Source organism: Symphalangus syndactylus, chromosome 10 (genome assembly GCF_028878055.3).
Source record: "Symphalangus syndactylus isolate Jambi chromosome 10, NHGRI_mSymSyn1-v2.1_pri, whole genome shotgun sequence".
Taxonomy (NCBI): Eukaryota; Metazoa; Chordata; class Mammalia; order Primates; family Hylobatidae; genus Symphalangus; species Symphalangus syndactylus.
In genome coordinates, this window is record NC_072432.2 from 91787111 (window position 1) to 91903336 (window position 116226).

The 116226-nt window shown below is 48.9% G+C and overlaps 2 protein-coding genes and 3 long non-coding RNA genes across 12 annotated transcripts; 1 reads left to right on the forward strand and 4 right to left on the reverse strand.

Annotated features, from left to right (window-relative positions):
* Nucleotides 1–13588: 13588 nt before the first annotated feature.
* Nucleotides 13589–44944, forward strand: COL2A1 (collagen type II alpha 1 chain). Of its 3 annotated transcripts, none has more exons than XM_055295096.2 (54): nt 13589–13828; nt 17947–18153; nt 19642–19658; nt 19872–19904; nt 20009–20041; nt 20149–20202; nt 20366–20467; nt 21448–21525; nt 22153–22197; nt 22309–22362; nt 22765–22818; nt 23597–23650; nt 24027–24080; nt 24212–24265; nt 24572–24616; nt 25147–25200; nt 28583–28627; nt 29107–29160; nt 30677–30775; nt 31049–31093; nt 31186–31284; nt 31466–31519; nt 31909–32016; nt 32386–32439; nt 32525–32623; nt 32775–32828; nt 33267–33365; nt 33762–33815; nt 34221–34274; nt 34628–34681; nt 34925–34978; nt 35219–35263; nt 35410–35508; nt 35747–35854; nt 36196–36249; nt 36527–36580; nt 36963–37016; nt 37358–37411; nt 37669–37776; nt 38259–38312; nt 38759–38812; nt 39562–39723; nt 39922–40029; nt 40203–40310; nt 40665–40718; nt 40891–40998; nt 41180–41233; nt 41416–41523; nt 41768–41821; nt 42272–42379; nt 42728–43016; nt 43471–43658; nt 44004–44246; nt 44780–44944. In XM_055295096.2, exons 1-54 carry the CDS (start codon nt 13744–13746, stop codon nt 44924–44926), a joined length of 4464 nt encoding a protein of 1487 aa, XP_055151071.2. In that variant the 5' UTR covers nt 13589–13743; the 3' UTR covers nt 44927–44944. The 3 variants fall into 3 exon arrangements, with proteins under 3 accessions (XP_055151071.2, XP_055151072.2, XP_063467331.1); XM_063611261.1 differs by having other exon boundaries at nt 13701–13828; nt 19639–19658; XM_055295097.2 differs by lacking the exon at nt 17947–18153.
* On the reverse strand, nt 23160–27684 carry LOC129491163 (uncharacterized). The gene is made up of 3 exons (XR_008660465.2): nt 25119–27684; nt 24552–24725; nt 23160–23330 (listed from the first exon to the last, which is right to left on the reverse strand). It is a non-coding gene; the product is annotated as an uncharacterized lncRNA (long non-coding RNA).
* On the reverse strand, nt 27757–29199 carry LOC134731653 (uncharacterized). Its single transcript, XR_010114110.1, has 3 exons — nt 29078–29199; nt 28450–28742; nt 27757–28360 (listed from the first exon to the last, which is right to left on the reverse strand). It is a non-coding gene; the product is annotated as an uncharacterized lncRNA (long non-coding RNA).
* Nucleotides 35856–37675, reverse strand: LOC129491164 (uncharacterized). The gene is made up of 3 exons (XR_008660466.2): nt 36932–37675; nt 36506–36696; nt 35856–35941 (listed from the first exon to the last, which is right to left on the reverse strand). It is a non-coding gene; the product is annotated as an uncharacterized lncRNA (long non-coding RNA).
* A 5332-nt stretch (nt 44945–50276) lies between the features above and the next one.
* Nucleotides 50277–55611, reverse strand: TMEM106C (transmembrane protein 106C). 6 transcript variants are annotated; one of them, XM_055295100.2, is made up of 8 exons: nt 55541–55611; nt 54752–54966; nt 53819–53882; nt 53169–53328; nt 52937–53077; nt 52434–52483; nt 51900–51953; nt 50277–51029 (listed from the first exon to the last, which is right to left on the reverse strand). In XM_055295100.2, the coding sequence occupies exons 2-8, from the start codon at nt 54936–54938 to the stop codon at nt 50933–50935; spliced, it is 753 nt and encodes a 250-aa protein (XP_055151075.1). In that variant the 5' UTR covers nt 54939–54966; nt 55541–55611; the 3' UTR covers nt 50277–50932. The 6 variants fall into 6 exon arrangements, with proteins under 6 accessions (XP_055151075.1, XP_055151077.1, XP_055151078.1 ...); XM_055295102.2 differs by having other exon boundaries at nt 52994–53077; nt 55541–55608; XM_055295103.2 differs by having other exon boundaries at nt 52994–53077; nt 55470–55578.
* Between the last annotated feature and the right edge of the window lie 60615 nt (nt 55612–116226).

Sequence of the window (116226 nt, forward strand, 5' to 3'; positions counted from 1 at the left end):
AAATCTATAATGAACAAAACACCAGACATTTAAATAAATATAGGATCAATATTACTGATTCTTCCTTTTGCCGTGGGCTCCATTATGGCTGGACACAGCATTGTCTGAGGCCTCATTTTCCGCGTCTCTAAGTCAAGAGGGTTGGACCATTTGACCGCCCAGGAACCTGCTGGGCCCCGTTGTTTTATGGCTCAGTAATGAGGTGCCACTGAAGAATGAGAGAACATTTAACAAAGTGCTAATTGTACAGCCCAGACAATAGTGCGGGTGGGGTGACAGGGAGTCTTCGTGGGGACAAGGGATGGCAATAGAGTCCAGGCAGCTGGGGGAGATAACAACATTTGGCCAGCTTTCTCTTTGTTTCCGCTGGACACAAGCTCACCTACCAGCGACAGGAGGGGGACAATGCTCCCGCACCTCCTCCCTCTTTCTCCCCTGGAACTATGCTCAGACCTAGTCAGGGGACAGGGCGAGCCTCATTCACATGTGGCTTGTGGCCCAGCGACCTGCTGGCTAACAAAGCTTTCTAAGGATATCTGAGAGAAGCGTGGTAGCCCATAGGAGGAAGGGACAGCAGCAGAGGTGCCCTGCCTGGTATCCTGGGACCCAACCAGTGCTGCCCTCTCACCTCATCCCAAGACGGGCAAAGCAGCACAGCTTGCTCTCTTGTAACCTTCCTGAGGGCACCATTGTCTTGACTGAGTCCTCTAAGGCCGGCATGGAATGAATGCATGAGAACAGCTGTGAATACAAAGCTTAGGACATTCTGTGGACATGTTGAGACAAATTCGTCAATAATCATCTAGTTAGGGAATCCCATTTCCAGAGTGAATGACTTGCACCTCCCCATCACCCAAGTCAAGGCTAACATTTCTCAGTGAGACTTCAGAGCCACGTTGCACATGGGGGCTGCAGCTCCACCCCTTGGGACGGCCTTGCTGCTCATGGGACCCATTTCCTGAGAGGCTGGTTTCAGACTGCTTTTCCCAAATCCTCACCAGCTCAGAGATGAAGCTTCATCTCTGCAAATGTCATTCATCACTAGAAAGTGGCTGGGGCCTCTGAGGTCCTGTTCAGATCAACAGGATGAGAGAATCCTGCTCTTCAGGAAACCCGCCTCTTCTCTTTGGCCCCAGTGCCCCTCGCATTCTTGCCGAGCTGCAGGAGGGCAGCTGAAGACAAGTGACGTTGGGAAAAACACTGGCCTCCACCCTGGACAGGAAGAATGGCTCCCTTCATCGGGACTGCTCTGGGATGCCAGGGTTATCCAGGTCCCAGAGTGAGGAAGTGAATCAACTCTTCCCAGCCTTCAGTCATGCAGGCTGCTTCTGTACCCTTCAGTGGTGTGGTATTTAGACATGTTTTGTCAAAAACTAATGAACATCTCGCTTAGATGTTGGAAACAAACATAAGCCCCAGCCAATTCTTACACTTGCTGAGGATGAATAAGTCCCTTTGGCTTCCCAGCTAGCTGGGTCCAACAAGCGAATTTAGAGGCTGAGAAGTGAGTTGTTGGCCCTCACATGGACTTACCATCTGAGTGTGCCCTTGGCAGGCTGCATAGCTTGACAGCAGCGGTTCTCAACCTTAGGCACACATTGGAATCACATGGGGGGCTTAAAAAATACTGACGAGGGTCCCCCCACCAAAAAAATTCTGATTTAATTTGTTCTGGGGTGCAGTCACAACATTAGGAGTTTTAAAATCTCCCCAAGTGATCCCAATATGCAGTCAAGACTGGGAACTACTGCCCCACCCAGACCAGTGCTGAAACTTTACCATGTAAACAAACGACCTCAGGATCTTGTTAAAATGAAGATTCTGATTCAGCAGGTCTGGGGTGGGACCTGAACTTCTGTACTTTTTTTTTTGTTTTAGACGGAGTCTCGCACTGTCACCCAGGCTGGAGTGCAGTGGCGCAATCTCGGCTCACTGCTGCAACCTCTGCCTCCCAGGTTCAAGCCATTCTCCTGCCTCAGCCTCCTGAGTAGCTGGGATTACAGGTGCATGCCACCACACCCAGTTACTTTTTGTGTTTTTAGTACAGACAGGGTTTCACCATGTTGGTCAGGCTGGTCTCGAACTCCTGACCTTGTCATCTGCCCACCTCAGCCTCCCAAAGTGCTGGGATTATAGGAATGAGCCACTGTGCCTGGCTGAACTTCTGTACTTCTAACAAGCTCCCAGGTGATGAGATGCTGCTGGTCTGCAGACCACACTTCAAGTAGCAAGAGCACACTGCATTGTCCAACATGGTAGCTAACAGCCACACATGCTGCTGCTTAATTAAAATTTAAAACAACTTAAACTTTAGAAATTCAGTTCCTTCACTGTGTTAGCCACATTTTATGTGCTCAGTCACCACATGTAGTTAGTAGCTACCATACTGGATGGCACAGAGAGACTCTCCTTCATCACAGAAAGTTCTTTGGGGCAGTGCTGTCTTAGAGCATCTCCTTGTCTCTCAACTCCTATTCAAGTTGCCATCTCTTGAAATGTGGATTGAAGCTACCTTGGTGGCAGGGACTGTGAAAATCTCCCTTATACTCCCCACATTGTGTCTGTGAACTAGAAATGTAATAGGTGCTCAGTTAATGCTTGCTTCAGTTAAGGTACTTGTGCCTTTGTCCAAAGACTACCACCATATAAACACTGACTGATTAACTAATGTCTACCTGGGCATCAATGAGCAGTCTTATGGAGTTGTATCCAGTGGTTCAGTGGGCATGTCAGCTTGGAAGAGGTCAATGATCAGGTTGCAATAGGAATACTTCCTCTATCCCTGGCTAGCCCATGGTTCAGGACCAAAGAAAAAAAAAAGGCAGGGCTCCAGGTGGCCTCCTCTGTCAGAGCATCTGCCCATCATTAGTCATTTAGCCTGGGAGATGGGCTGAGACGCCCAGGTTTACCTAATGGGACCCTTCATCTTTCAAGCCTAATTCAGAGGAGACAAATCTGGATGTTCTCTCTCTGGGCATTTTTCCTGAGCCTTGGGGAAAGGGAAGTTCCTGAGATGGCCTGCTTCCTATTCCTGCATAGCTGCTCTGTCTTTCCTTGGGCAGCTGTCACAGACACAGGAGGCAGAGCTGGGACTGGGATGCTGGGTCCTAGAAGCAGAGGGAGGCCCCATCTGCCTTAGCCACACTGAGTGGGTAAGTTAAACCTTCAGCTAGGTGCGCTCTCGTTTTAGCTTCACAGCGACTGATTTTCAGAGTTAATTGATAAGTCATTGTTCTGCTAGGATAAAGTGGTAGTGGAAAAGAAACTGGAACTGGACCCATCACAGAGCCACGTGTGGCCACCTCATTTCACCACTGAAACATCTGAAGCCCACAGAGTAAAGCAATTTGATTGAAATCACACAACATGTTAGACACGTGGTTAGGTATAAAATTTAGGTTTCCCGACTGCCAGTCCAGTGTTCTTTCCACTGCTTCATGTCCATGAGGTTTGCAAGAATGTATAAGCCACTCCAATAGAAATAGAATATTACATAAATATGTATCTCTAGTACAATATACAAGGTAGGTGTTCTTTAGTTCTTTTCTGGAAAGGATGATAATAAAATTGCTTTTTTCCTACCTTCTCACTTACACTCACCACATCCTACTGCAGGATACACATTGCAGACTCCTTTGGGGAAGGCTAAACCTTCCCTCCACCCCCTGCACATATCTCAGCAATAAAGCAACATCTTTAATGAGTAACTCACCGTGAGTAAAGAAAGATGAAGTGGCTGGGCATGGTGGCTCACGCCTGTGATCCCAGCACTTTGTGAGGCCAAGGTAGGTGGATCGCTGGAGCCCAGCAGTTTGAGGCCAGTCTAGGCAACATAGTGAGACCACATCTCTTAAAAAAAAAAAAAAAAAGAAAAGAAAGAAAGAAAGAAAGAAAGGGGAAGCTGTAAGCACTATAATCATAGGAAATATTTCCCAGCTGGTAAAGAAGAGAACGGTAGCTTCTTTTGCAGGTCTACAGATACATCACACTGGAAATTTACAAGCCATGCAGCCCAAGACGCCAACGTGGTCATCAGTTGGCTCTTTACAAATGCATGAACTTACTTCAGCCAACATTTCTCAAAATCTTCTTACTGCCTCTCTACCCCAGTACTGATCACATTACTTACTAGTTCTCAGTCTAGAGAACCATGCCAGTGTTACCACTGAGTGTTATCTCCATTCATAATCTGTGCTACACGACGGTACTGGCTACTCTTTAATGCCAAAGGCCAACACACACAGAAGTGGACAGATGAAAGGCATTAATATTAGGGGAATCTAACATTTCCTAAATGCTCGCATTTAGTAAATATCAGTAGTTATTACCTCATCAAGAGCAAAATATATTCAGTATGTTCACAAGTACACGTAAGATATTCACAATACTTGTGGAAAAGGAGAATGGCGTGATGTTTGCAGTTAGGCTGCATTTGCCAAGTCAGCACTCCTGGGCACTTTGCCTGCAACTGTGACTCTCTGTCACAGGTGAACTCTGTTTTATCTGAGGACTGAGTCTGAATAACCTGGCACATGTACTTTTCTTTTTTCTTTTTTTTTTTTTTCAGTTAAGATTTCTTTCTTTTTTTCTAAGACAGGGTCTTGCTCTGTCACCTAGGCTGGAGTACAGTGGTAAAATCACGGCTCACTGCAGCCTCAACCTCCCGTGCTAAAATGATCCTCCTGCCTCAGCCTCTCCAGTATCTAGGGCAACAGACATGAACGCCACATGCAGCTAAATTTTTAAATGTTTTTGTAGAGATAGGGTCTTGCTATATTACCCAGTCTTGTCTCGAACTCATGGGCTCAAACGATCCTCCCGCCTCAGCCTCCCAAAGTGCTGGGATTACAGGCATGAACCACCACACCCAGCCTCACTTTTCTATTTAAATACATCTTCCCTACAAACTAGAAACTTTTTTTAATACAACTAAGTACAAAGATCATGGAGAATCAGGACAGGTAATTTAGAAATAAAGTTACAAAACTCCAAGCAAGATTTAAAGAAACAGAAACACCTATATACAATCAGGTATCTTTTTCACTCACTTTAAACTGTTTCTGACTACAAAATATAGTATTGGCACTATCCAGACATGAGAAGGACCAGATTTTCCCTCTTATTTTTTTGAGTTAGATCCTTTAGAGCTTCTTATCAAACCAAATTTAAAAGGCCTTGCAGACAGTTTTTTCCCAAACAGTAATCTTCCCACGGTTATATCATACTTGGCTTTTTGTTTCAGCTGGTAACTAACGAGAAGGCCAATACCTAACCAAGCCTTCCGAGCCTTCATGATCAATTTAGAAGTTCCTGTTCTTCTTAGGGAGAACTTGTGCTGAAGAATTGGGGCCGCTTATCCCCAGTGCCAAGTTTTGTTTTTTTTTTTTCAGGTAATGTTGAAAGTTTCTTAATCTAGTTTTTATTCCTAACAGATTTTAAAACAATTAAGATGTTTTCAACGCTATACCTTAAATTCCAGGATATTTGTCAATCAACCTAGATCGTATCAGCTATAATCCAAACTCATGCAAACATAACTTAAGACAAAAATTTTTATGAGACCCAAATTAAAAACAGATAAATGATATTGTCTCTTTGTGGTATGGCAGGTGCGTGCAGGAAGGGCAAATAAATCAGATGTAGACCAAGGAGAGTAGTACTAGCAATAATAAACATTTACTCTAAGCCTCCCGCATAAAGCACTCTGCCGAGGCTTTATGTTTGTTACTTCATTTACTGCTCACAACAAGCCCATGAGTAAATTACTGTTATCCCTGTTTTACCGATTACTTCTCTGATGCTCAGTCAGAGAAGCGTATTCACTTGCTCAAGAGGACAGAGCCAGGAAGTGCAGTTGCAGCATCTAATCTGGGGAAATTAAAAGGCAGCCAACCCTCACTTCTTTGTATTTTTACCCAGGAAAGCATTAGGAATGTGGTAAGTTTCTAGGCACATTTTTTTTTTTTTTTTTTTTTTTTTTTTTTTGAGACGGAGTTTTGCTCTTGTTTCCCAGGCTGGAGTGCAATAACACGATCTCGGCTCACTACAACCTCCACCTCCCAGGTTCAAGTGATTCTCCTGCCTCAGCCTCCCGAGTAGCTGGGATTACAAGTGCCCATCACCATGCCTGGCTAATTTTTTGTATTTTTAGTAGTTTCTCCATGTTGGTCAGGCTGGTCTTGAACTCCTGACCTCAGGTGATCTGCCCGCCTCGGCCTCCCAAAATGCTGGGATTATAGGCGTGAGCCACCTCGCCCGGCCTCTAGGCACTTTTAAGATAAAGATGGACCTCTTGGTAGGCTTGCATGGGAGGAAACTGGAGCACATGTGGGATTCTTTCCTCCTATCCCCCATGAGAAGGAAGCTCATATACCACTGGCTAAGGATTCCAGAGTCGGGTCTCTGTGAGGCAAGGAGCAAAAGCCATAATGAGGACCTCGCTGGTAGCCCAGTTAAGCTGCCAGAAGAAACTCACGATTGGAGGTACGGTTACAATTGCAGAGGAAGGCAGGTCTCTGCAGGTCCTAAAGATTAGTTACACCATGGGACAGATGTGACCAAGCTGCCTTCACTACCCCAGGCTGTGTCAGGAAGAGCTATTTTCAGTGAAAGGGCAGAACAGAGCGCTTCTGTCCATGACACTGTATTGTGCTACAGCACATCATAGAATGCCACATAACATCACAATATATTATGACTTGTTTACCTTACAGTTTGGCTTTTTGTGTATCCCCCGAGAGGTAGTCATCTCCTTACATGCATGTCTAATAGAGCTTTCTTTTGTCCCTCCATACCACCTAGCAAGTGCCTGGTACATAGCTTGTGCTCAACACAGGGGATGAAGAAATGCTGGCCGAGGAATGAGAGGGGGAATGGAACAGGAGGGAGGATAGAGTAAGGGGAGACAGTTGAGCAGGACCCCAAGATTTTGCACCCAGGATTCTGGGAGGGAGAGTGTCAAGGGCAGTGGGTGGGTGATCAGCCAAGGAGCTGGCCTGGAGGCTGGAGTGGAGATTGGGGCGGTGCAGAGCACAGTGGGGCCCTGGCTGCCTCCGGATAGGTGCTGGGTGTGGGGACAGCTGAGGGGCCCTCATGGGGAAGGGCAGCATGCACTGTCCTGCTCCCTCTCAAGGTTGTTTTTGGCAAAGGAGCTCACTAGAAACTTACCACATGTATGTTCCCTGGGGCTTTTCAGGGACTTCCTAGAGGGCAGGCCCACTGCCCCCCGCTCCCCGCAGTGGGGCAGGATAAACTTGGTTTGCAGGGGCCTGGCTTTCTCTGCGGTGGCACCCACCCTACTAGTCCTAGGGACATCATAGTTAGCTCCTTGCTTTCCTTGGTACGTCCCACCTAGGAGGAGTTCATCAGTCAGGAGTCCCTGAGGGGCAGGGCTAAGGGGCCACCATGGGAAGGAGGCTCAGGTGGCTGACTCCGCTCCCCGTCTGGCTCTGCCCTGACACTGTCTCCATGGAATCCAGGGCTCCAGTTCTAATCATGGGTCAGTCTCTTCCTTGCACTGAGCCCAATTCCTACTGGAAAAAAGGGACATAGGAAAAGTGACCCCCCACCGGCTTTTAAAAAAGACCGCAGCAGGCTTTACAAAGCCGTGCATCCATCACCTCCTTTAGGGTCCTCCATCCATTCCTCTCCTTAAAACTCACTTCTCCCTTCTGCCACCTTTAACTCAGGCCCCTCCTTGCCTTGTCTGCCTCCAGTGCACGCCTGAGCCCAGTCATGTGTGACTGCAGACCATGCAGACCACACCCCTCTGTTAGCCAGGGTCATATGGAACTTTCCGTGGACCAATATTTAGACCAGCACATCTCCAGCCTTCATGGTCATATGACTTATCTGGAGAGTTTAGTAAAAGCCAACTCTGATTTGGTAGGTTCGGCTTTTCCAACAAGATCCCAGGGTAGGTTGATGCCGCTGGTCCATGGACCACATTTACTATGTGACCGCACCAAGCAGGCTTTGCAGGGGAAAAGTTAAGGGTATTAAGTTATGGGCCCTGCTCTCAAGGAGCCATGTGAATAGACTCACATGGGGTTTCTTCACGTTTGAGGGAGGAAGGGACGGAGGGACGGATAGATAGATGGATGGATGACGATCTAAAGGCGTAACTCGATAGAACTGGCCATACCCAAATGCAATAGGAGTTCAAGGAAGGGAGAGAGATGGGGAGAGAGAGTTCCACCTGTCTCGTGGGTTGTTGACCTCTCAAAGGGTATCCCTTGGAACCCCCATGTTGTGTTATTGCTTGAGAAGTGCCTGGAACAGATGCTCTCTGGCTCTTGGGAATGGTTGTGGTTTACTGTAGAACCAGTTGCTTCACATGGAACTTCTGCTGGGAGTGCTCAAACATCTCTGCATTTAAGCATTTGTGTTCTTCCTGTATCTCAGAACCATCAAGAGCTGATGAGAGAGACAAATGCTCCTTAAAGGCAGAAAGCTACCCACCTTAAAAAAATGCAAGATTTCACATGAGTTTTGTTGTCTTTGTTTTTAAAGTGAAATGGGAAGATCATTTCTGTATAAAAATAGACATTTCTTCAAACTGTAAGCCTTAAAAAAGCCCAGACACCTTTATCTTTTCCAGCAAAGGTCTAGCTAGTAGGAAGTAAGAAGAAGAGGGGAAAATGAGAAGAAAGGTAGGTCTGAGCCGGACTCGGTGGCATTCAAGGAGTCCTCCATGTCTGGCCTTGCCTTCACCCCTTACTGCCATGTCCTATTCCCAGGGCCCTGTGGATGGCTCCACACTGTCCTGGGGCCACTGCCATGTCTTCTGGTGCATCTGCCCTTCTTCGCTTCCATTTGGGAGCCATCCTGTCCTCTCACTGTACCTCTGCATTTCAAACCCCCACCCATGCTTGGAGACACACTTCTCCTAGGAAACCTCCCCCCAGCTTACTCCATGGCTTCCAGAATGCCATTCTTTCTTTCCTTTCTTTCTGTTTCTTTCTTCTTCTTTTTTTTTAGGGGGTTGGGGAGAGTGGGATACCTTTTTTGCAGCATTGTGTACAATCATTTTTTTCCTATTTCCCCTACAGATGCAGAGGTGGTATCTAAATCCTCTCTGTATCCCCATCTCATACAGAAGTAGGTGCTCAGTACGAGTCCTAAGCTGAATTTGCACAGCACTAGGACAGGATGGAGGAGACTGGGTGGGATTCTTAGTGCTATTTGCATTTGAGAATACATAGTAACACATTTATGCTCCTATGGAATGGAATGTACACCATAAATCTGGAAAACCCTATCCCGAACAGTCTTGATCCTGTTACTCTGCCCCAAAAATGCCAAAGGGAAACATAAACACATCTTGAAAGACTGTCTGAACGGAGCCCAACCGACAGAAGCTGAGTGTCACTGAGTAAGCTGGGTTCACCACCCCCAGGCATGGCTGCTGTGTGAAGTCTGTGCATTCACCACCTGCCATATTTGGGGTGGGCTTACCTCTTTGGAATGTGAATCCTTCTTCACTTTATCACTATTTTTAAATGGGATTTGTGTAGAGGAAGAGAAAGATATCTTTTCTTTACAGCCTCTCTACAAATATCTTTCCCAATTAGGCTGTGTCAACCTGAGTCTAAATTTAATGCCTCCATAAAAGAGAGAAACATAGTGAAATGGTTATTTTGTCTACATGACACAATATTGCTGATTTAATCCATCTGTTTCTCTGAGTTGGGCTGACTTGGGGTAGATACACTGATTGTGACTGTTTAATTTCTTTCTTTCTTTCTTTCTTTCTTTCTTTCTTTCTTTCTTTCTTTTTCTTTCTTCCTTCCTTCCTTCCTTCCTTCCTTCCTTCCTTCCTTCCTTCCTTCTTTCCTTCCTTCCTTCCTTCCTTCCTTCCTTCCTTCCTTCCTTCCTCCCTCCCTTCCTTCCTCTCTCTCTTTCTTTCTTTCTTTCTTTCTTTCTTTCTTTCTTTCTTTCTTTCTTTCTTTCTTTCTTTCTTTTGTTTGAGATGAAGTCTCGCTCTGTTGCCCAGGCTGGAGTGCAATGGCACAATCTCAACTCACTTCAACCTCTGCCTCCCAGGTCCAAGAGATTCTCCTGCCTCAGCCTCCTGAGGGACTACAGGTGCACACTGCCACACCCAGCTAATTTTCATATTTTTGTAGAGACGGGATTTCACCATATTGGCCATGCTGGTCTCGAACTCCTGACCTCAAGTGATCCTCTGGCCTTGGCCTCCCAAAGTGCTGGGATTACAGGTGTGAGCCACAGCACCCTATTGTACCTGTTTAATTTCTAACTGTTCTACCTACGGTTACCCATGCTGTACTTAAAGGTGTAAGTGAGGCTGGCCATGTGGGACACTCATCTCAGCCATCGATGCTCTTCTGCTGCCAGCTGGGGAAAACAGAAGCTCTTTGTTTTCAGTTCAGTAGCTCTAGAAATTGCAGCATTTCCTTATTGATCTGACACTGCTATGATAGAATATTTTTCACATTAAGTGAATGAACATTTATTTACAACCTTTCTCAAATATGGAATACATATTTCCTGTCTCCTCAAAGAGACCACATTAAACTTAAATTAGCATTTTATTGGACATTTCAGTTTATCATTATGAATCACAGAGACTACAGCAGATGCCGTAGATCGGGATATTCCCTGGAAGCATTGATGACTGTAAGGGCATAGACCCTACCCCATTGACCTTCGGCTACCATGTTTTGTATTTGTTGTGTCAACTTCATATTGCTTTTCTGTGTCTTCTCTTACTCTCCCTTTTTGCTGTTCTCATTGTGCTTCATCAACAACTGCTGCTGTCCTATCTTACCTCTAGTTTTCTGCGTCTAACTGGTGAGGTCAGATGCCATTACGTGTTAATACAATAATCTAAACTATGAATTAACAGACATGGAGTAAGAAAGACTCTACAGTGCACAAAATGCATAGCTTTATATAAGATAAATTCTGGCTATTTAGTGGTTTAGTACCCCTTCTTTTCAGTTTCTTGGGTATGGTCTGGATAGTGAGATTGTTGGACAAGCAATTTCCAAATCAGTGATTTGCATATGTGTGCCACATATAGGTCTAATTCCAGTTTGAGTCACAAATTAGAGGTTTTTAATTAGTTGTTTGGAGTCACAGATGGGTAAAATATTAATGTTGGTGTTCAGTTGGCTTTAGAATTTTAATAATTTCCATAGTTTATTTTTGCTTTGTCAATTTAAATTTTAAATTTTATTTTTCTTATGTCAATTCCCATCACTGGTGAAAAGACATTTTCCCACAGAGGGTGGAGAACTTAACTTGTATTCATAGATGGACCATGATTGCTGGAAGGAATCCAAAGCTCTTATATGTAGATACAGTCTATTGGCAAAGATGAATCACAGAGCTAGAGGATGAAATTAAGAACAAATTTGCAACAAAAGTCTGTACCACTTTGCTGCTCACTAAACTAGATCATATTGAACTAGGCTTCGATTTTTTCCATATAGTTTAGTGTGTTCTCCCAAACTCTTTTTTTTTTCTGTTGAATTTTTATGACAACTTGTATTTGAAGTCAGTGGTATAAATACCTTTATAGTTGTATCTAAACTATTAGTCCACAGGGGCTTTCCTAACTCCTATGTGTTAGAATTGTGCTAGGCACAGTTCTTGTCCCCAAGCATCTTCCAAGTTCATTGATGAGATAAAGACCAATGGATATAAGGGGAAAAAATTAAAACTACACAAAAACAGATGTAGCTTAGGCTATAAATGCCAGGGGGATTCAGAAAGGCAGGGAGAAGTTGTGTTCCAGAGATAACAGAGAAGGCTTCTCAGAGGGGCTTTAACCTAGGAGGTCTTGATAAATGTGTGGAATTTGGTCATTCTATCTTCCAGGTAGAGAATATAGGACCCTCTGAGCCCCAAAGAGGACATGGGGCACTGCTGGCAAGAGACCAGCTTTCTTCTAGCAGAGATTGGGCCTGAGGAAGAGCCCAGAGCTTAATACAAGCCCCTGAATGGGAACCTGGAGACTCAGACAAGTAAGGCCTGTGGCAGGTAGGGGAGATGCTGGAAACTGGTTGAATTCTTCCCCGTCTCCATCCAGACTGGACAAAGCCTGGAAGCATTTCCTTCAGCAATGAGTTCTTTCCCTTTCCAACCAGAGCACTTGCAACTCCAGCCTCTACCAGGACAAGTGTCAAAGCATGATATGCTAGGGATGGGGTCCCAGGACCCCTGATGGAAGCCTAAGGCCCAGAAGTAGCTTCTTTCAAGTGCTCTCAGCTTCTAGGGGGAAAGCTCCAGAGAAACGAAACTGCCCAGGAGGGCAGAAGTTCTGGTTAAGTCAGACCCCAAATTCTGAGTTTCATTTTGCCTAAAGTTCTTTGGGGGACCATATCGCTCAAGAGGAAGGTCTGTTTGGGGATGTTTCCTCCCTGGTATGAAAGGAGGCACCGGAGACCAAGAGAAGAGACCAGCTAAGCCCTGGGGAGAAGGCAGTTTGGCTAAGGTGAGAGAGGGCGCTCACCGGGGAAGGTGAGGTGAGGCGGCAAGCGGAGGGCTAGGGGGCCGACTGGGAAATTCTGGCGCTTCTCCCCGGCTCACAGAACTCGCCAGCTGGATCGGCCTCCCCGATCCCTGGCCAGGGCCGCAGCAGTGACCAACCGTCCCTGGCCAAAGCTGCTCTACGCCGGCCGGCAGTGCCCACTCCTCGGGGGCCTCCCGGACCCCAGCCAGGAACAGCAGACACCATGTCTGAGCCTGGAGCTAGACAGTCCCCCCACGGCAGGCAGCTTGCACCGTTTAGTCTCGGCTCCCTTCGTCCTCTGTGGCTTTTTCAGTCCCCTTCCCAGGGCCTGCCCTGCCCCCCACACCTTCACACAGGTCTCCTTCTTGCAGTAACACACCAGCTCTTTTCCTGGCTGTCGGCTCAGGCCAACCTCGGCCTGTGCTGCAGAGGAGGCTTTCAACGCAGAGCTGGACGGGGGAGGGGTGGAGGGCAGTCGCTGTGAACGTCCAGGTGGGAGTCTGGGGACCAGGTACTGCAGGAAAGGGCTAAAAGATAGGTCGGGACAACCCTTCAGATCTGGCTCAGCTAGCCTGTCTCCAAGATTTAGGACTCTGAATAACTCTGTGGGCTCCTCCCTGTCCCCACTCCCAAACGCCCGACGCGGTGCCCCCTCTCCCTCCGCTGCTCCTTTCTACCGCCTTCCCTCCTCCCTCCCATGTCTTTTCCGTCCTTGGTGTAGGGCTCTCGGCCTGCGCCTCTGCAAACACCCCCCTCCCCTCCAACTCCGGCAGAACTCCGAGGGGAGGGGCCGGAGGCCCCCCTTCCCGCCTGTGGTCAGAGGGGGGCAGCGCCGCAGCCCTGGGTTTGGGGGGCAGGGGCCATCTCTGCGCCCCGCCCGATCAGGCCACTCGGCGCACTAGGGGTAGGGGGCGGGAAGCGTGACTCCCAGAGAGGGGGGTCCGGCTTGGGCAGGTGCGGGCACTGGCAGGGCCCAGACGGGCTCCGGGGACGGGGGGTTCAGGTTACAGCCCAGCGGGGGGCAGGGGGCGGCCCGCGGTTTGGGCGAGTTCGCCAGCCTCGAAAGGGGCCGGGCGCATATAACGGGCGCCGCGGCGGGGAGAAGACGCAGAGCGCTGCTGGGCTGCCAGGTCTCCCGCTTCCTCCTCCTGCTCCAAGGGCCTCCTGCATGAGGGCGCGGTAGAGACCCGGACCCGCGCCGTGCTCCTGCCGCCTCGCTGCGCTCCGCCCGGGCCCGGCTCAGCCAGGCCCCGCGGTGAGCCATGATTCGCCTCGGGGCTCCCCAGACGCTGGTGCTGCTGACGCTGCTCGTCGCCGCTGTCCTTCGGTGTCAGGGCCAGGATGTCCGTAAGTCGTCCCCCGCCCCTGCCTGCCTGCCTGCTTTCCATGCGTCCCTCAGCATCCTTCTCCCCGGCCCGCTCCAGCTCTGGAGCTCGCGGCTCCGGGCTAAAACAGCTCCCGGGGTCGTAGCGCGCCGACTTAGGCACAGGACACGCAGAAGTTCACCAAGCAGAGTTCTGCGAATCAAGGACTCTGTCCCAGGGTCCTCGGTGCCCATCGCGGTTGCAAGTATTTGCAGGTCCCTACGTTGCGCTAGAATACTGAACTTGCAAAGTGTTGGCTCGGAGAAGTTTGCGCACAGATATAAATGGGCTCTTTTCCACCAGCTTTGATCATTAGGCGCACATGCACACAGCTCGCCTCTTCGAAGCTCTTCGAGTTCAGCAAAAACAGATCTCAACTCATCGAACTTAGAAGTAGAAAAAGAGAGAGCGAGAGCGAGGGAGCAAGCAAACGCCAAAGGGTTGACTTCACAGCCTGTCCGAGGCTTGGTGGCTGGTGGGCTCAAAGCAGAGTTAGACAAAGGGGACTAACACTCTGACACTGGTGGGCTGAAATCCCAGGCCACAAAGAACGGCTTCCGAGAGGCCCTCTGAGACCTCAGAGCCTCTTTAGGGCACCCTCCCCCTCCCAGCTGGCCCTGGAGCAAGGTGCAGCCCTCGCGCTCATCTCGACTTCCCTCCGTCCGCCTGCGCCTCTCTTCTGATAAAGGGTACAGAAACTTCCAGTAGGAGAGGCCATCTGAAAGACGATAACATTCCAACCAGACCGTGCTTTTCAAATGTCCCCGAAAATAGCTCCCCCCTCCCCGCCGTCTTACCCCATTCCCCGCCGCCCCGAGGTACTACAATGAGTTACTTTTCTAAATTCTGGAACTCACCGAGCCAGGCTGCGTGGTGTGTGTGTGTGTGTGTGCGCGCGCGCGTGTGTGTGTGTATGTGTGTGTCAGGGAAGGGGAGCAGGCTGGTCGATTGCTACGATTGCTACAACTATTTCAACCGGTATAGTTAGAGATGGCTGTTGTAGTCGGGTCCAAATGCTGTTCGGACTGCACCTTTCTACCCCTCCTTTGGTAAGGTCCACTGTCTGGGATTATATTCAGGACAAACGAAGCCTGGAAAGTGTATTAGGTAGAGAGGATTTTTTTTTTCCACGTGTTTGGGCACGTTTCCGACGGCTGGGATTCCAGCCCTGTCTTTGTATGTTACAGATTGTAAATCAATCGCAGAGGGAAAGTCTTCGGCGGGGGGAATAAAAGTTCCCTACCTTCGAGGCTCTGTGGGCCCTCCTCTCCTGCCACCAGGCTGTCTCCAGGGATAGCGTGGAAGGCGTGGGGCTCAGGCGGGCTTTCCGGTCATTAGCGCAGCGGGGGCAGGGCTGGAGCCTGCGGCGCAGCTGCGAGGAGCCGGGAGCAGGGGACTCTGGCCCGGTCACCCGGTAGTGCGCTAAGCTGGAGGCGCGCTCCTGGGCATTTGAGGAATACAGCGTGACTATACGTGGCCTGGACTCAGACTGACTATATTTTTGTACTAAATTTGCAAGCACACGCCCACAAAGCTGTCTTCTTGACTGACCCCTGCCTTAGTGCGCAATGGAATTAGCTGGGTGACTTTAAAATAATTCTCAAATTCTCCATCCGGTATTAGGGTCGCTTGCTTAAGCGGTAGAGGTCTCTCACCGCCGCATCTTTCCCGGGAGGGAGGGATTCCACAGCTCCTCGGGCCCAAACCTTCCAGTCGCTCCTCCTCCCAGAGGGAGTGTGATTCTGCATCCGAGAGGCTGATTTTGAGCCCTGGAGCATCCCACCTTTTATAACTTCCCCCGCCTGGGGTCAGCGGACCCAAAGGTGTGAAGTGGGGAAATGCGCAGCCTGCGTGGACGTCAGAAATGTCAGAAACCTAGAGCTCGGCCACACCCCTCCTCTCCGTCTTTCCACGAGTTCGAGAAACTTACTGGCGGCGGCGTCTTTGACCCTCATCTGCATTTCAGAGCCCTCGCCTCCGAAAGTGCCCCTGGCTCAGGGGAGAGATCTCAATCCTCCTTTGTGAGGCGTGTTTGCATTGCGAGATTGGCAGCGATGGCTTCCAGATGGGGCTGAAACGCTGCCCGTATTTATTTAAACTGGTTCCTCGCGGAGACCTGTGAATCGGGCTCTGTGTGCGCTCGAGAAAAGCCCCATTCATGAGAGACGAGGTCCGGTGGGTTCTCTCGTACTCCTCGACCCCCTCTCCCACAATGCCCCCCTGTGCCCGCCCGCCGCCACCTCTCGGCTCCAGCCCTGCGCAGAGCGGCGGTGAAGCAAAACAGTTCCCCGAAAGAGGTAGCTTTTTAATTGGCTTGCCACAAAGAATCACTTATACGGCCCTGCGGTAATGAGTGGAACCGGATCAGGCGCGCCGGGATGCTATCTGCAGCCGTTTTGGAGCAGCAATTATGGTGGTGCTGGGCTCCTCCGTCCACACCTAGGGGATCCGGTTACGGCGCTGGCTCCTTTCTGGGGCAGTCATTTAATCCCACTTTTCACTCTCCCAGTGTCTGTGAGCGAGCCGTGTCCAGAGCCGCAGCCACAGAGTCACTCAGCGGCTCTTACACCCAGCGCAGCCTGGCCCCGCCCCTACGCCCGCGCTTCCCGGGCCGCCCTTCCCCGGGAAATCTGATCCGCACGGGGAGTGGCCCCTCTCCTAGCATTTGCCCCGCTCCTCCCTGGGTCCTCATGGGTGAGGGTGGGCTCTTCTTTAGTCTGGGCTGGAGCGCATTAACCGATGCCCCCTCTCCCACACCTTCCTCACCGCCTGCATTCTACTGCTCCAGCTATTTTAACGGCGGGTGTGTCCCAGCAACTTCTGTATTTTCCCTGGAATCCCTCACCCTCCTGTGATTATCTTGCCCAAAGGCTAGGCGGATTTCTTCTAGTGGGAAAGTAAAAGGGAACGTTTATCTTTGGATTTTCACTCTCTTTAAAGAGCAGTGGGCAGGCTCGTTTCTTTCTCTGCCCTCTGGGTTTGTGGCTCTTTCCTATTATTCATCCCCTGCTGCTGCTATTGCCTTGGGGATTTTGATGAGAAAAACAGCGCTGGGCGCTCCCTAGCACGTGGTGCGGGCTCTACAGCCCTTGGCTGCTAAGGAGCGCTCTTGTCAGCACAGGTTTCATTTGCAGCATGAATTCCAGACGGCAGGGCGCTGGTGGAGGAGACTAGTCCCTGCTATTCTTCCTCTGCATTCTTGGAGGAGGCCAGGCCTGGACTGGCCAATCTTAGCCCTAGCCAGGTCTTCAAGGACCCCTGCTCCCCAAACTAGGGTGCTGTTTTCAGATGGAGGCAGGGCCTCTCCAGGAAGGGCTACAGGTGGAGGTCAGCACTGGGGGCGCTTTGGCCCCACTTGCCTCCTAAGCAGTTTATTAGCCTGCCCAAGCCCCAACTGTATTGTTTGAATGGTCTATCCCCCTCCCCAAATTGGTCCTAATTCTAATATGGTTCAAAGAATGAGACAAGATCCTAATTCTAATAGCTCATCTTTTCACCCCCCTCTCTTATATATCTATTTTTGGAGCCTCGCTGCTTATAGATTCCAATTTTTGTAGGTAGAATTTTCTACATTCCCTCTGAATGTGAGTTGTCAGTTGTATTTAGCCAATCCCATAATTCCCAGAGGAAGGCAGAAGAAAGAAAACTTCTCTGCTCCTGGGCTGGTGGAGGGGAGGTCTCGCCATTTTTCTGTCTCCTTTCTTTTTATAGTCCCAGAATTCCTACTCAGCATATCTTGTCTCCTCCCTTCCGCTCACCCTCCAACTCCCCCCACCCACTCCATCACCTGGTCTCCCCCATATTAGGTGGGTAAAGAGAATATAGTATAGTAACCCCCACCTTCATTGCTGGGTCAAGATTTTCACTGGTGAATAGACAACATGATGCAAGGTGCATAATAAATATTTGTTGAATACATGGAAAAATCAATGATGTTTTAGGAAAATAATTTTTAAGTTCTATATGTCCAGGTGGCCCCAGCCTACATTCTTCAGCATTTGAATTCTGTCAAGTTGACTGCAACCTCTCTCTTTTTCTCTCTGGCTCCCCACCCCCTCCTTCCCTTGGCTCTCTGCTTCTCCCTCCCCACCCTTGGTGCAGAGGAGGCTGGCAGCTGTGTGCAGGATGGGCAGAGGTATAATGATAAGGATGTGTGGAAGCCGGAGCCCTGCCGGATCTGTGTCTGTGACACTGGGACTGTCCTCTGCGACGACATAATCTGTGAAGACGTGAAAGACTGCCTCAGCCCCGAGATCCCCTTCGGAGAGTGCTGCCCCATCTGCCCAACTGACCTCGCCACTGCCAGTGGTTGTAATTTATTTATTTCCTGTTCAACATAAATAAATTACTTGCAAGCACCGCAAACACGTTCCCATAGATGCTGGTCATCTCTGCAAAGCAGAGGGGCTAGTTATCCATGGGACCCAGTAGCTGGGGTAGAAAGGAAAGGCCACTTCTCACTTGCAGGTTGAAACTGAGTGAATGAGCCTGAGACACTAGAGGGGTCCTTCTTTGCCCAACATCTCCAGAAACATTTGCTTCCAAGACACATGAAGGACAGATGTGATTCTCCAAAAAAAAAACAAAAAAAAAAAACCTCTCTGAAATCATCTCTGCAAATTACTAGGGCCACTATGGAGATCAAATGCTCTGTCTGGCCAATCCACGAATTAGTTACTCCTCTGCCACTGACACCTTGTCTTCTCCTTAGAAGACTTCTATGTATGTGGTCTTCAGTGCGGAGAAAGCTCTGCCAGCTAGTGGGGAGACTGCAGGAGCAGAGGTTCCCTCTTTGAGTTATGGAACATTGGTGGTAGTTTCCTCTCTGCTATTACCTCTCTTGGAGTTGACCATTAATTCAGAAGCAAAATAATAGGAGAGGGAAGGGCTAGGCTTTGGGAGTTCTAATGGGGACGGGTGGAGACAGAGCCCCATGTGTCTGCGCTGTGGTGGGTGGTTATAAACTCCCAGTTAGATCCAGTGCTGGTGGATGATATATGTGCACGTGACCCCTTCCCAGCATTCATACAGATGTCCTATCTCCCTGCAGAGTGAGTGGGGACACTTGTCTAGGTTTTTTGGGTAGTTCTTGCTGTCCCTTTCCTGCTGAAGTAGAGAAGGCCATGGCAAGGGAAGTGAGAAGTTGCCTTTCCTTAACACTTCACCAACACTGGCTCCTTCATGTGCAGATTCCCAGATCCTTTCTGAGGGGCCCATGTGAGCGAAGTGTTGATTGCCTTTACTATTTTGCTGCTACCGTGAGGGAGGGGTTATTGACTGGGGATGGCACAGGCTATGATGCTCCGATGCTCTTCATAACTCATATGCCTTGCTGTTTTTGTGTTTTTATTTGTGCTTGCTTCAAGGAGACCCAGCTCTAATGTAAGACCTTTCTAAGTACCTAACTCTTCCTCTGGGAGGGCTTGGGGTTCGGGAAGGGCTTCCTACCCTGTGGGGGGGAAGAGAGACTGAATCTGTGCTTTCCTTCTTGTGGCTGATTAGATCTTGAGCTCTTCATTGCCTTTTTGTGCTGCCCTTGCTCCTTTCTTTTGCATGCTGCCTGCTTTTTGAATAACAAAGTCTGGGTCACCTCCATTCCTCATGGGGCCTCAGCAACCCCAGGGCCCCAGTGGCCCTAACACCCCAACAGAGGGGTTCAGTGGAGTCACAGGAAGCTGCCGCCTTCCTTGGTTGTGTCGTTTTACTTGTTTGATCTAATGAGTGTTTGAGTGACAAGAGTTGGTATTTTTCCATCTCAAGATTCTTACCTTCTTCTCTATCTTTTTTCCCTAGCAGGGCAACCAGGACCAAAGGTAAGGGCTTTCTTCTTTTTCTTTTTTCATATTTGCTTGGCTTTATATTTCCTGCTTCAAAAGCAATGCTATGTTAATCCAACCTGTGATTTTTTAGACATCAGAAGATATCTGTTTCAGAGGGCACCTCAACACAGGGGCTGCTGGCAGGGTTTTAGAGTAGGGGCTTAGTGGGCTTACTCAGCTTAATCCTGTGAATGTTTCATGTTTCAGGGACAGAAAGGAGAACCTGGAGACATCAAGGATGTAAGTACCAATTATTCTCACCCGGTATCGCAGCTGCTCCTCTAAATGGGTCATTTCCTTGTGCTGTCCTCTGACTCCCCGTCCCGTGGGGCTCTCTCTCACAGATTGTAGGACCCAAAGGACCTCCTGGGCCTCAGGTAAGAGAGGGAGAAATCCCTTTCTCTGTCCCTTCCTCACCGCACGCAAGTTACTGATCTGCAGGCTCCTGGCCTTGCTGTCATCTCACCATGTTCTTCACCTTCAGGGACCTGCAGGGGAACAAGGACCCAGAGGGGATCGTGGCGACAAAGGTGAAAAAGTGAGTAAAAAGCAATGCTGCTTGACCCCGGTGGACTTCCCAGGTCCCCCAAGGCCCCACCTTGTGTTTAAGAGCCTGGTCACCTCTTAAACAGCACCCCAGGGACAGATGGCTCTTGGAGAAACACTGCTTCCCATTGATGCCTTTTTTTCTTTATGCCAAGGGTGCCCCTGGACCGCGTGGCAGAGATGGAGAACCTGGGACCCCTGGAAATCCTGGCCCCCCTGGTCCTCCCGGCCCCCCTGGTCCCCCTGGTCTTGGAGGAGTAAGTATGCTTACTTCCCATTCCTTCAGGCTGTCCCTCCAGAAATGTGGCTTTTAAATTGCTACTTGCACTTACCTGGCTGGCTCCCAGGGCTGCCAGCAGTGTGTACATAGCCTGTCCATGGGCTTTGCCCTCAGGCCTGTAATTTAGTAGAGTCACATATTAGGCATGAGACTGTGGTGCTAAGGGCTGGCTTTTTTCACTAACTGGGATTCTATAAAGAAAGTCTTCAGTTACCTGGCTTCCTGGCATCTGTACCATGTGGTTGATGCTGGGGGGTGGGTGTAAGGGTCAGGAGGAAGGATGACTGGGCACTTGTATTTCCCTGGAAGAAGAGTGACCACTGTCCTTGGAAGACATTTCTCCTTGGTTCTTGCCAAGTACATTCCAAGCAACTATTTACTCTCATGAAAGAGCTCCACTGAGTGAAGGTGTGTGGCTAAAGTCAATTTTGGAATCAAACCAATCAACAAATTATATGATTGCCTAGTTTTTGCAGGTTTGCTAGTTTGACGTTTGCTGTATTTTAAATTCTTAAACTCAAATGGGCTCACAGACGCCTACTACATCTCTTGCTGAAATATTCCAAGACTGTTGATTTTAGTCTTTTGCTGGGCCTTAAAGTCTTAAAGAATAAAGAACACCCTTAGAAGATTTGGTTATGTTTCTCCATATATGTTAAGTAATATCTGTCATATTTTAGAGCATAAAAATAATTTTATAAAATGAAATGCAAGGAACTGATACTTCTCCAAATAGCACTTTCCCTTCCAGTGAAATGATTTTGCCGCTGTCATCTAATAATCCATTCCCAAAATTACTTTCCAGGCATCAGTGGTAATTCTGATCAACGATAGGTTAGTCTCCAACAATCAGAGTTTATCTCAGTAGAGTTCTTTGTATCCAGATGGAGCTTACCTAGCCAAGTAGGGAAGACCTAGTGCCTTTCAGCCTCCTGATGTTGTTGGGTTTCTTTGCAGAACTTTGCTGCCCAGATGGCTGGAGGATTTGATGAAAAGGCTGGTGGCGCCCAGCTGGGAGTAATGCAAGGACCAATGGTAAGAAAAGACACTAGTTCTTTGCAGCCAAAATGGCAGGAGGTGGCCCTTAGCAGAGCCAGAGAGTCTGACAACCTCTGCTTTACAGATAATTGCTTAGAGTGGCTCTCCTCCGTAGTTATGTAACCTCCCATTCAGCTAGCCCAAAGCATTTGGTTTTTAATGGCAATGGATGCCACTTTTAATGATGCGCTGGAGTGACTAAGAAGAATGAAGATGGGGAGATGCATATAGGCTGATCTGTTAGAAGGCCAGTTGCTATTGCTCTTGGAATGAGAACTGAAGAATGCAGACAGCAGCTACTGTTCTCCAGCATCCACAGACTTCCAGCAGGAAATCTCAGCCCGCAGCTCTGACTTGGCGCATGCTAAATGAAACTCAGCCTTTAGTAAACATGGCTGCTGTCCAGGAGAAAGCAAGGCCAGCTTTTCTGTCCAAATGGTGCCTATAAATAAAAATAGAGTGTTGCGTGGGGAGTGGGAAATGAGAGGGAGCAGCCACTCTAGGCCCCTTGCCCACAGAGTAACTTCTTGTCTTTTGCCCGGGCTGTTGGCTGGGAGAAGATGGCACACTGGAGGCCACTGAGGAAGCATGTGGGTAAACCCCTCATTTTCTGTTCTGATGCAGGGCCCCATGGGACCTCGAGGACCTCCAGGCCCTGCAGGTGCTCCCGTAAGTATCTGCAAGTCTTTTCGCCTCCATGGTGTTGCAGATGATTCCCAAGCACTATGATGTTTTAGCAGCTTATAGGGATTGACCTGGTATCCTTATTTTACTTTTTAGGGGCCTCAAGGATTTCAAGGCAATCCTGGTGAACCTGGTGAACCTGGCGTCTCCGTGAGTACCGGCACGGCCCTGTCCCTTCTCCGGGGGAGCCTCTAATGATAGATCACTGGGACCGCAGCTGCTGTCCCTCCCAAGGCTCTGCCCAGCTCTTTCCCATGGTCGGTGGCCCCAAGGAAATTCAGATGTCACTTCCTAGCTGTGGAGGAACTCTGACAGACAGCCCAATGTGGCAAGGACCACCAGGGACTCTGTCCTGACAGCCCCCTTTCCGGGTCACCCCAGCCTGTGCTGTCTGCTGCCTCCCACTGTGATCTCTGCACCTTTGCTCTGACCTTCCCATCTTTCTTCTTCATAGAAGAACTGGCTTCCAAAACTACAATGTCAAAGTTTTGTCCATTGCTCAGGTGTCTTCCCGCTCCAACCAGCTCTTAAACTCTCCTCCTGTGTTTGTAGGGTCCCATGGGTCCCCGTGGTCCTCCTGGTCCCCCTGGAAAGCCTGGTGATGATGTGAGTACACACGAGTAGACAAATGAGGGGCTGCCTCCTTTGAAAGGGCCGAGAGAGGGTGTGTGCTGGGGGAGTGACAGGGAGGCACCCAGGGTGGAAGTGTCTTGAGGAGCAAGACTGGGCAGTCCCAAACCCTGATGCCATCTCCTATCTATATGGCCACTGTGACTGTGCTGGCAAGTTCCCTGGGGACTGCTTTGGATCCAAGGGGAAGAGAAATAATTAAAACATCATTAGCCCCAGGAAGGGAAATTGAGAAATGAGAGAAGGGAGAGAAAAAAATACAAGGCAGAAAGACGTAGAGAAGGAAAAACAAAGAAAGCAGCGTTCAACAACCCAGCATTATCTTAATTGTAAATGAGTTAGAAAAAGCACAGCCTGAGTCAGGATGTCTACAAAGGATGCAAACGAAATGAAGAGACAAGAGTTGGCACTCTTGGGCTATTTTTATGAATAGCATTAGACAGTAAAAGTCTCTTGAGGTTAGGGAGAGCACGTCCAGTCAGCAGAACCTAGGAGAGGAGAGAAAAAGCCTCTCAGGGGAAGTTGGAGGCTGGTGAGGACAGAAGAGCTTACCCATGGGCTATGCATGTGTCCAAAAGAATAAATCGTGGCCCCTGAAAGGCATCCAGGCACGTGGAGTCTGAAGGAGGTGAGGGAGATGAGTGAGCCGGTGGGCAAAGGCATGGAGGGCTGGAAGGAGGGAAGCCCTCTGGGGTGCCCCCACTATGCTACTGCGTCTCTGAGGAAGCTGGGATATCTCTCTCTCTCCCTTCAGGGTGAAGCTGGAAAACCTGGAAAAGCTGGTGAAAGGGGTCCGCCTGGTCCTCAGGTAAACGCCACCTTTCCCAGGCTCAGGCATCTTTCCCAGCGTCTCCCTCCCTGTGGCCTTAAACACAGTGCATCCAGTTCAATGAGGTCACTTCCGAGACGAAACACCAGTAGCCCCTACATTTATCACAACCATGTTTGTAATCTCCACTCAGGCTCTCATGAGGGAGGCTGGGCAGTTGTTATTTATACCACTTTGCATAAAATGGGGGATACGGGGAGGGGTGGTCTGGATTTTACAGAAAGAGCTGTCCAAGTGTAGGGCTTCGAGACAATGCCCTGGTGGCCCAAGGGAGCTGGAGGCTCTCCTGCAGTCCAGGGCAGCTTTCCCCTGTTATTTTACTCTGTGCTCTGAACACCTCCACTTTGGATTGCAGGGTGCTCGTGGTTTCCCAGGAACCCCAGGCCTTCCTGGTGTCAAAGGTCACAGAGTAAGTATCACGGGTGAGAAGGTTGGAAGGAAGAGATGTCTGGTGGGACAGAAAAGCACTTTGGGGTGCGTGCATTTCTTCCAACTTGGGTTTCCCAGAAGTCTGAGTGAACATTTTCTCTTGTTCCCTAGGGTTATCCAGGCCTGGATGGTGCTAAGGGAGAGGCAGGTGCTCCTGGTGTGAAGGTGAGAGGCCAGAAAGTGCAATGGGATGGGGAGGAGGGAGACAATGAGGAGCCCCTCTTCCTAGCCAGGGAGACGCTGTGGAGCTCAGTGGAACTAGCTCCTCAGAACAGCCTTGGCTGGGAACACCAGCCCTACATCCTGATGGGCCAACAGCAGGCCTGGAGAGCTCAGGGCATTGTCCCTCACAGGACTGAAGTTTGTGTCAGTGTGAGCTGAGATGACCAGGGCTTTTGGCGTCTTCCCTAGGAGTTTTCTGGGGGCCAAGAATGGGGTCCCAGACACTGACCTTGAGCATCATTTTTCCAGGGTGAGAGTGGTTCCCCGGGTGAGAACGGATCTCCGGGCCCAATGGTAAGTATGGACACCCTCCAGGATGGTTTATCAGAGACTCTTCAGACCATCAGATGGCTGCAAAGATCACCCTTTGTGCAAAGTTCATATTCAGTGTTGTAGATTTCATCTGATTGTGAGCAAAAAGCAAAATGTATTAGACAGATGATTTGTTCAAGATTTCACCAACATTTCCTTAAGATAGCCACGTTATCACACTCAAGCTGCTCCCATTTTAAAAAATTCTGTTGAGTCGCAACCTTTTGTCAAGCTCTTCTACTGCAAGGAGCAAGGTGTGCTTGTAACAGAGGTTCCCAACAGGTAGCAACAGGAACATTCGTGTGTTCTGCCTGTGGAGAAAACTGTTGGGTGTGATCTGAGGCGTCCTGGCTAGTCAAGGAGCCAGCACCATCAGGAGGTCCTTGTTTTCCTGGGTGGGGGCATCCTCCCTCCCTCTCCTCTGGCATCTGCAAAGGGCCCACAGGTAGCAATGGTCGCCCTGAGCACCGTGAAGCCAACTCACGCTTAGGCTGTCCTTGTGTGTGTTCCAGGGTCCTCGTGGCCTGCCTGGTGAAAGAGGACGGACTGGCCCTGCTGGCGCTGCGGTGAGTAATTGACAAAGCCAAATGCCACCATTTGCCGAGCACTTCCGAGTTTACAGGTTTGTTTCTCTTGACCCTCGAAACAACCCTGTGAGGCATAGGGAGTATTGTTATCCCTTAAGAATTCACCCCCAGTGTGCCCATCAAAAATTCCCAGGCTGAGTCTGCACAGTTGAAGGAGGAAGGATGGGAATGGGAGGGTGGATGGGTGAAAGCAGGATTCTCTTAACTGGTCCAGATTATCAGGTAATCCCTTCAACAGCCGCCACCCACTCCCTGGGCAATCCAGTTGGAGTTTACAGACAGACTTAGTTGGCTATAGTACCACCGCGCTACTCTCCGTTCTTCCTGGTTGCTTAAATGCCCTAGAAAAGTGCAACAGCTGAGCATCGACTCACAGGGCTCTATGCTGGCTGCTGCTGCGAGGGATGTTATGCTACAGTACCAGGGACCACCATTCCATAGGCACTTCCTGTGTTTAATACCCTATATGCTTTACTTCATCTCATCTTCTTCCACAGCCTGAGAGGTGGTTCTATTCTTCTCCCCATTTTACGGATGAAAAAACCGAGACACAGAAAGGTGCAATAGCTTAAGATAAATGGTGCCTTGCAGCCTCAGACTCTGGTGGCCTCTAGTTAATGTGGGAAATTAAGGGTGAGGGGATTGGCAGCTGATGGAGGGTGCAGGGTGCCAGACAGAGGCGTTTAGCTCTGATCCCTTAGCAATAGAGAGTCCTTGTAGGCGCTTGGTCAGGCGAGTGATGCGATGAAAGCTGTGTTTAAGAAAGATTATGCTTTCTGCTGATTTCATACCCCTACCACCCAAGCTCTGAGGCCCCTCCTCACAGGTCCTTGCAGGGCTGGCCAAAATAAAGCAGCTTCACTCCGTTGTGCTGCTTTCCAGCTAATGTGTCTGTTTGGCAGAAGTTTCCCTCAATGGCAGATCAGTGAAATAAGCAGAAGCCTCGACCCCCCTTTGTCAGCCAGAGCTGCTAAAGTGCCTTGCCCCAGGGTCACTTTGTGTGAGGGGATTAGAGAGCACTGGGGCTGCCAAGAAACACTGCCGTTTCTACAGATTAGCAGGAGGCTGGCTTGTGGCCTTTTAGCGAGGCTCAGAGCTGCAGTGGCCCTAGTCTGCATGGGCTAAAGACAAGCTCCATCTCCTGTCCTTGTTCCCTCCTTCCTGGGCACAGCCGCCCTGCTTCTTGGTTCTGTTTGTTGGTTCCTGTCCCCACGGTAGTTAGGCTGGTAGCATGTGTAGGATTTGGCTTAGAAGATTGACAACGTTGCCTTTGAACCCTTCTTTGCTCCCCCTCCCTCTCCCCTCCCATCAGACTCTTCTCTGGAGTCTGCTCTGCGAGGCCTCTGCTCTGTGGTCTCCCAGCAGCCTTCTCAGCCTTGACTTCCAGAAGTGGGCTGTGCAGTGTCCGGGGTGTGCAGGCCCCAGACACGGGGCAGGCTCCCGGAGATCCAAGTGCTGATCTAGTGTCAAGGCTGGCCTGGAGACTGGGCTGGGTTGGCGTCTGCCTGCTGTGGTCATGTGCCCTCCCTTGGGCCTGACTGTGTCCTCTCTCCAGACTTGCTGCAGGGAGAGGTGGCAGATGCCAGCCTAGTTCTGGCCTCTCAGAGCAGCATGGCAGCTCCCTTTCACTCAGGCCCAGCCTGGGCCTCCCTGCTGGCTAACCCCTGGGGAGAGGGTGCTCCAGGGCTTCCCAAGGAACAGCTTCCGGAAGCAGCAAGGCTAGCCCAGAGGGGCTGCGGCCAATCCTGAAGCTTTATGTTCCTGCTGACATTTTTTCTAAGTCTTTCTCGCTTTCCTCTTAAATGCCAATCTGGAGAGTCTCCGTTAAGAGAAATGGACCCCAGCCAGGAAGAAGAGTTGAGTTGTATTTAAAACACGAGCTCCCCCTAAAGCATCCTTCTCTAGCTTCTAAGGAGAGGCAGAGACTGGCAGGCAGGACTCAGCAGGGAAAGGTACCCCCCTGACCTGCTCAGTCAGCCCCTAGGCCCAGCTCCACCCAGACTGTGGCCCTCAGAGTTTGGGTAAAGAGTTCCCTGGGCCCTAAGGAACCTTGAGAGAGCATTTGAGGGGTGCCACCACAAACTTGGCAGAAAAAACCCTCCCCCTCCAAGTCCAGTCTTAGAGAAGGAGCTGGCAACCTTGCCTTGCTTTGTAAGCCAAAGCCCCTTAGGGCTTGAGCTCAGATGTAGTGTGTGAGCTGTGGCTGGTGCCCTGCCCCATCAGGGAGCCAGTGGGAGACATCCTGTGGGCATCTTTGTTTTCTGTAAGAACAGGCTGTCTGGGGATGGGCCAGAGGAAGAGGCAACCTGGAGTCAACCAAGAGGAGGCCTTAACCAAGCCTTAACCAGAGAGGTTAACCAAGCCTTGAAAGCGCTTCCCCCTGAGCAGGCAGGAAGCACTGAGTCCACGTGGTTGCCTCGCTGTTTCATTTCCTTGCACTCAATTCTCTCAGTCTTTTTTTTTTTTTTTGAGACGGAGTCATGCTCTGTCCCCCAGGCCGGAGTGCAATGGCGCGATCTCAGCTCACTGCAAGCTCCGCCTCCTGGGTTCACACCATTCTCCTGCCCCAGCCTCCCGAGTAGCTGGGACTACAGGCGCCCGCCAACACGTCCGGCTAATTTTTTGTATTTTTAGTAGAGACGGGGTTTCACCGTGTTAGCAAGGATGGTCTCGATCTCCTGACCTCGTGATCCCCCCGCCTCAGCCTCCCAAAGTGCTGGGATTACAGGCTTGAGCCACCCCGCCCGGCCCTCTCAGTCTTTAAATGATCACTTGGCCTTGAAGTTACGGATATTTGGGGTCTGAACTGAAGTTGAAGAAAAGAGGAAATGATTTAAGCTTTATTTAAGATTAGGGGCCAGGTGCGGTGGCTCACGCCTGTAATCCCAGCACCTTGGGAGCCTGAGGCGGGTGGATCACCTGAGGTCAGGAGTTCCAGACCAGCCTGGCCAACACAGCAAAAACCAATCTCTACTAAAAATAACCATAAAAAAATTAGCCAGGTGTGGTGACACATGCCTGTAATCCCAGTTACTCAGGAGGCTGAGGTAGAAGAACCGCTTGAACTTGAGAGGTGGAGGTTGTAGTGAGCCAAGACCGCACCACTGCACTCCAGCCTGGCGACAGAGCCAGACTCTGTCTCAAAAACAACAACAAAAAAGATTAGAAGAAGCCCACTACTGCCCTCTGGCCACCCACTCACACAGACACCAAAGCTGCAGCCCACACCTCGCCATCCTCGTGCTCTGCCCTGGGACACCCAAGACACAGTGTCTCCTTCGTTTTCTGTAAGGGTGGGCCGGGAGCAGGGATGGACAGGGCCTGTGGGCACCTCTCATGGTCACTTCCTTCTTGCTCACAGGGTGCCCGAGGCAACGATGGTCAGCCAGGCCCCGCAGGGCCTCCGGTAAGTTCATTTCATCCTCAGCAGGTCATTGTTGCTGTGCTTTAAGTCCTGTTAAGCAGCCCAAGGCAGTCTGCAGGGTTTATTGGGTGCAACCACAGCAGCACTCCGATGTCTACTGGAAAGGGGGAAGAAAGAGAAGAAGTTTGTAAATATCAATTGAGCATGTCCATAACAAGTTTTGAAGCACGGGCTCATTTTCCTCAGCCATCCTTGCAGCAGTCTTTTTAGAGGAGGGAGGTCAAAGGAGTTTCTGCTTCTCACCGCAGATGTAGTCAGAAACTTGCTTTGCCTTCTGAAGCCGGGCAAAGTTTCCTGGGGACGCTGGCAATGGGGACAATTTTCATCAAAGGCCTTTTAGCCACGATGGATATGGAGTGAAATCAGTACAGAGGAGGGGAGGAGTGTGAGGTGTGCGGGTGGCTCGCTTTGGAGGCCAGAACTGGCATTCACCTCTCTTCTCATCCGCCTGCTCTCTCCAGGGTCCCGTAGGTCCTGCTGGTGGTCCTGGCTTCCCTGGTGCTCCTGGAGCCAAGGTAGGCGCCCTGTTGTCCCGTCAGGAATTTCTGGGTGCCGAGAAGCTGCCCTTTCCCCGTAACCCTTGCTCATTGCTCCCTCAACAACCACCTGCTCCCTTCTAAGAAGTAGCTCCTCACCACCCCACCCACTGGCCCCTCCATCCAGGCAGGGCAAAAAGCCAGACACTCACAGCCTCACCTGGAGGGAAAGTAAGACAGAAGATAAAATGTGGGAGATCCAGTTACAACTTTGGAGTGGGGAAAGCTGGACAGAGAAGAAGACAGGGACATACCAGAGGCCTGGCAGGGGCAGAAGGCCAGGAGTGGCAGCACAGGGAAGCAAACCTAGGGAAGACCCAACAGCTGAGCAAGCTCGGGGCCCTGACGGGCACTGGAGGGAACTGGGCAGGGAAGAGGGCACAGGCAGGGAGGCCCCGCTCCCCTCTGGGTTTCTGCTTCATTTGGGGTGCCTGGCTCTTCCAAGCCATGTTTAATGGAGTTCTCTGGAGGATTACTAGAGGCCGGTGGGAGGCCAGCCAGTTCAGGGACAGGCCTCGCAGCCCAGGAGGGATTCCAGTGTGAACGTCCCTGGGAATGAATAAGGAGCCTCCATGTGTCACTGGCATCAGGTTGCTTTTCCCCTCCTCGGGGTTTCCATGGCAACCAGACAGTGTCTGAGGTCCTGGAGCCGGGTGAAGGAGACCCATTGTGAAGAGGGATAGCGGAAGGTGAGGGGGGCTGACCTTTGGAAAATAATAATTACCAAAGTGAAGCAGGAATGTTCTGAGAAGAAACCTGAGGAGGCTCTGCCCTCTCTCCAGGTCGGCAGCCCTCCCCAGGGACTCTGCCATCTAGAGTGGGTTGTAATTTTCAGGAAAAAATGAAAGTAAAAGCACAAGCCATTCTGTGGGGAGGGGGCTTGCTAGAGGCCCCCCCAAGGGGAATTGGGCTGCATTGAGAGCAGGGAGGGCAGAGTCCCCATGTGCTTTTGCCTTGGCTTTCTGGCTTACTGAGAACAGACTGGGGCCAGAGCCAGGGGTGTCACTGTTCACCCGTCAGCCAGATGGGAGTGAGGTGGTGCTCTGAGCCGGGATGTTCAGAGACTTAGAAGGGACCTCAGTTCCTCAATAAAATAGAAAAACAGGAGGTGGGGGAGAGAGCGGTGTCCGTCCATCATCCCACGGTGCCAGATGGCAGGTCCCCAGCCCACGATTTTCTGATGGTGTCGATGGAACAGCAGGTTGCCCATTGCTGTAGTATGTAGCTGTGCCGTGGCGTGTGGAGGCTCACTGTGTAGAGACGAGGTGAGCAGTAGAGGAGGCAGGCGTGGGAAGTCATCAAGTCATCAGCTCGGTCAGGCAGGGACAAAAACGGCAGCGTGACCTGTGTGTGAATGCACATGTTCATGTGCAGGGTTGGGTGCGTGTGCATAATTCAGTACTGTGCTCGCAGCTGGCCCTGAGCTATTGCCCACCTGCTAGAGGTCTGTGTCCCCTCTCTTCTTCTTCATTTCATCCTCCCTGTCTCTTCCCAGGGTGAAGCCGGCCCCACTGGTGCCCGTGGTCCTGAAGGTGCTCAAGGTCCTCGTGGTGAACCTGGTACTCCTGGGTCCCCTGGGCCTGCTGGTGCCTCTGTAAGTGCAGCTTCTCTTTGGCCTGGGGGGTCTTGACTCTGTACTTTGCTCTGACAGTTGTGGGCTCCACTCACCAAACCTTCATTCTGGCCCAATGCCTGTCCCCATCTCTAGATGTGTCCCCTTCTATCCCATCTTCCCCTTGAAACACACAGTGGGAATGTCCCTGAAATGGACAGCACCTATGCCAGGTCCCTGGATCTGGACCCTGGAGGGCTGGAGGTGGTTGGGGTTCATTCTTTGCTGCTTATTTGACAATGTCTCCTTTTTCAGGGTAACCCTGGAACAGATGGAATTCCTGGAGCCAAAGGATCTGCTGTGAGTGTTGCCGCTGGACTTTGCTACCCCAAGAGAGCCCGGTCCTGCCTCTCCCCTCTCCTGACACCCCTCCCTTCTGCTCATGCCCACAGGGTGCTCCTGGCATTGCTGGTGCTCCTGGCTTCCCTGGGCCACGGGGCCCTCCTGGCCCTCAAGGTGCAACTGGTCCTCTGGGCCCGAAAGGTCAGACGGTAAGAGCCCAAAGTGACCCCCAAGTTCCACTGACATCTCTGGAGTCAAACCCCATCACCCCTCTTTCCCACACTCTCCTGCCCTGGCCTCACAGCAGCCTCCATCCGAGGGCATCTTGAACAGGGGTGGGGCAGGCTCCCTGGAGAGAATCTGGTGTGAGGACCTGCCTCTCTTTTCAAGGGTGAACCTGGTATTGCTGGCTTCAAAGGTGAACAAGGCCCCAAGGGAGAACCTGTGAGTATCTGCCCCCAAGCCCTTGTCTTCTCTGCTGCTGTTCTATGGGGCACAGGCCTCAGCCCCACCGCCCCACTGCCTACCTCCTCCGGGGCTCTATCCCCCAATCTGGGTCCTTTCAGGTTATGCCTGGAGGAGACTTAACAGGGCTGAGAAGGCCCAGATACAGCTTCAACTCCCATCCTTGGTTTGGCCAGTGTGAACAGTTGGATCTTTAGACCCTCTCCCTTCCCTCTGCCCTGCCACGGCTCGTCCTTTATGGCCTCTCGTCCTCAAGCCCCCCCCCGGCCCTGAAACAGTTGCCCAGGCCACTTCCTCCATACTCTGAATCGAGGCTTGCTCCAGGGCCAGGTGAAGGCTCACTCTTTCTCTTTCTTGCTGGTCCTCAGGGCCCCGCTGGCCCCCAGGGAGCCCCTGGACCCGCTGGTGAAGAAGGCAAGAGAGGCGCCCGTGGAGAGCCCGGTGGCGTTGGGCCCATCGGTCCCCCTGGAGAAAGAGTAAGTGAATGAGGAGGCTCCATCCCACGGGGGCTGTGACCTCGAGACGGAAGTGGAGTCCTTGTGGTCTGTGTTCTGGTCAAGTCCCATGACTTTTCCGCATGTCATCCTCCTCTTTCTCCATCCACACCACGGGGGGAGGCAGTCTGATCCTGAGTTGTGCTGCCAACCGCCAGACTGACGTGAAATAGTCTGAGTTCCTTCCCAGGAAGGGGGACAGGCTCCAGAAGTTAACCTCTGAGAATCCTGCAGGCCACAGCTACTGCTCCCCAGAAATTGGGGTTGGTGGGTTAGTGGGATGGACCCGCTGGAGCTTGGCTGGGTTGGGGCCGTTCCCACTCACTGCCTCTCCTCCCTGTGGCTCCTTAGGGTGCTCCCGGCAACCGTGGTTTCCCAGGTCAAGATGGTCTGGCAGGTCCCAAGGTGAGTGGGAGAAGAGGGGCTGGGGTCCCTCCCTGCATCGCTGAGGTCACGTGGTATCCCACTGACTCCCTGTGCACCCTTGTAGGGAGCCCCTGGAGAGCGAGGGCCCAGTGGTCTTGCTGGCCCCAAGGGAGCCAACGGTGACCCTGGCCGTCCTGGAGAACCTGGCCTTCCTGGAGCCCGGGTAAGTAGCAGAGCTGCTGTTTCCCTTGGCTTCAGACTCTGGGCAGACCCTCGGGCCCTTCCTGGCTGGCTCCCTCCAGCCCTGCACTGCCAGGATTGGGAGGTCCTGGGGCTGGCTCCTGACCCCACCCTCTTCTCTCTCCTGAACAAAGGGTCTCACTGGCCGCCCTGGTGATGCTGGTCCTCAAGGCAAAGTTGGCCCTTCTGTAAGTCTATCCTCTGAGGGCTGCTAGGAGGTGGGGGGATCTCCCTGGGGAAGCAAGGGAAAAGAGAGATGGAGTTTGGGTTGGGGAGGCCTGGAGTACTGTGAATTTTGAGAATCGTGATGGGGGTAGATGGTAGGCACTGGGGCCAGATGTAACCTGTGCAGTAGCTATGAGCACTGAAAATGCCACCCCAGTATGCATTCGGGGCTTATCCTTGGGGGACTGATGGCATCGTGTGTGCACTTTCTGGGGCAGCTTTCTAAGCTCAGTGGTGTCTTGTTGTAGATGGGCCCATGGGTGTGATGTGGTCAATCCTAGATGCTGAGCATGTGTGGCTGGTGCCTAGTCCTGGGCCTGCCATGTAGGCCCTTAGTGGATGTTGGATGGGTGGATGTGGTCAGAGTGTCTATGTTCTGAGAATGGTGTTCTCTCTTTCAGGGAGCCCCTGGTGAAGATGGTCGTCCTGGACCTCCAGGTCCTCAGGGGGCTCGTGGGCAGCCTGGTGTCATGGGTTTCCCTGGCCCCAAAGGTGCCAGTGTAAGTAATAATTTGCTCTCCTATTTCCTTCCATGTGGTGCTACCTACCTCCCTGCCCTCTTGGGGAAAGGGCTGGGTCCTGAGTAGAGTTTAGCCAGGGACAGTGATGAGTGGGGCTCCTGTGCCATGGGTGGCAGTGGGGGGTCTGCATGTGATTTGGGGAAAATCTATGGCCCCACAGAGCCTCGGGGCATTGCGGCCATAATTGTTCCATGTGGCAGTGCCCAGCAGGCTGGTTGCCATTATGGCCCCTGAACAGAAGAGAAGTGCTGGTACTTTGCTTTATCTTGGCCGTCCATCAGGATGTGGCCCCAAGCCTCAGTCCCTGCAGCCCGGTCTGCCCCCAACTCCCTCCCAAACCATCCGCCTCATGGCCCTGCCCTCTCTTTCCTCCAGGGCGAGCCTGGCAAAGCTGGTGAGAAGGGACTGCCTGGTGCTCCTGGTCTGAGGGTAAGTATCCTTCCCCGCTGCCCATGGCTTGGTGTTGGCAGGGCATCTGCAGGGAGGACAGGGGAATGGCCTCCCCATGGCATGGTCCCGGGACCCCTCAGTATTGAGTGTTGATCTCTGTGGCTGAGCCCCGTGCTGGCTGGGCCCTTTGGGTGGCTACACAGGGAGACTTCTGTTTGCCATTGGTCAGCAGGCCAGGGAGCTGGGGAAGGCTTCCATGCTGAAAACAGCTAAGAAAAGACGGGGCCTGAGAAGGAAGGGAGGTGAAGGTGTGGAAATGGAGTTCAGCTGGGGTACTGTGGAGGTCTGGAAACTCTGAGCCAGAAGTACCTTTGCCCAATCCTAGGGGGACTGCAAGCAGGAAGAAAAGCGTGTCATTGCATTTTCTTTTTCTCTTCCGTCTAGGGTCTTCCTGGCAAAGATGGTGAGACAGGTGCTGCAGGACCCCCTGGCCCTGCTGTAAGTACCTGCCCAGCCTCCCCAGGTGGCCCTGGGGGCAGGGGCTGGGAGGGGTGGGGGTGGGAGAGCCCATCCATTAATGGAGCTGACAGACGTGAATGTGAGCTGAGCTGGTACACCAGACTCACTCTGAGCTGAGGCAGGGTGTCCCAGGAGGCTGTGTGGACCCACATTGGCGGAGAGGAGTGTGGGTGGCTGATGGGAATGCAGCAGGGAGGCATGCACGCACTGTCTGAGCAGTGCAGGAAGACGCCTGTCCTGCCCACCCTGCTGACCTCCCCTGGGCCCTACTAGCTGTGGCTCTCAGGGTCTCTGGAACACTGGCTTAGCTCACCTTTTCTTTCCCACTGCAGGGACCTGCTGGTGAACGAGGCGAGCAGGGTGCTCCTGGGCCATCTGGGTTCCAGGTAGGTGGCTGGACCGGGCGCTCTGTCCAGTCCTTTGCCATGCCCAGGCCTCCCTGGGGCAGCAGCAGGCACTACCGGTGGAGGCCCACACCTCTCGCAGGGTGCCAGGCATCGAGCCTTCCCTGCACCCCTGGCTGTCACTGCTGCTGCCTCCTTCCTTTGGGTCTGCCCTATACTGTGCCTCCCTGGAGGCCAGGGCAGCAAACTCACTCCTTTGCTAACACTTGTCACTTCGGCTTCTAGGGACTTCCTGGCCCTCCTGGTCCCCCAGGTGAAGGTGGAAAACCAGGTGACCAGGTGAGTATGGGGCTCTTTGGACCTGTTTAGATGGGAAGGTCTTTTCTGATGCCCAGGAGGCAAGGGCAAGACGGCGTGAGGATCCCTGTGAGGCCTGGGAATGTCCTGGACCCATGTCCCAGCCTCCACAGATGACACAATCCCCCATGGGAGGAGTGATATTCAGCCCCGCTGTGGAGGATTGTTCAGGGGTCTGTGACATGAAGCCTTCACTCTCACACATCTTTCTTTGTTCTCCAGGGTGTTCCCGGTGAAGCTGGAGCCCCTGGCCTCGTGGGTCCCAGGGTGAGTGTCCCGTTGGCCACTGCGGGCGGCCTCCTTGGGCCTGCCCTGGGTCCTGGGCTCCTGCTCCTTTCCTCACCTCCCTGCTTCTCCCTGGACCTTCTCCCCCACTGCTGTTGGTTGATCACTTCTTGGTGTCTCTGCTGCAGGGTGAACGAGGTTTCCCAGGTGAACGTGGCTCTCCCGGTGCCCAGGGCCTCCAGGGTCCCCGTGGCCTCCCCGGCACTCCTGGCACTGATGGTCCCAAAGTAAGTGAGGCTGCATCCTGTAGGGGTCTTCTTGGCAGCCTGGGAGTCCCACTGAGCAGGGAGAAGGGGAGCGGGCTCAGGAGGAATGAAGAACAGAAGTGGGGGGAGCTGGAAAGGAGGTCTACACGGGAGGAAGGGAAGGAAGAGGGGTTTGGGGCCCTGGGTACCCAGGCTCCGTGAACAGGGGTTCAGGGAGAGGTGCTGTCCACTACAAACTCCCTCTTACCTCCCCCCGCAGGGTGCATCTGGCCCAGCAGGCCCCCCCGGGGCTCAGGGCCCTCCAGGTCTTCAAGGAATGCCTGGCGAGAGGGGAGCAGCTGGTATCGCTGGGCCCAAAGGCGACAGGGTAAGTACTGGGGTTCCAGCCTCTCACCAAAGCTGTGGCTTTGCCACATTCCTGCCCCTTGTGATCCCTTCCGTTCCCTCGTGGCACCTGGTGATGAGGGTTTCTGTTAGCCCTTTTTGAGGAGCTTAAAGACTCCTTTCCAAAGCTCCCTGCCTTTTAGTGACATCCTCTCCCCTGTTCCTTCATCTCGTCCCTGCCGCTCCTCACCCACCCTGAGACCACAGCAAATCCCTCTTGGGCAGGGACTGGGCTTTCCCTAGCACCCCAGCCTGGGTGGGACTGAGCAAACCATGGGGGTCCTGGGGTGCCCGGCTGAGGCGGCTGGTTTTCTCTTCCCTCAGGGTGACGTTGGTGAGAAAGGCCCCGAGGGAGCCCCTGGAAAGGATGGTGGACGAGTAAGTGAATGCGGGCTGCCGGACTGCTGGGCACTGGGATCCTAGACCTGCACCCAGGAGAGCGGGAGAGGGGGTTGGGCAGTCTGCCAGTGGGGTCCCTGGTCCTGTCTCTGTCGGGGCTGGGCAACTGCAGGGACTTCTCTGTTAAACTGGGGCCAGAGGGTAAGTGGGAGCCCTGGAGGCGGTGGGAGCGCGCACCAAGGTTGGATTGGTGCTGGGCCGTACGTGCTCGGCCGGCTCAGCCTGCCTCCCTCACCTCTGCCTGCTCTCCCCATAGGGCCTGACCGGTCCCATTGGCCCCCCAGGCCCAGCTGGTGCTAACGGCGAGAAGGTGAGTCCCGGCTCCTTTCCTCTCCACGCCTTGCCTCCCTGTCACGCCTCCTTCCTATCTCCTGCCAAAGGCGGTTCTGTCTTGTCCTCACTCACCACTGTCACCCTCCCCCGGGGCTGTGAGGAGTGAAGAGGAGGTCTTCTCAGAAGTGAAGCCACTGGCAGTGTTCCCTGTTGGGTGGGGCAACTGGGCTGGGGTTAAACGCGCATTCAGCAGAGGCCCTCGAGAGGGTGCGGGTGTGGGCTGCACAGTAACACGGGCTGTGCCAGGGGGACCTGGAGCCCTCTTCCCATGAGCAAGGCCCCCCGAATGCACTTTGCCCTCTCCCACTCTGCCTCCCCACCTTCTCACCCCTGGCTCTTCCTCCCTTTCCCGCCCTCAGGGAGAAGTTGGACCTCCTGGTCCTGCAGGAAGTGCTGGTGCTCGTGGCGCTCCGGTGAGTGTCTGCCCCTCTGAGCCTGGCTCTGCCCGAGGCCCCTGGGAACCAGAGAGCCAGAGAGCCAGCGCGGGCCCTCATGCTGCCTGGTGGGCCTGCGTGCTGCCAGGCACTCGTTCCCTCCCTGCCCACTGGGTCTAGGGTGGGAGGAGAGATGGGAAGGGAAGGGTGAGGGCTTTTGGGTTAACAGAGTCTCTGCCTGCGTTCAGGACTAAGGCTGCTTTCAGATGCCCGTCTCTGGGGAACAGGAGGCTGGGCAGGGCCCAAGGGGCTCTTGGAGGGGAGCAGAAGCAGGTCAGGCAGCGGGGCCTGACCTCTCGCCATGCGCCCTTCTCTCACAGGGTGAACGTGGAGAGACTGGGCCCCCCGGACCAGCGGGATTTGCTGGGCCTCCTGTGAGTATCTCTGTCCATCCTCCTGGGTCCCTCCACTCAGGCCAGTCCCACATCCAGCATCCTCGGGCATTGGAGCTTGTCAGGGAGGGAAATGGATGCTCCTCTCCTCTCCTTTCCCACCTCCATACTAATAGAACCATCATGTCCAGACCAGGGTGGACACACATGCAGATACTCACAGAGTCTCCCGCTCTTCTGGAAGAGCTCCAGGGTTTTGGCCTGCCCCTCACACACCCGCTTCCTCCCTCCTATTATAGGGTGCTGATGGCCAGCCTGGGGCCAAGGGTGAGCAAGGAGAGGCCGGCCAGAAAGGCGATGCTGGTGCCCCTGGTCCTCAGGGCCCCTCTGGAGCGCCTGGGCCTCAGGTGGGTAACACGGCACTCCAAGAATTGTTCCCTCAAGGAAGGGCTCCTGGGGTGCAGATAGGGAGGCCCCAGCAGGCTGCACAGAGGATGGTTCGCAGGCCTGGGAACACCCCCATGTCAGTAGAAGGAGCTTCCATGTGACATGTGGGCTGTGTGGGTGGGGTGTAGGGACTGACAGAGTACAGGCTGGCCACAGCCAGCCACAACCAAGCTGCTGGTCTCCTGGGGCGGCGGCAGGAATTGCTTCCCGGGAGGCCAGACCCCAGACCGGTTCTGTGGTTGCCTGACCGGCTTCTCCTAGAACACAAGTCTCCTGCGGCAGAGGGAACAGGCCTGCCTGGGGCAGCCTCTTCAGGCTGGGTTTTTAGTGCCAAGAAAGCTGCATCTTTGAAAACCTCAGGGGTCCATTGTTGGGGCCCAGACAGAAGCCCACCATCTTCCCTGGGCCACTGGGCCTCACTGTCTCCCTCTTTCCTTCCCAGGGTCCTACTGGAGTGACTGGTCCTAAAGGAGCCCGAGGTGCCCAAGGCCCCCCGGTGAGTGAGGCCTCTCACACCCCACCCTGCACCTCACAAAGAGGGCCCGGCCCCAGAGGCTCCCATGGCAGGGGGTGTTCTGGGATGCCCCCGACTCTTTTCCCAGCCCTGTGTTGGTCCCCAGCCTAAGCCCACCCACAGCCAGGTGGGAGAGAGGGCGCCTGTGGGCTGGGTGCACTGTGGTCCCGGATTCCCCAGCCCGAGGCTTGCCCCTCGTTCAGCTCCCTGAAGTGCTGACTGCGGAAGCCGGAGGCAGGGAAACAGCCTGTGCCTGCTTCTATGGCCAGGCCCGGGGGCCCTTTCTCCCTCCCTGGCTCCCCCTTGCTGCTTTGCAGCCCCTCGCCCTTTCCATACCAGGCTCTGAGACCACCCCCGCCCCCCGCCCATTTTAGTCTCAAACCTCCTGAGGGCTTGAGGTTCTCAGGGGCTCTCCTCTCCCCACACAGGGAGCCACTGGATTCCCTGGAGCTGCTGGCCGCGTTGGACCCCCAGGCTCCAATGTAAGTGATGCTCCTGGCATGACAGGCACAGGCAGGCGTGGAATAGCCTGGCCCAGCACCCACAGGGTCTGGAGAGCTCCAGGCCGGCCTCCACTCCTCTGAGTCCGTTCCCGCCCCCTGGAGGAGTAGCTAACTGATCATGGGGACCTATCCCCTGAGGGTGGCTGGGGGCAGGGTTGTGGCCCTGCTGTTAGCCATGGGTGGCTGCCCTGCTGGCTCGGTGGGCAGGACAGGGCTGCCACGATTACCTTCATCCTGGACAGACGTTTCTTGAGCATGTTCTGTGCACTTGCCTGTGTGCTTTAAAGCAAGTCCGCATGTCCTGGGTCGCTGTCAGGGAGTTTGCCTGGAGGGAGTAGTGGTGATGAACTCACTGGGTTACCAGCGCCATAGGCAGAGGGAGCGAGTGCTGGGGGCAAGCTCAGGGGTCAGAGGGGCAGGGCTGGAGCAGCTCCTGAGGAAGGGGGATTGAGGACAAAGGGAGGAGGAAGGAGGGATTCCAAGTAGATGGGAGAAAGCAAAGCGAGCAGGGGCTGGAGAAGCCAGGGCTGGCTGCCCAGAGCTGTCTCACATGGTGAGAAGGTTGCAGACGTAGATTGGGGTTGGGGGGTTAAGCTGCCTGCCCTTAGTGTGGGGAGGTAGAGAAGCCCCCAGAGAGGAAACTGCTGTCACTGAGGCCACAGTGACTTTGGCAGCCTGGATGAGGAAGGGTGAGATGAGTCCTCACTTCCCGCATTTTCTCCTTCTAGGGCAACCCTGGACCCCCTGGTCCCCCTGGTCCTTCTGGAAAAGATGGTCCCAAAGGTGCTCGAGGAGACAGCGGCCCCCCTGGCCGAGCTGGTGAACCCGGCCTCCAAGGTCCTGCTGGACCCCCTGGCGAGAAGGGAGAGCCTGGAGATGACGGTCCCTCTGTAAGTCCCTCACCAGGCCCATGCCAAGGTCCCTGGGAGCAGGGTCGTGAGTGGCTTCTGAGCTCACAGAGCATGGGGTAGGAGGGGGCAGGGGCCGTGGGGATGCCAGGGAGCGGGGCTGCACAGACAGAGCTATGCTGAGAGGGCAGAAGAGGCTGGGCCACTGTCAGTTCTCATCTCCCTCCTCTCCTCTCTCAGGGTGCCGAAGGTCCACCAGGTCCCCAGGGTCTGGCTGGTCAGAGAGGCATCGTCGGTCTGCCTGGGCAGCGTGGTGAGAGAGGATTCCCTGGCTTGCCTGGCCCATCGGTGAGTGTGGGGTGTCCCTCCCTCCATCCAAGCTGGGCCCTGCCTGCCAAGGCTTCTACCTCCCTCAGCACCCTCAGGACTGTCCCTTGTCTGCCCTCTCCCTGGAGGGTCAGTGGGCCCTGGGCGGGGGTGCTTACCATGTGCACTCATCATCCTTGTCTCTGTCCCTCCAGGGTGAGCCCGGCAAGCAGGGCGCTCCTGGGGCATCTGGAGACAGAGGTCCTCCTGGCCCCGTGGGTCCTCCTGGCCTGACTGGTCCTGCAGGTGAACCTGGACGAGAGGTGAGCAGTGGGACCTCCTGGGGTGGCCCTGATTGGGGAGAGGGGCCCTGTGAGTCTCTGTGCTGGGCCAGCCAGGACAAGTCGCAGGCAGGGCCCTGGAGAAGGGGGTGGCAGCGTTGGCCGACAGGCCTGAGAGCCTAGGTGCAATGGGAAGGTTGTGGGGGAGAGAGACGGGCATAGAGACCAAGAGCCGCTTCCGGAAGGAGGAGGGAAACTTGGTGAGAAGTTTTGGCTTCGAAGTGTGGGTGAGTTGGGCAGAAGAGAGAGGCCTGGGCTTCTGAGGGGGCATGGGGGAGCAGAGGGAGAGACGGGCAGGAAGCAGCTCTAAATGCATTCTTGTTTCACTTTGTCCAGGGAAGCCCAGGTGCTGATGGCCCCCCTGGCAGAGATGGCGCGGCTGGAGTCAAGGTGAGTGTCTGGTGTCTGTGTGTGCGGGGGGATGGGGAGGACATTGCCTTGGGCCTGACAGGTCAGCTGGGGGTGGCAGGTTGGAATCAGTCTCATCTCAGCCTAGAAGGACCTTCTGTTCCTGTCTCTTCTGGAACATTCTTCTCTTAGCCAGAGACCTCTCTCCCGACAGGGTGATCGTGGTGAGACTGGTGCTGTGGGAGCTCCTGGAGCCCCTGGGCCCCCTGGCTCTCCTGGCCCCGCTGGTCCAACTGGCAAGCAGGGAGACAGAGGAGAAGCTGTAAGTATCCTGGATGCAGGCAAAGCCGCCTTCCCCTGCGCGGTGGGGCTGAGGCAGTCCCTGGGTTTAGGCGGTCTCTGGACTATGGAGTGGTGGCCTCAGTGCCCAGCCAGAGGCAGATGCAGAGGGGGCCCCCACCTGTCCTGGCTTTTCTCTGACGCTGCGCTCACTCTCTCCTCAGGGTGCACAAGGCCCCATGGGACCCTCAGGACCAGCTGGAGCCCGGGGAATCCAGGTGAGTATCCAAGTGGCCTGCACTGAGTCCCCACCAGGGATAGGCCGGGAGGGCAGCCGGCCTCCAGGTGGTTCCCGGGCCTCCAGCCCTGTGGTTCCGGGGATTCCTCAGCTTGGGTGGGACAGGAGGGGGCTCCTGTCCTGGCCCTGACCTGACTCAATCTGTGTCTGTCTTGTTCCCAGGGTCCTCAAGGCCCCCGAGGTGACAAAGGAGAGGCTGGAGAGCCTGGCGAGAGAGGCCTGAAGGGACACCGTGGCTTCACTGGTCTGCAGGGTCTGCCCGGCCCTCCTGTGAGTGTCACTGCCTGCGTGGGACTTCCCAAGGCCTCCTGCCACTCAGAGCCCACTTGAGCTCCCTGTGCTGCCAGGACAGCTTGGGATCACCCTAAGCAGTTTCTAGGACTTCCTCAGGGCTGCAGGGAGGAGGAAGTGGAAAGGGAATGGGGCTGGGACATAAAGCTGCTCCCCCAGCTCCCAGAATACAGATAGATATGTCTACGCTGACTGCGGCCTTTTGCCTTTTCCTTCTACACAGGGTCCTTCTGGAGACCAAGGTGCTTCTGGTCCTGCTGGTCCTTCTGGCCCTAGAGTAAGTGACATGGAGTTGGAAGATGGAGGGGGGCCTCCAGAGGGTGCGGGCCTGTGTTCCTGTGGGGAGGGAAATGCTGCTGCTTCTGGGGAAGCTGTGGGCTCAGGGGTCCTCACTCAGTAATGGGGGCAGGACTGGCTCATGTGCCTATGGCCAGAAAAGCGCCTGAGGCCACAATGGCTGTAAGAAAAACATGAAGCAGCTCTCGCTGTCAGATAGACCCCTGGTAACGGCATTTTACAAAGAGGAGCTTAGGAGGGTAGGCAAGCCATGGAGCTATCCTGCTGGTTCTTGGTCAAATAGAGACCAGCTTAGGGTTCCATGACTGAAATGTGAAGAACTGGGGGCGGAGTGGCTGGTGCTATCAGGACAGCCACCTACCCAGCCCCAGCGACTCCTCAGCCTTCCCTGTGGTGACCACTCTTTCCTCACGACCTCTCTCTCTTGTAGGGTCCTCCTGGCCCCGTCGGTCCCTCTGGCAAAGATGGTGCTAATGGAATCCCTGGCCCCATTGGGCCTCCTGGTCCCCGTGGACGATCAGGCGAAACCGGCCCTGCTGTAAGCGTCCTGACTCCTTCCCTGCTGTCGAGGTGTCCCTACCATCTGGGAGGCTCGAGCTCTTTTTTGCTCAGGGCCCCTTTTAGGGCATCAGCCTGCAGCTAACAGTGATGACATCCTTTATCCTGAGGTCTCCTCAGAGGTTCACAGGGCCCATGATCAGTGCTGGGAAAGTGAAGAGACGGGCTAAGGAAGAAATAGACATGGTGCTGTGGTTTCCATGGTCCTGGCCTGCTACACCTCTGCCCCACCCATGGGGCTGGGAAGAGGGACACTCTAGCAAATGGGGATGGACACGGAGGGGCACTTTCCCACAGTCTTGGCTGATCTCTCTGTTTCCTGCTGCAGGGTCCTCCTGGAAGTCCTGGACCCCCTGGTCCTCCAGGTCCCCCTGGCCCTGGCATCGACATGTCCGCCTTTGCTGGCCTAGGCCCGAGAGAGAAGGGCCCGGACCCCCTGCAGTACATGCGGGCCGACCAGGCATCCGGTGGCCTGAGACAGCATGACGCCGAGGTGGATGCCACACTCAAGTCCCTCAACAACCAGATTGAGAGCATCCGCAGCCCCGAGGGCTCCCGCAAGAACCCTGCTCGCACCTGCAGAGACCTGAAACTCTGCCACCCTGAGTGGAAGAGTGGTAAGCCTGGAGAACAGGATCCCCTGCCCCGCGAAGCAGGGAGTCATCCCTTAGGCCCAGCAGCAAGGGAGGAGACGCCCCCTAGTACAGGGCAGAGCTGGGCCTAGAAGGTTCTGCCAGAGGATTCCTCTCTTATTTCACAGCAGAGAAGCTGCAGCCCTGGCCCCTGTCCTGCCATGGCTACCTGGCCGAGGTGACCTCAGGGTGGACTCCATCCACCAGCTGGGCGCTGCTCCTGCCCTCTTCGCATGTGTCCTTCCTTAGGGCTGGACTTAGTTCCTGCAGCTCTCCCTGCCCCTGGATCCTCCCAGGTCCCCCTCCTTTCAGGCCACGTGTGAACCTCATCCCTTGTCTCTGTAGGCCTCTCTGTCTCTTTCGGTCAGGCCTGGACCTCTCAAGCTTTTGTATCTGTGCCTGTCTGAGCCCTCATGGGTGCTGCCTCTTCCCCCTGCAGGAGACTACTGGATTGACCCCAACCAAGGCTGCACCTTGGACGCCATGAAGGTTTTCTGCAACATGGAGACTGGCGAGACTTGCGTCTACCCCAACCCAGCAAACGTTCCCAAGAAGAACTGGTGGAGCAGCAAGAGCAAGGAGAAGAAACATATCTGGTTTGGAGAGACCATCAATGGTGGCTTCCATGTGAGTACCTGGGTGCCCTAGATGATGAGCAGAGATGGCTCCTCAAACTCTTTCTTTTCTTTCTCCCTGGAAGCTTTTAGCACCTTCCCCATATTTTCCTCCAGTTTTCTGTTGGGCTTGAGAGGAGGGAAAGAGGAGGAAGAGTATTTTTTTTTCTCACGTGGAGGTGGGAAAAGAGGTCCCCTGAGCTTGCTCCACTCCTGGAAGCAAAAATGTCCAACTAGCTCCCTGCTGCCCCAGCACCCTTGAGGTCCTTGAACCGTGAGCTCTTGGCAGCCCCTACAGCCCCTGGTCCCATTGAATGCCAGCTCCCAGGCCTCACACTGCCGCTCTCTGCCCCAACAGTTCAGCTATGGAGATGACAACCTGGCTCCCAACACTGCCAACGTCCAGATGACCTTCCTACGCCTGCTGTCCACGGAAGGCTCCCAGAATATCACCTACCACTGCAGGAACAGCATTGCCTACCTGGACGAAGCAGCCGGCAACCTCAAGAAGGCCCTGCTCATCCAGGGCTCCAACGACGTGGAGATCCGGGCAGAGGGCAATAGCAGGTTCACGTACACTGCCCTGAAGGATGGCTGCACGGTGAGTGGGGCTGCCAGAGAGAAGAGCTGCCTGTGCCCAAACTGCCTGGAGCAGGGCTGAGGGTTGGCCCGCAGCAGCTGTCAGGTCCTAAAGTGACAGGATCATCAGAGGCATGAGTTTGAGGGTCATGTAGAGAAGATAGGCTGAGTGACAGGTGAGAGAGAGGCACATATCATTCCATCTTCTCCATTCCCCTGGCTCGGGAATAAAACCCTATCTGGAACCCAGTGACTGTTGTAGAAGTGTTCTCGCAATGTGTACGGGGTGAAGAAGCGGTCACAGGTTGGGAGCCCACTGCGGGGAGTGGAGAAGGAGGGGAAGGGCAGGGTGGAGGAGGGCCCTGCTGCTAAGGATAGGAGTTGAGGTGGAGAGGCCTTTGGCAAGCCAAGAAGAGGTCTCGGGAGCCCCCTAGGTGTGGTTCAGCCTTGTAGGCTCTGATGCTCACCAGTTTGTTCAGTGTTGGGCTTCTGGGCAGCTGGAACTGGGTAGCAAGGCATCTACTGAACAGAGCCTCCTCCTTTTTTCTCCCCTAGAAACACACCGGTAAGTGGGGCAAGACTGTCATCGAGTACCGGTCACAGAAGACCTCACGCCTCCCCATCATTGACATTGCACCCATGGACATAGGAGGGCCCGAGCAGGAATTCGGTGTGGACATAGGGCCGGTCTGCTTCTTGTAAAAACCTGAACCCAGAAACAACACAATCCGTTGCAAACCCAAAGGACCCAAGTACTTTCCAATCTCAGTCACTCTAGGACTCTGCACTGAATGGCTGACCTGACCTGATGCCCATTCATCCCACCCTCTCACAGTTCAGACTTTTCTCCCCTCTCTTTCTAAGAGACCTGAACTGGGCAGACTGCAAAATAAAATCTCGGTGTTCTATTTATTTATTGTCTTCCTGTAAGACCTTCGGGTCAAGGCAGAGGCAGGAAACTAACTGGTGTGAGTCAAATGCCCGCTGAGTGACTGCCCCCAGCCCAGGCCAGAAGACCTCCCTTCAGGTGCTGGGCGCAGGAACTGTGTGTGTCCTACACAATGGTGCTATTCTGTGTCAAACACCTCTGTATTTTTTAAAACATCAATTGATATTAAAAATGAAAAGATTATTGGAAAGTACATATTGACTTGTGGTTTGTTCTTTAGTTTGTTTTCCATTAACCCTCCACTCTGTAGGCGTGCCCAAATAGCAGTCCTAAGGACCTCTTCTGTTGATTTTTCAACCTAGAGCAAGGACACTGAAGCCACACCACCAGGGTTAGCAGCCTCACACAAACATGAACTTGCCTCTCTGGTAAACGTTGGCACTATGTGGAACCCACTGTGGAACAGGACCAGAGACCAAAATTTGAGAAGGGAGGTATGCCAGAGGGAGGGCATTGCTCTTGAAGGTAAACACTGAACACAGCTCTATGACACATTAGTGCCCTGCCAGCTTAGGGTGTAAGACCACATGTGGGCTGCATCCTGCTGGATCAGAGACGTGGGAGACACTCCCTCGAGAAAGGGAGAAGATAGGGGAGTAAATCCTGCAGGGGCCCGTGGTTAAGTGCACACGATCAATCTGAGTGGTCTATTTGTGTCCCGCTATAAGACTTTTGGTTGTAGGTCAAGGAGAGGTGGAAATGTGACCTGGCCCACTCATATTCCTCTTTCCTGCCCCCGCCACTCCAGCCCCCATTCTTCACTCCCTGGGCCTGCACTTAAAATTTCCACGGACTCTGAACACCAGGCTTAAGAATGGACTGCTTCCCATTTCTTCCTGCTCTTGGGTGTCCCTTGCCTTTCAATGACCTGGACAGGTGGCAACAATGAGCAAGTTGTCCCCTTCTCCACGGTGATGGGAATGCATGAAGTGGGCGGGAGACTCCAAATCAGAGGGCAGTAGCATTTTGTGAAGTAAATTTCCAAATATTTGGCACAGCTGATAAAACAGAGAGCTACCCCTTTCTCTGTCCCTTTCTCCCATCCCTGCCTCTGCTTCCTCCAGGTTAAGGTTGACAGCTTTTCTATTAAATAGTAAAAATAAATGAGACACTTGTGTTGGATTTGTATGTATTAATACTCAATTTATGATATAAATTATCACCAGATAATAATATATGCGTATATATTATTATACAATATAAATAATATATACCTATATATTATTATACAATATAAATAATATATACCTATATATTATTATACTATATAAATAATATATACCTATATATTATTATACTATATAAATAATATATACCTATATATTATTATACTATATAAATAATATATACCTATATATTATTATACTATATAAATAATATATACCTATATATTATTATACTATATAAATAATATATACCTATATATTATTATAATATATAAATAATATATACCTATATATTATTATACTATATAAATAATATATACCTATATATTATTATACAATATAAATAATATATACCTATATATTATTATACAATATAAATAATATATACCTATATATTATTATACTATATAAATAATATATACCTATATATTATTATACTATATAAATAATATATACCTATATATTATTATACTATATAAATAATATATACCTATATATTATTATACTATATAAATAATATATACCTATATATTATTATACTATATAAATAATATATACCTATATATTATTATACTATATAAATAATATATACCTATATATTATTATACAATATAAATAATATATACCTATATATTATTATACTATATAAATAATATATACCTATATATTATTATACTATATAAATAATATATACCTATATATTATTATACTATATAATATATACCTATATATTATTATACTATATAAATAATATATACCTATATATTATTATACTATATAAATAATATATACCTATATATTATTATACAATATAAATAATATATACCTATATATTATTATACTATATAAATAATATATACCTATATATTATTATACTATATAAATAATATATACCTATAGATTATTATACTATATAAATAATATATACCTATAGATTATTATACAATATATACCTATATATGATTATATAATATAATAATATATACCTATATATGATTATATAATATAATAATATATACCTATATATGATTATATAATATAATAATATATACCTATATATGATTATATAATATAATAATATATACCGATATATGATTATATAATATAATAATATATACCTATATATGATTATATAATATAATAATATATACCTATATATGATTATATAATATAATAATATATACCTATATATGATTATATAATATAATAATATATACCTATATATTATTATATAATATAAATATATACCTATATATTATTACACAATATAATAATATATACCTAGGTTTATATGTGTAGGTATGTATATACACATACATACATATACACCTACAATAATAATATATACCCCACCAGAGCTAGTTCATGACAAAGGAGTAAAATGAAAACATGATCATTGAAAACACATAATTAGAATAGCTATCTCATAAGTTAAAAAACCCTTCCACCTACCAAGAGCGCTAATTAGGGTCGGAGGAGAGCAGGTGATGTATACGGGTTCCCAGCTGGAGCTAGAGAGTTGAGCTCTGCTCCAACCTGTCAAACTCCAGAGCCTACTTACTCTTAATGAAGTAGTTCAGTAGATGGTGACCATCAGCTTAGACCTCTGCAAGAGAAGTCCCAGGATCAAGGTGATTCCTTGCAGTTCACCCGCTTCTTGAGTCCCTAGTCAAACTCAGAAACAATAGCAGCTGCTCCCTAGGTAACTGCGGCATGAAGCAGAAGGGAGAGCCCAGGGCAGTGCACAGAAAGCTCTGCCTCTGCCTGCACTAGGGTCAGGTGCAAATCGCCACCCTGGCTGGCAGGGCTGTGCTCCCTGTGCTGCTTCCTTGTCCTCCTTTGGCCCGGAGGGGAAGGTGAGAATAACCAGGATCGTTACTAACTTCTGTGATCCCTGATGCCCCCAGAAAGGAGACAGTCTCACTGGTCAGAACGACCTGTCAGATAAATTCCCGACCCCAGCAGGACTCAGGATAAATTCCACTCGGCAGGACTGAGTGGAAAGACCCAGCTTGCTGATTTTGAGGGGCTGGGGCAGGCTTTCCCTCTCTTGAGCCTCCTCATCTCCATGGAAGTGTCCGGCATCACAGGCTTTGGACTAGGAGTCGGCAGTTTCAGTTCCAGCTAAGACTTACTCTCAAGTCCCTTGGATCCTGTGCAAATCACAGAACTTCTGAAACGGGTTCCCTTCTAAACTGAAAGAACACAGAATCTTAAAGGAGTGCTAACCAGGTAATAAAGAATTTTACTTATCAAGGCAAAGAATAAGGATTATTTTGCCCAGAGAAAATACCTGGGATCCTATTGATTCATGTAGTGCTTTAAACAAATAGGCTGATTCTTTTAATAATTTCTTTTACACTTTTGGCTAGAATCCCTGAGAGATGACCCAGAGATCGTGGAGGTCCTGCACTGAGGTACCTAGGGTTGCAGAATAGTTGGTGGAGATAAACTGTGGCCTATATAAGGCCTGGTGAGCATAAAAGATTTGTGATGGTGTTTTAAACTCTAGCTATGACTCTGGACAAAATGCATGAGAAATTGCAATCCTAGGCATACAGCAGGTACTCGATAAATACTTTCTAGAATGAGTAAATAAATGGAGACTTCTGTATGCAAAAACTCTTCAACCAGGTGATCCAGTACAAGTAGTTTGAGATAAGAAAGAGGTCACAGTACAGGCCAAGCCAGAAACTACAGAGAAGAGAGGGCTAGCAAAGCCTCTCTCCAAGAAACACACTCTGAAAACTTCCATCCATCGGGAACACAATGGTGATGACAATGACACCAAAGCTAGCCACTTCCTCTTTCTATGCTGGGGTGCTGAGAGAATATTCCAGGCATTTGTTCAAGAACTGACAGACACCACAATAAAGCTCTGCAGAACATCCCAAAGTGCAGTTTGGGATGCTAATAATGTAAACAGATATGGAAATTGATAGTATGATAACATCAGATTTATTGCTGTATGTTTTAACAATGTAAGTGCTCTCATTCTAATATCATAACTGGATTTTAAGATAATATCAAAAGCGAGAAATGTTACTAAGGCATATGGTCACAAAAAAAAATGTTTCAAAACTGAAGTACCAGTATGAGTGTCTCTTTCAAACTCCCATGAAAAATCTGCTACACAGGCTATTTGGAAAACAGGAAAACTAAAGAGCAAATGTAGCAGCGTGAACATCTTCATGTGTTTAGGGCATGTTCTGATTAGGGCAACATTCTCAGAAATGGTGCACATTTGCTTCCGTGTAAGTGGTGATGTCCTGTCATCAATCCACATCAGTCATCACTGTCATGTACATGTGTCACTACATGATCCAGGGCAATACCAAAATGTAACCCTCAGCTTCTGGGTTCCTCCGTTATGGTCGAAGTCAGCCCAACAGTCACGAAATTTAGCTTTAGTTTGAAGATTCGAGACCATACAGATCATTAAGCAAATATTGAAAACCAAGCTATGGGAATGGAGACAAAAACTAATATACAACCCCAGCCACCACCTGTTGTTGTTAGGGATTCAGGAGGTCCCAGTGCTATGGGAAGAGCTGACTTCTAACACCTGACTACTCAAGCTTCTTAACTAGATTCTCTGCCGTCCTGGGGCTGTAGCCTAACCTCTGGTGGCAGAGCAGGTGGAGATGACCCAAGAAACTTACAACCTCAAACCAGGATGTCTTATTCAAGACTAAATTCCAACCTCCACGGGGCACTGAGTGCTCTGTCCTGGAAGGGAACAGGGTAGCCCCCTGCCGCAAGAGGCAGATGGAGGAAAATGAGGCTGCTTGCTGTGACAGGAACTCATGGGAACGGGAGTACAATCAGGGTGTGGTCTCTTTCCTCCTATTCCATCCTGACCCACTTGGAAGGGAACTATTCTACGGTTCCCCCAGAGATCCCTACAAAACACCCAGGCAATCAGAGGAGACACAGATGAACCAAAAGCAGGGTTTATTTTTCTATCAAATCCCCAATCCATGTTCCAGCCAATGGATGAAGGGTGAATCAAGCCCCACGTAGACTCTTGGTAAAAACAATTCTAACTTCCTAAAAAAAAAAAAAGCCAACACGCTTTTTTCTTTCTTTTCGAAAAGCTCCCAGGCCTTTGGGAACAGCTGAAACAAATTCACATCCTGAATAGGTCTGTTTTCTCTTAGGTATTTGGATGGTCCCTCTCTGCTGCCACTTCTGCACAGATGAGGCACTGATAATGGCCTGCAGCTCACTCACAGTCCTAGCTCCACATCACTCCACGGTTTGATAACCTAGAACCACGTTATGGTCTCCATTTATAATGCCCTAAGAACAGCTGAAAAGATCCGTATTAAATTCTGCAAACCTTTATTGAGTGCCAACTATTTGCTGGGCACAGGCTAGGCACTGAGCAGTGATTCTGCTGGTTCTGAGAAACATAAATGGTACCATAGGGAGGTGTTTCCTCCTAAGTGGCAGGAGGATGTTTGCTGGGAGTTAAGCGAACCAATTCCTCCTCTGCTGACACCATGTGGGGGTAGGTACAGGACTCAGGCCTTGGGAACAGATGCTGCGCTCTCTTCTACAGGCGCTGTGTGGAAGAACCAATAGCAGTTGTTAAATAGCTGTGGAATTTCCTCCACAATCCACATAGTGATGTGTCTCCAAGGAGCTCTGGGTCATGAGGCCAATGTATGAAATCTTCACTGAAGTTCTAGGCAAAAGAAAACCAAGAAGAATTGATTATGTTTGGGGGATGAAATAAGCCAGAAAAATGTCCCAGGAAATTTTTTGCAAGTTCAGGGAACAATACCCATGGGCCCCAGGCACATATCCTCATGGTTGTGTAACCAGGAGGCCAGAAGATCTTTCCACTTTCACAGAGATACTGTGCCAGGAGGTGGCCTTCCAAACAAGGGTTCTCAATCGAGAATGATTTTACCCCACAGGAGACTTCTGGCAATGCCTGAAGACATTCTGGGTTGTCACAACTAAGGGATGGAGGGTTTACTACTGGGATCTAGTGGGTAGAGGCCAGGAATACTGTTAAACATCCTATAATGCACAGAACAGCCCCCTACAACAAAGGTCTGGCCCAAAATGTTCACAGTGCCAAGGCTGAGAAACTCTGCTCTAACCCCTCATATTTCATGTCTGCAGCAGAGTCTTGTCACTTGCCAATTTAACAGTCACGGTTCCAGAAACAACCCTAAAGGTCCATGCCATGTGGTAATTTGTGTGGCTAGAGAGGAAGTCTGGTCAAATGCCCAGTGCTTAACATCTTGAGAAAGCTTTTCTGTTCGTGACTGTCTCATTAGGATTCTGAGGGGATCATGTGTTTCGTTAAACTAGACCCATTTTATGGAGAAAATGTTTGACTGCTCAGGGTGACTGGTGATTTGTGAAGGGCACGTGGACACTGCGTCTAGAGAACACCAAGGGTCTACTGTATCAGTGCCCGTGAGGCACAGGGCGTCCCCTCGGGCTAGGTGCCTCTGCCCTGTGGTCACACAGGGGCCTCCTGAGCAAAGGTGGTAGGCTCACATGGCCGGACAGGCCGTCGGGATAGGGAAGAGAGACGCACCGCATGAAGATCACTATGTTGTGCACCAGGATATCAGGTACCGTGCAGAAGAAGCTACCAAACAGCAAATATGGAAATAGTCAGTTTTTTTTGTTTGTTTTTTTGAAAAGCCTCAGCAGAAGAGTGCAGAGTTACACTGTCCTGTTTGGGGTGCCCCCTCCCCCTTCCGACCTCAGTGCTGCCAAGGCTCGTCAGCTCTCAGTCCCTGCCATGTCGTTTTCATCCTCCCACAGCGTCATACCACTTTCTGTTTTTTCAAACCCATCACGTAAGTGCTGGAGCTTGCTAACGTTTTTAGTGGCTTAATGTTCTCTTTTAGAAATTCCAGCACTTCCGTCACATATCCAATAATACATTCTTCAAATACACACATAATAATAATACATTCTTCAAATAAATCTCAAGACATCCAAAGCCAGGGAACCTATAGGCCAAACGCTGAGATCTAAGGCAGGACCAGGCCCCAATCAATGGAGTATGACTTTGCATCCCTTTCCTCCAGTAGAGAGCACACACAGAGAACAGTGTCCTTACTACACATAGGAAAACGGTCCTCCCATCTCGGCCTTCCCGGTAAAATTCACCTGAAAATAAGATACCAGAGTCGGTCTGTGGCCAAGCAGGCTTGACACAGAACAGTATTATTATTAGCAATCCAAAGACCTTGGGTCATTCTTCCATCACATACAAAATACTTCCCTGAGATTGTCCCTAATATAGTCTATGAGCCTCTAATTGATACTGCCAACCTCTTCCCTTTTGAGAGGCCAATGGACCTCAGGCTATAACACTGCTGCTTCTTATTTTGTAGCAAATCTTTTTCTCTTACAAATTATTCTGCTCCCCAAATGCTTAAATGCTAGCTGCTTTTTCTCACAATTATTTATAATTACAGGGCCCATCAGGTCTTCCTCATCACCAGTTCCTACAAGTAGAAATGAGGAGACAAAAAGAAAAGTGACACAGCTATGGCATTCCTACAGCCCCCTACTCTTCTCTTAGGCCTGTGGGGCAAGGTTCCTAAAAGAACAGCGTACCAGTTGCTCACTCCGAGGTGGAATACGGGAGACGTTAGTAGTCACATATGTACCGACCACTGTGTTCATGTACTGAATTTGGCTGGACAGGCTGGTCACTGCCACCGGGTAGAAGTTGGAGTTCCTGATTTTCAGGGTGGCCTACATCAGGGCAAGTCAGGAAACAAGTGTAAGTGTCCTGGGTCCTAGCCTGGCAGGTGCACAACCCAGGGAATGAGACTCTAAGGCTTACCATGATGGTGAGAATTACAAGGGAGTCTTGCTTATTAAATGTGACTTTCACCACTTTGATGCCATCATCATCCACAAGGACTGAATGCGGAAACAGGAAGAAAACCACCAAACCAGATGCCAGGAGACAAAGCAGGATGGACAGGAGGACATATTGCTTACTGCAAATGACACAGCACATGACCGACCCAGGCAGTCAGATATCAAGGTTCAATGTGTCAAGATTAAACACAAAACCAGGAAAAAGAAGGGAGTGAAAGGGAAGTTCCAAGAGCCAGGAACCATAAACCAGTCAAGAAGCAGTGAAGCAGGAGAAACCTTTTAAAACTCCTTTAAACACTGTTTGCACTCTGGGAAGAAAAGCTGAAGAAAGGAGCCACATGGACAGAACAGTCCCACACCTCCCAGAACACCCCACTTTCCCAATTTCTTCTAATTTCATTCCTTGACCTTCAAAGCATTTCCAGCTTGAAGTTTCTTTTCCCAGATTGTGATGGGGGCAGATATACGTTGCTTGGGCAAACAGTTATAAGGAAAATGGGGAACTTATAAGAACATATGTAGTTTTCAAAGAATTAACTGGCATTCATACATACAGAAAGAGATTAGGGACAGAAGTAGGTATTAACAGGTGAGAGGCAGGTAACTCACGTTCGCTGAGGGCGCAATCTCTGATCACTGTGTGGGATCAAAGCCACCAACTCATTTACTTGCTCTAGGAAAGAGCCAAACAATTATTTTGTAAATCCCATGTGTTGGCAGTACTTTCCTTCACGTCTCACTTGAGCCTGCCACAACAAATGTTCTTCTGGAATGAGACATTTTAAAAAATACTAGTGAAATTCACATGTTGGGTCTAATGAACAAGAAACAAGAGAGTGCCACAAATTATAAAACATCTATCAGTGCTGCCAGGGTAGTGACGTGGAAGTTGAAAACCTGGGATCCTGTTCTGGCTTTACTACATGGGTTTGGCAGAGTCACTGAATCTCTCAAGGCCATGGTTTCCTCGCCTTTCATATGAAAGCTTTGGAGTAAATGATTTCTAAGGTTCTCACCAGCTCTAAATTTCTGTGACTCTCCAGCTAAACTGTTAAAGACTTTCTGAGGGCCAATTTGTTAATAACAATAAATTATCCTATGCCAAGGCTAAGTATTTGTCTCTCTCTCCTGACCTGATATATTTTTCTGACCTTAGCCTGTTAAGGATTAGCTATCCATTGCCTTGAAAAGCAGCTTCCAAGATGGTTCCCCCGCAAAGCTGTCCCAATTCTTGTGAGTGACAGAGATAAAGAAACGTGCCTGTCAACAAATCCCACAACATAGAGCGGACTGAACGTTCCAAACCTCAGGAAAAGAACAAGAGCGGAGGTGAAGAAAAGAAGAAAGGGTTGGAAAAATAAGCAGAGGAAGAGAAGTTGTGGAACTGCCCAAGTGTATTAAGTCAGTTGAGCTGGCTCCTGTCCAGGGCACTGTCTCTGACTATTACGGTATTACTGCCCAGAAGAAAAGTTGTCTGGGCAGACAGGAGAACTCCGAGGGTACCTTGGGATTCTCATCAGGGAATCATCCCCCCATGATCACCTGTTGGAATGTAGCCTGTCCCCTGGCACGTGAGACAGGTGATGCTATCTCTCCCGGTGAATTCCACATATGGGAACTGAGCAATGGCTTCTTCCTGCTCTCGTTCAGCCAGCAAACCATCCCTGTCATCTTCTTGCTTTCGCCTGCAGGAGGAGGGGCGAGCAGCAGCGGAATGCTGAGACCCCATGGCCGTGATATGCCACTGGTGTCATGTCCTAAGATGAAAAGAGGGAGTGCACGTTAGCGGCCCCAGTGAATCACGACAGAAATCGCTTGTTTCTATAAGAAAATTAAAAACGCAAAAATGACAAGTTGCCGCCCTGAGTGTGGTCCCAACACCTGTACGATTTCTATCGGCACCCTCATTTTGTAGTACTGCTCCCCACTCCCCTCTTACCCGCCACACACAGCAGGCGGGGGTGGGGAGGGGGAACGGGGCCTGCCTTTCACGCACCTGCCTGGATCCTCACCGCCCTGGGACTCGGGGCACCCCCGCTCCCACCTGGTCCAGCCTCGCCCCTTCCTCTTCACTATTTGTAAGCTCTGTGCCCTCCTCGAGCAACAAACAGGCACCAAATTGATAACGGGCCTTAACGATTCCCATTCCTCTCCACCCCCTAGCCCCAGGAGGCGGGCTCAGGTCACGCCCCCTGGCAAAAAGCGATGCTCTGAGCCCACCAAAGTGGCCCAGGCAGGAGCGAACGCCAGCGTCCCAGACCTGCAGGGCACGAACTCCCGGCAGCTCCTCTCCGGCCGCTCCCCCGACCACCTGCCAGCTTGAGGACTTACCAGCCACTTCGGTCGGCGGAGCGGCACGCACTCAGCGCGCAGGCGCCAAATACCAAGCCCGCTCGGGGAAAGCCGGCGCGCGCTCGCGCGTGCGCTCTTCGCGGCTCCGGAGGCCTTCCCAATATCGCAGCTGTCTAGCTCTCTCGGTTCCGGTAGAGGGCGGCAGAGAGCGCCGGGGAGCCGCGACCCTTGCTGTAGGGTCGAGGTAGTCCGCGGAGTACGGACGATGCTCTGCAGTTCGCTAGATAGGCTGGGAAAGGCTCCAGTCAAGTTTCCCGAGCAAAACACTTCTCTGCTGCGAGAGGAGGAAGGTGCTGCCGGCTACCAAAGCCACTCTGAAATATTCTTTATAGCACAGGAGCTGTGTAGTCGCTGAGGGTACACACATGCAGAGCATCCAGAGAAACTGCCTTTGCTAAAATTGTGAGAAAATTAGGACAGTGCAAGAGATCTGACTTACCCAGTTCCGTCTTGCTTCTAACCTCCGAACTGCCCTTGTTCATTCCTGGGCATAGGCCGAACTAACTTTGGGAGGAATTTAGTTTACAGTTGAACTTCGAAGCAAAGATAACAGCCCTTTCTCAAAACAAACTCCCTTCTTGCCTGGGGACCAGACTGCCTTTGTAAGACTAACAAATTAGCCACAAGATTAGAAATTATGGTTTAGGAGTCATCCAGACAGAGGTCACAAGATTCCAAACCTTCCCTATTGCTCCAAGGGATAACATCACTATTGTAAAATCTAAGATGGGTGCTGGGGATATTTTTCAGACCCTGCATTCTGAGGCACCAGCTGGCAGTACCCAGACCAGTTATCTGGCCCAGCCAGTTCTGCAATCCCACCCAGGAACAGAAAACAGCAAGAAGAACTCACTTAGACGCCCCCTATGATTTCATCTCCAACCTGACCAATCAGCACTTCCAACTGCCTGATACCTACCAGCCAAATTATCCTTTAAAAACCCCAGTCTCTGAATTATTGGTGAGACTTATTTGGGTGATAAAACTCTGGTATCTCATTCAGCCGGCTCTGCATGAATTAAAATCTCCATTGCAATTCCCCTGTCTTGATGAATCAGCTCTGGGCAACGGGCAAGGAGAACCCGTCGGGCAATTACATCAGAACCTGTCGTCAGTCCAGGAGGGGACCCAGAGGCTTCATCAGACCCCTCCAATACTGTAGATAAAAGTGCTGCTGGAAGTCTCACAAGTGAGAGGGGCCCAGCCTGGGGGAAAGCTTCCATGGGGAGTCCTGCTGGCTTCTCGCAGGAACAGACCCCACAGCTGAGCAAGACAATTAGGTGCCAAGAGGCACCAAGGAGTAGATTCATTCTGTAGTAGGGCCCCCCTTCCCCAGACCTCCGCAAAAAAGGCACGTACATAAGAAGTTAGAAAGCACTTTTCGTTTGTTTGTTTGTTTGTTTTGAGATGGAGTCTTGCTCTTTCGCCCAGGCTGGAGTACAGTGGCACAATCTCAGCTCGCTGCAAACTCCACCTCCCGGGTTCAAGCGATTCTCCTGCCTCAGCCTCACAAGTAGCTGGGATTACAGGCGCACACCACAACACCCGGCTAATTTTTGTATTTTTAGTGGAGACGGGGTCTCACCATGTTGACCAGGCTGGCCTCAAACTCCTGACCTCAGGTGATCTGCCCACCTTGGCCTCTCAAAGTGCTGGGATTACAGGCGTGAGCCACTGTGCCAGGCCTAGAGGGTACTTTTTAATGGGTGGGTTTCTTTGTTCATACTGCCAGGTCGAGCTTAGCCTGCAGCAGCAAGAGTTGAGTACAGACATTAACTAGGTGAAATTATTAAAGATGATGCTAGGGGAGAGGAGATATTCTGAAATGGGATGAATACGGGGCCCACTTGGCAATAGAGAGTGAGGCTGGTGACCCCTCAGGTTTCTGCCACCTCCGTATTTTCCTCTTTCTCCTGTGGGGAATGCCAGTGTACCTGCTGTTGTCTAGCCATCTGCCTAAGCACTGGCCACAATCAGCCCACTGAGTCTTTAGTAAGAGGCAACAAGGACCCTCTACTTCCCCTCTCATATCTCTGATCCACCTCTTCTCCTTCTTGAAATGTTTTTTTCATCTGTTGGGTCACAGAAAATGATTCCCCAAAATAATGGTGTTTGAGCATACTGAGTGCTTTTGAGAATTAAAAGAAAACAAGCCTCAGAATCAAGGTCCCGCTAACCTTGTCTTGTTCCTCCCCTCAACCCCAAGCACAGGGGAAGACTGTCTCTGGAATTTCCTTGTCTCACCAAGAAAGCTTTTTTTTTTTTTTTTTTTTGAGACAGTGTTTTGCTGTGTCGTCCAGGCTCAAGTACAGTGGTGCCATCTCGGCTCACTGAAGCCTCAAATTCTGGGGCTCAAGCAGTCCTCTGTGAAACAAAAATAAAGCTAAGCCTCCTCTACCCCCAGCCATCTGCATGGACCGCTCCTCTCAGCCAAGGGCATTCCAAAGTTAACCTGAAAATCTAGTTCAGGCTGTGATGGGAAGGGCGAGTCAGACGTGCCTCATTACCACTGTGAAAGAAAAATAAATCTCAGGACCCCCAAATCATGAAGCCAAGGGAAAAGTCAAGCTGGAGACTATGTCAGGCAATTCTGCCTCCCATTTTATTCCTAAATAAGGTAGCTACGATGATCAAAAGCTGCATACTCCCCTCACAATTTGCCCACAAGGAATTTCCTTGTGGACAAAGGACAGACAGGACTCAAAGTCATCTTTCTGAGGCTCACCTGAGACAATTGTATATTCGATTGCCTCCTCCGCCCTATGGTGTATGTAAAAATGCAAGTGTACTGAGCCAAACTAAATTGTGTATTCAGTGGAAGGAGGATCTAGGACTCAAAAGAATGCAATCTTTTTTCTCTTATCTACTTCTGACCTGAAAAGCCCCCACCTCGCCACCCTTCGAGTTGTCCTGCCTTACTGGACCCAACCAATGTACATCTTACACATAATTATTGATGTCTCATGTCTCCCTAAAATGTTTAAAAGCAAGCTGTACCTGACTACCTTGGGCACATATCGTTAGGACCTCCTGAGGCTGTGTCACAGGTATGTGCTTAACCTTGTCAAAATAAACTCCTAAATTAATTGAGACTTACCTCTGATACTTTTTTCGATGATACCTCCCACCTCAACCTCCCAAGTAGTTGGAACCATAGATGTGTGCCACCACGCCTGGCTAATTTTTAAATTTTTACTAGCGATGGGGTCTCCCCATGTTGCCCAGGCTGGTCTCAAACTCCTGGGCTCAAGCAGTCCTCCTGCCTCAGCTTCCCAATGTGCTAGGATTACAGGCATGAGCCACTGTGCCTGGCCAAGAAAACTTCTTACCAAGAGTTTGTATCCCATCCCCGAAATATCATGATCTATGGCAGAGAAGAAGACTGAAGAATGCAATCATGCCTGGATGGAATTTTTCACAAGATAATGACTGCCTTTCCTACTCATTCAAATTGCAAAGAGAATCATCTACAAGTTAAAGTGTCTGCCTGTCTCTTCATTCTCCCTAATCATTTACATTCCCCATCTTTTGTCTCCCCTGTAAAGAAGGGTTGTATCAATTCTCACACTGCTATAAAGAACTACCTGAGACTGGGTAATTACGAAGAAAAGAGGTTTAACTGAATCACAGTTCCACAGGCTGTACAGGAAGCATGGGTGGGAGGCCTCAGGAAACTTACAATCATGGCAGAATGTAAATGGGAAGCAAACACATCTTACCACGGCAGAGCAGCAGAGAGAGAGTGAAGGGAAAAGTGCCACACACTTTTAAACCATCAGATCTTGTGAGAACTCACTCACTATCACGAGAACAGCCCCCATGATCCAATCACCTCCCATGAGGCCCCTCCTCCAATTCAACATGAGATTTGGGCAGAGATACAAATCCAAACCATATCATTCCACTCCGGCCCCTCCCAAATCTCATGTCTTTCTCACATTGTAAAATACAATTATCCCTTCTCAGCAGTCCCCTAGAGTCTTAACTCATCTCAGCGTTAACTCAAAAGTCCAAGTCCAAAGTTGTTACAGGAAAGTGGCCCCGATCCAGACCCCAAGAGAGGATTCTTGGATCTCACTCAAGAAAGAATTCAGGGCGAGTCTGCAGTGCAAAGTGAAACCAAGTTTATTAAGAAAAGACACTTTGGGAGGCCGAGGCAGGGGGATCATGAGGTCAGGAGATCGAGACCATCCTGGCTAACACGGTGAAACCCCATCTCTACTAAAAATGCAAAAAATTAGCCGGACGTGGTGGCTGGCGCCTATAGTCCCAGCTACTCAGGAGGCTGAGGCAGGAGAATGGCGTGAACCTGGGAGGTGGAGCTTGCAGTGAGCCAAGATCGAGCCCCTGCACTCCAGCCTGGGTGACAGAGTGAGACTCCGTCTCAAAAAACAAAAAAAAGGAAAGTAAAGGAATAAAAGAATGGCTACTTCATAGACAGGGCAGCCACAAGGGCTGCTGGTTGCTCGTTTTTATGGTTATTTCTTGAAGATATGCTGAACAAGGGGTGGATTATGGATTATTCATGCCTCCCCTTTTTGACCATATAGGGTAACTTCCTGACGTTGCCACAGCATTTGTAAACTGTCATGGCACTGGTGGGAGTGTAGCAGTGAGGATGACCAGAGGTCACTCTCATGGCCATTTTGGTTTGGGTAGGATTTAGCTGGCTTCTTTCCTGCAGCCTGTTATATCAGCAAGGTCTTTATGACCTGTATCCTGTGCCGACCTCCTGTCTCATCCTGTGACTTAGAATGCCTTAACTGTCTGGGAATGCAGCCCAGTAGGTTTCAGCCTCATTGTACCCGGCTCCTATTCAAGATGGAGTTGTTCTGGTTCACATGCCTCTGACAAAGTCTCATGTGAGACAAGGCAAGTCCCTTCTGCCTATGAGCCTGTAAATCCAAAAACAATTTAGTTACTTCCAAGATACAATGGAGGTACTGGCATTGAGTAAATGCTCCCATTCCAAATGGGAGAAATTGGCCAAAACAAAGGGGCTACAGGCCCCATGCAAGTCTGAAACACAATAGGGCAGTCATTGAATCTTTTTATTTTTTTGAGAAGGGGTCTGGCTCCATTGCCCAGGCTGGAGTGCCTGGGTATGATCTCAGCTCACTGCATCCTCTGCCTCCTGGGCTCAAACCACCCTCCCTCCTCAGCCTCCCAAGTAGCTGGGACTACAGGAATGGACCACCATGCCCAGCTAATTTGTGTGTGTGTATTTTTTTCTTTTTTTGGTAGAGATGGGGTTTTGCTATGTTACCCAGGCTGGTCTCAAACTCCTGGCCTCAAGCAATCCTCCCGTCTTGGCCTCCCAAAGTGCTAGGGTTACAGGTGCGAGCTACCATACCCAGCCAAATCTTAAAGCTCCAAAATAATCTCCTTTGACTCCATGTCTCACATTCAGAGCATGTTGATCCAAGCAGTGGGCTCCTAAGGCTTTGGACAGCTCGGCCCCTGTGGCTCTGCAGGGTATAGCCCCTTTGGCTGCTTTCATGGGCTGGTGTTGAGTGCCTACTACTTTTCCAGGTGCACAGTGCAAGCTGTCAGTGGATCTACTATTCTAGGATCTGGAGGATGGTGGCCCTCTTCTCACAGCTCCACTAGGCAGTGCCCCAGTGGGGGCTCTGTGAGGGCTCCAACCCCACATTTCCCCTCTGCAATGCCCTAGTAGAGGTTTTTCTTGAGGGCTGTGCTCATGCAGCAGACTTCAGCCTGGACATCCAGGCATTTCCATATATCCTCTAAAATCTACGTGAAGGCTTCCAAGCCTCAGCTCTTGCCTTCTGCACACCCGCAGACCCAACACCATATGGAAGCCACCAACACTTGGGGCTTGAACCTTCTGAAGCAACAGCCTGAGCTGTAGCTTGGCCCCTTTTAGCCACAGCTGTAGCTGGAGTGGCTGGGAGGCAGGGTGCCATGTCCTGATGCTGCCCAGAGCAGCAGGGGCCCTGGGCCTGGCCCATGAAACTATTTTTCCCTCCAAGGCCTCCATGTCTATGATGGGAGGGTCTGCCACAAAGATCTCTGACACGTCCTGGAGACATTTTCCCCATTGTCTTGGTTATTAACATTCAGATCTGCTTTACTTATGTAAATTTCTGCAGCTGGCTTGAATTTCAACCCACCCCCACCAAGTTGGAGTCTCACTCTTGTTGCCCAGGCTGGGGTGCAGTGGTGCAATCACAGCTCACTGCAACCTCTGCCTCCCAGGTTCAAGCAATTCTCCTGTCTCAGTCTCCTGAGTAGCTAAGATTACAGGTGCCTGCCACCAAGCCCAGCTAATTTTTGTATTATTAGTAGAGACAGGGTTTCACCATGTTGGCCAGGCTGGTCTTGAACTCCTGACCTCAGGTGGTCCACCCTCCTCAGCCTCCCAAAGTGCTGGGATTACAGGCATGAGCCACCGTGCCTGGCATCCAGCTGGAATTTCTTCCCAGAAAATAGGTTTTTCTTTTCTACCACATGGTCAGGCTGCACATTTTTCAAACTTTTATGTTCTGCTTCCCTTTTAAAGATAAGTTCTGATTTCAGATCATCACTTTGTGAACACATATGACTGTACACTGTTAGAAGCAGCCAGGTCAGATCACCTCTTGAATGTTTTGCTGCTTACAAATATCTTCCACCAGATAACCTAAATCATCTCTCTCAAGTTCAAAGTGCCACAGATCTCTAGGGCTGGGGCAAAATGCTGTCAGTCTCTTTGCTAAAGCATAGCAAGAATGACTTTTACTCCAGTTCCCAATAAGCTTCTCATCTCCATCTGAGACCACCTCAGCCTGGACTTCATTGTCCATATCACTATCAGCATCTTGGTCAAAACCATTCAACAAGTCTCTAGGAAGTTCCAAACTTTCCCACACCTTCCTGTCTTCTTCTGAGCCCTCCAAACTGTTCCAACCTCTGCCCATTACCCAGTTCCAAAATTGCTTCCACATTTTCAGGTATCTTTATAGCAATGCCCCACTCCTGGTATCAGTTTTCTGTATTAATCCATTCTCACACTGCTATGAAGAACTACCTGAAACTGGTAATTATGAAGAATAGAGGTTTAATTGACTTACAGTTTTGCAGGCTGTGCAGGAAGCATGGGTGGGAGGCCTCAGGAGCTTAGAATCATGGCAGAAGGTGAAGGGAAAGCAAGCACACCTTAACATGGCAGAGCAGGAGAGAGAGAGTGAAGGGAAAGTGCCACATGCTTTTAAACCATCAGATCTCATGAGAACTCACTCACTATCACGAGAACAACCCCCATGATCCAACCATTCCCGCCAGGCCCCTCCACCAATTCAACATGAGATTTGGGCAGGGACACAAATCCAAATCATATGGAGGGTGTATAAGCTTTTGTACCCCATTTCAGTGTTGGGCTAATCACTCTATGATTCCCTCTTCCCGCACTCCCCTTGCATGCATATTAATAAAATTTGTATGCCTTTTCTTCTATTAATCTGCCTTTTTTCAGTTGATTTTCAGCAAACTTCCCCTACCGTTTTGGCACTGTGAGCAGCACATCAATGCTGCTCTGCTCCTCTGGAAGCTGCAATGAAAAGAACTCAGGACCTCGCAAGTCAGCAGAAGGGTAAGAAATTTTTACCAGCCAGGCTGTCAATCTCTCTTTCTGTGGAATCTGGTTGAGCAAACGGTAAAAAAAACACTGCCTTTTTCTCTCCCAAATCTTGATTAATGGGAGAAAAGCATTTGTGTGACTAGTCTTGGGTATGGCAACTCTGGCATACTTTTCAAATGAATATTCATGTTGTCTGATCCTTTTTCCGCCCAGAAATCCTGTTTTCCTTTGCCTTTCTGTGTTCTTATGCCATAAAGTGGGTACCATAGCATAGAACATACGCCTAAAACCCCAAAAGCCTGCTGTTCAATTCAGCCTTGCAGACTGGTCAGTTTTGTGGTTCTGACCAGTCCAGTGTCTATTTAGAAAAACCACCGAGTCCCCAAAATAAAAACTGGATGACATCCCCCTCTCGCCCTGTCTTATGTCGTTGAGAGCCCAACTTATGACCAAGTGGGAGCCCCTTCACAGGAAAAGGGGGCAGTTTTCCCTTTGCTCCTACACATCTCTCTCCTTGCAAGTTCTATACCAGTTTTTATTCCTCAGTTAACCAAATCCGATGTTGTTGGTGGCAGCAAATGATCAACTAAAAATACATTTCTCAGCCTCTCTTGCAGATAGAGGTGGCTCAGATAAGGGTATAAGAACTTGTGTGGAACTTCCAGGAAAGCTCCTTAAAAGGGATGGAGACTCAACTGGTCCTTTGACCTTCCTCTTCCTGCTTGGAATTTGAACTTGATGTTGGAGATGGGGCAGCCATCTTGTGACGATAAGAAGTACATGCTAAGGGAGGCTGGGTAGAAGGGTAAAAGGAGCCTGAACCCCTGATGGCGCTGGAGCCACGGTCAGGCCCTGACTGCCTAACCTCTGAGCTCTCATTAAATGAGAAAAAGAGCCCCTCAAAATCATGTAAGCCTGGTCTTTTGGGTTTCTCTTTTTCCTGGTGGGATGCAATCCTAACATGCAGATACAGAGCTAGTAAAGATAAAAGACTGGATCTTGTAACAAGAAGAATGACTGCTTTGAGCACATACCATGTAGGCCACGCTGAGGTTTCTGATCTCTTCCACCTTCAGCCCTCGGGGCACATGCCCTTTGAGAGGAGGCCCCTTGCCTGACTGAGGCCTGTCTTCCAAGTTAGGCTTTCCTGGGACCTGCCTCTGTAGGTAATTCACGTGGAGAGCACCTCTAGTAAGAGCCCATCCTCCAGGCACGTGGGTGTTGCCTCACCTTATGGCCTCTCTTGGACACCCTGCCAAGGACAGGAAGCAATAAGCCTAATGTCTGCAAGTGGGTGGACAGTGGGTGGTTCAGACTGTCCCAGAAGCAGGAAAATGAGGAGGCAGCGGACTGATTCATACAGCTTAAGATGAAGAGGAGCCTAGAAGGAGATTGGAACTGTGGATGCTTTGAAAAGGGAGGGAAGCAAATTAAGGGCTTGCAGCTGTGGTCAGGAAGTGGGCGGGCTTTGGGTTGATGGAGGTCTGGGGGCTTCACCAATAGAGCTCCTGAGGCTGTCTGACAATCTGTCTCCAAAAGTGTGTCTGGGACAGATAGACTGTACTCTCCAGTGTGGCTTTTATTCCTCCTTGTTATGCCCGATGCATAGTAGGCCCTCAATAAATGCTCACAGAATGACTCAGCCTGGAGGCTGGCCAGCACCGCCCTGGCGGAGTAGTCCTAGCCTCCGCAGCAGCCATCTGGGAGGCAGTATTAATTGGGCAGCACATTCCTGAGGAGACAGCCATCACTTCTCACCTGGGCTTGGCTTCCCAGGCGTGTCTCACCGTCGCAGTTATGAGAAGTGAGGTTACTGCAGACGTGAGCTCACTGGGGCTCTCTGGGTGGGCCTGGGCAGAGGGGGCCAGCTGTGTACTCCTGTATTCCCAGCCTCCTCAATCTCTCCACGTGCATGTACTCTTGGTCCCGTAGGCCCAGGGCAGTGCAGGCCGGAAAGGGCTGCTGGTCCGAAAAGGCCCTGTGGGGCCAGGGGCAGGTCAGCGACTAGCTCTGCCCAGCTCTGCATCCCTGCCTGGACTCATGTGCAGGAACGGAATGAGGCAGGAGGATCTTCAGGGCTGTCTTGACCTCCCTTTGCACTGGTGGGGAGACTGAGGAATTCGAGTTGGAGGTGCTCTTCATGGTCTTCATTCTGTCCCCGCTTTCTTGATTCCACACTTGAGAAAGCTTGCTTGAGGTTAAATGACACCCAGTGAATGAAAGTATCAGGACCAGAACCAAGTCCGTTGTTTGCTTATTGGGTGCACTTTCCCAAGAGATCAGGACTTGCTAAAGATAGGAGAGTTGAAGGCTGAGCCAGGTCATAACCCCATTGCTGCAGCCACTGTAGTACCTGAGTGGACTTAAGAGGCACACAACCTTTATTTAATGGATTCTGTGTTTATTCTTATGTGAATCAGAGATCTCAGAGCCCAAAGCTCTGGCTCATATATCTAGAGTGAGGAAATAGTCTCACCCTCTGAAGTTCTGGGTTCAGTTCTCTAAATGAAGAATAAGGTCCTTTGCATTTAAAAACTCCTTACAACCTTAGAGCATTTTACCACTCACATGGCACTTCCTTTGATGTGAGGCAGCTGTTATTCCCATTTTACGGGTGGAAAAACTGAGACGGAAGCTGCTTTGTCTTAACTATTGTGGTAGGGTCCAAACTGGATCATTGGGATTTCTGCTCCCAAGTCGTCTCTTTTTTCCTTACTGCGCTAGTTTGTGTGAAGAATGGACACAGGAAGAGAGTTTACAGACTTTTTCTTGGAGGAGTAGCACATAGGGTGTCTATATAGAGAAGGTCCCAGGCAGGGGTCTGCACCCGTGGGTGCAGTTGGAGGCAGAGAGCTCTGCTCGGACAGGTTAGACACAGTGAGGGTGCAGGGGGCTTATGTGTTCAAGTGTATGGTAGACACAGCTGAGAGTGATAACTCAAGCACAGCCTGAGAGGGACCCTGTAGAGCAGATGCACCTGAAAGCAGTTCAGAAGTCTGAGCTAAAGATTCTGGGAGTGGCCGACCCGGAGATTTATTTCTATTTCTTATCTATGAGAACATCCGAGTTTCCGTGCTGTCCAGTGGGACACGGCCATACAGGGGATTGAGGTCCTTTCTTTTGGATTAAATGAAGGCTGCCAGGTGGAGGCTGTTAGGGGAAGGGTGCGAAGTGAAAATGCTATAAACTGCATATTTTTCGCAAGTGGCTGTGGTTCTCCTGCCCAGCGTGCCACCATGGGAGCATCCCCGTGTGTAAGTTTCCCACTAATAAAGCCCCTGGTCTCGTATGCTGGCTCTGGGTCTCTTCTTCGGTCTCTTGAACCTGGTGCCCCCCCTACTGAAGTTAATAGGGGTCCGGCACGACATCAAGGAACTGACAATTCACCACGACCTTGTGAAGGGGACCTGGAAGCCAGTCAACCAAGGTGGTCCAAAAAGCCACATCCTCAGCCCCTCCTTTGAGGGACCTGACGAGGCTGCCTGTGGGACCAGGGAAGGAGGGTCTCGCTTGCATTGTGCCCATGTTCACCTGGCTCACTGGTGCACCTGGAACAGCCAATAAATGTCCTGGCTGCAGTTGGAGGGATGAATCTTCCTCCATAAATCCTGGAGGGCAAAAGAGGTCCTATTTTTTAAAAATTTAAACCAACCTAAATCTAACTCAAAGCCCCATCCTGACTGGCCCCAGGAGATTTAATCTCCTCCATTACTGAGGCTACCTCCCCCTCCCCAAGGTCGCTCAGGAGTCCTGGGGAATTGCTTCTTGGAGCCCAGGAGGCAGGGTACGCAAGGGCCTCTCACCATGTCATGCTCATCTCCTCCTTGTCCCTTTTCCCACAGGCCTCTGTGTTGGGTCATGTTACTGCTCCTTGTGACCTGGGAACCTTGGCCCAGGCTGGTAGAGCTGGTGTACAGGGTCCAACACGCCCATGCAGCCATGCCCCTTGGAGACCCTGCCCCTTCTCCACAGTGATGCTGGAGCAGGGGTTCAGCCTCCTCTCCCCTCACCCTGCTCACTCCTCGCTTTCCTCTCTCAACAGCATCTTGAACACCTGATATCATCTCTTGAGTAAGCCCAGGAATTCATGAGAGACAGTTCAAGAGGTTGTCTTTGAATGATTTTTTTAAAATTTCTACCCCAAAGAAATCTAAAGAGCTGAGTTATCCCTTTGGAATAGGGGACAGATACTGGGGAAAAACACAAAACACAAACTAACATCTTAAAATGAACATTATCAAACTATCTTGGAGGGGGACCTGCAGACCACGGAGACTAATAGCAGCTTCTGACAATATTAACAACTGCCCCAGGCTCAGTACGGCCTGGAGAGCGTGACAACACCATGAGATGGCTTTGGGGGGCTTAGCCCTTAATAATTGCCGCAACTCTCTCCACCGCTGGCAACCTCAGATGAACACACTCTAAGTAGGTTAAATGGTGATCGAGCTACACACACGCAAACTGCTTGCCCCTTTTTGCCCTTCTAGAGGGGCTGGAGCACCCCCCGAATGGTACCTGTGGTACCTGTGTTAAGAGCTGGCACCCTGGAGGCAGGTGTGGGAGGAAGGCTGACTGGCCAGGGAACTGGGGAAGCTGTGCCTGAGGGGTAGGCTGGAGATGGGCTTGCTGGATTTCCACTCTGCAATGAGTGTTTGATGAAACCCAGGCGCCAGCCAGCCAATCTCCGTGGTCAACTTTCCCAGCACTTCCTTTCTCAACCTTAGCTTCAGGGATGAACGTGGTGGCTGGACAGATCCTCATCTGATTGTCATCCAAAACCTCCATGAATCTGTCCACTGCTGCCCGAGACATACCTACCTAGAGGCTCAGCCGGCAGGGCCTTTGCCTGAACTCCAGGCAGCCTGTGCCTGAGCCAGACAAACTGCAAATGGACAAGCCTTGAACAAGCATATGTACACCTAATACAAAGCAGGCAGTGAAAAAATGCGAGAAGGTGATGAGGAATGCAGGAGTCACGGATTAGTGCCTGAGGACAAAAGGCTGAGATGAACTCTGGGATGTTTTTAGAAAGACAAGATCCATATCCAACCCATTCCCAAAGGGCAACTGTCTGAAACAGCTCCTGACGTCCCCTTCTTCTCACCTTCCGCAATGGTTGAATTCAGGTTCTCTGCATCTCTTGCTTAGGCAATTGCAATAGCCTTGGTAGGCTCTCTGACGTTATATATATATGCATATGTATATAATTTACTACGTGTCTATTATGAGTCAGGTACCACAGTAGGCACTTCTGTATATTATCTCACTTACTCCTCTTAACAAGTCTATAGGCTGAGTATCATCACCCCCATTTGACAGATGCACCCCCATTTAACAGATGAGGCCTCTGTGGCTCAGAGAAGTGATGTGGCTTGCCTGATGTCACACAGCTGGGGTACAAGCACCATGCCATCTCCGACCACTTGCCTTCCCAGCCGCCCTCCACATTCCACTGGTCTAGTGGTCTTTTTCTGAAAGCAGAAGCATTCGTATCATTCTGTCTCTCGAAGCCTTCAGTGGCTCCTCACAGGCTCCAGGATGAGACCCAAGCCCCTTATACAACTCGCGAGGCCTCTCCCACCGTCCTGCTGCCTCCTTGCCACTGACCACACACTTGTACCACAGCAAACTATTTGTAGCTTCCTAAACATGCCGGGACTTTGTGCCCTTGCTCGCTCTGTCCTGTTGGTGTGGGATGTTCTTTCCGTCCTGCCCCACCCCATACCCCGTTTCCTGCGCCTGGAGGGATCCTACACAGCTGCTCGAGCCCAGCCCTGATGTGGCTCTGCCATCTCTGCAAATCCGTCTCCCACCATCCCCCAGCATGCACACACATGTACACGCGTGCACACCCACACCCTCCTCTGCACCTCCAGCCCCCTGCTTGGCGTGAGGGCCGCTGTTGGCGCATCTGACGTGTCTCCTCTTGGCCTCTCCTCTGGCACCTGTGGCTCATCTACTGTATGATGATTGTCAGTTTACCAGGCAATAGGTCCTGTTAGACTAAACTCTGTGAGGGCAGGATGGTGTCCTTGGGGCCTTGAGAAGAGCCTGGCAGAGAGTAGAAGCTCCATAAATATTTATTGAATGAATTGAACAGAGTTGAGTGAACAGAGAGCACCTTGGGACAGGGACAATTTCAGTCACTTCCACGCCCCATCTCGTGGCATGTGCCTGGCACCCAGTACATGTGCAGTTAAGGGTGAATGAATAACGTCAGAGGAAAAGACAGGACGGGTGGGAGGAGAGTGGTGGGAAGGTTGGCCAAAGATTCCAGTGCGGGTCTGGACACAGCTCTGTTCCTTCCGCCAGGGGGCGTAGGAGGCCTGGGCCTGGCCTCCAGACTCCAGTAATTCCTTCCTTTCTTAAAACCCACAAGAGGATCCAGGCACGCCTGTCGTCCCAGCTACTTGGCAGGCTGAGGCAGGAGGATGGCTTGAGCCCAGGAGTTGGAGGCTGCAGTGCACTATGATTGTACCCATGCATAGCCACTGCGTTTTCTGGCCTGGGCAACACAGCAAAACCCCATCTCTGAAAAACAAAACAAAACAAAACAAAACACAAATGCACAAGAGGTTGGAGGTTGCTTCCCTCCACTGAAGGGATCAGGAGGCAGCCAGGATCAAAGGGAAGGAGCCCACTCAAGGCTGGATTACCCAAAACCGTGGGCTGGGGTTTGGTCTGACCTGCTCTTGCCTGGTGGGACAGGAAGGGATCGGGATGCACCTTGGAATAGGTAGATGCTTGCAGTTGGAGGCTATGACTGGAGCTGTTGGTCTAGAGCCAGGAAAGGGCTCATATTTCTTCATCGTCACATCTGAGAGAACTGAGGCCCAGAGATGTCAAATGACCTGGCATCTCAGCCAAGTACAGGCCTGACAGGGAGAGGCAGAGTCTGCCCACACACCCACCAGCCTATCTCCTGAGGCTTCAGGCCACATGGCTCTGTGGCCACTCTACTGGGCCCAACTGTCCAAACAAGACAACTGGGTGATTTTTGTCTAAATTAGATGCCATCAAATATTTGTATTATAAAGAGTTTTTCAAGTGTTGTAGTTTTGTCTTTCACTCTCCCCACGAACAGATTTGCAAGGGGACCAGATTAGTGGTGAGAGTGAGAGAATGGAGCAGGTAGGAGGTGCAGGGAGATGATACAGGCCGAGGGTGCTGGAGAGCTGGAGCACGAATCTGAATTGCTGTTCCACTGTGGCTGAGCCTGGCCTGCCTGGACATCTTCCTCTGGCCAGCGTCCCTTCTGGGCACTGGGCTGCCATGAGGACAGGCTTTTGGGTGGTGCTGTACACCAGCAGCTGACCTCCTGGGTGCTGTCTGTGCTCCCGCTTTAGCGATCTCTGCTGTAGAGCTTCCGTCCCTGCCCCTGAGTATAGGCTCAGAAGCCCCACTATCCTTCCAGAGGCTGCTCTGTGTTACTTCCTCCAGGGAGCACTCCTTGATTCTGACCCTCTGCTGGGGACAGTCTCTCCCTTCTTTGAGTTCTCATGTTAATTTGTTTATGCTTCTTTCATGGGGTTTTGCTTCTCCCCTTGCATGACTGTACAGAAGTGGCATAGCATAGCCGCTAAGATGGATTCAGGACAGACTCCCTGGGCCCAGATCCTGACTCCACTGCTTACTAGTTGTACTGTGGTGTGAGAGTCTCTTGGCTGGGTGCGGTGGCTCATGCCTGTAATCCCAGCACTTTGGGAGGCTGATGTGGGCAGATCACTTGAACCCAGTGTTCGAGACCAGCCTGAACAACATGGTTAAACCCTGCCTGTACAAAAATAAAACATAAGTAAAAATTAGCCAGGCGTGGTGATGTGCGCCTGTAGTCCCAGCTACTTTGAAGGCTGAGGTGGGAGGATCACCTGAGCCCAGGAGGTTGAGCCTGCAATGAGCCATGACTGCGCCACTGCACTTCAACCTGGGCAACAGAGTGCAACTCTTTTTTTCTTTTTTTTTTAAAAAAGAGTTTCTTACCTTCTGTGTGCCTCAGTTTCCTCCTCTATAAGATGGGAATAATGAGAGTACCTTTCTTACAGGGCTGATGAGGGTTTTTAATGAATTACTACATGTGAAGTGTTTAGGTCAGGACCTTGTACATGGCAAACACCCTTTAAGTGCATGCTATGATTGCCACTGGAATGTTTGTGTCTGTGCCTTACCTCCTTATTAAGCCTGTAACTTCTTGAGAATGGGGTCAGCCCCTTTTACTTAAGGCAATTTATGTCCCTCACGGTCCTGGCGCAGGGCCTGGTTCACAGCCGGTTCTCGCTGACGGTTTGTGGAATGATGATGAGGCCCGATCTCCTCTCCCTGCGTCTGCGTCCCTGCTGCAAGCCCCTCCAGAGCGAGCCTATCTCCGCGGCTCAGGCCCTTCCTCCCACAGCCTGAGCCCCAGCAATTTTCCCTGGCAGCTCCCACGTTCCGGACTAACTTTAGGGTTGGTTTCCAGCTGTGGTTGGATTTTTCTGTTTGAAAAATATTTTAAGCAGCCGGTGGGGAAGGGGTGGAGAGGTGGGAAAAGAATAATAAATAAACCTGTGAAAGGAAGATTGTCTAAACGGCTAGGAGCTACCACTGCCAACAGCTTGGTCTCTGGGCCATGCCAAGGACTGGGGAGCTATCAGGTGGTTGGCGGTGGGGACGGGACACCGTGGTGGCTTTGCAGGCCAAGGAGAAAGACTCTCTGCCCCTCACAAGCGCTTCTCGTGCTTCCTTTCACATTATGCCCTGTGTGAGTTTCCAGGATGCAAGAACTACACGTGGAGAAAGCTAGTTCTGCCTCAGGCGGGATTAGAAGTTAGACACTGAAAAGAACTTCTTGGTATCTGAGCCCATCCTGTAATCCACCTTTATTTCCCCTAAGACCTTGTTTTTCTCCAGAACTCAACTTCTTTTCGGCTTTGATTATGTAGCGCCTCGGCCACCCCCACCTGCCTCCAATGCACCCCATTCACCTAAGCGCACTTCCCTTTCGCCCTTCCACGGCCCTGTCCTCCAGCGCCCTGGTTTCATCAGCTTCTTCTTTCCTTTCAGCCCGGCTCTGCCACCGAGGCCCTCGGCCTTCTTTCTTCACCTCAGCCACCTCCCTCGGTGGGGGTGGGGAGACCTCCCGGACAGAGTGGGCCCTGGAGCAGGCAGACAGCCAGGCCCAGAGGTCCAGGGTCACACCACACGCAGTCGGAGGAAAGGATCATGCCGCCCTTGTGCAGTCTGGGGACTGTGAAGACAGAGACCCACAGAAAACCAAGGATGGGAGAGAAACTAAATCAGAGTCAAACAGAAGCTGAGTCAGAGGAACAGGGAGCGAGTCAGATGTGGAGGGAGGGCGTTGATGATCACTGGGCATCTCCCTGGCCAGGCCCTCATGGACATTCCTGTGGCCTCCGATGGCAGGGTGGGCTCAGCCCTGAGGGCTGCCCGATGCCCGGGGTCGAGGGCTTGGGTGGGCAGGAGGCCCTGCCTCTGTCCTGGCTTCTGAGAGCTCCCTCCACCTTCACCTTGGGAGATTGCCAAGTCAGCGGGCTGACGAAAGGGGGTGATGCCTGTGCTCAGTGGCAGAGTGTTCCTCAAAGTCTAGGGGAACCCACAGCAGGGTAGGAAGGGCTGGGGATGTTGGGGTTTTGGGGGGCTGGGGAAGGCAGGGGTCCTTGTCTGGGGCCAGCAAGGTGGGGTGCCCAGGCCCAAGGAAGGGGCTGTATTGAAGAATAGGGGCAGTGGGTAGGTGTGGAAAGGGGCCTGTCTGGGGTCCAGGGAGCTTTGCAGGAGACAGGACCACCCCAGGCAGGAATTCAAGAGTGGGGCGATGTGCCCGCTGTCCTCAGCAGTCTGCGGAGGAGAGAGACCACGGGAGGCAGGGCTGTTTGGAGTGGACTGACAGCCTCCCAGAAAGTCATCTGCCCTCCTGGGCACCCCCAGCAAGGAAAACGACATTGGTCTGAATTTATAACTGGAATCTCTACTCATTAGCTGATCTTCGCCATCCAGCAAACTCGGCCACAGCCCTACCACTCTCTACCCGCTTTCAATTCCCTGGGAAACCAGGTGAAATTTAGAGTCCCAGAGGCTCCTCTGAGGGTATGAAGATGGGAATTTGCACTTCCTAGCACTACTTTTACATTTATATTGAGCAGAAAAATGTCCAAATTATTTACTTTTTCTTTTCTCATTGTGAAACATAACACATGTATATTAAATATATATGTACAGATTAATAAATAATTATAAATCAAACACCTAGGTTTCCACTGCCTAGGTCAAGACATAGAATACTGCTAGCACTCTAGAAGCCCTGTGTTCTTCCCTGATCACAACCCCTGCCCCACCCTGAGGGAACTGGGATCCTGATGTTTGTGTCATCATTTCCTTGTTTGTCTTCCAAAGACTGTAGAGTTTCTTAGATATTATCATCTTTGAGTTTCACAATCACCTTATTATTCCCATTTTACTGATGAGGAAACTGAGGCTCAGGAAGTTTAAATAACTAGTCTGACACTAGAGAAGAAATGAGTGGCAGAACCAGGATCATGTTTTGGATTGGCTGGGTGTTTCCCAGGGTGTTCCTTGGTCAAACTAGAATCGACAGGAAACTCTGGGACAGCCCAACATTGCAGATAGCACCCCAGTGCCCTAGAGAAGAGGGAGGGCATCTTCATAGCCAGGAGGTGTGCTGCTCACCAGGAATTGTTGACTCTCCTGGCTTTATCAATAGGATCCTGGTTTCTGAGTACCTGGCAAGAAATGGCAAGGCTCCTAGGGAGAAGAGTTAGAGGCTGGGGAAGCAAGAGGAGCTGAGCTGACCTGAGATAGGATCAGTGACTTGAGAGGGCCTTGGGCCCTTCCTGACACATGCCAAGGGAACCCAGGATTGTGGGTATGTGCCTGAGCCAAGTGCTGCCCAAGTTTTGCCAGATCCACCAGGTGTGCCCTCCTTGGTGGGCCAGGTGTGCTCGGTGTGTGTGTGTGTGTGTGTGTGCCTGTGTGGGTATGCATGTGTGTGCATGTGTGTGTGGATGTGGGAGGTGTGCATGTGTGTGCGCATGTGTGCATGTGTGTGTACGTGTGTGCATCTGTGTGCACATGTGCGTGTGTGTGCATGTGTGTGTTCGTGTGTGTATGCATGTGTACCTGGCATGTCCACATCTATCCACAGACTTGGATTGTTCTGAACCCTTTTCTCTGCCCTCACCTTTTTTCTTTATTATAAGATTGTACATGCTTATTATAAAAATTCATATACAAATGTCTAAGTCTGAATTATTTTAGATATAATTTCTTTTAACTATTCCATATTTATCTTTTTATACTTCTTTCAAGTACATTCAAATATATAGTTAGTTACATGATTTAGATACACATATCCAAATGTAGTAGTATTAGGTTTATTTTTAACAAAATGGTATCGGAATCTACATATCATTTTTCACCTTTTTTTTCCCACTTAGTAAACCTTGGTCATTTTCTCTGCCAGTATCAATGGGTTCACGTCACTTTTAACAGCTGAAGAGTACTCCATTAAACAGGTGTTTCATCATCTGTTTACCTGGGTGGACTCATCACTCCGTGCCTAGCTCCCCCAGAAGCTGCAAGAGTAGGGTGCCAGAGGGATGGGGTGAGGACAAGGAGACTAGTCAATGTCGGCCATACCCTGGGAAGCAGCCCAGCCTCAGCTGCCCTTTGACATCTTGCAAATGGATTCCAGAACTCTGCTCCTTCACCACCTCTACAATCCCACCCACCCCCAAGTCCATACCTCCTTCTCCAGTCCTCTGTCTGCTGTCCCCCTGCCCTTCTCCCTCTGACCCTTGACCTCTATATAGTGCTGCGGGTTTGGGGGTCTCCTGCATGGGCTCCCTGCTTCCCAGCCCCTGGCCTCTGAGGCTGGCTAATCTCCCAGAACTGGGAGGAACTCGGGCTCGAGGGACCCTGAGTTCAGGAGGCTCTGCCGAGACAGCCTGGCCTGGCCAAGACAGCCAACCAGGCCGACCCAGGGGAGGCGCCATGCTAATGGAGAGGCTGGCACTGCCCATGCCCAGATGGCAGTTTCCTGCTTCCCAGAGGGCATGGGGAATGGGGACTGTGCCAGGTAGGCATGGTGCCCCCGCCCCTGCACCAATGTCATGGAAAATGTGAAGCCTTGATCTTTGTTCTTGATTGTTCCTCCGATTTTTACAACTGGAAACTGGCGGCGTCTTTGTTCCCATCGGCTTAGGAAGGAGATGTTGAGGGCTGGGGACAGGAGGCAGCTGAGTCAGCAGCTGGAGGTGTTGAACTGGTTGCTTCCTCAGACCAACCATGACCCCTTCTCTCTCACTCACGAGCACTCAGTTTACCCATCAATGGACCGCACTTTAACAGCGCCAGTGGGAGCGGGGATGGGAACAGCCTTCACCGTCCTCCGTGGGCAAGCCATCTCCCCTTGCCGAGGATGGACGGCCGGGCTGTCCACAGCCCTGACCCCCCTGCTCCAGATACCTCTGGTTCCTCTAATGCCCATGGTGGCAAGCAGTTCGCAGCCCGCCTCCTTCCTCAGGGCAGGACCGGTGTGTCTGTTTACCTCAGGATCCAGTTAGAAATGGATGGTGGGGAAACCACTTTGCCTGCCAGGTGGCTCCCTCCTGCTGTGTGGGGCCCAGCCTTCTGGTGCCCCCCTGCTCCCTCATGGCCAGAGTTCATGGAAACTTCTCAGGTCACTGACTCTCACCTTCCTTTCCTCCTCAGGAGGGCGGGCCCAGCCCCGCTCCCTGCAGCCTGGCCCCTCCGTTCCCTGAAGGCCCTGCTGTCCTGGCGCAGTGGGGAGGAGGGCAGGCCTGGGGGCTGGACAGCAGCAGGGCCGGGGTGGTCTAAGCAGGGGGAGACGCGCCTCTGCTTCCTGCGACCTTGGCGGTGAGCCTGGGGACAAGGGTGAGGCCAGAGACGGACGCAGGGGCCCGGCCCAAGGCAAAGGAGGACAGCGGCACTGAGGCAGAAAAGAAGAGGGTGGTGTGTTCACCCGCAGCCCAATCCATCACTCAGCAACTCCTAGACGCTGGTAGAAAGTTCCTCCCAGGAGCCTGCCATCCAGTCTTGCGTGCAGGTGTGTGGAGGGGAGCAGGTGTGGGGGATGCGCAGGTGTGTGTGGGTGAGCAGGTGTGTGGGGTGCACAGGTGTGTGTGGGTGAGCAGGTGTGTGGGGTGCACAGGTGTGTGTGGGTGAGCAGGTGTATAGGGGTGTGCAGGTGTGTAGGGGTGTGCAGGTGTGTGTGGGTGCACAAGTGTGTGGCGGTGCGCAGGTGTGAGGGGGTGCGTAGGTGTGTAGGGGTGCACAGGTGTATGGGGGTGTGCAGGTGTGTGGGGGTGAACAGGTGTATGGGGTGCGCAGGTGTGAGGGGGTGCGCAGGTTTGTGGGGTGCACAGATGTGTGGGGTGCTCAGGTACGCAGGTGTGTGGGGTACGCAGGTGTGTAGCCCGCGCTTTGGGGCCGCAGGAGAGGGAGGTCTGAGGGAGGCTGGCAGTCGAGGCTGGCAGTCAAGTCTGCCCCCTGCAGGCGGGAGGGGTGTGGGAGGGGAGCTGGGACCAGTAGCTGGCGCGGTCAGAGAAGGGTGGGCGGTGAGCGGAGGGAGGCAGGGCAGCGGCCTTGCTGGATCCTGCGCGCAGGACTTCTCTGCTGGCCGGGGCTGCGAGGCCCGCCACTGTCTGTCTGTCTGTCCGTCCGTCCGTCTGTCTGTCCGTCCAGGTGGTGCGCCAGGCTGCAGTCGGAGCAGGCAGTGGCGGTGGGTAGAGGAAATGGGACTTTGCCGGCCTGGGGCTGAGCGCCTGACCTTTTCTTGGCGATGCTCTGCCTCCCAGGAACCATCGCTCCTGGCTGTGGCCAAGCAGGACTGGGAAGAGCCCCCGTGGCCCCTGCAGGTCAGGCCGCTGCACCCCCCACATCCGATCCACCTCGCTGCCCAAGCGGGACAGGTTATTTTCGTTCCTTCAGATCTTGCCAGTGCCTTTGCACCCCTCTCCGGGAGTTACTCAGTTACCAGTGTTAGTTTTCTATTTCCAGAGCAAAGGCAGGTCCCCCCTCCGCGGCTTTCTCCACCCGAGCAGGGGCTGGGCCTCCGCCCTCCATCCAAGCCTGGGTCCAGGTCCCACGGCCACGGCTCCCTTGGCTTTGTGGAGGAAGACGGGGGCACCTGAGGGAGAGGGTGCCTCAGCTGTCTTTCATATCTTCCCCTGACCCCCCAACCCCACCCTGCTTTCTCCTGGACCGTTCCCATCAGCATGCTCTACCTCTCATCTCTAAAAGTATCCCTCTCCAGGATCCGTCTTTGCCAGTCCATCGCGATGACCCTTCCACAGCCACCTCCTCACAAGAGCAGGGCCACTTGCTGCCTCTACTTCCTCCCCCAGCCCCAGCCACTGCTTCACTGCAGCTGTTCATATGAAACTCGGCCTGAGGAGAGCTTCTGTGCCTCCCACGTCCTCTCCCAGCAGCCTGGACTCAGCTGACTCCCCTCCCGAGGCCCTCTCTTCTCTCTTCTGCTTCCCCACGCGGCGTTGTCCTTCTGGTTCCTTCTTGCCTTGTCTGTGATTCCTTTTTGCCTTGTCTGTGATTCCTTCTCAGGCCTCTTGGCAGGTTTCTCTTCAAAGTGACTGGAAAGCTAGTGCCGCGTGGACTTGGTCCTGCCATCCCCTCTGCTGTGTTTCTGTGGTTTAGACACCATCTGTATGGTGGCAAACCCCATTCTTCCTCCGAGTTCTGACCCCCAGAAGCAGTTCCCTTGGACACTTCTGTTGGAGGCCTCGTGGGCATTTCGACTTAATGCATCCAGATGACAACCCTTGATTCCCCTCTGTCACCCCCAATCTAGCCTGCCTCACCTTCATCTTTCTAGTTGCTGAAGACTGCGGTCCTTGGTGCTGCCTTACCTTTTACATCCAATATACCATCCAGTCCACCAGATTCCACATAAAATGCACTTGTTTTTCCACCATTCTTCTCAATGGCCACCATGGCCCTGGTTTTTCTAAGCCACCGTCCTCTCTTACCTGGTCTCCACAGTGGCCTCGTGACTGGCCTGCCTGCTGCCAACCCTCACCTCCTCCATTTCAATCTCCAGGAATTATGAAGAATTGTCTTTTTGGGAGGCTCACTTGAGACCAGGACTTTGAGACCGGCCTGGGCAACATTGCTTGACCTCATCTATTAAAAAAAAAAAAAAAAATCAGCTAGGTGTGGTGGTATGCACCTGTCATCTCAGCTACTCAGGAGGCTGAGGTGGGTGGATCACTTAAGCCTGGGAGGTCCAGGCTGCAGTGAGCTGAGATTGCACCACTGCACTCCAGCCTGGGTGACAGAGTAAGACCCTGTCTCAAACAAACAAACAAACAAACAACCAAAACTGTCATTTAATAGCATTCAGTTCATGATATTTTTTCTCCTGAAGCTTTCAGTGTGCCCATGCATGTGTGCTGTGTGTGTGCACATGTGCACATGCATGTGTGTGTGTGTTTGGAATGTTACCATACCCTGTGAGGCCCTGAGTAATTCCGCACTTTTCCCATTTTCCCAGCCTTATCTCATACCCCTTATCCTTGGCCAGGTGCTTGAGTCTTTCAGCTCCTACTAGTCAAACTTCTTTTCCTACCATAGGGCCTAGAATCCCATCCTCCCCCAGCGTGTGCGTGCACGCGCGCACACACACACACACACACACACACTGAGCTGGCCCTATTTTCATTCTTCACATCCACCTGAATGTCATCTCTGCAGAGAAGTTTTCCTCACTGCCCTGTCCAAACCAGCCCTCCTCTTCTAATTTCTATTTCAGTCCTCTATTTAATTTTTTTTCATAATAGCATGGATTGTACTTTGTAATAATTTTACTTATTTGTTTCTTCACCTTCACCTTTGCTGTTCACTCCAGAATGTAAACTCCACAGGGCAGGGGCTACGTCTGATATTTCCATCATTGTAACCCCAATGCTTAGCAGACAGCTTGGCACTTGGTAGATGTGCAATAAAAATGCGTTGGATGAGTGAATGAATAAATGAATGAATGATCCCAGTTGCTAAGGTCATTTAGGTTCTGGTGGGACTGGAAGACAGGTATGGAGGAAGGGAAGACCACGGTTGGTAGAAAGGTACTGCCTGGGTAGGCTTTCCAGACTTCGCAAGTAAAACTGCAGGATGCCCAGTTAAATTTGAATTTCAGATAAACAATAGTTTCTTTTAGTATAGGTGCATCTGACATTCAAATTTAATTGGGTCTCCTCTATTTTATCTGGATTAGGTGAGTGAGGAGGGTGTGGTGGGAGGGGGTCCAGGCCCGATGCAGTAATGGGACCCAGGGAGTGTGCAGAGCCCTGGGTTCAGGGGGAGCAGTTATGGAATCTAATCTTAGGCAAGAGCAGGGCACGTCATCACAGCGCACCCATATGGGACACTCCCAGGGTGATCCTTGGCCCAAGAAAGAAATGAGGCGAAGAGGAAGTGCTGAGAGACACTGAGAGCTGGGTGGGGCTTGGGGGAGGTGGGTCCTGGGGTGGGGATGGGGACTGAGATCCTTGCCCTTTGAAGGTGACAGACAGAACCTGTCAGATGCTTCCTTCTCCATGACCTTCTGACTTGCCAAATTTAGCTCAACAAATGCTTATTGGATACCATAGAATGAGCTGGGCACTGTGCCAGGTACCAAGGGCACAGAGATAAGTGAGACTTGTCCCTGCCCTCAAGTGCTCAGTGCTTGAGCACTGGACAACATGATGTGGCCCTGGAGGAAGCCAAACCAGTTCCACTGTCCCCCAGACCAAAGTCGGGTACCCTCCATTTCATCCTAAAACAACCCCACAAAGTAGTCATTATTACTGCCATTCCCTAAACAAGGAAATGGGTGCTCAGGTGATTCTGCAACTTAGCAAAAGTTACACAGGAAGTCAGGGATGGAGCTGGAATGCAGTCTCCGTTTCTCGTTCCTTGAAGAACTCATCCCAGTTGGAGGGGCACGGCTGTTCAAGCCAGGTCAGAATCTAGTGGGGCTGGAGGAGGTAAGTAGAGAGAGGATTCTCCTGGGCTTGGCAGTGCTGCCCTGCAACAAGGGCAGAGCACAGGCTTCAAGGGCCTCTTTATGCCGGGGCCCAGTGGGGCTGCCTAGACACGCAATAGGGAAGGCCATTAGCACACGTCCACTGGCATCCTGGTCTTGCCTGCGTCTCCCTGGGACATGTGTGACATTGAACATATTGTCTACAGCCCTCACTCCTCTGGAGGCTCTAAACCCTGGGGAACATAAGCAGTGTGAGAGAAGGAGCTGGTGAAATGCTAACCCCAGCAGGTACAGTGGCTTGCACTTGTAATCCCAGCATTTTGAGAGGCCGAGGCAGGAGAATCATTTAATCCCGGGAGTTTGAGACCAGCGTGGGCAATGGAGGGAGACCCCGTCTCGACAAAACATAAAAAAAAAATAGCCAGGCATGTTAGCGAGTGCTGCCTGTAGTCCCAGTTATTTGGGAGGGTAAGGCAGAAGGATTCCTTGAGCCCAGCTGGTTGAGACTGCAGTGAGTCATAATTGTGCCACTCCACTCCTGCCTGGGTGACAGAGTAAGAATCTGTCTCTAAATAAATAAATAAGAAATCCTAACCACATCCTCTTCCCCCAACCCTCAAGAAGCCATTCCTTCTAACTCTGGGGATACAGCTGGGCTCATGTTCCTTTGCTTGGAAATCTCTTAAACTAGGTTTCGCTTTTAGAGCTCATCCTTGCCCTCCTTCTCCCTCCAGGAAGGCCAGGACCTGGCTCCCTTTTTACAGGTGGGCTATCTTGGGCCTCAGAGATCTCTGGGGGTGGAGAAGCTATATAGCTCATCTTGCTCCCCCTCCCCACAGTCTTTCATGCCCAAGAAGTAGAAACTCCTACCTAACTTTGTCCCTCCCAGTGGCATGTGTGGCAAATCACTGTAGCCCAGGTCTCTGAGAATCAAGATGACCTTGGAACTTGCTGTTCAATGGATTCTTTTTCTGTCTTTCCAGTTCCCCTTGGCTCTATCTCTTTATTTTCCTTTGCATCATCTCTATGTCATTTCACAATTAATTAATTAATTTTCAAGCAGATGCAGTCTGGGTATAGGGAATCCCCTCCTTGGGGCCCTCATGAGACTGACATGTGGGATTTCCTAGCTCTGGATCCAACACCTAATGAGTGAGTCTAAACATCTACTTTGTGCCTTTTCCCAATAACGTTTGATCTAATTCTTAGGGCTCTCCCTGCATGTGCACACACACAGTCACACATACACACACCTGTACATACATATGCTCTCACCCATGCTTGCACACGCATTCACATGTACACACTAGCACAAGGACTGCTGTCTATAACACAAGGTGTTGGTGTGTTGGGAAAGGGGCCTCTGTCACTGACAGGGAAAATTCCTCCTCAAGCACTTTGTTAACAAACAGCACGATAGGCCACTTGGGTTGTGGAAGGCAGTCCTCGCATGGACTGGGCTTCGACTGAGACAGAGATAACCAACATAGGAATTTGTGGGTGAGGGTTGGTTAGTTTAGAAGGAGATTGGATGAGGAAGGAGCCACAACATGGTAGGAGGCTTGAGTCCAAGTAGAAGACAATTCCCCATGGTGGGAATATGGGGAAAGGAAAGAACTGAAAGACTTTTAAGGACAAAGATTCTAAGAATCAACATTACGACCGATTCTGTTATGCAGCAAAGAACTGCCCCTCAGTTACTTTCAGCTCTACAGTAGTCCACATGCAGTAGACACCGCCTGGCCTTTGTGGTAACATCTTAGAGAAATTAAGAAATATGGGCTGAATTACATGTTTGAATCAATGGAGGTGGAGATGGAAATGTCCACGAGAGGCAAGACGTTAAAAAAAGAGATAAGATTCCACAGAAGCAGGAACTTAGAGCCAGAAGCGACGGAAAGAAACATAAGCCCAACTCCATTCCCACCTCAAACATTCCTAGAGATATTAGGATTAGGTACCTGGATTTCCCACCATTTGTGGGATGAATGTCTGAGTACATATCATCTCATTTCAACAAAGCTGAGTTACATGTAAATACGCATATTAAATCACATGTGTGTTTACACTCACACTCACATGAGCACTACTTTTCTCTTCACAGAGCATGAATGAAGCGGTGATTTGGCAAGTATCAGGTTAATTTTACAAATGAAAACAGCCAAACCGGAATATTTAGGTTCAAAAATCACCACTGGCCTGAATGATCTGGTTTGGCCATCTATATTTAGCAAGTTAACCAGAAAAGTGCCAAAGTCCTGCACTTGTGCTTGCCAGGTTCACTTTTAATAGGGTGGCCTAAATCCTTGCAGATACATAGATACCTCTCCACCCATTATTATTAAGTAGATCTCGCCACATATTATTACATCTAATGTATATTTGTAAGCAACTCCATGACTGTCCTAGATTATCTAGGACTGATCTTTCATACTAGGCTGGTTTTCTGCAGCTACCTATCATGTGACTGATCCTAAAAAGGAGGTCATGCTAGGAAACGCCATTATTGCTTCTGTTCCTGTTGTTGTTTCATTCTCTATTAATGCGTGCTCAGAAAATGCAATGAAATTTACTATTAGCCTAAATTGTACATAACTGGCCTGCCAGTTACAGAAAAAAAAACACAATCCAAAATATAAAGCACCAAATATGAAAATAAAGACATAAAGAAATAGGAAGAGGACAGTTACAATGGAAGCCTTTTGAGTCAAAAGAGAGATTTTGGGTTTCACCTTTGTTCTGCTAGGGACTTGCTTTGCAAATGTGTCAGTGTCATTATTTGTCCTACGACAGGGTGGGCCTAAGAGCTTTTGAGAATTGCCTTCCAGCTCTAAAATGCTAAGATGCCCCAAGAGTGTATGACTCAGGCAGATCATCCAGTGCTTATGAGGAGTGGGCTGATATGGTAGAAATAATGCTTCTCAAGCTTTAATGTGCATGTAAAATGTGAATCGCCAGGGCATCTTGTTGAAATGTAGACTCTGATTCATGAGGTCCAGGTTTGCAATTCCATATTTCTAACAAGTTCCTAGGGTGAGCCAATGCTCACCTGTGGGCTACACATTGAAAAGCAAAGGCATGAAACATATTAGGTCTGGAGTTAGAAGTCCCAGGCCTGTCCCTAGTTTCTTGTCTTTGCTGAGCCTCAGTTTCCTCTTTTGCAAAAGTAAAAAAAACAAAAACAGTCTTAAATACATACTTTCTGGAGCATGTTGTGAGACTCAAGGGAGATAACGCATTTGAAAGACCTCTACATTGTAAATTGCCTTACAAATGTTTGTTAGGATTGTTCTGAGGTTGCTGGGCTTTGCCTTCAAAGCCTCCTGGTAGCTGGGCGCTGCTGACATGGCGAGAGGGGCAGATGTAGTGATAGCGGCTCACAACATTGCATCCGTTCCATGGTGCACTCACGTGAAGCTCTTTCTCTGGAAGCTGTTATTTCCTGAGCCAGATGCTATGTGTCTCTCCCTCCGCCCTCTGATTGCTAGTCTGCTTGTGCGCCTGGCCCTGACCCAGAGAGGCCACATGGCTTCCAGCTGTGCTGGGGCATCCAGAATGCATTCCTGTCTCTCCCAGCTTGTGGGCTCTCCCTTCACCTGACCACACGCTCAGGGCTGGCCCTGGGTGGGACTCTGCATTAGGCAGTTTTCCCTGCCAGTTTTTCCCCTCAGGCAGCCAGTGCCCTCATGCCCTCCTGCCCCCGTGCCCTCAGCTCACTCCACCCAACCCACCCCCATCAAATGCTCATGTCAGGAAATCATCTGATGTATGAATTCACACCGAGTTAGCAATGCCCGATAAGGCTTGGGGTGACCTCTCCATAGGGGATGAAGTCAAGATGGCAGTCAGAACCACAAGGGAATGGCTCAGGGATAGGTGCCTGGAAAGCGTCACATTTTTGCAAATCCTAGTCTTCAGTGTCCTGGATCTGTGTGCCTTAACATTTTCCATTCTGAGCCAGAAATGCTCAGACTTTGCTGTGTTCCTGATCTTGCTCCTGACTCGTACGAGCGTGTCTGTGAAAGCGAAGATGAACTCCTTTGATTTTATAGACTGATGTGAGAATCTGGCAGGTCTGACTTTCTTAGCCGTGAAGATGCTTGGGCACAGCTACCAAGATTGATCTGCTTCCTGCGTGTGGCAGTCATGGCAGCTGAAGCTCATGTGTGGGACGTGTGTGTCCTGGTGATGAACACCCTCCCTGGCAGCTATAACACTACCTCTTCCTTTCTTGTTCAAGCGAATTTCATCGAAGTAAATGAGAATATTATTATAAGGATAATATTGATTTGCTCTGATTGTTATTTTTTAAGTTTTCTTAAACTTTGGTCCTTTTCTTTTTTTTTTTTTGAGACAGAGTCTCAATCTGTCACCCAAGCTGGCGTTCAGTGGTGAGACCTCGGCTTACTGCAACCTCTGCCTCCTGGGTTCAAGCCTCCTGGGTTCAAGCGATTCTCATGCCTCAGCCTCTCCAGTAGCTGGAATTAACAGTCATGTGCCACCATGCCCAGCTAATTATTTTCCTTGTATTGTTGGTAGAGATGGGGTTTTGCCATGCTGGCCAGGCTGGTCTGGAACTCCTGACCTCAGGTGATCCGCCCGCCTTAGCCTCTCAAAGTCCTGGGATTACAGGTGTGAGCCACCGCGCCCAGCCAACTTTTGTTCTTTTCTCAACGTCAGTAACAAATAGCAGCATTTAATTCTTGAGTCTCTGTTCACTCCAATACTGGGGCCATAGACACCCTACTCAAGAAGGGGATTTGATTCTATACACCAAACCCACTGAATACCTATTATGTACCAGGCTGCCAACCTTTGAAGATACACAGCTAATTAAGACATGGGCACCACATTGTCAACAGGAAAGGGAGAGGGGGACTTGTCTCCTATGGACATAATATCCTCTAGGCTTTCATCATATCAACAGTACCTCTGGGCCAGGCACAGTGGCTCATGCCTATAATCCCAGCACTTTGGGAGGCCAAGGCAGGAGGATTGCTTAAGCACAGGAATTTGAGACCAGCCTAGGCACCACAGTGAGACCCTGTCTCTACAAAAAATTTAAAAATTAGCCAGATGTGGTGGCCTGTGCCCGTGGTCCCAGCTACTCGGGAGGCTGAGGCAGGATCATTGATTGAGCCCAGGAGCTTGAGGCTACAGCAAGCCACGATTACGCCACTGCACTCCAGCCTGGGTGACAAAGCAATACCCTGTCTCAAAAAACAAAACAGAAAAATAGTACCTCTACTTGCCCTTGAAGCTCTCTCTGCCCCTCTTTCATTCTCTTTCCTTCCTAGATAAATCTTGCTTTTCTTTTTTTTTAAGTTTGTCAGGTTTGTTAATTCTCTCAGCTTTCGAGTTTGTCATTTTTGTTTCCTGATTCATTAATGTTTGCTTTTTTGTTTCTTTCTACTTTCTTTGAACGTTCTTAGTTTTTGAATTGAATATGTAGCTCACTAACATGCAATCTTATTTTCTAATCATATTTAAAACCATACGTTTTCCTATAAAAACTATTTTCAGCCGGGCGCGGTGGCTCATGCCTGTAATCCCAGCACTTTGGGAGGCCGAGGCGAGTGGATCACGAGGTCAGGAGATCGAGACCATCCTGGCTAACACGGTGAAACCCCGTCTCTACTAAAAACACAAAAAATTAGCCAGGCGTGGTGACGCACGCCTGTAGTCCCAGCTACTTGGAAGGCTGAGGCAGGAGAATCACTTGAACCTGGGAGGCAGAGGTTGCAGTGAGCCGAGATCGCGCCACTGCACTCCAGCCTGGGTGACAGAGCGAGACTCCATCTCAAAAAAAAAACAAAACTATTTTCACTGCATCCACAAATTTTGATGTGTATTGTTTTCATTATTATTTGGTTGTAACAATTTCATAACCATAATTATATCTCTTTGGTTTAAATCATTTAGGGGAGCATTAGAAATTTTACAAATAAATATTTTATTTATCTTCTTGAAATTGAATTTTTATTTCACTTTATTATGGTCACAGAACATATAAACTTTTTGGGGTGTTTTTTGAGAAGTGCTTTAGGATTTACTTTTATAAATATTTTGTCATGTGTTCTTAAAAAAGCACGTCTTGTCGATTTTGGGGAGTAAGATTTTATATACATCTATCAAATCAGGACTTAATAAGTTTTGTTCAAATGATTTCTATTCTTATTTGATTTTTGGCTTCTTAAGCTTCATGTTTCTAAAAATGATGAATAGAAATCTCCTACTCTGTGTATTTGTTAATTTCTCCTTGTAATTGTTTCAATTTTTCTTAATGTATTTCAAGCCTATATTGCTAAATGCGTGCAGATTTAGTCTTATTATATCTTCCTGATATAATATCTTTAAGTAATGATCTTCTTTATCTCTATAATGCTTGTGAGGTTTTTTTGTTTTGCTTTAGACTCTGTTTGTTCTGATATTAATATTGCTACAGCAACCTTTTTTTAATATCATTTCCCCTAAAAACATTTTTGTGTTGTTACGGATTATGAACAAAATGGATGGACTTTTGAAATCCAGTCTGAGAATCTCTATTCTTTGGCAGATACGTTATATCCAATAACATTATACACAGTGACTCTCTTAGTTTGCCCAGGTTTTAAGCCGGAAGTATCCAGAGGAACTGAAGATGTCATTGCCATTCCCAGGAAAATGAACATGAATTGTTCTCTCATAGTTCTCCTGAGAGAATTGCCTGGGAATTGTCAAATTCCCTGGTCCTGGAAATGACCTCATCTTGTGCTTATTTTACCTTTCTCTTCCACTTCAGGTGCAATCATCTAGTCTGCCACCAGCATCTGTTAGCCCTAGATGTGTCCCGTGTACCTCTATCCCCCACTGCTTGGCTCACACAGTCCAAAGGAGGATTTTTTTTTTTTGAGACAGAGTCTTGCTCCATTGCCCAGGCTGAAGTACAGTGGCACGATCTCGGCTCACCGCAACCTCCGCCTCCTGGGTTCAAGCGATTCTCGTGCCTTAGCCTCCCGAGTAGCTGGGATTACAGGCATGCACTGCCATGCCCGGCTAATTTTTGTAATTTTAGTAGAGATGGGGTTTCACTGTGTTGACCAGGCTGGTCTTGAACTCCTGGCCTCAAGCGATCTGCCCACCTTGGCCTCCCAAAGTGTTGGGATTACAGGCGTGAGCCACTGCGCATGGCCATAGAAGGATAATTTACTTGGGGTGTCCATGTCCTTCAGCATGTGGGAGGGATGGACAAAGGAGTTGACTCAGTTCAGTAGTCAACACCTCCTGGTTACTGAACCCCACTTAGTTCAGTAAGCAAAAGTGAGCCCTTTTGGCATCTACAAGTCTGAGCCAACCCTTTGCTCTCCAGGCTTTGTCCACCTGAATCTTCCTCTGTCCTCTTCTCCCTGAGTTGCTGTGGTTTCTCCCATCCCATAGTTCCCTCCACAACCCTCCCTCTTTGCATGCACAGGCAAACATACACACACATATGCAGATTCCTATGCTGGCTTCAGCATAACTGGCTAGGGAGGAATTTGCTTTGAAGAGTCTCATTGGCAGGAATGTCTCTGCTTTTCTTTGAAGTCAGAAAAGCAGACATTTTTGTTTGGGGAGTAGAAGTGGGGAAATGTGAAGTGTAGGTAGATACCCTGATCAGGTGAGCAAATGGCGTGAGTCGGGGAGATTTAAGCAGCACCGTAGTTACTCCATAGTGAGCCCTATGTTTCCTGCCCATAGCAGGGTTGGGTTTAGAGTCTCCAGCTCTCTTCCCATCCAACCTGAGCTTAGACCTCAGAAGGGTAAGCTTGGGCTTGACTGGGGAGGTGGCATCTTTTCCCACATTCCTATCTTAGTGGCTTAGGAGCTTGAAACTGTGGAGGAGGCATAAGAGTCTGTGGTCTGGGGAAGGTTGAGGCTGAAAGCCCTGAATGGTTAGGAGGCAAGGGCCCTGGCATTTGTGCAGCACCTGAGGAGTCTGCAGGCAGTACAATACAGGCACATCAACAGAGGCCCAAGAGACCTTGGGAACACAAGAGCACACACCTGTTCTCAATGCTGTACTACCTGTTGGCCCAGCAAGAGCTCTCTTAGGGCCTAATCAGATGCCAGGTGAAGTGCAGGGACCCAGGGAAACAGGAGTGACAGAGCCTGGGTGTGGGAGTGATTTGAAGGGTATGATGAAGGGGACTTTTTAGTATCATTAGGGCCATCACCATCACCCAATCTCCATTGAACTGGTAGACTCCAAAGACCAGCTCATCAGAGACTCTCCTTGGGACCACGGTTGGTTTCCATTCTTTGAAAGCCTTTCTGTTGGTGAGAAATGATAGAAAGGATCAGATTTACTTGATAACGAGAGGGTTCTCAGAAACTATAACCTGTGCTTAGGAACCAGACAACCCCATTAAAAATACATGTTCACAAATCATTGACTGAAAATGGTACCCGGCCACAATTTCTAAACAATGCTCTGTGGCCAATAATCCTAGTTTTCAGTACTCAAGGATAGGGTAAAAGGCAGTAGCGGTGTGGGTGGGTGCATCTGTACAGCACTTTCCACTGCTTAAGCTAAGAGACCAAAGCTTCCACATGTGCTGTTACCTGGAGCAGGAGCTCTTTATCCTTCTCACCTAAAACGGGAACTGAGGCATCTTTTCACTTGGTAACATCTTCCTTCACTTTGGTTCATCCCCAAGCATGCTTTGATATAACCAAGCCACCTAATACTACCTGGATAAGGCTGGCCACGATGGACAGGACCAGATAAGGATAGCATTCTTCACCCTGGGAGCAGGGCAACAAGAACTCCAGGCCGGGGGCAGCAGCCCACAGCACAGAGTGGCATGCGTCTTAATTCCAGGATCCTTTTATCCCCCTGGATCTCAGGTTTTCCCCAGGCACCTAGAACACAAACCCAGATCTCCTGATGGACTCTGTACAGACATCACTCTTGTGTCACCCACCTGCTCGGCTGAGAACAGACTCAAGGTTTATCCGCAGCACCTTGGAGATGTGGAAGCGCTTTCTGTCCGCCTTGACTTGCCTCGGGCCCTATCTCCTCTGGTGGGGGTGGAAAGGCAAGTTGTCAGGAGCAGAAGGTACATTGAGTTCTCAGAGAGCACCTAGATATCAGTCCCACTCAGAGTAGGCAAACAGAGCTCTGGAAGAAACCATCTCAGCAGCAGTGTGTGGGTGGGTCCTTTCATCCTCAGCACCCGGCGGTTAGAGTAATTGGCACAATTACTGATTACCACCATGGCAGGTGAGATTGTAATTGGGCTTGGGGTGGGGGCGGGTGGGCACACCTGAACCTAATGAAGTGGGTTTAGGAAACTGAAAGCTGGCTTGTTGATAGGGAAAGCTCCTGCACCTGGCGCCTCCAGGAGGCAGAATCTGCTCCAGGGAACACCTTGGGGCTTGGAGTTGGGGGTTAGGGCAAGGATGGAGAGGCTGATGGTGGGCAGAGATCCTCAGCTTTGGGTCGCCTGTGCACAGTGCTTTGTCTTGCTGACAATGATGCTAATAAACTCTAAGTCACATCTGGCCCTTGGTTCATCTTTGGACATCAAACCTAGGAGGCTCTGATGATGGCGGCCCATCGTCATTCAGACCCCAGGCCTCTACCCACCTCTCCTGCCTTTACTAATGGGTCCAGAGGTCTTGCTGCAGGCTTTATGCCAAGCTCAGAGGTCTGAGAGCCCTGGGGAGCCATGGAGGAAGTGGATGGCCTGGGCAATGATGCCTATGTGTGCGTCTCGCCTGTGGTCTCAGGCAGGCTGCAGAGGCCACAGGGCAGCATGGTCTTGGGCTCAGCTCCCCCACTCCCTGCTGGCCACGCTGACTTGGGCCTCCTAATCCCATCTTGGTCTAGTGTCCCTGTGTCTGGAGACCCAGTGAAGAGGGTCTGATTATGAAAGTATGGGGCCAGACTTCTATTGCGAGGGTTTCTTTGGGCTCAAGAGGGAATTTGGGCCACAGGGTAAACAAGCTGAGTTCCTGGGAAGAAGTGCCCGGAACCAGCTGTTTGAGGTTGAAGGAAAGGTCCCATTGTCCTGGGCCAGGCCACATAGAATCATCTGCAGGAAGCAGAGACTGCACTTTCGCCATAGGATATGTCCCCCTTTTGTGGCTAACACATCCTCTGGCTCTTTATTGAGGACTTCAGTCTGCTTCATCTCTGCCCCTAGTCATAGACCTGGTCCTTAATGTCCCACAGGGCTGGAGAAACTTCACCTCAGTGAGCCCAGTGGCTGGGTCTAGCTCCAGAGTTAGCAAGAGATGAGAGATAATACGTAACCTTTCAGAGCCAAAAGGTTAAGAGGAGGCAGGGGGTTGTCCGAGTTGGACAAGGAAGCCTATGGTGTCTGTAGCAGGATTTAGGTCACTGAAGGGCTCCATCTGCCCTAATAGCACTAACTGCAGCTCTTCACCAAAATTAATTTTTAAGTGTCCATGTATGGACTCAACCAAGACCCCTTTTGACCTGGTGCCAGGGTCAAAGGTGGTCTTGGTTGAGTCCACACGTGGCCCAGGTCATGGCAAAGTCAACATCATGGCAAGGCCAATGAGCCTCTTGGTTCCCTTACCTCAGGTTATTCTCTGTTCCTCACTCCCATCTCCCACTCGGATCCATTCTCACCTTTCTCTGTCCTGTTCTGTGTCCCACGAGGCTGGCTCTCTGGACTACGTCTGGGTTGGCCAGAAACTTTCCTAGGATTCTTCTAAGCCTAAGGAAGATATTTTGGGAAAAGAATGTCCTTATTTAAAGCTGGAAAAAACCCAGTGTGATTCTTGCTGTTCTAGTAAATTTATCAATCCCCTATAATTTTCTTGACCCCAAAGATAACAAGCTGTGCTCTTAAAGAAGGGCTTAACCACATCCTTCCCTTTTGTGATCTCTTTGCTGCCCTTCTCTTTCCAAAACACAGCCTTACAGATCTGGCAGAAATGGTCAGTCCAGCCCACAATTCCAAGCATGGTTTCCCACCACTCTGAACATATACATCCTGAATAGTTCAGACTCCGATCTCTGGGAAGCCCCTAATGTCCCTTGGCCAGAAGCTCCCACAATGACATATGATACCCTCGTTTATTCCTCCAAACCTTCTCCTGTCATGGGAGGTGGCTGTACTCATAGAGTGTCCCTGAACTAAAGGGCCAAGATATGAGCTTCGCTGTCATGGGAGCCTTTCTTCTTTCAGATCATTCCTTTTTTGGGTGCCACTGGCTAGGGTATAGCCATAGCAACAGTGCCAGGGTCAAAAGTGGTCTTGATTGAGTTCATACATGGCCCAGGTCATGGCAAAGTCAACATCATGGCAAGGCCAATGAGCCTCTTGGTTCCCTTACCTCGGGTTATTCTCTGTTCCTCACTCCCATCTCCCACTGGGATCCATTCTCACCTTTCTCTGTCCTGTTCTGTGTCCCAGAAGGCTGGCTCTCTGGACTATGCCCCCATGGACTCCCTCACTGAAGGGCTTCAGACAGGGTCCAGCAGGGGAGGCACTTTCAGGGGATCTGAGGGCCAGAGGAGAGGGAGGCCAAGTATTTCTCCCTCTTTCTCCTTGCTCCAGGGCCAAGTCTCTGTGCAGTGACTGCAGTTCCTGCCTGGTGTCCCATTCTCCATGTTTCCAGCTTTCTCTGGGATCTGGTTGCTATTTCTTTCCTTATCCCTTGGGCCATTGAGATCAAGGTGGTAATGATTTCCTAATATTCCTACAGTCCATTTTTACTCCCTTAACCTTGCCTACACCTCTGTCAATTGACTTTTCTTCAAGGTCTCTTCATTTGACCCCTCTGGGGTGAATTGTATTTTCTGCTAGGGCCCTGATGGATACCTCTTACCTCCTTCACCCTCCAAACAGCACTTGCTGGGATCCTTGTGTCAGTGCTCAGAGCTTCACTACCATTACTGTCTAAATGAGACATCCAGGCTCTGGTCCACTCCATTCCTCCCATTTGTAGACATTGATTCCACTCTCTCCCCTCATCAGCCAGTCCCTCTGTGGAGAGGAGAGCTGGTGGTGGATGCTGGTGGACTTGCGCAGGAGGACATTGCCTTTGCCATGACTGCACAGCTGTCTTCCCACCATAGCTATGTCTTGGTTCATCGGCAGGCCAGGGCTCCTGGGGATTCTCTTACCTCAAGGGGAACAGTGCAAAGAGTGAAGGGCAAGATGATACAGGTAGATATAAACAGAAAAGAAAAAAAGAGAAAAGGAAGGCAGATGATATTTCCACGACAGGAAGGAGGTGATGTAGCTTCCAAGGGGAAGGGGAGGTAGAACATGGTGATCAAGGATAAAGCCCAAACTCCCTGACACGCATGAAAATAAATGACTTCCCACTCTGGCTCAAACAGCTTTGCAGACTCTGCATGCCACTCCTTTCCCACTGATATACCTGAAGATACTGAGCCCCTTGCTCTCCCCTAAAGTCTCTGAGTGCTCCATATCATCATACTCATGCTCTTCCCTCTGAATAGAAAACCGTTTGCATTAGTTTTCTAGTGCCGTATAATAAGTACCACAGCCTAATGATAAATAGTATCCATGTATTAGTTACTGCTCTGTAGGCCAGAAGTCCAGGTGGCCCCCGCTAGGTTATCTGTTTGGAGTCTCATAAGGCCAAAATTCATGTGTCGCCTGGGTAGCCTCTTTCTGGAGGCTGTGGGGAAGAATCTGCTTCCAAGTTCATTCAGGCTGTTGGCAGAATTCAGTTCCAGTGGCTGCAGGACTGAGGTTCCTGTTTCTCGGCTGGCTGTCACTGGGGTCTCTCTCGAGTCTGTAAAGCCATCTGCATTGCTTTTCATGTGGTCCCTCCATCTTCAAGTCAGCAATGGCATATCAAGCCTTTCTCATGCCTCAAGTCTCTCACTTATTCTTCTATCACCAGCCAGATACAATGCCCTGCTTTTACAGGGCTCATGTGATTAGATCAGACCCACCTGGATAATCTCCATTTACCATATAATCATGGGAGTAAGACCAGGGGGTGAAGGTCATGGGGCCATCCTAAAATCTACTTATCTCACTTTCTCTCCTTAGTTCAAATGTTAACCCCTCCATGATGCCATCTTGTTCTCTTCACTCAGAATCAACAGCTGTCCTAGAGATTCACTGACTCTTGACTAGACCTCTTATGATGTATTAATGAGGTATTTGAGAGCAGGAACGGTATGTTACTCATCTTTGTATCTTCTATTACGCCAAAGCCCATCACTTAGTAGGTATTCAATAAACATCTATTGAAAGGAAGGAAGGAGGGAAGGAAGGAAGGAAGGAAGGAAGGAAGGAAGGAAGGAAGGAAAGAAGGAGGGAAGGAAGGAGTCAAGGAAGGAGTCAAGAAAGGAACGGAAGAGGAAGAGGAAGAGGCTACCAAGACATAATGATAAGGACCTGAAAGGTCATCTGGTTTGAAGGGTCACATTTCTGTAAAGATATTAAGGGTACTTGGGGTCAATCCATTTTCTCTTTCTTTCTTTCTTTTTTTTTTTTTTTTTTGAGACAGAGTCTCTGTCTGTCACTCAGGCCGGAGTGCAATGGTACAATCTCAGCTCACTGCAACCTCCACCTCCCGAGTTCAAGCAATTCTCCTGCCTCAGCCTCCCAAGCTGGGATTACAGGCACCCACCACCATGCCTGGCTAATTTTTTGTATTTAGTGGAGACAGGGTTTCACCATGTTGGCCAGGCTGGTCTCGAACTCCTCACCTCAGGTGATTACCCGACTTGGCCTCCCAAAGTGCTGGGATTACAGGCGTGAGCCACTGTGCCCAGCCTCAATCCATTTTCTTAAGCTGCTTCCTCCTCCTCCTCCTCCTCCTCCTCCTCTTTCTTCCTCTTCAAACTTGATTTGAAAAAGTTTCGGACTCTGCACTTATTACTCACCACTCCCAGAGGTAATACTACTCCCAAGAACTATTGTTTATACCTTTGTTTCCCAGCAAAGTGCATGATCGATTCAAAAGAGCCAACTCAAGAGGTTTGTCCTCAATAGGTAAGCCCAGTGGTCATTCCTTCTCTCTCAGGGCAGATGACAATAGGACAGGCCACGAAGGACAAATTCTGGAGGTGTGGGAATGTCTTCTGTTTCAGACAGATATGAACCAGGCAAGATCCCTGAGTTTAGCACCAAGGTTTTGAGGGGGATAAGAAAAGTCCAACCCTTTTCTATTTGGAAAAATCATACATTTTGATAATAGGTTATTAGATTTCTTGCCCTTATGCCATCAACTGAGGAGTCAGGGCAGTGATCCCATTAATACAATCCTTCTCTTTCTTTAGTAATAAGGCATGGCTAGACGCACTCCTTCAGATAAGGCAAGTAGCACCAACCCAGTGGCCCAGCTGGGCCCCACGTGTAGCCCCTCTTGGAGGAGTTCTGAGCTGACCCTTGCTGGTTCTTTTCTCATGTTTCCAGTTTCTGCTTCTTTCTACCCCAGACCCAGGTACGAAAATGGAGATGGGTGACCTACATAGGGAAGTACATTCTTTTCATGCATTAACATTTTTTAAAAAGTAGTATGTGTATATGGTAAAAAGCCAAATGAAACAGAAAGATAAGATGAAAACTAAAAATCTCCCTCAACACATCCCTCACCTGACCCAAGTTTCTCTCTCTAAAGCCTGTCAGTGTTGATAGTTTCTTACATCTTTTTCTAAAAAAAAAAAAAGTATGGTGCCTGCATTTTAAACTCAATCATAATACCTCCGCAGCTAGTACACGGTTTAATTGGAGCCTTATTTCCGCAAAGATCATGTTCTCTCCTCTGAACTATTAAGCCAATTTAGAAGCATTTAGAAAAACTACTTTTCAAGCAAATTAAAGTACTGAACCTGTTTACAGTTCATCCAAGACACAGATGAAATGTTATTTTAACTTCTTCAAGATAGCAGCTTCCTCTCCCTCCAGCCCACGAGCCTTTCTCGATTCCCAGTTCACCTTTCTCCTGCCCAGGTAAAAGCAGTTAAGACATTTAAAAAGACATATTTGCAAAGACATATTTGCAAAGACATATCAGTATCTCCCCCACAGAAGATAAAGTGGACACAACAACCTCCTCAGCACGTTCTCAGTCCGTCCTGATTTAAGCCCTTGTTGAGGGTGGTAACTTTTCTGTTTATAAATAAAACTTCAGCAGAAGCAAGTGGGTCTAGTGCTAGGTACAACTGGACTGAGAAAGACCTTAATTCAAAGACATATCCTTTTTGAGACGGGGTCTTGCTCTGTTGCCCAGGCTGGTGTACAGTGGTGTGAATACAGCTCACTGCAGCCCCTACCCCTTGGGTTCAAGTGATCCTCCCACCTCAGCCTCTTGGGTAGCTGGGACTACAGGTGTGCACCACCATGCCTGGCTAATTTCTGTATTTTTCGTAGAGATAGAGTCCCACTATATTGTCCAGGCTGGTCTCGAACTCCTGAGTTCAAGCAACCCACCTGCCTTGGCCTCCTAAGGTTCTGGGGTTACAGGTGTGAGCCACTGTGTCCAGCCTGAGAGACATATCCTAAGAGAGATATACTCATCTAGATATTGGGGCAATCTTGGGTAAAAGTCTCCATCTACTTGTTACTACTTACTTATAGGATCTTTTCCATTCCCACTCTCATTATCTATACATCTTTGCTCTGTTTATAGCCTCATGGGTCCTCCCAACTCTCTAATTCTCTAAAGTAGCTTTCAGACAGAATCTAAAATTCATTCAGGTACAAAGTCATGTAGAAAACCTAAAGGAGGGTCTCCAAAAGTATGAGCAATGGAAAAATTTCCCACTTGATGCTTCAAAGAATAATTCCAATAGGTTTGGAAAACCCCACATACTATGTCTCTTGCTTGAAGAGTTCCGATACAGATTTGCTCATGGAAGACCCTGAGAAGTCCTGTATTGAAGAAATCTACTTGATATTGGTTCATCCATTCATTCAAATATTTATGGAGTTCCTACAGTGTGCCGGGGTTATTCTAGACACTAGACCAATGGCAATAAATGAGATCGACATGGTTTTAAATTTTAATTGGAAGAGCAGATAATGCACAATTAATACTCACAGTTTCAAGTGGCGATAAAGACTGCCATAAAGAGTGGTGTGGTAAGGGTGTCTACCTTAGATGGAGTGGGGAGGAAAGACCCTCTCTGGGATGCGCCATTTGAGCAGAAATCTGAATGACGAGGAGGCCAGTTATGTGAAGATCTGGGAAGAGCATCCCGGGCGACGGGACTGGCATATGCAAAGGTGCTGAAGCTCAAGCAAACTTTGACATGCTTGGTGAGACCTGAGAGGTAGGAAGGGGGGAGATCAAACAGGACCTCGTGGGCTACTGCAAGGTATTTACTTTCTCTATAATAACATTCCCCAATCTTTTTGATCATATAACTTTTTTTCTGTTATAAAAATATTTATTAACATCCCGTAGAGCCAGTATGCTATGGAACACAGTTTGCCAAACCAGGGTCAGCAGTATCATCCCTCTCCAAATGTTCGTATCCTCTTGAAGGAATTTGTGTTCTAACAGAGTAAAGCTCTGAAGCCAAACTGCAGACTTCATCTAGCAGACGGGAGAGTATTGTCTTTTTTTTCTTTTTCTTTTTCTTTTTTTTTTGATTTTTTAAATTTTGAATCACAAAACCTGCCTGGGTGGTCAAAGGTTATTTTAAAACTTTATAAAAGGCTATTTAAGTAGATAACTGTTTTTGTAAGTTTTAAATATTTTAATGCCAATCTGCTTCTTGACTATTGGCTTTTTTATTACATAAGTTCCCTAGTCAGTATGACTGAATGACAGAAAAAGAGGAAGGAGGACAAACAAATTAAGAGTCCTCTGTGTGGGTAAGAGAAGAGCAAGGGAGACTGAGAGTTTTCAGCCATCATCATGGAGTTAAAGGTCAGTCATTCCTTATGCTCACTGAAGGACCTAAGTGAATGGGCATGGGCCTCCTAAAAAGAATTGAAATAAGCAGTTGGGAAGACCCTCAGGGCTAGCAGAAGAATGTGGGACTGTGAGGAATCACTGAAAAAGGGTATCGAATATTCTGACCCTTCAGCAGCCTTTCAGGACCTGGACGGGCTTCTCATCTGCCTTGGTAGATTTTAGGTTAACTTCCTGGACTCTCATTTTTTATTCAAACCAGTGGAAGTGACAGTATGAGGGTAAGAAATCTGGGTAAAGGACCATTTCAGGCTAGGAAAGTTAACAAGAAATTATTTCACTATGAGGGAGAACTCAGCTCCTGAAGCAAATTCATAATAATTAAGATTTTAAAAAGTAATAAGTAACGTATTGAGTGTTTTCTATGCTTCAGGCAAACTTCTAAGTGCTTTTTGTGCATTATTTAATTTAATCTTTATGACACCTCTATGAGGTAGAAAAAAATTATCTCTGTTATACAGAGGTAAAGTTGGAGATTCGAGTGGCTTAATAACTAGCTCAAGTTCTATAGTTGTTAAATGGCAGGCCTGAGATTTAAACCTAGGTCAGTTTGAGTCCAGAATCATAGATCTTCATTATTACCTTATACTGCCAAAAATGTGGAGGCAAAACATTGATACTTAACTTGTTGAATTTGAAGGTAATGTAGGGAAAAGGAATCTTTTTATCCTAGGTCGGGAAGTAGACTTCTGAACTGAAGTTTTTTCTTGTCTTGAGATGAAAAGAACACAAACAGCAGAGCAATAAGAAGACTAGGGTGCTTGTGAGTGGGCAAGATTCCCACGAGAGGGGACGACCAGGAGTTCACATGAAACACGGAGAGCTTCAGCCTTGGATGACAGGACAGATTTGAAAAGTAGAGCCTGAGGCCTGGGAACCCAGAGAGAGGTCCAGGCATCAGCAAATGCAGTCCGGGTGGGAACACAGCAGAGCAGATCTGATTGTGCAGCCGCTGGAGGAAGCATGAGTCTAGGAATGGCCGGGAAGGCCAGAGCACGACAACGCAGAGGCCCATGTGGACAATTACCTGGAATAACCAGATGAAAAGTGAAAAGATCTTTAAATAAAAACTTAAAACAATAAATTGGGTGGACTGGATAATCAAGTCAACCTTAGTGAGAAGAAATGGGAAAGGGATACTGCATATTAATTGTTCCCAGTTCACACCTGCCATCAGCTATCTGTCTATATGGCTGGTTCCTCAGTATAACTTTTATTTAGCAAGTTTGTTATGATTGAATATTGAGGCACACACATGATACACAAACAGGTATACTATGATTGCACACACAGTTAAATATGAATACGAATACTGCAATGAAAACCCATGTACCTAGATTAAGAAAGGGAGCACACCAGTACATCAGAAGGGCCCTGCATTTTCTCCTCCAACAAATCACCATTATCCTAAGCTTTGTGTTAATCATCCTTTTTATACTTTTGCCATCTGTGTGATTGAGTTTTAGACTAGTAAATTTCCTCAGTGTCTTTGAACTTGTACTTATCCAGCCCTAAAACTGTCTATGGTCTCTGGGGATGCATGTGAAGAATAGCAAAATCATGTTTAAGAATATTTGGAAATCATTACTTTCTTATAGCACTGAACACTATTTTGGCTCAGGAGATAATGATAGTATTTGTATCCCTAAATACTAGACTCTCTAATCTTGCCTGTTTTAAACATTAAATAAATGAAACCATTCTGTATATATTCCATCACTTACCTCTTTTCTCAGTTTTATGTTTGTGAGACTCACCCATGTGGATGTGAGTTGTTGTAGTTCTTTCATTTTCTACTGCCATATAGTATTCCATTTTGGAACATGCCACAGTTTATCTATTCATTATTCCATTGACGAATATATTTTTAAGTTTTTTGGCTATTATAAACAATTTTTAAGTGAATGTTTCGTACCCGTCTCTTGGCGCATGTGAACAACAGTTTCTCTGGAGTACATAACTCGGAGTGAAATTGCTGGATTATAAGGTCTGAGCACATTAAACTTCACTAGGTAGAGATCAGCTGTTCTTTATGGTAGGTCTAACTGACCCACCAGATGAGAGTTACGACTGCCCCATGTCTCTGCTAAAACTTGAGTTGACTGACCTTTCAACTTGGGAGATGTGAAATTATATCTTATTGTGGTTTTAATTTGCATCTCCCTGATTACTAATGAGGACTTTTTCCCCTCATATGTTTAGGGACCATTTGTGTTTCCTTTACTGTGAAATGCCTACTCAAATCTTCTGCTCATCTTTTTATGTAATAGCTTACATTTTTATGATTGACTCATAGCCATCCTTTATATATCTTTGATATTGATCTGTTGTTGGCTAACCATGTGGCAATTATCTTGTTCCACTCTTTGGCTTGTCTTTTCACTATTTTGTTGTCTTCTTTTTTTTTTTTTTTTTTTTTGAGACGAAGTCTCACTCACTTTGTCACCCAGGCTGGACTGCAGTGTTGCGGTCACGATCTCAGCTCACTGAAACCTCTGCCTCCCGGTTTAAACAATTCTCCTGCCTCAGCCTCATGAATAGCTGGGATTTACAGGTGCCTGCTACCATGCCAGGCTTATTTTTGTATTTTTAATAAAGATGGGATTTCGCTGTGTTGGCAAGGCTGGTCTCAAACTCCTGACCTCAAGTGATCCGCCTGCCCCGGCCTCCCAAACTGTTGGGATTATAGGCATGAGCCACTGCACCTGGCCATTGTCTTTTTATAGCAGAGATTCTCCACTGTGACATAGTCAAATTGGTTAGTCTTTTAGTTTACCCCTTTTCTTTCTTGCTTAAGAAATCCCCCTTTTAAAACATTCAATAAATTTTCATTTTAGAATAGTTTAAGATTCATAGAAAAGTTGAGGCCATGCCTCAACTGCTGGCTCATGCCTGGAATCCTAACACTTTGGGAGGCCAAAGTGAGTGGACTGTATGAGCCCAGGAGTTTGAGATCAGCCTGGGCAACATAGAAAGACACTGTTTCTAAAAAAAAAAAAAAAAAGTTGCAAGAGTATTAAAGAGAGTTCTCATATACACTTCACACCTAGTTTCCCCTGTTGTTAACATCTTACATTACGATGGTGCGTTTGTGACAACTAATGACCAAATCTTGCTATATGATTATTATCTGAAGTCCCTGCTTTATTTGCATTTCTTTAGCTTTCCTGTTTTAGGATCCCATCCGGGACACCACATTACATTAGCCATCATGTCTCCTTTGGCCCCTCCAGACTATGACGGTTTCTCAAACTTCCCAAGTGTTTGATGATCTTGACAGTTTTGAGGAGGACTGGTCAGGTATTTTTTAGAATGTCCTTCGACTTGGGTTTGTCTGATCTCTTTTTTTCATAGTTACACAGGAAGTATGTGTTTTAGGGAAGAAGACCACAGAGGTAAACTGTCATTTTCATCATATCCTATCAAAGGTATATGCTATTAATATTAACTTATCACCAATAATGTTCACCTTGACCACCTGGCTGAGGTAGTGTTTGCTAGTTCTCCTCACTGTAAAGTTACATTTCTCACGCTTTTCCATACCGTGCTTGGAAGACGAAATAATAACATGCACACCACACTGAATGAGTAGGGAATGATGCTTCACCTCCTTGAGTGGGTGGTATCTATGTAAGCTATTTGGAATTCTCCTATAGAGTGGATTTATCTAATCTCCCCTACTCATTTACTCATTGAGTCACTAACTGATATTTATTTGTTTATCATGAATATTGATTTATGAAACATGGGTGGTAGAAGCAAGTTTTCACTATTGGAGAGGGAGGTTACAGAAAAGCAAGAAAACAAGGCTAGAATGAACCTTGGAGTTCTGGATGACAGTTAAAAATATTAATATGAACTCATGAACTATGTTGCCCAGGTTGGTCTTGAAATCCTGAGTTCAAGTGATCCTTCCACTTTTGCCTCCCAAAGTGCTGGGATTACAGGTATGAGGCACCAAGCACAACCCTTTAACTTTTTCTTTTTTTCTGAGACAGAGTCTCACACTGTTGTGCAAGCTGTAGTGCAGTGGCATGATTTTGGCTCACTGCAGCCTCAACCTCCCAAGCTCAAGTTATCCTCCCACCTCAGCCTCCCAAGTAGCTGGGACCACAAGCATGCACCACCACACCTGGCTAATTTTTGTATATTTTGTAAAGATGGAGTTTCACCATGTTGCCCAGGCTGGTCTCGAAATCCTGGGCTCAAGTGATCCGCCTGCCTCAGCCTCCCAAAGTGCTAGGTTTATAGGCATGAGCCACTGCACCTGGCCCTAACTTTTTAAGTAGGATGCTTAGCACACTAATTTTGAGCTTTAAAAAAAATTAATGTAAACATTCACAACTATAGCATGTGGACTCTAAAGCCTGATTTCCTGAGTCCAATTCCTAGCTCTGCTACTTCTAGCTGTGTGACTTCAGTTAGCTTTTTTTTTTTGTGCTTCAGTTTCCTCATTTATACCTGCCTCAAGGGTTGTTATGAAAATTAAGGCTGGGTGCGGTGGCTCATGCCAGTGGTCCCAGCGCTTTTGGAGGCTTAGGTGGGTGGATCACTTGAGCTCAGAAGCTGAAGACCAGCCTGGGCAACATGGCAAAACTCTGTCCCTACAAAAATACAAAAATTAGCCAGGCATGGTGGCACATGCCTGTAGAGGCTGAGGTGGGAAGATCATTTGAGCCCGGGAGGTTGAGGTTGCTATGAGCTGTGATCACTGCACTCCAGCCCAGGTAACAGAGCGAGACCCCATTTCAAAACAGGAAACTTAAATGAGTAAAACATGTAGAGTACATAAAACAACGTCCGCCACATAGTAAATGCTAAGCAAGTATTAGTATTATACACATCCCTCTAAGTACCATTTTAGTTGCATCCATAAATTTCAATATATAGCATTGTTATTATTATGTTCTGAGTATTTTCTCTTTTACTCTATGGTTTATTCTTCAGAAATACATTTAAAATTTCCGGTCGGAAAAGGTTTTTCCTGGACTCTTTATTATTGACTATTGTGATGTTCATCAATATTTCCGGTTCTCCTCCCTTCCTGGACCGATGAAAGGGTTACTCACTGACCCCTGAAGTTAGTTATGGCTAAGTGACTTACTCTGATCAATTAAATACATACAATTAAATGCTTTCACTGCAGCATGCGGTCTTCCATGCTCTTTCCCTTTCCACAGGGATTGGGGAAATACATGTTGACATGCAAGTGCCAGCAGTTCAGACTGGGCTACAACACTGAGACCCAGGTGGAGAGCAGCTGCCCTGGAGGGCTGTCTGCATGTTGAGCAACGTATAAACCTCCGTGGTGTCAATCAAGCTACTCAAATTTTGATGTTATTACCACAGCATCACCTAGCCTATCCTGTTTGACATTATTTCTTTTTAGGTAAATTGGAGTCTAAGGATTCAATCAGGATGAAAGCAATCCTTTAAATTTGTTGAGACTAGCTTTATGGCCAAACCTGTGGCCAATTTTCATAAACATTTATAAACATTCCATGTAGGGTTTGAAAAGAATATTCTCTAATTGTTGTATGTTGTTCCTTACATGAATATTAAATCAAGCTTGTTAATTGTCTTTTCTATCCTCATTCATTTTTTGTTCCCTTAATCTGTCACTTCTCTAGAGTTGTGTGTTAAAATCGCTCACTATAATATTGAATTTCTCCTCTTATCATACTGTCACTTTGCCCCATACTTTTAAGACTGTGTTATTAAATGTATACAAATTTAGAATTATTTTAGCTTCCTGGTTAATTGACTTAATAACATGTATCTGAAATTTTAAAAATCCTATCTATCTTCATTCTTTAATAGAACATTTACTTAATTATAATTTATTATATTTATTGACATATTTTGATTTATTGCTACCAATATCTTAAGTGCCGTGTCTCTATTTTTCTATTTTTCTTTAAATATACCTTTATTGACCTCTTTTGTTCCCCTTTACTTGGTTTGAAATTATATACTCTACGTGTTTTGGTTTTTTTTTGTTGTTGTTTTTTTTTTTTTTGAGACTGAGTCTTGCTCTGTCCCACAGGCTGGAGTGCAGTGGCATGATCTTGGCTCATTGCAACCTCCACCTCAGCCTCCTAAGCAGTTGGGATTACAGGTGCGCACCACCAAACCTGGCTAATTTTTGTATTTTTTAGTAGAGATGGGATTTTGCCATATTGGCCAGGCTGGTCTCAATGTCCTGGCCTCAAGTAATCCACCTGCCTCGGCCTCCCAAAGTGCTGGGATTATAGGCGTTAGCCATCGTGTCTGGTGTCTATATCTATTTGTGATGATTTTCCTAGCTAGTTTTATATTCATTCTTACCCTAATAAAGTCTGTAATTAATCAATGCCTGCACCTGCCTCCTAAACAATTCAAAGATTTTAGAATACCTTAACACCAATCTGTACAACCCAGATGATTTTAATATCTATTCTTTTATTCTAGCCTTTCCTTACCACACATAAATATTGGTTAGGTAAATGCTAAGCAATATTAACTGTTTAAAACAGTAATTATTATTTTTAAGCAGAAGAAAGATGATCTTAGAGTAAAGATATTCATCATTGCTTCTTGCATGTCAGATGGCCAATCTAAGATCATTTTCCTTCTGCTTAAATTATTTAGAATTTTCTTTAATAAAAATTCCAAAAATTCTTGAGAATTTTCTTTAATATCTGTTAGTTGTAAATGCTCTCAATTTTTATTAGAACATATTTTTGTTATGCTCTCATTATTGAAATATAGTCTCACTAGGTACAAAATTCTAGGTTCACAGTCATTTTTTTTTAGCACCTTGAAGATACTGCTGTATCATTCTCTCATGTGGCCCCATTATTGCTGTTGAGAAGTCAGCCATAGTCTATTCACCATTCCTTTGTAGGTGATCTTTCTCCTTAGTAGCTTTCTTTCTTTCTTTTTTTTTTTTTTTTGAGATGGAGTCTCGCTCTGTCGCCAAGCTGGAGTGCAGTGGCATGATCTCGGCTCACTGCAACCTCTGCCTCCCAGGTTCAAGCGATTCTCCTGCCTCAGTCTCCCGAGTAGCTGGGACTACAGGTGCACACCACCACGCCCAGCTAATTTTTGTATTTTTAGTAGAGACGGGGTTTCACCATGTTTGCCAGGATGGCCTCGATCCCTTGATCTCGTGACCCACCCGCCTCAGCCTCCCAAAGTGCTGGGATTACAGGCGTGAGCCACCCTGCCTGGCTCTCCTTAGTAGCTTTCAGTCTTCTCTTTTTCCTTTGGTGTTTTGTTTCTCATGATGTTCCTAGATTTGAATTTCTCCTTATTCATTTTGTTGGATTCACTGTGCTTCCTGCAGCTCAAGATTCCTGTTTTCCACAGTTTTGGAAATATCTGAGTTGTTGTTTTTTTGAATATTACCTCTTCCCTATTTTTCTATTTCCTTCTAGAACTCTATTTGTGAACAATTCAATTTTCTTACTTTCTCCTCTGTACTCCTTAACCTTTCATAATTCCATGGCTTTGCCTTTTTGGTCTACATTCTAGACAATTTTTTCTGCTCTAGCTTCCAGCTTACTAATTTTTTCCTCAGCTATGTCTAATCTGCTGTTTAATCTACCCACTGAGTTTTCAGATTCAACCCTGGCTGGGCACGGTGGCTCACACCTGTAATCCTAGCACTTTGGGAGGCCGAGACGGGCAGATCACAAGGTCAAGAGATCGAGACCATCCTGGCTAAATGGTGAAACCCTGTCTCTACTAAAAATACAAAAAAATTAGCCGGGCATGGTGGTGGGAGCCTGTAGTCTCAGCTACTCAGGAGGCTGAGGCAGGAGAATGGCATGAACCCAGGAGGTGGAGGTTGCAGTGAGCTGAGATCACACCACTGCATTCCAGCCTGGGCGACAGAGCGAGACTCCATCTCAAAAAGAAAAAAAAAAAGATTCAACCCTTATTACTTTTTATTTCTAGAAATCCCTTCTGGTTCTTTTCTGAGTCTTCTTGGTGATCTATATAGTCTCTTGTTACCTGCCCATTTTTGGAACTTCTCTTTTATTTCTTTAGACCTATTAAAATTAGTTACTTTATATTATACCTGAGAATTTAAATATCTGAATCCTTTGTGGGCTTGTTTCTGCTGACTCTTACTCATTATGCTTTATTTTCATGTGTTTTGTGACTTTGACTGTGAGCTGTAATTATCTGTGAAATTTCATCTGTGGCAAATCTTTGAATACTGGGGTGATGTCCTGCAGAGATTTATTTTTGTATTTCTTTTGTAGAGATGGAGTCTCACCTTATTTCCCAGGCTGGTCTTGAACTCCTAGGCTCAAGCAATCCCCCTACCTCAGCCTCCTAAAGTGCTGGAACTACAGGCATGGGCTACTGTGCCTGGCCAGAGAAGATTTATATTTGATTCCACTAGTTATCTGAGTAGTAATAGCCCGGGATCATTTTAAATTAAATTTTATGTTTGAGAATGTTTTTTTTTCTTTAATCACATGGCATATAAATTTGGACTGCAAATCCAGATAGACACTAGCTTGTCGTTGTGAATTTTAAGGGGACATTTATTAGTTCTCCAACCATCCAGAATGGCCCAGGCCAGTTTCCCTGCTGTCCTCTTCTTTGTGCAGGTTTATTTCTCATTCTCCTTACACAGAGAGTCCTGGAACCCAGCTTATGCAGATTGATCCCTTGGCTTTATCTCCCATCCCCATGCCCTGCGAAGCCATTAAAGTCAAAGAAAGCTCAAGGTTCCCAGGATTCTACAGGAACTCTCCAAGTTAAGGTGAGCTTTGGTCCTGGCTTACCAACCTGTGTTCCTATTTTCACTTCATTTTGAGTTCTGCAGATTTCTTCCTTTGGTGCCAGCCTGGTGATAAATTTAAGATTTTAGAAAATTATTACTTCAATTGGGAGGCTCATTCAGGATGCCTAATCCACTCTACTATTAGAAATGAAACATCTTTTTCAAGGCTGAGTTTAAGATGAAGGTAATGCTATCTTGATACATCTTTGTCAGTTGTTCTGGTTCCAACACCACTTGACTCTAAATGCCCTCTACTTAAAGGGTGTATACTGTTTGGGAGAAAGAAACATGGCAATAAATCCTTAATTACTACAGATTAAATGTCAACGGATCATCTAATGCAGTAAGATAACAAGAGATTAGAGGGAGACTACTATTAACCACAAAGCAAGAATTGTGTCTCCCCACATTCAGAGCTTTGATAAGGAAGTAAACCAGCTGTAGGCACCAAATCAGCCTCTCTATTGGCCCAGATTGCACTGCTACAACCGATAGTGTAGACCGTATCAGTCCAAAGTTTAAGACTCTTGGAATGGGGGGAAAGATCGGTAAGTGAAAGGTGATGTCAAGACTCTTGATTCTCTAGGACTTCAGCCCTCAGTATGGCAGAAATGATTGAATTTCTTCAATTGTGGGAATTTTGACATTGCCTCTGGGATTCACTTGTAATTCCTATCAAGATTAAGCATAAGATTCCTGGGAAGAGGAAAAGAGGACAGGGAACTGGGATATTGTTGAGATGACTTCAAGGATATAGAAAAAAGATTCAGAGGCCAGGCGCAGTTGTTCATGCCTGTAATCCCAGCACTTTGGAAGACCAAGGCAAGAGGATCGCTTGAGCTCAGGAGTTTGAGACCAACCTGGGAGACATGGTGAAACTCTGTCTCTACAAATAAATACAAAAAGTTAGCTGAGTGTGGTGATGCACACCTGTAGTCCCAGCTACTCGGGAGGATGAGGTGGGAGGATTGCTTGAGTCTGGGAGGTCGAGGCCGCAGTGAGCCAAGATCACACCACTGTGCTCAGCCTGGCAGACAGAGTGGGACCCTGTCTCGAAAAGAAAGAGAAAAGATTCAGTTGTTGTGATGCATTGTTCTAGGTCCAGCATGCTACCCAGAACCTCCATCCTAGCCCTGCCAGGAACTGACAGTGGGTGTTTTCATGGCTGGGCACCTGAACTACTTGTTTAAATGTTCCCTCTCACCCCTCTTCACCTAGGTTTTCGGTTTCGCTGCAGGGAAAGGAAGGGAGAATTTCAGGGACAGTACTGGAAACTGGCATGTTGACCTCTTACCTGAGCAGATCCAAGTCATAGATTCACTGACCATCAGCTCTCCGTGGCCCTTAAGCTCCACCACTCAACAGACGAGGATCCTGGTGGTGAATAAGGAGCAGAGGTGCAGGAGGTGAACTGGGAGCACAGAGAGGATGGAGGAAGGCTCTAAGAGGGAGAACTTGGCTTGTCTGCATAGAGCAGAAGGGTGGGGACAGGGAGTTAAAAGGGTAAAATGGTCAACTGAGGTGAGGCCCGTGAAGAAGGAATGGAAACCCTCTTCACCACATTCTTTGGCCTCTTCACCACCTTCTTTCTGGACTTGGTAGTGGCCACTCAGAGTTCTGACTGCTGAGGTTCCAGGAACCACAACTGAGGGGCAGCTCTCCTGGAGAATAGGGGTTGATGGGAGGTTCAAGGTGGTGGCCAAGTGAAGAATTGAAAGGTTACTCTCCTAATGACCCAAAAGTGGCCACCACACCATCTCCTGCAGATAGCCACTGCCAAGAGAGCCTGTCCTGTTTATGTGTCTGGTTTAATCTGGTCAAAGACCCGTGGCATCAGACCCTTGACAATCCCAAACCCACAGCACCATTTGAATTCTACTTGGACCCTGTCTTAGATTCTGATTAAATAAGCCAGGCAGGTCAAAGAATTTATCTTCTCAGCCTTCAGTTTCTTCAGCTGTCCTGAAGAGGATCTTGACCACCAAATAGTGTATGGAGCCCTTGTTACACACACAGCACTGTCTTAGGCACTGGCGGATACAAAGACATGGTGCTCACCCTAGAGCTTCTGACCCAGCTGCCGCTGTGCCATCCATCACCCAGGGGTCATCTTTGCAGGGGGCAGCCCAGCTCCTCATGCTGCCCCTGTGGGGAGGGTCACTCTGAACATCACTTTCTCCATTCTGTAAAATGAGAGGAATAAAATTCCTCTCCACATTGTGGAGTCAGTCTCTCGAGAATGCTTTATAGACTAGATTATTTTAAGTGAGCTTTTAGTGGAACTATCACACACATAGAGAAAAGTGCACAAATGCTAAGTGCAGAACACGGTGGTGAATTATCGTAAAGTGAACACATGTAGGTGTCCACTACAGGTCAACAAATGGAACATGGTAGAACGTGACCACTGCCATGGAACCCCCCTCCTTCTCTCTCCTAGTCATTATCTCCGGCCTCCTTCCCAGAAGTAAGTGCTCTTCTGGCTTCTAACCCCAGAGATTCAGAGACTAGATTTTAAACTGAACAACCTACAAAAGAATATGAGTTGGTAGATGCCAAGCAGGGCACCGTCACGGGGCACTGTGATTCTAATTTCCTGAGATCCTCTTTATTCTGGGGCTGCAGATCCACAGCAGATGTTTCTGGGAGCACTTTGGGAAGTTATGAGGCATTCTCCCAAATAATTTCAGCATCTATCTCAAGAGCCAGAAGGCCAGACTGCAGCGTGGAGAGGTAATCCAGGTCTATGGCATTGTGGATCTCAGCATCCTGCCTTCCATGATAATCCACAAATGCCACCTGGGTCTGTTCACACCACCAGGGCATCATCAGGCCCTCCTCATGTCCCTGGTGTGCTCATTAGCTTGCTGCATGGAGCTGCTTAAAGACTTGATGTACCTTTCAGTGGAAGTGGACAATAGAAGTATAGAAGTCTTCACTATGATAAGTGTAGGCTACAGCAAACTGGCCAGCAAACTGGCCCTGGTACCAAACAGAAGGACTCCTGCTGCCTGAGAGGGGCCTTCTTAAGAAGGAAGCAGCCTGGACCTTTGCTAACTGCATTGATCCTAGCAGCCTCCCCACATGGCTTTTAAAATACCAGTTGATGCTTATAAATAGCTTTCAAAAAGCAATCCGAATACAATCTTTAGTTGAAATAAAACACAATTTTTCTGCAGTACAAACCACATTTCACATATCCTAGAGCCTTCATTTAACCTTCATCTTCACCTGAAAAAATGGAATATAAATCCCATGCATAGCCAGGCATGGTGGCTCATGCCGATAATCCCAGGACTTTGGGAGGCCGAGGCAGATGGATTGCTTGAGCCCAGGAGTTCGAGACCAGCCTGTGCAACATAGTGAGACACCATCTCTCTAAACAACAACAAAAACAACAACAACAGAAACGCCATTCACCTCTTGTAATCAAGAGATAAGGCCCCCGAAGGACAGAGTTCTTCCTGGATATGGAATACAGTTGGCATAAAGCACAAAACATTATCTTAAATGCTTTACTCTAAAAATTTCCAATGCTCCTGACTGGGTAGCCCTGGTGCAAACAGCTCCCATGGTTGGCTCTGACTGTGCCCCCCCACAAAAATGGGCAGCCCACATCTCAGAGGGTTTGCAAACCTCCTGAGATACACAGTAGCTACACCCTCGGCAATTCTTTCCAGTTAATTATCTTCTAGTTCTTCTGAGATGGATTTGCCTCCCTTTTCCTACTTATCATGAAGAGGAAGTGGCCCGTTGGAGGCAATCAGTAAAGGCTTCATGATGCCAATATCTCATAAGACCCCAGGGTCTGGAGGCCCCCAGTTCTCTCAGCTGATCAGAACAGCACACCTCAAGTCAAGGACCTCCAAGAAATTAGGCTACATCTAAAGTATTTTGGGCAAAGGGCAAAAATAAATTGGTTTTGTGTATCAGAGGCAAAGCCATTTTAAGAATAGGTGACAGTATAGCTGATAGACCTACAGATATTTAAAAACATCACAGTCAGGCCAAGCACTTCCTTTCCTCTTACCTCTCATATCCCCTTCCTTTGCTCCCTCCTTCCACCCTAATCAGAGATGTGAAGTAGTATCTTGTTGAAACTCCAGGGGCCATAAGAGTTTTAAGGGGCTTTGCTAATTACTACAATGAATTAATATTAACTATTAAGTTAATATTTATTGAATACTTACTATGCGCCAGGCACAGTGCTAAAGGCTTTATATAGGTTATTTTACTTAACCTCCTCAACAACCCTATGAAGTCAACAACTCTATGACTATTTTTATCCCCATTTTGCTGATGGCAAAACTGATGTTTAGAGAGAGCAAATAATTTGCCCGAAGTCATTTGACCAATCAGAAGCAGTCCAAGCCCAAGCTCTTTACCACTACACTATAAACTTGACTTGCTGCCTGCACTCTCCCTGTAGTTTAAATCCCTGGAGCCTTGTAGAAATGTGATAGGGAAGGCTGGATGTGGTGGCTCACACCTGTAATCCCAGCACTTTGGGAGGCTGAGGCAGGCGGATAATTTGAGGTCAGGAGTTTGAGACCAGCCTGGCCAACATGGTGAAACCCCATCTCTACTAAAAATACAAAAAAAAAAAATTACCTGGGTGTGGTGGCGCATGCCTGTAATCCCAGCTACTAGGGGAGGCTGAGGCAGGAGAATTGCTTGAACCTGGAGACAGAAGTTGTAGTGAGCCAAGATCATGCCACTGCACTCCAGCCTGGTAAACAGAGTGAGACTCTGTCTCAAAAAAAAAAAAAAAATGTGGACAGGGACATTGTCAGGTACATGGACATTACCAATCCAATTCCTTTATATTTCAAAGGTAGGGGTATCTCAAACCCAAGTGTAGATAGGCCCAGCTAAAGACCAGGCCCCCAGCCAGACTATACTAAATACAGAAGCTACAACTCCTAGAGGGAGACTTTCCAGAGAGGAAGAGAATGGAATGTGGTGTCTCTGAGCCAGTCTGTCTAGTTCCTGTTCCTAAGATGAATGTTTCCGTGAAATGGAAGCCACTCATTACTGTTAATGAAGAATCTCACCCTGTGTAGTGTGATTTCAAATATTAACTAATGATAGCACTTTGAAAACAATATTCATATATGGGATCATAATTTTTTTTTTGCAATAGGGTTTTTAAATTAAAAACATTTAGAGACAGCTTCTTGGCTGTTGGACACATGGATGATAACAAAGCAACACACCACCACTATCATGCAGTCCAGAGCAAATCCAGCTGGAAGTGGAGGTAGACACCAGAAACAACAATTTTAACAATGGCAACATTTTTAACGACATAGGACAGTGAGGCAAACACAACCAAAAGGGCAGCCATGCCTGGTAGTAAGTTTGTCCCAGGCCAGAGGCCAAAAGCAAAGGAGAAGGGCTGTCAACAGCCACATCTTTCTGGAGTTGGGGCCCCAGGGGAGAGTTGTTTAACACATTCCTGGGCTGCTTACGGAATGTCCTTCCTGTTCTTCTGGAGAAACAGCAGGCATGCCCAAGATGAGGCTTGTGGGGCTTCTGCTCATGGCTATGAAGGAGGTCATTGCCCAGTCGTCTTCCCTGAAAACTTTCCTCTGGGGACGGGGAGCTTCTTTCAAAATAATCAGCTTTTCTCTACTGACCTCTTCATCTGCAATGTGACACTAACTCCATTTTCACCTGTTCCCAAGATACTGACTCCCATGCCATGGAGCCCCTCCATTTATCTCTACCCCTGGGCTCCTCCATAAGACACTCTTCCCTAGAGGAGCAGAATAAGAATTCCCCAAAGGCATTGGGAATGAGGCTTGCTTCATCTCCCTACAAGAGTAATCATGGGGGTTGCAAAACCCACAGCCATAGTTAATCATAGATGGGAAAGGACCCTGAACCTCTAGTCTATTTTGCTGGTCTCAATGGTTGGGGTTGGGGCTTGCAGAAGAGTCATCATTGTTTGCTTGGATTTGGACAGGAGCCCAGCAAATACCTAGGAGCCTGGGAGAGAGTTCTGAGCTGCGTTTGCTTGGAGGTGCAGGTGGGAGTTTAAACCTTTCTCTGTTCGGCCTCTAGGCTCTACTTTACCATGCCAGCAGACGCTGTGGGCGGGCCAGCAGGCTGGCAGCCTGGGGCTTGAGGATGTGGGAGCAGGTGGGAAAGACAAATGCCAAAAGCCCCGAGGAAGAAGACATGAGCTGGGCTATTGGGAATGGAGTCCTGGAGCCAGATGGATTTGGAGTGAATAACTGGTGGTGCCCTACTCTTTCTAAGGCAGGCTGAGTCTGTGTGCATTCAATTCTCATGGCATCACACAGGACTCCTTGGAGCTGTTCTGTTCTGTTCTGGAGCAGTCAAGATTTCTGAGATGCCATAGGCATCTTGAGGCTAAAAGAACCCCCCAAACCCGGAAAATACTTGTAAGTGGTAATATATCAGTTGAGTAAAGGCCACAAAAGCAAACATTGGGTGGATACATTCTGCCTCAGTGACCTAACCCTGACCATGCACCCTTGGAGGTAGAATCACCAAAACCATCATGTATCCCCTGCAGGGTTCTGAGGGGGCTACATGTAAGCCATTGATGGTCTCTCAAATGTATTTCTGTGAATCTCGTGTTCCCAGTTCTAAATGAGAGGGTCCTATGGTGAGAGGGACTTGTTCTGTCATTCAGAAAGGCAAGATTCCATCAACTCCCTGGATGGAGTCTTCTGTCAGTTGGCTACTAAAACAATAAAGTCAGCCTAGCCCATGATCTAGGGCAGGATTTTTTTTTTTTTTTTTTTTTTTTTTTTTTTTTTGAGACAGGGTCTCACTCTGCCTCCCAGGCCTCAAGCACAGCGGCATGATCATAGCTCACTGCGGCCTTGACCTCCCAGGCTCAAGCGATCGTCCCACTTCAGCCTCTCAAGCAGCTTGGACTACAAGCGCACATCACAATGCCTGGATAATTTTTAAATTTTTTGTAGAGATAGGGTCTCACTATGTTGCCCAGGCTGGTCTCAAACTCCTGGCCTCAAAGTAATCCTTCCACCTCAACCTCCTAAAGTACTGGGATTACAGGCCTGAGCCACTGTGTAGGGTAGGATTTTTAATACTGTATTTTGGGTCACAACCCATTAATGGGCTGTGAAATAAATTTGGTGGATCCTGAAAGGAAAGGAAGGAAGGAAGGAAGGAAGGAAAAGAAAGGGAAGGAAGGAAGAAAGGAAGGAAGGAAGGAAGGGAAAAGCAAGGAAAGTAAGGAAGGAAGGCAGGAAGGAAAGAAGGAAGGAAGGAAGGAAGGAAGAAAGAAAGAAAGAGAAAGAAAGAAAGAGAAAGAAAGGAAGAAAAAGAAAGAAAGAGAGAAAGAAAGAAGAAAGAAAGAAAGAAAGAAAGAAAGAAAGAAAGAAAGAAAGAAAGAAAGAAAGAAGAAAGAAAGAAAGAAAGAAGAAAGAAAGAAAGAAAGAAAGGAAGAAAAAGGAATGAAAGAGGGAAGGAGGGAGGGAGGGAGGAAGGAAGGAAAAGAGGATAGAGAAAATAATAGAAAATATTGTAGAACATCTTTTGTATCAGGAAACTTATATGTATTCCTGAGTAAACTAGGTCACAATAAAAACTTATTTCTTATTATGGGTTGCAGTTAAAATTTTGAAAAACACTGTCCTGGGAAGACCCCTTGGTTTGCTTTCATTGCTACAGCTTCTTACATTTATTCATTCTATTTTTACCATCTGGAACATAAATAAGGAGAGTCATCCCTGATCCTTTTTGTCTTAACATGGGTTAGGAAACATAAATGAATTAATCTTTCTGAACTTAATGTGTGTTTTTCAAAAAATCTCTAAAACAAGGGAACAAACTGAAAAGATGGCCTGGTCCCTTCTGTCTTTCTAACTCCACGCTCATGTCTCTCAGAATGTTCTCTGGGTGTTTACTGAAGAGAGGCTTCTCTTCAATCCTACCATGCTCATAACCATAAAATATTTCAGGGGGAAAAATGGCCCTAAAAAGGGAAAAACAAACAGTTAGATGGGAGTGTTCCAGAGAGAGCTCAAAGGGCACATTTTTACCTGAAGAGCAGCCTTTAGACAGCTCAAAAAACCTCTGTCCATGGGGACAGGGTCTCTGGGAGACTCACAGGGACAAAGTGACCCACTCTAGCTTTGACACCACAGCAAGAAGTGCAGAGAGCATCAGCCAGCCTCGAGGACAGTGTCCAGGCTGCAGAAAAAGGAAGCCCAGAGATGAGGACAGGCTGCAGTCCTGTGGCCTGACTGTGGCCACAACTGCCCAGGCCAACCCCAGGTACCTGGAGCCTGGCAGAGAGGTCAAGAGACCAGGCCCTGCCTTTCTTTGGAGTCTGTGGAATGAAATGCACAGGAATGAAATGAATGAAATGAAATCCTCAGCCTAGTACCTCTGGAATCTTTCCATCAAAGTCAGATGCACCGGGAAGGGCTCTTTTGTTTCTATACAGATTTTTGAGTCTGTAGCACTATAGCAGAGCATCTAGCACACCACCAGACTTGGCTAATATTAACCAAGCAAGTGCTTACTAGATATTCCCTGATGTAATTGGCAGAGACGAGTACTGACAAAAAACAATCTGTACATCCCAATAAAGACCACTACCCATCCCAGAGATAAGTGAGAATATGAGAAATGTTAACTTCAGGGAAAAGAAAAATTAATGTCTTCTGCAGAGGTTCTGGTACATGGTTTATAAAGAAGTCAAGATAGGGGAATTTAAAACTATTAACTCTGCAGTGCAGGAATGGTGCTTGTCATCAAGGCATCAAGAGAACACGGTGTGGGACAGCAACCTCTCCTTCCAGTTGTATACCTGGCTAGGGAGAAGTAGGGTCCAGAGACAATTAGGGATTACAACAGAACACAGGAGAAGTGAATCTCATATTATCTTGCTTTTCTACTTTCACAAAATAACCTTCCAAGAATAAAACAGGCAAAAAAAATCTATCTTTGTTCAACGTAAATACAAGATGGTTCATTAGCAGGTGCCAAACCATGCAATATAGACAATGCATGCGCTACAAAGACCAGAGAATTGACAGTTCCTTTCCTGGAGATGTTGGAAAAGCCTGATGGAATAGGCAGGACCTGAAAGAGGAGAGGGTCTGGAGAGGTGGATGAGAGAGATCAGTTCAGGTATTGGGGGAATATGAGAAGAACATGGTTACAGACAAGGTGATGGGGCTGATGACGGCATGTGCTGGGGACCGTGATGACATCTATAATCTTGCCCATCTGCCAAACGCAGAACCTCTGAGTTCTCCAACTCTGTGAAAAGTGCATGCATGGAAATTTTTTTGTTTTTTAGAGGCAGCATGAAACAGTAGGATGTGCAGAGAGAAGACCTGGGTCCAGTAGTTCTGATACTCCTCAGCTGTAGAACCTTGACAACTCTGCACATCAGTTGTACATTGGAACGGTATTTTTTACTCTTCATGTCTGAAAAGGCTATGATAAAGATCAAGTAAGATATTCCAAAGAATTTTTATATTATAAAGCAGTTTACACATGTGAATTACAAGTACCTCTCCTCCAACAAAGAGCTGTGAAAAAAGACTGTCAATTACTACAGAATACTTAGTACGCATCTTCCACCATCTTTTGATAAGGTTTATTTGCAAGATGTCAGGCCAATCAAGCACCACAAAAGTGACTTCTGAGTGCTCAACCTCTTTCAGAGGCTCATGGAACTTCCAGAGAATGTCCCAAGGTATTGGCGGTTGGAAATTTCCTCTTATGCTTTTCTTCCCGCAAGAATCACCGCTAGCTTTGCCACGATGCTTTGGGCAAGGGGATTCTTCCTATTACTTTCATTATAGGTAGAGAATCCATCCATCAGACTGGCAGGACCTCTAAAGGGGCACTTCATCTGTTTCTCAGAATAAATGGTCCATTCCCAAGTTCAATCAAACGCTGTGCCTCTCTTCTGTCTTTTGTTTAAGTCTTCCCAGAAATTTTCCATGATACGTCCATAATGAACTGTTTCAGTGCTTAACAAACTTCACTGTTGGAAGGTTCTTCTTTCTGTTTAATCTCAGTCTATTTCTTTTAAGCCTATTATTGAGTTGTGAGGGGCTGGTTATGATGTAGTCCAGCATAGCTGTCTCAGAAATGGTTCAGAGACCATTGCACCGGCAGATTCGCTGGGCTCTAGCACTAGCCCTTCACCGATTAGCTGAATCATGTTGGGCATATCACTTAAACTTTCTATGCCTCAACTTCCCACCCTTTCACCTTGTCCCTCTGAGCCATGGTTTCCTCTTCTGTAAGAGGCGAATAGCAATATCTTCCCTGGCTAAAGGAGGTCATCGACTGCTGGATGATTTTGTGGGCATTTATATTCCAGAAGATTATGTTGTAATTACTATTTATTTATACAT

What these genes read in the sequence shown, in the direction of transcription:
- TMEM106C (XM_063611286.1), bottom strand. Translation starts at nt 54,938, where the DNA reads ATGGGGTCTCAGCATTCCGCTGCTGCTCGCCCCTCCTCCTGCAGGCGA. An exon ending in AGATTGCGCCCTCAGCGAAC is followed by an intron (nt 53,329 to 53,818) that starts GTGAGTTACCTG and finishes TGTCATTTGCAG; the next exon opens with TAAGCAATATGTCCTCCTGT. An exon ending in GGACCGTTTTCCTATGTGTA is followed by an intron (nt 51,954 to 52,433) that starts GTAAGGACACTG and finishes GCTGTTTGGTAG; the next exon opens with CTTCTTCTGCACGGTACCTG.
- COL2A1 (XM_063611261.1), top strand. Translation starts at nt 13,744, where the DNA reads ATGATTCGCCTCGGGGCTCCCCAGACGCTGGTGCTGCTGACGCTGCTC. An exon ending in CTGGGCCATCTGGGTTCCAG is followed by an intron (nt 34,682 to 34,924) that starts GTAGGTGGCTGG and finishes TTCGGCTTCTAG; the next exon opens with GGACTTCCTGGCCCTCCTGG. An exon ending in CTGGAGCGCCTGGGCCTCAG is followed by an intron (nt 37,777 to 38,258) that starts GTGGGTAACACG and finishes TTTCCTTCCCAG; the next exon opens with GGTCCTACTGGAGTGACTGG.